The sequence below is a fragment of the Chamaea fasciata genome, unplaced genomic scaffold, assembly GCF_029207755.1.
Source record: "Chamaea fasciata isolate MVZ Bird 193981 ecotype frontalis unplaced genomic scaffold, bChaFas1.0.hap1 SCAF_11, whole genome shotgun sequence".
NCBI lineage: Eukaryota > Metazoa > Chordata > Aves > Passeriformes > Sylviidae > Chamaea > Chamaea fasciata.
Genome location: NW_027094096.1, coordinates 21,017,416 through 21,158,842, shown reverse-complemented (window position 1 = coordinate 21,158,842; position 141,427 = coordinate 21,017,416). Strand labels below are relative to the sequence as shown.

The window sequence follows — 141,427 nt, the reverse complement described above, 5'->3', positions numbered from 1 at the left end:
CCAGCAAAACACCCCCAAGCCAGTCCTGTAGCGGCAGAAATCTTGCGTTGTCATGTGCCAGGAAAAACAGGGTGAAAATGACTCCAAACACGGGTTGGTTCTGTTTGTGGCCCGTCACTTGGCCAGGCTGAGGGACCTGCAGCAGACTCACGGGGACACGTCCTGCAGTGGGTGGAGAGTGACCTGGCAGTGGTGACTGAGTGGGAGCAGATCAGTGTGGAATCAAGAGCTGGTCCGTGGTAACGGGGGAAGCAAATACCAGTTACTTTATTTACAATGAGCATATTTCCCAGGACAGAGCTGAATTCAACTTGTTTGTCCCTAGGACCTGTTCCAATTAATCCTGCTGGTGCTGCCCTTCATTCTTGGCTGCTCAAGCAGAGATGAACTTTGAGGCTCTCTCAGTATCACTGAGACAGATGTGGCATTTTAACACTGTCAGCAAGACCAAATGTCAGGACGGTCAGAGTTTCGGTTTTCCTCCCTGAAGGATTTTTGCCTGGTTTTCCCCCAGCAGCAAAGCCTGTAGGCCACTTCCCCTGCCAGCAGATCCTTTCTGGGTGATACTGAACTAACGTTAAAACTCGATGCACCATCACAGATGGCATCCGGGCACAAATGTCTGTCAAAAACCAGTTTATCAAAATCACTGAAAATTCTAATTCTGTTCTCCAGAGTGCTGACAGCAAACTTGATAGCATCAGCAAATTTGGGGTTTACACTCTGGTTTTCAAGGCACTAATATAAATACAAACCAGAGACAAAGCTCTGGTATGTCTTCTAGGTTCATGGCAAACTATTGACACATCAGAAGTTTTTAAACAGCTTGTTTATCTTCTAGGTGTTTTCCCAGACTGTTTGATGAAGTGGTGCAGTGTTCAGCCAGGTTTGTGGCTCTGAGGTGATGACTAATGCAAATAGATATCTAAGAGTGGGGTTTGCTTTCAGTGCTAACAAGTGCCTTGGAACCTGTCTTTGTTCAGTAAACAACACATTTCATAGTTTACATCAGATCGAATCCTTCTGCAAATATAAACAACTACATTCATGGACCAAGAGAGTAAACTCCGTGACACTCATGGCTGCAGGGACTCATCAATTAAAAAGTCTTTTTATTGTTGACTATTTAGATCAAAGCACCCAGCCCTGTAGTGCAGGGCACCTGAAGCAAGAAGAGTTTGGGGTCCACACAGCCTGGAGAAGTGTTTGGAGGCGGTTCGGGATCTCGTGGTTCCTGGGATCTGGCAGGAATGTGTCAGTTCTCTGTGTCAGGAGCTCAGTCTGCGCTGTCTATCGTTGTTTAAATAATGATTTTAAAGCTCCTGTTAGCCTCACCGATGACAGACTGTCCTGCAGAAAGGCTCGGGGCTGAGCAGGGAGGGTGCCTTGGGGAAGGGGCTGTCTGCTGCTCCTGCCAGGCCTCCAGCTGGCCGGGGAAGGCTTGGCACACAGGGACACAGCGTGGGACCTGCTCCCTGTGCCGGGGTCACAGCTGTGGCCGTACCTGGCAGCTGTCAACACCCCCGGGCGTGAGTCACCTCGTGTGGCACCCTGAGCCTTTCCTGCCGCCCCTGGCAGGGCTGGGACATTTTACAAGGTGTGGTGCTGAGTCAGGGCAGCTGCAGCCAAATCTCACCCTTTTCCTGACCACTGAACAGAATGAATCAGTGGCAACCCAACAAAACCCCGGGACTTAAACCTCACTGAGTGTCCCTGTGCCGTCCCAGGAGAACCGCGAGCTCCAAAGGCTGCACCCACCGCAGGGAGCTGGCCTTGGGACACCACCACGGGCACTCAGCTGCTCCAGAGGATGTCCCAGCACTCCGATGAACGTCCCCTTTGCCTTTGGATGGCACTGATTGGGAAAAAGGAGCAAAAGTCGCCCAGAACATTAAAAAAACTTCAATAAATGGTAGCGTTGCCTCTGTATTGTAGCTGTACCAGGAGTCTGCAAACAGCCAGCCTGTTCTTACTACAGTTACTTCTCTTTTAAAATAGCAGGCTGGTAGCAGAAGTACAATTTGAAAGTAAAGTTTGGTGTAGATAAAGACCAAGGCACCGTTCCTACTCCTACCTACCGTATGGAGAAGCCACTGACTGTTACAGCCCTGCCAATAACTGAGCTCACAGCACAATGAAACTCTGTAAATAGTGTTTAAGCGTTGACAGTATTTAAACATTTAACTCACCGAGCCTGGTGTGAGTACACTTTCTCAGCATTAGGAAATCTATTGCTTAATTAATGTTTTATGGCAGTTTGCATATAGAAAGCACTGTATATGAGTGCTGAGTATGATTCAGTTGTCAGTATCTGAACACGAATTACATTTCACACAGGGTTTGGGAGAAGAAATTCCATAACATTAGGCAAAATGGCTTATGCATTCCCAGTAATTTTACATAAAATCTATTCATAGTGCCCATTGACTGGAAACAATATATGGGATTCTTTTAGTTGAACTACTTAATTCAGCAGATAACCACTGCTGCTTCATAGTTCACGGATGAGAATGTGAGGGAGCAGCTGAGGCATCCAGCTGAATTCGATTAATGACAAAGGAACGTTTCAGAGGACAGAGGGGACACTGTCACTGTGCCCACAGCACAGGCAGGGAGTGGAAGTGACCACTTTGGGCTCAGCAGTAAAACCCGAGACCAGATCCTGTCCTGGGAGCTGATCCTGCCCTGGGAACTGATCCTGCCCCAGAGCTGATCCTGTCCTGGGAGCTGATCCTGCCCCAGAGCTGATCCTGTCCTGGGAGCTGATCCTGCCCCAGAGCTGATCCTGTCCCAGAGCTGATCCTGTCCCAGAGCTGATCCTGCCCTAGAGATGATCCTGTCCCAGAGCTGGTCCTGTCCTGGGAGCTGATCCTGTCCCAGAGCTGATCCTGTCCCAGAGCTGTTCCTGTCCCAGAGCTGATCCTGTCCCAGAGCTGATCCTGTCCCAGAGCTGGTCCTGTCCTGGAGCTGGTCCTGTCCCAGAGCTGATCCTGTCCCAGAGCTGATCCTGTCCTGGAGCTGATCCTGTCCTGGAGCTGATCCTGTCCTGGAGCTGGTTCTGTCCCAGAGCTGATCCTGTCCCAGAGCTGATCCTGTCCCAGAGCTGTTCCTGTCCCGGAGCTGATCCTGTCCTGGAGCTGGTCCTGTCCCAGAGCTGATCCTGTCCCAGAGCTGATCCTGTCCCAGAGCTGATCCTGTCCCAGAGCTGATCCTGTCCCAGAGCTGTTCCTGTCCCAGAGCTGATCCTGTCCTGGAGCTGGTCCTGTCCCAGAGCTGATCCTGTCCCAGAGCTGATCCTGTCCTGGAGCTGATCCTGTCCTGGAGCTGATCCTGTCCCAGAGCTGGTCCTGTCCCAGAGCTGATCCTGTCCCAGAGCTGGTCCTGTCCCAGAGCTGGTCCTGTCCCAGAGCTGATCCTGTCCTGGAGCTGGTCCTGTCCCGGTCACCCAGCCCTGTCCCTTCCCTGGTTGCTGCTGTTAAACACCAAATCCCCCAAATGCTGCAGGTGGATCTGGGTGACTCAGGGCTGGGATTGGGGCTGGATCACGGGCTCAGGATGTTCAGGACCCTGTAACCTGCTCCGTGTGGGGTTCAGTGGCACACCCGACCCGGGGCGCTGGGGTTTGCTCACCGGGTGTGCTCCCAGTCCCGGTCCCAGCCCTGGCTGTCCCTGCTGCTCTTCTCACTGAACAAACAGAGCCTTTCCAGGGCTGCAGGGACAGGGCTTCCCTGCTCCTGCTCCTGCTCCTGCTCCTGCTCCTGCTCCTGCTCCTGCTCCTGCTCCTGCTCCTGCTCCTGCTCCTGCTCCTGCCCTGGGAACCTGTGGGGACTCCTGCTCCAGCAGCGTTTGGGGTATTTTTTATTTAACAAAACCACTCTGCCGGGTTTTCCCCACGCACAGCCTGGGGTTGAGAGCTCGGAGGGACAGCGCTCACCCAGCCACAGCCTGGGATGGGGCAAAGCTCCTGCCCCACGCTCTGCCCGCCCCTCCTGGCCCAGCACTGCACGGTCTGGACTGCAAGAGGCTGTGGAGGGGGCTGAACGCTGGAGAATTAAATCGCGTTTCCCCTCAGTTAGTTATTCCTTGTACCTGCCTGCAGGAGATCTTTGGGGCGCAAAGGAAGGAGGCAGCAAGGAGTGAAGCACCACTGTTTCTCCTGGCACAGGAACAGCTGAGCTTAAGGAAGTCACATATATCTATATGTACATAAAAATTTAACTGTGCTCTTGTGTATTTATATACACGAATTTTGAATATATATTTAAATATATAAATACAGATTATGTGGTTTTATGTGTGATGCATGCTATCTGTACTCCTCTCTTCACCAGAACACAACTATTCCACATTAAAAATGCATCTAAAATTCTGTATTCTCTCCAGTCCTTGCTATCCTACCCTGGGAATTACAGGCATCATTCCCCCCCCACCTTATTTCCCAGGGATTCTGTGACCTGAGCCCACCACCCACAATTCAGCCCACAGCCAGGCTGGCTGCCTCCTCCCACAAATCCTCTTTCTCTTTCTTTCTCAGGTTTTCTGTTCCCGATAAAATTGTTATTCCAGTTTCCAGCTCTTCCTAAATGACTTGCAGAAGGCAGTGGCAGGTTGCAATTTGAAATCCACTTAGCTGGGGGTTTTTGTGAATAATCCTGTTTGACAGGCTTTGCTGCCCTCCCTCCCTGTCATTAGGCACGGCTGCAGCCAGGAGCAGGGAATTGCTTTGCTTGGGGACACAAATGAGAGAGGGGGAGACTTTCAGCTGCTGCAGCCGAAACAGAAACAACAGAGCTGCTGTCTGGAGCCTGGCTGAAAAGCAGCTCGATTGGTTAGATACCCTGAATATCTATTAATTAATGCTTGAGCTGACATTTCGGCATTGTGTTTGAGTAAGTTGCTCTGTGAAAAGTTGTAATTTTATTCGTATAGTTTTTAACAATGATCCATTGGATATGATGAATCTCTTTCTTGTTGGTACTTACGTTAATTCTTTCCATTAGCAGGGATGGGGCAGCCACGGCTTCTCATGAAAGCCAGGGCCTCACCAGGGCCTCACCCCTCCCAGGGTAGGATTTCTCCCCTGCCCACCTTTGCTAGCTCAGGGAGGGCAGCTCAAGGTGTGTCCTGACCACAGGACACGGCCAGCAGCAGCCAGGGTGGGCACTGAGCCCTGAGCTCTGCAGGGCCAGGCTGCTTACCCACGGCCAGGACCAGCCCTGGGCAGGGCACCCTGGCTCGGTGGGTGACAGCTCTGCTGAAGGCTCCCTGGGGCGCCTCAGCAGGCAGGGATGAGCGCAGGGCTTTGGTACCATCATGGGGGGAAGCTATTTCAGTAAAACCTGACTTCCCACCGGGAGTTTGTGCATGTGCTCCATTTCCAGGGCTGATTCACAATGAAGTCGGGCTCTCAAGGCCAGGGCCACGTCCATCATGGTACAGGAGTTGTTTCTTCCTCACACCTGGGCCTCTTTCTCTGCCTGGGCAGTGACCAGAGCTGCTGCCAGAGCTGTCCCTGGGGCTGGGGACACCGGGGAGTAGTGGCACCAGGGGGTGAGGGCCCTGCTTTGCACACACAGACACCAAACCCACTGCTGGGGCAAGCCCTGGGCACTTCTGTCCCTGACTCAGGCTGTGCCAGGGCAGGGCTGCCCTCAGCGATGATCCTGCCCTGGGATGGCCCTGGGGGTGATCTTTGGGATGTCCCTGCCCAGGGATGTTCTGGGGGATAGCTGTGCCCAGGGATGCCCTGTGGGATTATCCTGCCCAGGGATGCCCTGAGGGATGATTCTGCCCAGGGATGCCCTGAGGGACGATCGTGCCCAGGAATGCTCTGTGGGATGTTCCTGCCCAGGGATGCCCTGTGGGATGCCCCTGCCCTGCCCAGGCATGCCCTGTGGGATGTCTCTTGGGATGGCCCTGCCCTGTGGCAGGCTCAGGGCCCTCCCTGAAGGCAGCAGCAGGAGCAGCCCCAGGGATGTGCCCCAGCCCATGTGCCAGGCACGATAACATGGTGCAGGAGAGCTGTTATTTGGGCTCTGCCTCTCTTCTTGCAGTTTGCTTCCCAGACCAAGCCCCTGCCCTTGCACGGGTGGGGTGCTGCCAAGGCCGTGACATTTTTTTGCATTTGGCCTCCACTGTGCCACTGCCCTTTCCAGGCCAAGTTCAGTCTTTCCACCGAAGTGCTTTTGACAGGAATTTTGACCCGGCTGGAGTGGATGTGATGAACACTGCAGTAACAGTTTAGCCTGCCTGAACCGTGCGCTGCACACATTTGCACTGTTGTGTCCCTTCGCGTTGAAGCAGTCCGGGAAAATGAATTTGTTTTGCTTCTTATTGATCAGTTTTAAAAGGTTTTTTGCTTACCCCGTGCTCTGCAAGAGATATAAAGCCAATTATTTTGAAAAACTAATGGGATTTTTCAAATTGTAACAGACACATTTATTGCCATCCTCTTCAAGAACAATTTGCCTCACACCAAATTGTCCAACTAATCGAGGCACATGGCACATCCAGTTGGAGATGTTTATTATTCAGGAGGGGAGATAGGGAAATAAAAAAATAACCTCCTGTTGCCTTTTAATTGCTCGTTTCCTGCTCGAGACAGCAAATGCCATTTGGCTGCTGCAGGAGAGATAAATGGGTGGGCCGGGTGCTGCCTGCAGCAGCAGCCAGAGCTTTGTTCATTAGGACAGGACCAAACGGAAAAAAAAAGAGTCATTAGGAAGGCGAGCCAGGGGCAGCATTACTTTCTTAAGCAAGGAATAAATGCAGATTATTTCCTCCAAATGCATCAAGGTTGCAGAGCCACCTTCATGGCAGCACTAATTGATTCAATTCCCCTGTGCTGCTGCTGAGCACAAAAAGCCGTGTTGGATCCGGTGACACTGTGGAACCGGGGAGCATCCTGGGCTGGAAGGGACCCAAAAGGATCTCGGGGTCCTGGCTGCCTGTGGGGTGGACCCTCAGTGTGAGGGTGGCTGGCGTGGTGCTCTCTGCAGGGCAGCACTAGCAGCCTACGTGCAGCCTCTGAGCATTTTTAGCACAGCAATGCCACGAGTGTATTTTTGTTTGTGTTATAAAATCTCTAACTGGTGCCTGGAATGGGTTTTAGATTCAGTTATATTTAAAAATGAAAAGAACAGGACCCCCACAGACAAGCTGGTGCTCCTCACTCAGAACCGGTATTCAGGGAATCAGGAATGAGGGTCCGGTTTTAAACAGCGTTCAACAGCCTGAACTAAAGAGCTTAACCTGCTGGGTTTAACAGAGAGATCATTACAGTAATTACATTACAACTTACACCCACAAAGAGAACGTGAGAGGCTTCAGGGCTGCCTGACCTGGCAGACAGGTGAGCTGGGACACAGTGACAGCAGCCTGGAGCTCCAGAGTGGCCAGGTGGGACAAATGTGACCAGCCAAGATAACCCAGCACAGAACAGTTCCCTGGAAACTGGCAGGAGCCTCCTGCCCCTCCTGGGTTTGTGAGACCAGGGAGCTGTTCCCTGCAGGAGCTGCTGCAGGTGGGCAGGGAAGTGCTGGAGAAGTGCTGCAGTTTATGGTGTGGAGATGGAATCACTGGGATCCTTCAGTGCTTTCCTCTGGGCTTGGATTCCTTGAGTGTAAACTCAGAGTCTGCAGCAGGCAGAGGGGCAGAGCAGGGTCCGTGAGGGGAAGCACAGCAGGAGTGATAAACCCAGGGATTGTTGGAAGGTCCAGAGCTCAGTGTCTCGTGCTCCTTGTTGCAGAGACAAGGCCCTGGACAGCCCGGTCCTGGCGGGCAGGGGCTCCCCAGCCCTGCTCCATCTTGTGCAAGATGTGATGAATCATGTCCTGGCCAGGAGGGAAGAAAGCACCTCTGAACCAGCAACAGAGCCTCGAGGCACTGAGGCAGAACAGACACTGAAATCCAAGGAATGTTTGTGGTTTGTGTTGTAAGGGGCCTTAAAGTTCATCCAGTGCACCCCCTGCCATGGCAGGGACACCTCCCACTGTCCCGGGCTGCTCCAAGCCCAATGTCCAGCCTGGCCTTGGGCACTGCCAGGGATCCAGGGGCAGCCACAGCTGCTCTGGGCACCCTGCCAGGGAACAATTCCTGCCCAATGTCCCATCCAGCCCTGCCCTCTGGCACTGGGAGCCATTCCCTGTGTCCTGGCCCTCCATCCCTTGTCCCCAGTCCCTCTGCAGCTCTCCTGGAGGGGGCTCTAAAGGCACTGGAGGAGACTCTGAGGTCTCCCTGGAACCTTCTTTTCTCCCGATACCTCCCACACCCCGCCTGGGGCTCAGGCAGCACAGAAGGCCATGGCAGGGGCAGGGTCACGCTCTGACCCGACCCGCTGCCCTGTCCCCAGACCCATTGTCCCAGTCCCGCCACGCATGGGCCCCCAGGGGCATCGCACTCCCCCCCGAGAACTCCCGAGCACCCCCCGAGTTCCGTTCCTGCCCGCTCCATCCCTCCCTCTCCACCCTTCCCTCTCCATCCCTCCCGTTCCATCTCTCCCTCTCCATCCCTCTCCCTCCCTCTCCCTCCCTCTCCATCCCTCTCCACCCTTTCCGTTCCCTGCGCGGTTCCCGGGCCGGGAGGAGCTGCGGACGCCGCGGGCGCCACCTGGTGCTGCCGGTGCGGCGGGAGCGGGGCGGGGACGGTCCCTCCCGGGGCCTCGGGGACAAACCCCGGGCAAAGTGACTCCGCTTCCCCCGGGGAACCTGTCCCACGGGGCGGGAGCGGCCGGGTCTCTTCAAAACGAAACCAGGGACCCCAAAACTTGGGGGTTCTTTCCCCACCCCACAAGCCGATGGCGTTTCATTCCTCCGCGCTGAGAATTTCGCCGTAACGGCAGGAGGAGGGACGAGCGGGGTTTGTGTCTTTTAACGCCCTTGGTGCTGCCATGAGCGGAACCCCTGCAGGAGCCTCTGACCCCCTGGGCTGGGGGTGACACCGGGGACACTCTGCTCCCCTCGGGCCGTGCATCCACAGCCGTGGGCACCGTGCCCGCTGTCCTCACCCCCCCGGGGCCTGTCCCCACGGGGTGACACCTCCGGGACGTCCTGGCTACGGGGAGAGGGAGATGCGAAGGGAGGCAGTGGATGGACTGTGGGGACACAGCAGTGGGGCCGGGAGGGGACACGGCAGTGGGGCAGGGAAGGGTGACAGCAGGGCTGTGGGGACACGGCAGCGGGGCAGGGAAGGGTGACAGCAGGGCTGTGGGGACACGGCAGCGGGGCAGGGAAGGGTGACAGCAGGGCTGTGGGGACACGGCAGCGGGGCAGGGAAGGGTGACAGCAGGGCTGTGGGGACACGGCAGCGGGGCAGGGAAGGGTGACAGCAGGGCTGTGGGGACACGGCAGCGGGGCAGGGAAGGGTGACAGCAGGGCTGTGGGGACATGGCAGCGGGGCAGGGAAGGGTGACAGCAGGGCTGTGAGGACCCGGCAGGTTCCAGCACAGCTGAACAAACAGCCGGGCAGATGCCGGGTCCCGCTGCCCCGCGGACACTGCGGACCCTTTGGGGCTGTCCTGCCCCATCCCGCCGCCCCTGGGCACGGCCCCTGCTGTCACAGCTCTGGCCGGGATGTGACAAGGAGCCCTCGGGGCGCTGGGTGGTTTTTCTCCCCCCAGAGCGCGTTGGCAGCCCTCGGGGCCCGGCCGCTGCTGCCTCGCCGTGGCTCCTCGCCAAACGTTACTCACCACACGCTACAAGACTTTTATATTTAGCCCATGCAGAGACAATATCACCGGCTTAAAAATAGGTATAAATGAGGCTGCAGCTCTCCTGAGCGGCTCTGGGGTGCACGGGAGGGGCCGCGGCCGTGGTCAGCCCCCCGGGCAGGGCGGTGTTGGTGCGGTGCCCGGTGCCACCACCGAGGCCACACGCACATCTGGGTCGGTGCTGAGCCCGGCTGGGGGCTGAGGCCGGGGATGTGCCCCTGGGGAAGGGAAGCCACCCGCGCCACCTTCCCACGGGCCGGTTTGGGGCCCTGCCCGGCGGGGAGAGCCCGGCCAGCCCCGGTGCCCGCCGTGCGGGAGCGGCACCGCGCAGTCACCATGGAGATCCGGCGGCTCCGGGCCCGTCCTCCGGGGGAACGCACGGGAAGAGAAAGGCTGCTCTGCAGCGGAATGATTAGCAATGATTCCTATTTCTATTTAAATTAATATTTTCATTCATCCCCTTGTTGTTGTTTGCGGACGCTGGTGGATGTCCCTCCCAGTGCGGGAGCCCTGCTCTGCCCCAGCGGGGCCAGCGTGTCCCCCTGAGCCTGTGCCAGGGACAAGCCCTCAGCTGTGCCCGTCCCTCAGAGCCCCTGGGGCAGCTGTGCCCCGCCAACCCTTCAGGATGCACCAGCCCTGCTCAGGACGGGAGGCAGAGACGGCTCCCTCATGGACTCTGCACGTGGTTATACTTCCCATAGAGGGCTGAACCTACAACAGATTTCACAGCAATTACCTCCGCTTGGGACGTTTTGCTGGGGGCTTCCACACCCCTCCCTGAGCCACCCCATTCCAAGGTGTTTCGGTGAGGGGGTTCATCCTGGGGATTGAGCCAGGTCTGCAGTGCCAGGACACCTCCCCACGCAGGGCTGTGGAAAGGGAGCACACCACTCTGTGTTGTGCTAAATACAGTGAAAATCTGAGCCAGGACGAGGCCAGCTCCATGGAATCGTGGCAGGTATCATTCTCTGTCCACACTTCAAAGGAGAAAATACTGCCTTGAAATGCCCAGCGCAGTTCCTGGGCTGCTCCTGAGATTCTGAGGGCAACAAGAGCGCAAGTGGCACCGGCAAAACAACCTGTTGTTCCCACGGCAAACAGGTTACTGTTTTTACTGTTTACTTTTGCAGAGGGAAAAGACAGCTCTCTGCAAAAGACAGCTCAGCCTTGGAAGGCATGGGCCCACCAGAAACAACAAGCCCGGCTGTTGCCAAGCATCTGTGAGGTGGGCTGGGGCAGCAGGCACTCGGTACCTGAGGCACTGGAAGCCAAGGGATGCATCAGCATTCCCGCAGGGAATAAAAGCCCTCCACACTAAACCGTGCTGCGTCGTGGATTTGTAAATTGCTTTGTGGCACATCATTTAGGAGCTCACATCATAAGACCATCGTTCTTTTAGCGGGATTAGGAAATTGTTATGATCAGGAGGAGCAATACATCATCTTTCCCAAAATAAACCACCTCATGATTTTAATGTGACTTCTTATTACTGACACACGTGAACAGCCCATGGCAGCAGAGCCTCTCCCTTCCCCTGCCGAGGTTCTCAGAGAATGTGACATTTACCCTGCTCCATCCCAGTGGATTTCCTTTCGCAGCGGATTGCTGTTTGCTGAGTGTGCTGCTACAGCTCTAATTTGCGCTTCCCAAACATCACGACTCCAATCTCAGCCCCGTTCCACCCACCTCGTTTGGGGGAGCTCATCCTGCTGTGCGTGGAGCAGGTTCTGTGCCTGCAGACACAGAGTGCTGTTCCCTGAGCCACCTCCCTGTGTCTCGGGCACACCTTTGGTGTCCCTTCCTGTCCCATCGTGTTATCCCCACACTCTCCAGGGTTTCTTCCCTCTGCTGGTGCCCACTGCCCCTGCCGGGCCCTCCTGTGCTGGGCTCTGCGATGTGAGGAGAGCAGGGCTCAGGAATGGCAATTGGGAAGGGCTGGGGGCGGCCAGCACCGTGCCCAGCCCATCCTGGGGAGGGCAGGGGGCTGCTGGTGGCACATCAAATCCAGCACCAAGGGTTGACTCCAGCCCAGGAGTTTTCCTGGCAGAGCTGCTGCTTCTCATGAAGTCCAGCAGGAGATCAGCAAAATCCAGGAGGTTTCTGAGCAGGAGAGATGCAAACCCCTCAGCTGTTCTGAGTGGGACTTGCCTAAACCAGCAGTGGGTTTGTGTCTGTGAAGGTGACACAGAACTACTTTGACATCTCCTTGCCTCAGCTCCTTACAGCTCTGACATATTTTCCCTGAGTTTTTATAAATAATAAGTGCAGAACACACAGTGGTTGTAGGGAACTGGCTCTAGCAGCAAATCTCCCCTAATGGTTTCAGCTCCTGTGGGAAGAGGGATTCTTATCCTTGATGCATTTGTCAAAGAAGCTTTGCTAAGATATAAAATTAAGCTACTTTTTTTTTTTTTTTTCTTTTTAAATGGTACTAATCAGCTTAACACCGTGAAAGACACCATGGAGAAGTTGCTTTGTAATTTTAGAAAACCTTGCAATCCTGACCTCGCTGTGGAATCACCCCAGGGGGTGTCTCCAAGCTATGTGTCGGCAGTGGGAGGGGAAGGGGATGGAGGGGGACACATTGTCCTTCCCAGTCTCTGCCAGAAATCCCTTGGGGGGGGGGGGGGGGGGGGGCGTCCCAATGCACCTGGGATGGACGTGGGGACCCCCAAGGACATCCAACGTCCTGGGGTGTCCCCCCAGCACGGGGGGCTCCATCAGAGCTGAGCTCCCTGCTCACAGCCAAGGGAGATGTTTCACTGCTGCTCTTCTCCAGAACAGGTTTTGTGGTAAAGGCACATCAGTGCGGAAAGGGACGTGTCCTGCTCCTGGACTGTTTGATTCTGCTCTAAACAGCTAATCTGTTTCATTTAAGGAAAGTTTGCCCGTAATTATTCCTTCCCCAAGTGTGGACATGAGTTTCTGTGTGCTACCAGCTGCCTGCCCTGGATGCCAGCATGGATCCTGCCCCTCAGCTGCAGCACGGCTCTGGGAGCAGCCTGTGCACTGCAGCAGCTCCTTGGTGGCCAGCAGAGGAACAAAACCACCCAGATACTTAAATAAACCTGCAGATAAATATGGATATCGCAATGGAGCAACACCCGCCCCCTCCCGTGCTGCTCCAGCCCTTCCATTTGCATTCCCGGCTCCTGGAGTATTTATAAGCCCTGGAAATGTGCATCTCTAGGAAAGTACAGCTTGGTGCCGGCCCCTGACTGGGCCGGGGGCTCAGCACTGACCCGGAGAGGCTCTGCCGGGGCCAGTGCAGCTCCACTCGGGAACAGCTCACTCCCAAAGTGAGAAACGACATTTCCAGGAGAAGGGATCCTGCTCCAGGTGTCTGGGAATCATGAGGTGCAGCAGCAGCTCTCTCAGAGTTGGATTTCAAGCCACAGGCAGTGAATGCCCCAGCAGAGCTGAGATGCAGCAGCTCAGAGACTTGTGGAAGGCAAGGGAGAAAAAAAAAAAACCAAAAAAAAACAAACCAAGAGAGAAATAAACCCAGCCAGATTCCTCCTTCCTCAGGGGGTTATAAATGCGGTCTTTGGAGGCCCAGGGATGCTGATTAACTTGCACAGGCAGACAAAGACCCTGACATCAATTAAATACTGCTGATGAGGTGAGGTCAATAATAATTATAATCTGCTCATATCTTCACGCATTAGAGACATGTTTAATCTTTTTATTGAAAGGCTTTTTGCTGAAATTAAGTAGTATGATAATTTCCCGCAGTGTCCTGTTTCTAATTAAGTAGGTGGAAAGCCAGTGGCTTGCACTTCATCAGCTCTGCTTCTGTCAAGTTCCTGCTAAAGAAAATACCTTTAGGACTTGTTGGGTGTTGTGGGTGTCCATTATTTAAAAAAAAGTCTTTAAAGTGGCTTTGAAAAGAGCTCACGCTTGTATCAGTATTTACACACCCTTTCCATCACGACCCTCAGAGTCTATGGGCACAGGACACCCGTACCCCTGTGTTTTCCAGGGCGATCCCGGCTGTGTTTCTGGCTGTGCTCCCCGAGGAGCAGGAGCGCCGGGCGGTTCAGAGGAGCGGCACATCTCGGAGCTGCGGAGGGAGCTCTGCCTGTCCTCCCCCGCACACTCTCCTGTACCCGGCTCCGCTCCGGGGGCTGCCCAGGGCGGCTCCGGCCCCCCAGAGCTCCCGCACCCAGAGCGAGAGAAGGGAAATCCTGGGTTTTGCTGGCTGGGGACGTGCTGCATGCCCGGGGGAGCGGCAGCACCGCGTGGTGCCATCGAGGACTGGGGTGGCACGGGTGTGCCAGCTCCTGCCACCGCTGCTGAGCGAGTGACCGTGCCCGAGGTGCTCCCCCAGCTCTGTAAACTGCCTGTGGCACCTCGCATCCCCTAACCCGGGCGATTCGGAGAGAGCAGGGGCTAAATATAGCCCTGGAGCAGCGACAGCAGCGGGGCTGGGAAGAGGTTTGGAAGGGAGGCTGGAGCTGGGAGCGCTGGGGAGGGGGCGGCCGCCAGTTCACACTTGGCTGCCGGAGCTGGAAGTGCCTCCGGGAAAGGCAGCGCTGCTCCTGCTTGGCTGCGGGCTGGGAGCGCTCCACGGCCCCGCAGCTCCGTCTGGGATGGCGCTGGAGCTCTGGCCGGGCCGGGTGTGTGGGAGCAGCAGGGGAAGGGCCGGGCAGGGCCGGGTGCCAGCCCGGGGCAGGCAGGGACAGCTCCTCGACACTGCCCCGGGGCGTTCCGGCTCCTCCCCTGCTCGGCTCCTTCTCCAGAGGCTCCGCAGGGCTTTGTCCAAAGCTCCCGGGACCTCCGGCAGTGGCAGCGGCCACCCCGAGCATCCCTGCTCGTGCTGCAGCACAGGAGAATCAGGGGCTGTGCTATGGCCCGGGTTTGGGATCAGGGCAGCGCTGCCTGCCCACACCAGGCCCTGGGGCATCACCCTGGGGCTGCTGGTGGTGAGGACAGCCCCTGCTCCCGCAGGATGAAGCTGCTCTGCCCACCACGAGCTTCATCACCAGCTCACACACCCCGCGCTGGAGCTGGCCCCTCACACCCCCGGGACACGTGGGGATGGGCTAATGGGGGTTTTGGATCCTGCTCATTCTGTGGTCACCTGGCGCCGAGACAAATGTATTAGATTAGTCAGGGAAAGGCTCTATCCCAGCGAAGCGGCTTTCACAGAGAGCTGATGGAGTTGGTGCTCCTGAATCAGTGCTTTCCCACCTTTGGGGTGGCCCCACCACCCCTGGCCACCCTTCTGTCCTGCTGGCACCGTCCCCTGAGCCCAGGAGAGGCAGATCCTGAAGGCACCAAGGCTCAGACACACCAGTGAGCAGAGGCATTGAGACACTTGTGGTGGCTTTGGCGACCCTCAGGAGAGGCAGGGAGCGCCCAGGCAGGCTCAGGGCATCCTGCAGAGGATAACAGCAGTGCCGGAGCCTGGTGGCCTCCCAGAGGTGTCACTGCCACCTGCCCAAAACAGCACCTCCTTCAGCGGGATGCAACATGTCCACAGCTCTACAGGCCTGGAGTTGATGAGAATGGGCACCACACTTTAATCCCTTTCAGAGCAGAGACCTCGGGAAGTGCCGGAGCCTGGCACACCTCTCCAGGTGTTACGTAAAGTGACTGTTCACAGCACGAGCTGACAAACATCGAGTACAGTATCTAATAATTAAATGGCACTGAAATATGACTCATTTTCAGTGACTCCACGGGGATGTTCATACCCTCACAATGATGCTGGGGAAGAGGAGCAGAGGCCTCTGGAGGGCCCAGCGTGGCGTGTCCCTGTTCCATGGGTGGCCCTGGGGCACAGAGCCCTGCTCAGCCCAGGGGGGCAGAGCCCCAGCTGGGGCTGCAGCCAGCCTCACATCCCTGGCACAGGGAGAGGGGAGCTGTGGCTGCTGCTGGGAGCACCCCGGCTCCAAAACCCATCTGGGAGCCTCCGCGGCCCAGCAAGGCTCCTCTGGGCTGCACCGCTGCCCTGTCACCTGTGCAGCTGCAGGTGTTCGGCCTGGTGTGTGATTTCGGGTGGTGCTGCCAGCAGGGTTAGTCACAGCCCCGTGCTCAGCCTGGCTCTGTGCTGGCTGGCCGCAGCAGGCAGGGGCAGTGCTGTGGCTGCTGGGGCACACAGCTCACACCAGTGAGGTCTGGGTGCATTTCACAAGGGGCAGATTGCTCCTGAGCTTTGCCGTGAGTTAACTGGAGTTCATCTCACTCTGAGAGGCAAATTCTTCTCTTTGCTGTTTTAAACAGTTCAGCCAAAGAGGCAAAGCCAAGTCCAGAGTGCAACCCCTCAGCTCTTGGCATTGGATCCTCATCCAATGGGGCAGAGTGGCTCTGGCTCCTCTTTCCTTCTGGAGGTTCCCCACAGCTGTGAACTCACCAATTCTTCTGGATCTGCTCCTGAGTCTTATGGGTGCAGGGTCTTCAGGGCAAGGACAAAGGCCCCATTTGTGCACTGCAGAAAACCTTGTGTTTTCTGCCTCCCCATCTTTTCCAGGAAAGTATCAGGAATTTGTGTAAATCACAGGTGTGTCTTAGAGTTCTAGGGACATGTGCACATGCACGTAGTTACACACACACCCCTTAGATCCATCTGTGCGTAGCTGGTGGTGTATTTTTAGATGCGGTGTAAATTGATCCTGTTCATGGGCCCTGGTCAGTGTGATTTGATCAAGGAAAGGAACGACTGTAATTTGTGTTTCTGTACATTCAGCAGAGGAGATTAATGTCTGAGGGTTTACCTTGGAATCCCCTCCCGGGCTGAGGGTAAAACCAGGTGAAAAGCCAGTGTCACACCTGTGTCACACCACCAGCACCCAGTGGTGTGGGAAACGTTCCTGCCTGACCTGTACCCAGAGCCCTGAGCTGCTGCAGGGCTGGGCTCTATTTTGGGTGCAGGTAACTATACTTAGGGCTGAGTCATCCCTCCCAGTATCAGTTACAGGAGAGCTCAGAGGAGCGGAGCTGGTGGCCAGAGCCAGTGGCGAAGGATCGGGACGCCGAGCTGGAGCCTCTGTGGCTCAGCAGCCCCAGCCCTGTCCCTTGTCCCTGGCTGAGTCCAGCCCTGTCCCTTGTCCCTGGCTGAGCCCAGCAAGGGCCCAGGGGGTGAAGCACAGCTGGCAGCCCAGGGGTGGGTGCTGCCCCTGCCCACCTCCAGCCCTGCTGCGGGCAGGGCACCCAGGAGTCCCCACGGGGGCTTTAAAGGCAATGTCCGCTCTGTGCAGCCATTCCTTGATGTCACCATGGCCTGGAATGCTGCAGAGAGCTGCTGGATTCAGCCAAAAATTCCATTCTGCTTCCTGATGCACGTGCACTAAGGGCAACTGCTCATAGAGGCATTTACTGGGGATGGGACTCAGTGGTGTTTAACCTCTCTTGGTTCAGCAGCCTCTTGGTGACCCCGGCGCAGCTTCCAGAGCACTCAGTAAGGAACGTGCCCGAGGGGCTGTGGCAGTGCTGGATCCCACTGCTGTGGCAGCAGCCCTGCCAGCACACAGCACCCAGAAATGTTTTCCTCTGCAGATTTATCCCCATGCAGAAAGGGAAGGGTAGAAAACATTTTTGTTGAATCACAGCCAGAGAGACAAGTCAGCTCCTCCATCTGCTCCCAGCCAGGGTTTGGCTGTTGATTTGCCTCTGTGGGTCCCTCTGGACCTGCTCGCTCTGCGTTCCACAGGATACCTGTGGGTCAGGTTTCTTCTGATTTTTCACTGTTCTCAACTGTCTCAATCAAGTGACACTTTGCCCAGAGTCTGAAGGAGAGGAAACAACTCAGAGACAAAGGAATATCTTGGTGAAAAGCTGTTCTGATGGTAGCGAGAGCTGGCTTGAAAACACAGAGTTTTATTCTGAGTCGAGTCCCTCAAGTAATACCTGAATATTGGTGTAATTTGTTTTTAAAAGTGTTTAACTTTATTTTTAGTGTGTCAATGTCAAGGTGAATGACAGGTTTTCAATCTTCCCTTGGCTCCTCTTGCTCTGTGCTCAAAGCTCCCCTCCATCACCCTCCGAGGGGCCAGGAGCCCCTCCATGGCAGAGGAGGAGGAAGAGGAGGAGGAGGAGGATACTGCACCCTCGAGGGCCAGGAGGTGACAGACTGGGGCTGATGGATGGCAGTGACCAGGGGTGATGGGATGGGGGGTGGTCGAGGTGATGAGACTGGAGAGGGCAGGGGGAGGAAGCAATCCTCTCCCCAGCTCTCTCCCTTCCCCGAAGGACTTTGTTTTAAAACAAGTAGTCTTTTAAAAATCTAGGGCAAGTCAGCCTTCTGCCAAAATTAGTCTTTGTGCAAGAGCATGAGGAGGAATTTTAATGGGTAGCTGGTATGTGGGGACGAGGGGAATGACTGCTTTTACTATCTAAATGCTGTTTAAATAAGGCTGTAACATCAAACAGCTTTGCCACGCTCGCAGCTCTGTTTTACAGGAAGCATCACTGCCACCGCTCACAAATACACAAGAATGTTAAACAACAACTTTTGATTTGTGCCAAACGTGTCCTGACACATTGCTGAGGAGGAGGAGAACTGCAGTGCCAGGGGAGCCCAGGCAGCACCAGGACCTGCTCCCCTCCGGCCTGGCCGCTGCCCCTGCCTTGGAAACTGCTACAAACCCCTGCCAGGATATTTGTCCCATTGGATTGGCCCAACTGCAGCCGAGGGGAGCAGGGAGAGGTGAAACCCATCCTGCTGCAGCCGCCTGGGTCCTGGGGCCCTGTACAGAGCCCACAGCAGGGGTGGGGACAGTGATGGGCCAGTAATACCAAACTGGCCAGTAAAACCAAATACCAAATAAATAATTTGCCCACTACAATGCAAAGCTTTATTATCTTCAATGCGTGACTGAACTATCCTGGTGTTTTCACTGAGGAAATTAAAGCTCAATAGTTTGATAAGAATTTAACTTCTCTGGAGTCTTAAAAGTACTCCTTAATTCTGCAATTAGCAATAACACGATGTTTGGTAAAAAACCTGTGTAATCCCCAAGAACTTTTCCCAGCTGGGTCCCAGGGAGACCAAGTGAGCAAATCCTCATCTGTCGTTCCCAGGGCTGTGCCCCAAGCCTCTGGCACGAGCATTTGTGACACTTGGCTGGGTGCAGGAGCATCCCTTCCCCTCCTCTGCCAGTCCCTTGGGTCTGTGCGAGTGATGCCAGGGCTGGGTGCCTCTGCACAGCCCCTGCACGCCTCTGCCTGGCCCTAGCACCTGACACCGGCCCCGGTCCCCTGAGCCAGCCCTGGCTCCATGGCTGGGTCCTTCCTCAGCACTGTGGTGGAGAGAAAGCAGCTCCCCACAAAAGGCCATTATTCACAGTGGAAGGAAGTGCATTTGTGACCAAGCAGCCTGGCTCCCACAAGGAAATCTCAGTCAGTGCCTGCCTGAATGCCAGCACAGCACCGGGCACAGCCCTGCCACCCACCAGGAGCCGACCTGGCCCCGAGCACTGCCAGGGGAGGGGCAGCCACAGCCCCCTGAGAGACCCGGCCAGGGTTGTACCACCCTCATCGTGGACGTTAGGACCCGGCTTTGGTTAAGAATAGATTCAGAGTGAAGCTCTCGGCCTGCTGGGGAAGGTCCCTGGCAGCAGCAGGGTTTGATGGATTTCATCCACCCAGCTCAGGGAGGAGGGAGCAGGGCAGACCTGCTGCTGCTGCGTGGAGGAGACACAAACTGAAGGGAGAAGTCCTCCATGAATTATTAACATAAACAGCTCTGCTCTTCCTTGGCTGTGGGGGAATGCCAGGAAGGGTAAATGGTGTTTCCAGCACTTTAAATGAGCACATTTCCTGACGATCACTTAGGGATGCAAGGCTGCTCCCACGGGCAGGCGGCAGCCACTCGGGATCCTGGGGATGGGTTTCCTGGTGGGAGTCTCTGCCTGGCTCTCCTTTGGGGTATCCAGCTGGCACTGGGGCAGCAGGACACGGTGCTGGTGCTGCGGCAGGCCGTGGGTCACTCACAGAGGGCTGTGAGCCCCCGGGGAGCGCTGCCGGGGGCTGTGTGCCCCAGGGGATGAAAACACAGCCAGCACTTCTCTGCCCCACGCAGGCACTGCCGCTGCTGGTGCCACCCACAGCCAGCTGCCACGGGCAGAGCAGCCCCGGCTGTTCCTGCCGGTGCCACAGACACAGCTCAGCTCGCAGAGCAGCCCCGGGGCTCTGCCGCTGAGCCCCGAGCCCCTCCAGCCCCGCAGGGATGGGCACGGGCTGGGCACCGCTCCCGCATCCCTGCCTGGGACGGTCTGGGGTGAGCCCCACAGACTGTGTCCCTTGTGCCAGCGGGCTCCGTGTGCCCCTGGCTGTGCTCTGTGCTCCCTGAGGAGCAGGAATGCCAGGCAGCTCAGGAGGAATGGTGTGTCTCCTGAACATCTCCTGTGTCCCTGCTCCGCCCTGCCCATCCCGGCGGCGTTCCTGGCATCCCTGGTGCTGCCGGCACAAACCCGAGCAGCACAGTCTGAAAACCCCCATCGATTTCATCATTTACCTGTTCCACCCACTGCCTCTTGCCACAGGCTGCTCTTTGCTTTCCAATTGCTGTAAATGAAAGCTTAGAAACAAATATCCCCGGGCCCATGCTCTGCCTCACCTCTGCAGGGTCACAAACTGCCTTTGCCTGCTTGGGCCAGGGTTAAAGGAAGCCATGGAACTGGACCTGATCATCTTGGAGACCTTTTCCAACGTAAATTATTGCCCCACGGTTTTGTGGAACCAGAGATAAACGCACAGTCAGCTCAGATATTAAATCTGGTGTTCACACACTGCCCGAGTCTGCTCACGGCAAACACACACAGCCAGAGCAGGGCCCTGGGCCTCCCTGACGTGGAGCATTTAAGGGTTTGTGTGCTGGGGGAAGACAAGGTCTTCGGGCCTCAGCAGCTTCTGGAATGGAAAGGAAATTTTGGAAAGGCATGGAGCAGCATGATTTGTTGAAGATGGAATTCATTTACTCGTGAGAAAATGCGGTTTTAATGGAATCATTTTAATGGGTAGCCGAACGGTTCGCAGGAAGGGCAAAGATAAATGAAGAGGAAGAAAATGAAGAGAAAGGTAAATAAATCTTAAAATGAATCAGGTGAAATCAGTGAAGTACCCACAGCCACCCCACATGATGAGGAGGGAACGAGAGTGCACATCGTGTGAAGCTGGGGCAGCTGCAGGCAGCCAAAGGAGACAATGGCATGGAAACACAGCCCAGCATAAAACCTGAAATACCTACATGGCAGGGAAGGCACAGCTGACAGAGGGGTTCCAGGTTTTCTTCAGATTTGACATGTTAAGTTGTTCGGGAAGGAACAGTCCCTCAACATCCTGCAAGGAAACCGACACAGCAGCCACTGCCAGAGGGGCAAAGGCAGCTCCTGTAGGACAGATTTAGCTTTGGTCTGTACAGGAGAGGGGCTGGGAGCAGGTTCATCTCTGCCTGAATTCTGGGAATGGGAGAGGGCTTGGAGTGGGTGGCACTGGGGCAGCAAGTCAGGCTGCTGCCTCTGGAGCTCCACAGGTGTGACCCTGTGCCACCTGCAGACACGCTGACCCCAACGTCACAGAACCACGGAAGGGCTTGGGTTGGCACAGACCTTAAAGCCCGTCCAGTGCCACCCCAGCCATGGCAGGGACACCTCCCACTGTCTCAGGCTGCTCCAAGCCCAATGTCCAGCCTGGCCTTGGGCACTGCCAGGGATCCAGGGGCAACCACAGCTGCTCTGGGCACCTGTGCCAGGGCCTGCCCACCCTCACAGGGAACAACTTTCTTCTAAAATCTGATCTCTATTTACCTTCCCTCAGCCTATAGCCATTCCCCCCTTGTTCTGTCACCACACCTCTACGTGCCTCCTTTGTCTCGGAAGGCAAAGCATCACTCATTTATTCGCTTATTTTGATTCTCATTTGGCCTGCCTGGTTCCTCTGAAGGTTTTAAGTCGCATATATTTTGTGAGCCTTTTATTACCTATTTTTAAAGACATACCAGTGCCGGAAGAATCTCCTGGAAGCATGAATTAACAACACAAAAGGCAGCAGGAATGTTTCATAATGTTACTGGGGCGGCTCCAACACGAGTTGCTCGGTGCCATGGTGCAGCGCCAGCAACGCTGGGGCCACACTCCTGCTGTCACTAAAAATAGTTGCAACCTCGAACCCAAATATATTTTTGTTCATTAAAACTATAGACAAACAAGAGGATTTTTTTTGTTCTTTAATCAAAGCAGCTACATAACCTGAGTGTAAATAAAAGGTAGCACTGTCCCTGCAGATGTTGCAGTCAGAGCTCAGCAGCGTTTACAAAAAATTTGAATTTAACAGTATTAAAATCACAGCACACCAGAAACATAAGCATTTTCACACATGCCCCTGGAACACACAGTAATTCACAGCCGCATGCCAAGTAATGTCCTGTGCCTTCAGAGTGTTTGAAAGTGCTGTGCCCGTGCAGCCGGGCCCCAGACACCCCAGGAGTGCCTGAGCCCCGTGTCCTTCCTCACCCCAAGGAGGAGCACAGCAAGGCCAGCGGAGCTGCCCGTGACCCCTCCTGGGGCTGGCACAGCCCAGGGCCGGGGTCTGGCTCTGGGGCCTCGCTGTGGAGCCAAACCCTGGTGTGTTCCTGGGGCTGCAGGGGCAGACGGTGCTCCGCAGAGCTGGCACAGTGCTGGCACAGGGCTGGCACTGGGCTGGCATGGCTCCACAGCACTGGCACGGTGCTGGCACAGAGCTGGCACAGCTCTGCAGCCCTGGCACAGCTCTGGCACAGCTCTGCAGCCCTGGAACAGTTCTGGCACAGCTCTGCAGCACTGGCACAGGGGCTGCAGCCACCAGAGCAGCCCTGGCACAGCCCTGGCACAGCCCTGGTACAGCCCTGGCACAGCCCTGGTACAGCTCTGCAGCACTGGAACAGTTCTGGCACAGCTCTGCAGCACTGGCACAGGGGCTGCAGCCACCAGAGCAGCCCTGGCACAGCCCTGGCACAGCCCTGGCACAGTCCTGGTACAGCCCTGCAGCACTGGCACAGTTCTGCAGCACTGGCACAGCCCTGGAACAACTCTGGCACAGCTCTGCACAGGGGCTGCAGCCACCAGAGCAGCCCTGCAGCTTCCCCAGCCCCCTCCAGGCAGGGCAGGGCTGGCGGCCGGGTTCAGCAGCACACCCAGGGCACCCTGCTGCTGAAAGTAGGGCCAGGTGCTGTTCCTTCCCCACCCTGCTCAGGAGTTCATTCATTTGGTGTTACATGAAGTGGATTAAAACAAAAAAGTCCACGGTGCTGTGTTATGCAAATGTACAAACTGACAGCAGTTCACGTGTGGGTTTCATGCTGACTTCACGTTGTGTTAAAATATGTAAGAGTTACTGGGCATAAATGGGAAAAAAAAATTAACCCATGAGCTGCAGGAAGCAAATACAGCCTGTGAATGAGAATTGGTGTTGGCGTGGATCCGGCAAATGTTACGCTCTAAATAACTGTTTACTTCAGACTTTGTGGTGTCTTAAGAGAATGATTTGCAGTTAGAAGATTCCCAAACATACCCAGGAGGAAAATAGGTTACGAGCATGACCACAACATCAGAACAGGTTCAATCTCATTTGCTAGTCAAAGATTGCACAGCATGAGGGAAGGTGGAACTTTGGGGTGGTTACAGGAGTGAGATAATGAGCTGAATCTCGTCCTTAGTAATCACAACCCATCGTTGTCACTGATTATTAATTACCAGCCCAAAGGCCGGAGCTGCAGTTGCATTCCCTTGGCACATTGGATGGGTTAGAAACTCCAGGTGAGTGGCTCAGGGAAAGGCCTCTTCAGCAGCACCCACCTCTGAGGTTTATGGATAATCACAGGGATCAGCTTGGTGCTGGTGGGCTGATTGCCTTCCACAGGTACACCACGGAAAGGACCAGTTTAGTGACCCTGGCAGGAAAGGACCAGCTTAGTGACACTCTGGCAGCTCCCCAGGAGCTCCTGCCCCAGCCCTCACTCTGCAGATCTGCTGGGGTGCCCAGCCCCAGGCTGACCAGCATTCTCTCAGCGGGGACACTCAGTGCACGGTTCTGGCATGTTCCAGGTGAAAAGGTGTGGGAGCAGACAGGAGTTTGGTGGGGTTTTGCAATGGCTCCAAGCACCCCAGATACAGCGAGGCTCGAAAAGCCAGCAGGGGCTGTGCAGGAGGTTGTGAGACTCAGCCACAACCCCAGCGGGATTCAGCCGCGGCAGTGACAGCTCGGCAGTCACACGGGGCGTGGGGAGAGGAGTCACCTCTGCAGGGCACAGCAGCCGCGAGGTGCAGAACCAGCCGCGTGTAAAACGCGTTTAATGATCCGCTCAGTGCCTCTGGGGAGCTGCGAGTGCTGCTTCCTGTCCTGCTGCCGGGCGGTGACGCTGCCGGGCGGTGACACTGCCGGCCGGTGACACTGCCGGGCGGTGACACCGCTGGGCAGTGACAGTCACCTGTGTGCAGTGCAGTGTCCCAGCAGAGCCATCACCTGCTGGATCATCCGGCCACTGTCACCATTCCCTCTGCCCGGGCTGCTGGGCAGTGACCCTGCCGGGCAGTGACAGTGACCCGTGTGCCGTGCAGTGTCCCAGCACAGCCATCACCTGCCGGATCACCTGGTCACCCGCCCCCCCGCTCGCAGCCGTGCAGGTCCCCAGCCTGGCTGTCGCTGTCGCTGTCCCCGGCCTGGCTGGACGCGGGGCAGTCCCGCTGCCCCTCCCCTGCACCCCAGCAAGGGCTGGACCCTAAAGCCACAGCAAGAGCCGAAGTGCAGACAGGCTGCAGGGAGCTGCACAAAGCCCGACCCGCGTGGGGTCTGCCTTCTGCTGGGGCTGCTCGGCACCTTTGTCAAACAGGAATTAGCGGAACATTTCGTTTCCTAACTGAGAGCGAGGAATTGACCACAGAATGTTTGGAAAAGAACAGGATTTTCAACACAGAGCAGCAGATTCAAAGAATATCCTATTTTTATGCTCCCTCTCCGTGTAATTCATCTGCCATTCCAAACAAGACGTGCCTCAGCTGAATGAAGCCTCAAATAATCACATAATAGGAGAAGTCATTTATTGTGAATCAGGCTCTTTCTGTGGTATATAAATAGTCTGTGCTGTTCCACAGGCTTTGTCAGTCAGGATTAATTAGCAATTGACCCTTGCTTGAGATTTCTTCACTACCTCTACATTTTTCATAGGGCTAAATGAGCTCTCCACATTGCTTTAAGAAGCTTCCTAAGCTGGAGTTTCATTTACCTCTAGGCTATAAATCAGTAGTTTAATTTATCACCAGGTTACATTATCAGCAGTGAATAGTCAGGGTGGAATTGAGTTTATTATAAAGATGTTCTGTTAGAAGACACAGTATTACAGTGACTGAAACATGCTCTTCAATTTTCCATTAATGCCCAATTCTGAATATGACCACAGAGAACCACACTTTACAAACTTTACATTTAGCATTCTAATAAATAAGTTCAATAAATAGGGACTCTGCAGAGGAAGCCGTACATGTGAACAGAAGCTGCTTAACAATGTTGTCAAAAATAACTACAGCTACTCTCATTTGTAACCAATCACTGGAAATTGGTAAGTAAAATATAAATATTTTACTCTTGTGGTGCAGACCAGAGGAACAAAGATCTGTTAAAAATCACCCTTAGGATTACATCAAACTTAATTTTGTACACTAAATCCATAATTCAGAGCATGCTTTTATACTGCTTTTAGCACAAAATATTTTCAAATACATTTATTAAAAATATGAGAAACGAGTGAGACTGCCCATGTAGAATTTCATCTGTGCCTGATCACTAGCTCTTGTATTACACAATGTTGCAGTTTGGCTAATTTTGGATGAACTATTCCACATTTGGAAAAGGTCTATAGTAAAGGGCCGGATTTAGCCCGTAGTATATTGCAACATCTTGTTAATACAGCAACTTTTTTGTCAAAGTACAAAAAAAATTTAATTCCCCCCCAATTACTGTTATATATATATATAATATATAATATATATATAATCCATTTATATTATCCATTTTGATAGCCACCGTTCTGGGGACACGACTCTTGTGTTGTCTGTAACGCCTGCAGGAGCAGAACCACCCTGGTACCACGCAGGAGCAGAACCACTCTGGTACACTGCAGGAGCAGAACCACTCTGGTACCGTGCAGGAGCAGAAGCACCCTGGTGCCACACAGGAGCAGAACCACTCTGGTAACACACAGGAGCAGAACCACTCTGGTACCACGCAGGAGCAGAACCACTCTGGTACTCTGGTACCTGGAGCACGTGTTCCCTGCTGGCCTCAAGGCTCAGCTGTTCCAGCACATTCACCTCCGGTGGAGCCTTCGGCTCTGCACCGGGCTGCTGGGCCACTGAGGTGCCACCGAGGTGCCAGAGAGGTGCCAGCACAGCGCCACCAAGGTGCCAGCACAGTGCCAGTGCAGTGCCAGCACAGTACCAGCACAGTGCCAGCACGGTGCCAGCACAGTACCAGCATGGTGCCAGAGCAATACCAGCACAGTGGCAGAGCAATACCAGCACAGTGCCAGCCCGGTGCCAGCACGGTGCCAGCACAGTACCAGCGCTCCCCAGCCAGCCAGGCCATGCCAGGCCTGTCCCTGCGGTTGGCACAGTGCCACTGCCCTGGCACGGGGACAGCCCCGAGCCGTGACCCCGCACAGCCCGGCTCTCCGTGCCTGGCAGCACCCGGGGACACACCGGGGAGCCCCGGCCACCAAGGGGGCCAGCTCTGCCATCAACAACCATCGCAACCCCAAAGCACGACCATGCACACACCAGTAAAGCCTACCTTGACTAGAACACCGGCACTGAAAGAGGACTGAACCATAAATGCCACCAAACTATCAAGTCATTATCAGCACTAGAAGTAGATGAAAAGAAATAATAAAACTGAAAAATGATAACTGCGTCGTGGCTTTGATTTAAATCCTTGCGTACGACAGCGAGAGAGCAGAGAGCCTGGTCTGTGACTGAGCCTCAGAAGACAAGACACTGCTCTTATTTTTATTTCCTGTTCTTAAAGACAGGCTGACTGAGAACATTTTCAAATGTGGGAGACTAAGTCATTAAACCAGATGCACTTGGATTGCTCTCCTCCTTTAGGGGATTTACTTCATTTTCCTTCATCTGACACAAGTCAGAAATAAATGAAACTACTGAAGGAAAGCTGAATTTTGACACATTATTTTCCATTAAAATTCTTCCACTGACTTTGTTAAGCTTTTTCTAACACCAGAAAATGAGGCTTTATCTAAAAAAGAATCTGAGACTGTTAGATTTTCCTCACACACTCGTAAGCCCTACAGTCTCCTACTGCCTCAAAGCGGAGGATTTTTCCAAACTGTTCCCAAATCTTCTGCATTTGTTCACAAACTGGTATCTCCGTTCTGTTTATACTCTGTTAAAATATTGAGAGTCATTTCCTCACTTTTGGACTGCACATTCTGTTCGCTCCTTCTGGACGATTTCCTGGTGGCCCTGGAAAGGCGCCTTCGGAAGGTGTCACCTGCCAGGAAGTAAAGGATGGGGTCAACGCAGCTGTTGAGGCTGGCCAGGCCCCTCGTCACTTGGTAAGTGGCATAAACCTTATCGTTGAAGGCACACATGTCTGGGGTTTGGAAATCCACCCTGGCCCTTAGATTTAAGGTCTTCATCACGTGGAAGGGAAGGTAAGACACTGCAAAGACCGTCAACACAATAATGACCAGGTAAATCGATTTTCTCCTGAGAGGAGAATTGTCCAAATCTTTGTAAATCAAAGCTTTCACGATGAGCCCATAGCAACCAAGAATCACTATGAAGGGGATGCAGAACATCAGCACCGTGGTGCACATGCTGTAAATGAAGTAACTTCTCAGGTAATCATCAGCCGTTGTGTCGTAGCACGTTATGGTTTTGTTTTTCCTTATGCCCGTCCCCGAGTAGAAGAGTATTGGAGAAATCACGCCCACCACGAGGACCCAGACCAGGCTGCTGATGTACACGGCGTTCTTCTTCTTCAGCCTCCCCAGAGACTTCAGGGGGTGCACCACGCCCGTGTACCTGTGCACGCTGATGCAGGTCAGGAACAGGATACTGCCGTACAGGTTCACGTGGAAGATGAACCTCTGCAGCTTGCACATGATGTCTCCGAAGATCCAGTCTGTTTTGTTGAAGTAGTAAAAGATGAGGGCGGGCAGAGTCAAGACATACAAGAAATCGGCCAGGGCCAGGTTGAACATGTAAACTGAGATGCCGCTCCAAGGCTTCATGTGGAAGACAAACATCCAGATAGCCACACTGTTGCCCAAAAACCCCGTGATGAAGACCAGAATGTAGACGGTGGGCAGGTAATAGAACTGGAAGCCGGTTTTGGTCAGGGAGCACTTGGTGGTGACGTTTCCCGCAGACCAGCCGCTGCTGGATAACAGGTTGGGTTCAGTTCCGTTCAGAGCAGCAGAGAGAAGGACTTCAGTCATGATCCTTCCCCCAGAGTCACATAGGTCTGAGGCGAAGCAACGAAGTCTCTACAGGCACAGCAACGCATCTAGAGAAATAAGAGAGCCAAGGAAACCTAGCTGGAAGGTGAGCCCTGCCCTGCTTTTCCTCCGAGGTTTCCAAGCGGCGGTACCGGGCCCCGCTGCGCTCCCCGCCCGGCTCCCGGGGAGCCGCGCACGCCGCCGCCACGGCGGGCTGGCCGGTGGGGACGGGGACGGGGACGGGGACAGGGACGGGGACAGGGACAGGGACAGGGCGGCGGGGCCGAACGGGGGCAGGGAGCGCTCGATCCACCCGCGCCCCTCGGCGATCGCCGCCGCCCCCGCGGCTGCCGCCCCGTCCCGCCGCCCGCCCGGCTCCCTCTGCCCCCTCCGCCCCGGCCCCGCCGCGCCCCAGCCCGGCTCCAGGAGCGCCGGGGCCGCCCCACCTGCCTCCTCCTCCTTCTCGTCGTCGTCGTCGTCGTCTCAGCCCGCGCTCGCCGCTCCGCACCGCCGGCAGCGCCCGCCCGCGGGGGGCGGCGTCCGGGCCGCGGCTGCCCCGGCGCCCATGGCCGGGCAGGGCCGGGGGCGGCGGGACGGGCCCCTGGCGGCGGCAGCGCCGCGGAGCGCGGCCCCTCGGCGGGCACGGAGCGCCGGCCCCGCCGGACTGACCGGGCGGGACGAGGCGCGGCTCGGCCCCGGCGCGCCCGCCCCCCGCGCCGCCCCCGCTCGGGCGGTGCTGCCGCGCCCGCCGGCACCGGGGCCGCGCCGCGGGGACGGGGATGGGGATGGCGGCCCCGGCGCTGCCCCTGCCCCGGGTCACCGCCGCGCCCTGCCCGGAGGGCGCCCGCGCCGGGCGGGAGGCGGCGGCGGAGCCCACGCGGTGCGGCGGGCGCGGATGGAGCCCGGGCACGGCCAGCGGGGTGTGACGGTGTCACCGCGCTGCCCGGGCCGGCACCCGGGACAGAGAACGAGGCAGGGGCCCTTTAGCCCTCACGGAGACGGAGCAGGGTCACCTCAGCTCCCGCAGCGATGGGACAGGGTCCCCTCAGCCCTCAGAGGGATGGGGCAGGGCGGTGCTGAGACCTCTCTGTCCCACGTCTTTGCCAGCGGGCGGGGGCCAAGGATGCTGCTCCCGAGCTGCTGCCAGAGGTGCAGCAGCCCTTCCTTGGTTCTGCTTTCACTCAACCAAAAATCTGCTCTGCAACCCAGTGTAAGTGACACGAACATGTTAATTGCTGTCAATGGAACAGCTGAGCAGAAATATGCTCTACTGACCTCTAATTAAGCGCTATACATTTGGCACTTGAGTCAGAATATGGTTATTATTTATTGTCTTGGCAAAACACAATCTGCTGGTTTCAGCCATTTCTTCCTCGTTCCCATTTTCGCTAAGTATGGTGGGTGAGACATGAGCCAGTCAGAGCTGCTCTCAGCTCAAAGCTGTGTTCTAGACAGAGTGTTATTAGTCCTTCATGAATATGTATTCATTTCTCAAACTTTTGAGTCTGTTTAAATTATAAAACTTCTTTGCTGGGAAAGCTTAATTGGGAAATCAGCTGCATATTGTACCCCTGTGGGAATATGCAAGTGGCTGCAGATGGAGCCGCTGGCCTGGCTTCACTTTTGGGGCAACTTAAGATACAACGTCAAAACAACAGGTTCAGATTTGTAAATATGATACCTTTCCTTCTTGTGTGTTTTACCATTATATGAAGGGGGGGTTTTTTCCCTTCTGTATCCATCCACAAACAACTGCTTATTCAGTACTTTAAGATTCTTTTAAATTTTGATTCAAAATGAATGTGAAGAGAAAGGAAAGAGGAAAAGGAGGCAGGAAGTGTAACACCTGTAAAATCCATGTTGCACAGCGAGCCCGGTTTGCAGAGCTGTTCTGTGGTGCCCTCTAGGATTTGAGAGCACTGAAAAAACGAATCTTGAGTCTTCATATTCCCAGGAAAGCAAACACCCAACCCACGAGCCAGACACATGGCAAATGCAGCACAATGATATCAAGCCTACCACGCCAGCTCAGGGAAAAGCCATCTTGCTCCTCCGAGAATCAGCTGTATGACCCAAAGCAGAATTTATTTTAATGAAGCACTTGGATCATTGTGTAAAAAGGTAATAAAATGTGCAAACCGATGCTATTAGATGAGGAGAAACCTTTCGGTTTCTCCATCCCTTTGTAAGAGCCGTTTCACTAGTGACTCCTCGGTGCCACTGCTCACTGCAGCTTCTCGTGGCAGCTTCCTTGAGTTTCCTGTCTTGAGCAAATTTTGAGTCACGCCGAAGCCGTGCCGATAGCATCAGTAAATACGCACTCTGAACTCCAGCCTGTTTCCCTCGGTTACCTGAGCAGCGCTGTAAATCCAAACTGGAAAGACAAAGAGTGGGAGCAGCAATTCCCGGAGCACGTAGCTGCCGGGGAAGGAGGCATTCCTGGGCTGTGTGCTGGGGCAGGGCCGGGCACGGGGAGCGGGCCCTGGGGAGCTGCCGGGCTGCCAGCGCTGCCGGAGAGAGCCGGGAGCGGGAGCCGGAGCGGCAGGAGGGGGCTCTGCCGGGAGGATGCTCTGCCAGGAGGAGGATGCTCTGCCGGGAGGATGATGCTCGCTCTGCCGGGAGGATGTTCCAGGTGTGCTGTGCCTGCCCAGGCACCTGCGGGTCACTCTGACCTCGGGGGGAACGCTGACACGACAGACAAACACCCCCGGGGAATCCCTGGCTTCGTGGAGAGGTGGCAGCTGGACTGACAGGACATTCCTGAGGGACCAGTGTGCGTGCTGAAGGGTGAATACAAAAGTGCAAACACCAGTGCTGTGTGCTGGATCCAACCTTCCCCTCCCTCGGCTGCAGTACTCTTCATCTAAACACTCCAAGCTCAGATTTATAATCTGGTCTGAGACTACAATTTATTTAGTCTACCATGCCAGGGCAGGATTTTCCAAGATGCCTGACTCATCCCTGTAACCTTTTTCTGAGTGTCATCTCATTTTTCGATGGCTCTTTGGAGGGGTGAACAGACTCTGGTTGTGACGGTGGCTGACATTGATTACAGGCACCAAGCTCCCTGTCCCGGCTGTGTCCGATGGGAATCTCTGGGCCCGAGCAGCCTGTGCTGTCCAGGCAGCTCACCCTGCCCTCAGCCTGCACCCCAGCACGGCCCTTCTGAGCCTGCCAGCGCTGGGAGTGGAGATCTCACACCCTGGGTACAACAGTTTGCACATTCTGGCTGCGGGGCCTCAGCTGCAAAAGGTCCAAACACATGAGTAAAGAACGAGGCAGATTTTTTTCTCAGCCACACTGTTCCATGCCTTCTCCCACAGCCAGCAAACGAGTGCCTTCCTGCCTGCCACGCCGAGCTGTTCTTATTTTGGAGCACAACACGAAGCATGTTGCATTAGCACCTTTCCCTCCATCGCTCCAGCATATGCCTGGAGCTGACTCGGTTTCTGTCTGGTAGAGCTGGAGCTGAATTTCTTCCAGCTCTGCCTCTTAATGCACTTTCTGCAAAAATCTGGGATTTTTTTACCGCTGATTTCCATTAAGCTGAATGTTTTGTTCCGTTAACAGCTGATTTAACCCAAACGGATGATATATCCCTAACGAGGAAGGAAAGTGTGCTGGAGCACAAACGGAAATTCCCAGTAAGACCAATTAGTGCTGAGCTGCCGTGGCGTGGGGGAGTGTGAAGGGAACGGGCTGCTCCTGAATCCAGCTGTTTCTACCTGTTGGTGCTGGTTATCGGGAAGAGTCAGATGTCAGAATTTCAGGGTGTGCGGGAAGGAACAAGGGGCCCAAACCAGGTGCAGGCTGAGGGCTGGGGGAAAGGCCCCTGTGAACGGTCATCACCACGCCTGCTTGTAGGGAGGGACAATATGTACATATACACACGTAGGGGGGATTTAAGGCACGCTGTGTCTCACTCAGGAGTGCTGCTGGAAAGGCCAGGTGAGCCCAGAGGTTGCAGAGCTCAGTGTGAACGCAGGGCTTGGAGATGGAGCTGCTCTCAGGTCCCCACCACAGGACACCTTACCTGCTGCAGAAATGTCTGTTCCACATTTCACCTCAATTGGCTTGTGACCTACATACTGGCTTCTGGAGAGCTTCATCCGCCTTCACCTCAGGAAACTCTTCAGGTCAAACAACACTTTACCACCTTGTTTTCTTTCTTTGGTCCCTGAAACTTCTTTTATTCCTTTTTCATGTGTCACAGAAGACAGGATCTCTTCCCATAAGTCATTTATACACCCTGCAGGCTTTCCACAGGGAGCCCAAAATACAATTTATTTTGTTTTAAAATACTTCTGCCCGCCATGCATAAAGCACTTTACGATATTCCCCTTACAACGCAATATCCCCTTTTCCCCTTGTGAAGGGCAGGTCTCTGGTGGGCACCTCTGCCCCAGCCCCGGGGACCCCATGGCACCAGAGGAGCTGCTGTGGTGCAGAGAGGGCTTCGTGTCCCCTGGGCAGCCTGAGGAGGTGAGAGGGCAGCGGGAGCAGCCCCGCCGCGGATCCTCCCCGCGCCGCCCGCCTCTTTGCCTGTCCTCGGGAAACAAACCGGGGAAACGGCAGCTCCAGGGCTGATAAGAGCAGTCAGACGTGTCTGTGGCAGACAGGACACGCAGCGCAGGCGGGAGCAGCCCGAGCCCCGCAGCTGCCGGAGGGATGTGCCCGGAGGAGCGCGGGAGGAAGGAACTCGCTCCGCACAATTCCCGACAGGAGCCCGCGGCGGCGGCCGGGCTCTGCTCCCTCAGAACGAGGGGAAAACAAACCCAGGCTGTGCCAGGGGACCCTGAGGCTGAACAGCGGGAAAATTTCTTAGCCAAAAGGGCTGTCCAGCCTGGCACAGCTGCCCAGGGCGGCGGGGGAGTCCCCACCCCGGAGGCATTCCAAAGCCCTATGGATGTGGCCCTGGAGAACCTCAGTAAAGGGTGGCATTGGCACTGGGGGGGCTCGGTGGTCTCGGAGAGCTTTTCCAGCCCAAATGGTTCTGTGGTTCTTTGGTTCTGTGGCTCTGAGTTCTGACGGTGTTGCTGTCCTTGCGGAGTGGCAGCTGCTGTCCCTGGGGACTGTCACCCCACAGTTTAGGGGGTGACAGAATCATGCTGTGCTCCAGCCCTGCAGGAGACTCCCCAGCGCCTGCTGCGGCCTGAGGAGCAGCTCCCTCCCCTCCAGCACAAGGGGAGCCGGCTCCTCTCTGCGTTCTTGTGTCTGAGCTGACATTTTGCTGTCTGGAAAGCAAAAGCTGTTCCCGGGCTAATTAACGAGATCTCACACAGCCTCGTGTGTGCCCCAGGGAGCCCGAGTGCCAACAGGGACTGAGCTTTGGGAGGCAGAGTGGCACAGTCGTGTGCTGGGAGCCGATGGCAATTCTGTGATAATCCTGTAATGAGCAGTGGGAGATGTGCTGAGTGTCCAGCCTGGGAGGTGGGAGCCAGCGAGCGTCTGAGGGGAGTCTCAGAGTCCCAGGGGGCTGAACACTGCACGCCTTTGCTTCTCCCTGTTTGTCTTATTAATGTTATAACCCAACAACGATAATGAAGCTGTTCTGGAGTCCCTTCTGTATTCCAGAACATGCAAATGGCCTGTGATAGCAACACAGCACTGCAATAACTGGAGTTAATGGAGGTGACTTATTAATCCTAGTAGAGCAACTACACTTCCAGAGTCTAAAGATAACACAGGATCCTGGAAAACTTGTTCTAATTACAGCAGGGAGCAATCTTACCTTCTTCCCACATTACCGTCTTAAACTGAAATTACTATTCTCAGTAGAAAAGCTCTTTTGTTCAGCTCCTGGCCAAGAAAGACAATTCTGCTGAGGCGGTTTGATAACGCATTAACGCTCATTATACAATTTCCTCAAACGGCCAAGAAGACAAACAGGTCAGAAACACTGAGGGCTGCATACCAGGGGAGACAGAGTTAAATATTTCAATTAAGAATGTGCTACCTAATGAATAGGGGGAATGAATGTCTGCTGCCTCTGAGGTGCTGTGACCAGAGCTATGACCCAGCTGACTGGCAGGAGCCTCCTTCCAGCCCTGTGAGCTCCTCATGTGGGCACAAATGGGGGCAGTAGCCAAGCCTGGGGCAGAAGAAATCAAATACAGCTCAGAAAACACCTGTCATTGCATCACCATCACATCATAGCCAACATCACCCCCTGATGTCTAGCAGATGTTAGCAATGTGGTCATATTGGACTTTCAATTAGATTTCCCTTTTGATATTTCTTTATATATTTGTTTAAATGTTGGCAAAAATGTTCGTTGATGTTTTACTGTAGATTTGATCAGGACATCTGTTTGGTCAAAATGTTTTCTCAACCCTCAAAGCCTTGAACAACTAAAATCAGGCACAGTTTCAGGTGCTAAACTCGTAAAGAAGATGCTAAAACTGATCTGAGAGAGTTTTTTTAAAGCCAAGACAATGAAATCCCAGGGCAGGAATGCAATGAGAGGTGAGAGCCCAGAAAATTGGCTTTCCATGGTCAGCCACAGCCGCAAATCCAAAGTTGTGGAGGTGACTCCTGCTGCTGTTTCCAAACCCATGTGCTGGAAAGCGGACCCAAGAGGTGCTGGGTGGTGCCCCGGTGCCCTTCCTGCCCACAGCACCAGTCCATTCCTCACCTCAGCTCGCCTTTTCACAAACCGCCCTCCCTCCCATTCCTGCCTGAAGGGTCTAATTAGGGGAAGGAACGGCCTCGAAAATGCCAGTCCTGGAAATGGAAATCAAATTGTTCAGTTTAGTGCTGCCACATAATGAATCCCGGATTTTTAGCCTGATGCCAACTCTCGCTTTTATTTTATTTTTGGAATATCTGAACATGCAGTAATGACAAAGAAGTGTCAGGAGTTTAAAGGAAGCGTTAAAAGCCCCCTTTTCTGAGCTCTCTTCCAACAGGTTTGAAGCAGATGGGGGTAGGAGCACCTTGAGCAACACCTCTGCACTGCTATCTCGGCAGCCAGATCTCTTTATCCCTTCCCCAGCTATTGTTCTGGCCCTCATTATCCCGCAGCGCTCTCTCCTTGCTGCCGGAGCTGTGTGTGGGGCACAGCCACACCTCATTACCGGGGGGCTCCCGTCCTGTCTCTCGTGACCCTCATGCTCTCGGCTGCTTTGGGGCTGGAGCCCCGCAGATGGATGTTTTCCCGTCTCGGAGCACTCGGCACCTGTGTGCACCTCCACCCTGACCGCAGGCCCGCTTCTGCCTGCACACACAGCCAAGGGTGAGACTCCTCTGCTCCCGGTGAGGGTGAGGAAGGAGGCGATGCCAAGGAACAAACGCAGAGACACTTCAGTACCTGAAATAAAACCCCTAAAGTTAATCCTGCAGGACAAAGAGATGCCAGCTCAGCCCTTACTGGAAGCAAACCCCCTGGCACTCCTCACCAAGGCCGTTCCCAGCACAACGGGCGGCCTCTGAAGCTGCAGCTTTCCTTGGAGCTGCACAGGCTGCAGCTCTGGGGTTGGCCCTGCTGCAGAGGCCCCTCTGTCGCCACGTTCCCTCCTCCCCGCTGAAATTCCAAACACAAATAAACTCCTCTGGTCTGTAGCCTGGGTCACGGCCCTGTGCACCCCGCAGTGGCACTGGGACCCCCACACCCCCTGTGGCACCAGGACCGGGCACACCCAGGTGGGGCCAGTGCCCACTGCAGCCACAGCTTCCCCTCCTGCCCCTCAGCCTCGGCTTGCCCTGTGCTAATGCTTTCCACCTCCTAATGAGCGATTGTTTATCCAGCTCTCAAGGGATTAACCTTTGTCTTTTCAATTTGGAGCTTCAGGAGCTTATTCCATGAGCCCAGTCTAAAAATGTACTGGGGGAAAAAAAAAAATCACTGGCATAGACAATCCTTTTTATAACACCTAGAATTTGACTAAAAGAACCCACCGTTAAGAAAAAATACATCTGTTAATGTTCAAACATGAGCGAGCCTGGTTGTTGTTGCGCAAACCTTTTAAAGCTATTAATGATTGATTTTAATGTCTCGTATTTAGTGGGGGGGGAAGATCAGCACTGGCTTGGAACCATGGCAAACTGGGGGTGGGAAGGCAAAACCTCCTCTGTGAGTTTCTCTTCGCTGCTTTGATTTCTAAATGAAGTAAAATCAATTATAAATGGGGCAGGTAAGAGAAGTGCACTCCCAGAAGTGCAGGGGTGGTTCTGATGAGGATCAACACCGAACGTGTGTCATGGGGGTTTTCTCAAGAGAAACTCATCCCTCCTGCCCAGGAGCAGCAGCCTGGCACAGAGCTCACTGGCTTTCCCTCAGCAGTCTGATTCCCCCAGCCTGACCCTTCCATTGCAAACTGCAGACTGAGATGTTTGACCCTGTTCTGGTGAGAAGCCTCACGGACCGGCTGGACAGGAATTAAATTCTAATTTAGCCCAAAAAAATGAGCACAGGTAGGAGCAGCAGGACGTGACACCTCTGCAGCAGCAATCCCAGCTGGAGAGCTGCATCTGGCCCTGGGGAATCCAGCACAGAGAGGACCTGAAGCTGGAGGAAATCCAGAGGAGGCCGTGAAGGTGCTCCAGGGCTGGAGCCAGGCTGGGAGAGCTGGGGGTGCTCACCTGGAGAGGAGAAGGCTCCAGGGACACCTCAGAGCCCCTGGCAGGGCCTGGAGGGGCTCCAGGAGAGCTGGAGAGAGACTGGGGACAAGGCATGGAGGGACAGGACACAGGGAATGGCTTCCCACTGCCAGAGGGCAGGGCAGGATGGGAGATTGGGCAGGAATTGTTCCCTGGGAGGGTGGGCAGGGGCTGGGATGGAATTCCCAGAGCAGCTGTGGCTGCCCCTGGATCCCTGGCAGTGCCCAAGGCCAGGTTGGACATTGGGACAGTGGGAGGTGTCCCTGCCCATGCCAGGGGTGGCACTGGGTGGGTTTTGAGGTCCCTCCCAGAGTCTGGGACTCTGGTTTCCAGGGTCAGGGCCTGCTGACTGTCCCAGCCCCATCCCTGGGGCTTGCCCGGGTGCCAGCAGTTGGCCCCAGGAGGGAAGGGCAGAGCCACAGGCTGCTTGTTTTCAGCCCAGGCTGGTTTGCTCAGCTGGTTTCACACCGTGTGAGTGATGAGAGAGCGCTGAGGAGAGGAGAGCAGGGCTTTGTGTCCCGCTGTGCTTGTGCTGTGCCTGGCAGGAAGACACACTCCGCGCTGCCTTAATGGAAATAAATACCTCCCTGGTACAGGTGCTAATGAGGCTTCATCTGTTTGGCCGAGGGAGCAGCCTCAGGAACCCTGCCAAACGCCCTCGGCCTGCCTGCAGCCAAGGAGGCAGCAGCCACAGCCAGGGCTTAGTGCTGCTGTAAAATAACGAGGAGTGGGGTCATCCTGCCCGGCTCACTGACCTAGTAATGAGATCACACCTCTGAAGTCAAAATCCGGTGGTTCAGTGAACTAACGCTATGTAAACTGACAGGTGTGATTATCAGAGACATTTCTAGGCACAGTGCGGGTGTGCATGTGCTGCTCTGCGCTCCAGGGCTGTGGCTGTTCGAGCTCCTCCTGCCCCAAAACCCCTGAGCCTGAGCCTGAGGCTGCCCTGGTACCTGCTGATGGTGCAGCTGAGGGTGACACTGACCCCCTGGGTGACAGGGTGCCCCTGAGGACATGTCTGCTGCCCCGGGAGCACCCTGAGCACTGTGCAGGACTCTCCTGCCCCGGGCCCTGGGAGCAGAGCCCCTCTCTGAGTGTCCTGCTGCTCCCAGGCTGCCGGCACCACGGGATGGGGACAGCAGCTCTCCTGCCTGCCACAGCACCAGCCAGCCCCACAGGCAGGACAGCCTGGCCCGGCTCCCCTCCGAGGCAAAGCAGTGATCCTGAGGTCCCACCCTGCCGGCTGCTGCCCGTGGGGCCGGGCAGTGTCACTGCAGTGTCACACATCGGTGTCACCGTGCACTCGCCCCCTCCCCGACACACAAACCCCGGCGGAGGCCCCTGGCCCGAGGGATTCCCGTGAGCACGGGCACCCAGTGACCCTGATTTCTACAACAGCAGCTGCTCTTTCATGAGAAAACAGCGTGTCTGGTAAACACTGATGAGAGGATAAGGGGGCGAGAAGAAAGGTCAGGTACGGAGCCTTCTGTCGCCCTGGAGGTTGTGTAGAAAACACAAAACCTGCTTTTTACAGCTCCCCGACAGGCAGCTTCCCCACGCCTGCCCTCCCAGTGCCACATGTTTAAACTTCATCCCTTGTCTGTGCTTTTCTCTAGTGGGTAAAACCTGATTTTTTTAAGATTATTTTTTAACACTGATTAATATTAAAGCACATCTCCTTAGGGGCTGTTAAAGAAAAATGCAGAGCCTTTGGCGGGGGGGGGGGGGGGGGGGGAAACACGATCGTGCACAAAACCACATAATTTAATTTAATCTATATTTTCCTGCGTAAATTATTCCAGGGTTTAAAAGGCTGTTTAAAACCGGGGCAAAGGATTCTGTGGGGGTGTTAACTGGGCCACTCAGAGCAAATGGGCCCAGAGAAACGCACAAACAAATGCGCTGCTCTAGCAGCGATCACGGAGCAGGCAGCGAATCGTCTCTCAGTGAAAGCACAGAGAAGTGACAGGCTCGTGGTTATTGACTTCGGGTTTTGAAATGAAATTACAGCAATTATTTTGCTCTTGCGAAGAAGAAGCGCAGGATTAATAGAATTCGCAGGAGATGAATATTCAATTCTCCTGGGTTAGGGGGGGCGTTGTGGTGTTGTCAGCCAGTGCTAAAGCAATAAAACAAACATTCCTTGGGAGAGTTGACTCCCAGGGGTGGCATCCCCGGGCCGGGCTGGCCAATGCTCCATCCCCCAGCAGCGATCCCACAGCCCAGGGCACCTTTCCCAGCCCCTGCAGCCGGGGCAGGGGGAGCTTTGCAGAGGATAAATTTGGTTGGTGGCACCCAGGGCACGGATTCTCCTGCTCGCTGTGGGCTCAGACTCCAACCCCAGGTGATTTTGTGCCCCCTCCCCACAGGCAGAGCCCTGAAGGGAGCTCAGCCCCCAAGGTCACAGGGACAGGGTCACACACCTGCCAGGGGATGTGGGTGCTGCAAACCCACCCGAGCCACCCCACACAGCCCCAGCCTGCAGAAACCCTGCTGGAAATAAGCCGGGAATAAACAATTAACAGCTACTCTCCGCCAGCTCTGCCCAGGCTGCCTGCCCACCCTGCCCCAGCCCCGCAGCTCCTCCATTTAAGGGGCATTAAAGGCAAAACTTAATTTTCCAGCTCAGAACTCCACATTAGAAAAGACACAGGTGAAGACTTTTGAAAGCATTTTTTGCTTTATGAAAAGGTTTGGGGTTTTTTTTGTTTGTTTGCTTGGTTTTTTGGGTTTTTTTTGTTTTTTTTTGTTTTTTTGAAAGCAACAAACTACCACATGGCAGAAGCAAATGGGAGAAAATGATAAGTGAAAGAGTAAAATGCATTAGAATTGGCTTATTCTAGTGCCTGCAAGGTCCTTGAGCAGCCTGTCTGGGACCACTGGTCCTGACACCCTCCTGCACCAGCAAAGCGTTTTGGAGAGGAGATCAAATGCCTTTTATAGGGAAATAGGAGGACATAAATAAAAGTAAAAGTAAAAAGAAAATAAAATATAAATATAAATATAAATATAAATATAAATATAAATATAAATATAAATGTAAATATGTTCTTTTAGGTTCCCATCACCCTGCAGAGGAGGCATCAGAACAGCACAAGCAAATGTGTTTACAGCTCCACGCTCACATTTGAAACGTGTTTCTAACCTGACATCTGTGTATTTTCAGCCCTTTCCAAAGCTCTTGTTTTGCTTTCTGTGGCTTCTGCTTCATTATTCTAATTTAATAAAGCTGCAGTGAAGGCAGAGTGCCGACTCTTTGTGGCTAATGAAAGACATTGATTTGTTTGTACTTCTTGTTATAGATTTTTCCTAATTACAGGCATTTTTCAGAGGCAGTTGAAAAAATAAACGAGCAGCTGGTTTGAATGTGCAACCTATTATTGTATTTCCTAGAGCTGCAGAGAAAGTGTTAATGCTCACAGCGGGATGGTTTTCAGTGGAGGAGGGCAGAAAAGGTATTTTCCAGGTGGGAGTCCACTCACTAGTCCACTCCCTTCAGTGCTACTGACAAGAAAAGCTGAAGAATTGGCTTTTTCCGTCACACCAGCCCCAGGTGTGCCACAGGGGCCCTGCCAGGGAGCAGCCAGGGCAGGGAGGAAGAGGAGCAGCATCCCAGGACCTGCAGGCAGCTGCTGGGGACGGGCAGAGCACAGGGGCTGGGTGAGCACGGGTGGGGTGGCAGGGCAGGGGCCCCGGGTGCAGGATGATTTTCAAGGCAAATGGAGCCAGCCAAGGGCCAGGGGGAGTGAGCAGCACACACAGAGCCTGCCCCCAGCCCCTCCGAGAGTCTTGGCACAGGTTGTGGTGGCACAGGAGGCCCTCCCTGCTGCAGTGACAGGGACAGCACTGGCACCCACCGCTGGCTGCCAGGGGCCACAAAACACCCTCCATCCAAATCCCAGGGCAGCTGCTCTGGGATCCCGTCCACACCATCCAGAAAGAGATTTCCCGTTAAATGCTGCCGGGGATATTTCCCGAGGTAGATGAGGCTTTTCTGTGCAAGCACTGATGTTATTTGTTTCACAGTGTGCCCATTCCAAGCCGCAGGCAGCCCCTGCACTGGGGAGCTCCGGCGAGGGGCAGGAGCTCGGCAAACCCAGCACAGCCCTTCCCTGCCCCGGCCACGGCAGCCTGGCCACCTCCCGGCACGCAGCCCGCCAGAAATCACACACGTCTTGCAAAACTATTGCTAAACTCCGGAAACTCATCCAAGCCCCAGTCCCTGCACGTTTGAATCATGCTCCCAACAAAGGCTGATTTTCCTATGAAAACAAACCACTACACGCTCCTCCACCCCGAGGCAGGAGGAGCTGTGGAGGTGGCTTTGTTTGTTTGTTGGTTGGTTTGGTTTTTTATCTTGGAGAAACCATTTAAGAGTTGAATCAAAACAAAAAGGTCTATTTGGAGCCGGTTCTCTTTGCTGGGGCAAGTTCAGAAAAAGCTGGATTTTTACCCAAACCGTTCACATTGTGCCCTGGCAATGTGTTTGCTGCAGAAGGGCACAGCGCAGGACTCCTGCCAGCACCTGGCAGTTCTGCCTCTTGCCTGCCCAAATTTCAGTCAGAGCGGCAGAATTGCAGCAGCGGGGTCGGGAAGGTGCTGCGGTTGGGAATCCCCGCTGCCCCTGCAAGGAGCCTCAGGGGGCAAAGAGGGCCAGGCGCAGAGAAAACAGCTTTACCTGAGGGCGGGGGCTGAGAGCCCTCCCCAGGGCACAGCCGGGGGCTCCGGGGGACAGCTGGGCTTTCACGGCCTCGGGCTGTGCTGCCGCGGGAGTGGGAGGAGCAGGGGTCACTCTGCCAGCATCCGTGACAGAAGCAAAAATAATCCTTTCGCTCCCACATGCATTTCTTAGCGTGATTCATTTGAAGGCAGAACTCATTCCAGCGGGGCTGGCCGCGCAGGCTGTTGCAATCTGAAGTGGGGGTAGGAATGCTGGTGGGAGGGCAGGAGCTTCCAGAGGGGAGCCCGGACATTTGCAGGGAGCAAATCCCTTCTCCAGAGGGGAGACCGGACATTTGCAGAGGGCAAATCCCTTCTCCTGCCCATGTCGCAGCTTCCCAGTGAGCAAACGGGGATGGTCCAAATTAACCACGCCGGTAAAAGACTTGGACACCCGAAACGGGGCAGGGCTGTGGGAGAGCTGAGTCTGCTGCAGCAGGAGTGTGGGGCTGGAAAGCTGTGACTGTCCATGACCCCCAAGGCCGGAGCTGCACACACGGATCGGGGTCCCGGGGGACACTCCCCAGCCTCGGGCAGAGGGCCATGCTCGTCCCTCCTCGGGCAGGAACGGCAGGAGGAGTCACAGACAAGCAGAGGAGGAAAAATCCTCACAGGTCCGGTTTGAAAATTAGGAACCAGCACTGTCAGCTCCTTCAAACCCTCCTTGGCTGCCCCAGGGCGTGTGCAGCCAAATCCTCCGGGTTTTCGGCCGGGGTGTCAGTACCCTGGCTGCTGCTGCCGGGGGGGATGAGCGGCAGGATGAGATGACAGGACTCAGCTCTGCTGAGATATTTCGGGACCGACGGACCCTCCCCTTTGCTCCCTCCCCGCAAGAGCATCCAGAGAGGCCACGGCTGGCACGGGCAGGAAACGGACCCGGCTCTGGTGCCTCCTGCTCTGCTGCAGCCTGACCGCAAACGCCGTGCGGGCGTTTCCCCTCCAGAGCTGGAGGAGCGCGGGGGGGCAGGAGGGAGCCCAGACCCCTGCAGCATCTGTTTCCTGTTCTAGCTGGCACCAAAAAACCCCCTTGGGACCCCCACACCCCCCCATGGCCCCCGAAAACTCATTGGGGGATTTTCATATGGAATCAGGACCAATTCCTGGCAGGGCCCTGCCCGGGTGAGCAGCACCAGGACAGGACCTGAAGGTTCCTGGCAAATGAGCCAAACTCTGGGCACAAACACAGCAGCCAGACAGAGCCAAGAGGCTCAGCTCGCTGCTCAGCCCACCCAAGAAGCCCTTCTGTGTCCCCTGAGCACCTCCAGCACCCCGAGCTCCTCTGCCCTGGGTGTGCTGCTCCTGCCATCGCACAGCCAGTGCTGGAAGCTGCACCTCGTCGTGCACAGGAGCTTGGTGTGACCGGGGTTCACGGCCAGTTCTGGCTGCAGAGGGGTCATCTCCCACCTCCCAGCCTGAGCGAAGTCAGGGGCTGAGCAGAACCAGAGCCTTTGTGCTCTCTGCTCTTTCCCTACCATCCCAGGTGAAGGAGCTCAGTGGCAACTGTTTGGGGTGGGGTTTTGTTTGGTTTGGGTTTAAGCACACAGTTTTTATTACTTAAGGAGAAGATTGCACTCCTCACAGCTCTGGCAAGCCGGCCTGCAGCTGCCCCTGCCCTCAGTGAGGGCTGGAGCTGCGCAGCTCCCCCGGCCTGGAATGGTGCTGCTGAAATAACTCCTCCCTGCCCTTCCACTTTTCCTCTGGAAGCTGCCCTTGTGCCGTGGCCAGGGCCCCCTGAGCCCCACACGAGTGAGGGGGGCCTGTGCTGACCCCCAGACCGGGCAGGGATGGGGACACGGGGAATGGGGTCACTGGGGTGGGGCTTTCCCACCTCCCCAGGCACTGAAATGCATCTTCTCCTTTTCCTGCCTGCAGCCCAGCCTCTGCAGCGCTGCCCTGGCTGCCCCAGGCCTCTCCTGGGTGATGGGGAGCAAAACTGCTGCCTCGGGGGCTCTGAGCTGGGGCACAGCCCCTGCCCAGCACCCCCAACCCCGCACGGGCTGCCGGGGTTTGGGTGGCACAGGGGGAAAGAGCAGGAGCTGCTGCCGCCCTGTCCTCACCTGGCACCTGGAGGGCACAGCCGGGCTCTGCTCCTGCCTGCCCCACAGATGGGATGTGTGGGGATGGCCACGCCTCAGGAGGTGGGAGCCTGGAGCACCCCAGACTCGGCTCTGGGGTCTCTCTGGGGGTCACGGGCTGCTCAAGCAATCTTTATTCCTGGAAATTCCCTAATGGTTTTCAAGGCCTGAGAAAAGTGATCCTCAATCCTTTTATCTGACCTTTTGGCCATTCGTGCCAAAGCTTTTGTTGACGTTTTGTAACATTTTATTTATAAATTTCCTTCCCTCCACCCCGGGCTGCTGTGCACCAACAGCTGCTCCACACAAACAGCTTTGCAGGCCCAGCTCCATCTCCCGGGCTGAGTTATCACACTTCCCCCAGACACAGCCCCGCTTAATGATTAACGACTTTGTAACTGTACTGGAATATTGTCTGGATTCCTCCGGTGCCCTGAAGGAACCCAGCCCTGTGCTCAGCCCCGGGCAGCAGCTGGGAGATGAGTGCTCTGTCCTGGCTGTGGAGCAGCTCCCGGGAAACTCTCATTCCTGCTGGAATGTCACCCATTCTTCTAAAGATTGCCACTTCCTGCAGCTCTGGGGAACGGTTCTCAGCCATGGAAAACCAGAGGATGTTAAAAAAACCACCAAGCCTCAGGGTCACCAAAGGCTGGGGTTTTCCAGGAGCTCCCGTTGTCCCCCCAGGCCATCCTGGGTCTGCTGGAAATGCCAAACACCGACACAGCCACACCTGAACGTGCTGCCACCCAGCAGAAACCTCGACGGTGATTTGCTGTCCCCACAAATGGCTCAGAGCGACCCTGGGACAGACCCCGGGGCTCTGCCCTGCACACCCAGCCCGGCACAACCACGTCTGAGCTGCTGCTGAAAACTGAAGGCATCAGTATTCCTCTTCCCTGGGCAATTCTGACATGTTTTGAAGGGAGCTGAGAAGTTTTTGCATTCATAGTTGCTATCCGGTATTTTGAGTCGAAATATTAATTTTTTTTTTCACATCGAGTAGTGTTAAACCCGAAGTGCTGGAGCATGGCAGAGCTTCAAGCTGCTAACAGCATTCTACTCTGAAATGTACCATAAATAGGAGAGGCTGGAAAAATTATACTCTGCAGCTCCGTAAAACTGACATAAGCCCATAAGCAAAGCTAACAGGGAAGAAAACCTCTCCTCAGCAAAGCTTAACTGAGTCCTTTAATTCTCATCTCCAAGTCTTTCCTTGTTTAACCCTGCGTTTAAAAGACCTTTGAAAGTTTACCTTTTTTTTTCTTCCCCCCCCCCCCCCCTTTCTTAAAATAGCTCCAGTTCCGTGCAGTTTTGCAGAGTGAGTGACAGAATTTTCCCCCTCTCATTGCTTTTGCTCCCGTGCTACTGACAGATAATGGCCAACCTGGGGTTCAGCCTGGGTGGGGAAAAAACCACTGGGGAGTCAGAGCCGCTGCTGCCAGGCTGGAGCTGTCCCTGGGCTGTCCCGCTGAGGGACTGTCCCCACCCTCCACCCAAAGCCCCGGAGCACCGCAGGCGCCCAGCCCGGCCGGTGAGGAGGCTCTGGTTCCTCCCCTGATAAAGCATCGCACATTTTTGCCTTATCGCAGCAATTCCTGCAGCGGTGCCACGCCGGCACCCCTCGGGAACGCGGCTGCGGGGAGCGCTGGGGCTGTGGAGCATCTCCCGTGCCCGGCCCGGCCCCGGCGCTGCCCCGCGGCCCCCGGGACCCCCGGACCCCGGCCCGGCTGCAGCAGCCTGGGGAGAGCAGCCCCGGGCTCTCCTTGGGATGGTTGGCTGGTTTGGCTTTTTAAAAAATGTGATCTTCCTCAGCTGCCTGCAGGCACGGCAAATCAAGCTGCTCTGCTCTTCCCACCCCCAAATTCCAGCCGGTGTCCGGCCCCAGCGCACGCCCTGCGGGCCAGCGCAGCTCCTCAGCCAAGGAGCAGACCCACACTCGCTCTCACGGCCCTGGAACCCAGCAGGACTCCGACAACGAGCGTGTAATTAAAGCAAATTCCCACGTGATTTGCAAACAGTTTTGTTTTGTTGTTTTTTTTTTTTTTTTAATTACAGTGCACCAGAATTATATTTTTTAATGAATTGTACGATGCTGCGGTGTTCCCCATCCACTTCCAAAGCTCAGGAGCACACAGATGTGTATTTTCTGATCTCCTTTTTTTTTTTTTTTTTTTTTTTTTTTTTTTACCCTGCCCAAACAGGCAGAGACAAGAGCCAGCCTGCAGGAGCAGCACCTGGCCGGGGTGATGCCCACGGGCGAGCTCAGGTGTTCCGGACCAGCAGCGCCGTCCCGCCGGACCCACCTCTGTGTGGGAATTCCTGTGTGGACCCCGCCGGCTCCGTCCCCTGCCAGAGCTGCTCCCAAACCCATCCCTGCGGGTCCGGTGCGGAGGACGAGCCGCAGTGACCCCGCAGAGAGCTCTGCCCGCCCCTCCCGGTACCGGCACCGCCCCGGCCCAGCCTGCGGGCAAGTCCGGGGGGAAAGAGGCACCAGAAAGCCCGACCCGCACAGCCGCAGGACAAAGCACGAGCTCCGCTGCGGTTTTAGTGCCCCTCTCGCTTTCGGGGCAGGGGGGAACCGGGCGCGGTGTCGGTGCTGCCCGGCACACGCTGTTCCCGCAGGGACAGCAGCCCGCGGTGGGCAGGCACCGGCACGGGGGCTGGAGCCGCTCTAGCCTGCCGGGGAGACAGCTGGGCCTCCTCCGGGCCGGCAGAGCGGGGCTGACTCAGCTCCCGGCACAGCCGAGCCGCTCGTGGGGCTCCACGTGTCCCCGCAGCCCGGGGACCGGCCCCAGGCGGGTCTCGGGTGAGGATCTCGGGTCCCGGGTGAGGATCCCGGCCCCGGGGGAGCATCTCCAGCCCCGCGGGAGCATCTCGGGCCCCGGGTGAGGATCCCGGCCCCGGGGGAGCATCTCCAGCCCCGCGGGAGCATCTCGGGCCCCGGAGGAGGATCCTGGTCCCCGGTGAGGATCCCGGCCCCAGGTGAGGATCCCAGCCCCGGGGGAGGATCCCGGCCCCGGGTCAGGATCCCGAGTCCCTGGGGAACATCCCGGCCCCGGCAGCATCCCAAGGGGCTGGAGCAGCGCCGGGATGCGCTCGGCAGCAGCGGCAGCTCTGCCAAAGCATTCCCAGCTTGGCACGGGAGCTGCTCCCCAGGCAAGAAGAGACACGAAGGCGCTGACACGTTTCTTCCTGTTCCCATCGAGAACTGCGTCGGAGCAAGGCTGCGAGGAATCATGTGCTGGGTTTAACAGATTTCTCCCCAGAACGAGGCTTGGGCTCAGAAGGGGAGGATGGGAGGGTTTAAAAGATTAACACAAAATTCCGTGTGCCCGGGAGAACTGTCCCGGCCCACCCAGACAAGCCCCAGGCCCCTCACTGACCCCTCCTGGCCTGCAGGCGTCTGAGCCGCGGCCACTTGCAGCAGCAGTTTGCTTTGTGCAATCACTGCTATCCACTGCCTCGGGAAAGGATTCACAAATCGAGCACAAGAAAATGTTGCCCATCTGTTATGAGTGGGAACCTTCAAACTACAGCATCACCAACTATCGCCCAGGACTGTGGGGGGAGAGAAAGGAGAGAAGAAAAGCAAAAGGAGGATGGGGTTGGTGGTGTGTCCCCTCCCTGCTGTGTCAGGCTGGCTGCAGGGACACTGACCCACCGGGCAGGGGGCTGTGGGCACCGCCCCCGGGGCTGCCAGGTACCGGCGAGGGGAGCCCTGCAGCAGGGAGAAATGTAAAATGCCAGGAAATATCCAGGGCACAGGCAAGGCCCACGTTCCAGCGGTGAGTGTGGAGTGACAGCGGAGAGGCACGGGGAGCACAGAGCAGGGTCCTGGCAGTTTCTAACGCTGGGTGCTGCACCTGCACGTTAGGGCACCTCAGGGTGTGGGGCCAGCCCCATCCTACCCCATCCTGTGTGATCCCACCCTGTCCTGTGTGATCCCATTCCGTGCTGTGCCATCCCCACAGGAGGGAGGCAGTGCCACGGCCCCCGGGTGCCCTGTTCACCTGAGAGCCGCTCAGAGCTGCAGGAGCCCAAGGGTGGCTCAGGCTGCAGGACAGGACCCAGGGGAGCCCAGAGGTGTCACGGACTCCAGGACAGGACCCAGAGGAACCCCGCGGGGCTTAGCTGAGGGCACGGGACACAGCCCTGTCTCCTTCCCGTGAACAACGAGGGTTCTGCCGGCATCTGCCCAGCAGGGAACCGCGTGTGTGAACTCGCAGCTGGATTACGTTTTTGCTGCCCTGAAAGCAACGTGCTAACTGAATTCCCGAGTAAGAAAACAGATTGGGAAACAGGGGATTGCTCAATGCACCTGCTGGTGAGTCAGAAGGCGCAGACCCGGCACGTCGGGGGTACCCGGGGGCTGCCAGGAACTGCCCCTGGGGGACCAAACCCTCCCTCTGGCAGAGAATTCACCCGCCAGCCTCGGCTCTGGTGAGCCCTGGCCTGAACCTCTGCCGAGGGCTGGGAATTCCGAGGGTGCTGGGCTGGGTTTGGCACCCGAGTCCTGGCCAGGTCCCGGGGCCAGAGCTGCCCCAAACAGTGGCATCCTCCAGTGCCAGGCTGCCCTGGTGACAACAGGCACGGCCAGGAAGGGATGGCTGTGCCCGGGGGCTCACAGGAACAGCTCAGCAGGGCCACTATGGAGGGTGTCCAGCACTGCCAGCATCTGCCAAGACCCGGTCCAGGAGGTTCCTCCCAAGGAAAATAACGTGGATGAACCACAGGAAAGGGAACCCAGAGCCAGCGTGGGCATCTCACTGCAAACACATCCTCCAAACAGCGTGGAGGCCTTTGGGAGAACAGACACGAAGGGACTGATACGGGCCATGGGGAGAGGTCAACACAGGCAGGCAGAGGGAATGCTGATACAGGCTCAGAGACATCTCAAAAATTGTATAGGCCAGGTTGGATTTTGTGAATTCCCTCCAGCTCTCTCCTGTGATCTGCTCCTCTTCCCCCTCTCTCTCTCTGTGCATCTATTTTAGGATGAAGTTTTCACTTCAGCACAGATGTTCAGAACTGGGTTTCGTGCAGTAACGATCTGTTCACATAGTTTTCCTTTTTGCACCAGAAACCACGAATTGAGGAGCCGGGGCCAGCAGCAGCTGGCAGAGCTGGTAAGTGACACTCTGGGTGTTTCCCCCCTTTGCTAACAGCTGCCGATGCCACGGGCACGGTGGGCACAGTCACGGACCCCTTGGGCACCCCGTGTCAGGTGTCCCCGACTGTGGCACCGCTGCCACCCCTCAGGGCAGAGCCGGCCCCCGAAGCCCCCGGGGCTCACCGAGCCTCTGCCGAGACGGCGGGCGGGCCCCGGGCAGCAAAGGCGGGGCCGGCATCGGAAAATGATGGGAACGGGAGGGAAGGGGCCAGCAGAGCCCCCCCAGGGCACGGGGCTCAGAGCCCCGCCCCGAGGCACAGCTCGGCCGGGGTTTGCCAGGGGCACTGGGCCGGCACAGGCTCCGCGGCCCGGCAGCGCCAGGACACGGTTTGTGGGGCCGCGGGCGGGGTGCGGCCCCTGTGCCCAGCCCAGCGCTGCCTGCAGCAGCGGCTCCCCGGGCCCGGGTCCCGGCCGAGGTCGGTGGGTGGCCGGGGAGCCGCCCCCGCCCCTGGCGCTGCAGCGGCTCCTACCTGCACACGCCGAGGCTCCGGATCCCTCCTGCAGCCCCGGCTCGCCCCAGCCCTTCCCTTCACCCCGGCTGAGCCCCATCCGACCTCACCCGCCCCGGGGCCACTCAGCCGCACCACCGGCACCTGTGCCTTTCTCCGAACCCCCTCCTCCCTTCGGCTCTCCCCGCGCCCCGGCAGCTGCGCGGGTGATGCTGTGACAGCAGCGCAGCCCGTGGCAGGTGGGCGGTGGCCGTGCCACCCTCCCGGACACCGCAGTGGGCAGAGCTGAGTCTGTCCCAGCGCCTCTCCCCACGCCGAGGCTGCGCCCAGCACCAGGGCACCGTGCCACCCACAGCTAGGACCACAGAGAGGGCGTGATCGGCTCTGTTCGGGCAGGAAATGCGCTTTTTAAAAAATTACCACTAACATCTGGATGGAAAAACACCCTCAGGGTTATTCTGTTTCCTTCTTCCTGCAACCATTTCCTGCCCAGGGAGCAGAGGTGATCCGAACTCTTTCCCAGGTTCCTGCTCCTTCCTCCCTGAAGGCCCAGCATCCTCCCCCAGCTCAGAAAGGCCTCTCAGCCGCAGACACGGGCGGTCCTTGCAACAAAATTCTGTTATTTTGCTTTTCGCAATCGGTACAGTTCTCATTGCTGCTCCCGTGGTTGCCACTGGCCTGGCCCTGGGAAGCCAGGTGCCACATCCCCGAGGGGTGGCAGGGACAGCGCAGTGTCACATCCCCGAGGGGTGTCACATCCCCGAGCGGTGGCGAGGACAGCGCGGTGTCACATCCCCGAGCGGTGGCGGGGACAGCGCGGTGTCACATCCCCGAGGGGTGTCACATCCCCGAGCAGTGGCGGGGACAGCGCGGTGTCGCAGCCGCAGCCTCCCCAGCCGCTTTGGCAGCAGCTCCCTGTCGCGGCTCTGCTCGGCAGCCGAGCGCTGGCTCCTCTGTCCAGCGGAGCCCCGGGGCAGAGCTGCTGCTGACCCTCTCGCTCTCCGGAGCCCGCACAGGACGGAGCCGGCCGGAGGACCCGCAGGGCGGGGGGAGCCCGGGATGGAGCCCTGACCCACCGCAGCCGCCGCCCCAGCCCCAGAGGAAAATCGAGCCGCGTTGTCTGTGCCAGTCTGAACACTGGCACTGCTCTCGACACGTTGTTTCTCCCTCGGCAGCTCAGGGCGGGGATAAATGAAATGCTGGTGTCATCCTGAGCGTGGGGGCACGGGGAGTGCAGGGCAGCGGGGGCTCGGCCAGCAGGAATGGGGTGTCCAGGTGTGCTGAGCTGGGAACTGGTGTCCATAGACCTGTCTGGGAAAGGCCAGTTCGTGCTGGGGGTCACAGGAGACACCCGGAATCCCCCTGGGAAAAAAAAACAAAACCAAAAACAAAACCAAAAAACCCCAAACTGCCCTGCAGTGTTTCCTTTTATCAATTAAAGCTGAGATGTTGTGATCAAAAATTTCGATTACCAGTGATTTGTGGGAAACCGACGGAAAACTGCAACACGTGGCAGCAGGGCTCCCTCTAATGTCAGCCACTGCCTTGCTGCTCCCCACTCCCTGCTGCCCCATTCCCTGCCCAGTTCCCTTTATTCCCTGTGCCCCCATTCCCTCCAGGTTTGTGCTCCCCATTCCTTGCCCCCCCGGTTCCATTCTCCCCTCACTCCCTTCACTCTGAATTCCCTGCACCCCCAGCTCCCTGTTCTCCAATTTCCCTGAGCTCCAGCTCCCTGTGCCCCCATTCCCCACTCCCCTCATTCCCAGTGCCCCATTCCCTGCAGAGGGAGGGGCTGGGGGTCCCAGAGTGCCCCTGAACCTCAGAAGTGTTGCCACAGGAGGGTAACGACAGCCGAGGCTGATCCAGAGCATCCTGGTGCTTTGTATTTACCTCCTGGATCTAACAGGAATATCCTGAGCAGGTGGCATTTTAATACAAACCCTGTGGATAGAACATGCTGGTGCAGAAAAGCCCCAGTATAAATATAAAAAATAAAATAAATACACCCCCAAATAAACTGTGGGCAGTCCCACAAGTGCTCAGACATGTTCAAACCTACACAACCCAGCGGAGCCACTTTTAACCTGGCAGAGGAGAAGATAAATTAAGAAAGAGAACTTTTATTAGGGCAATTTCACTTTATTTTTTCCATACAGCAAGGTCAACTATAGCAGTAATAATAAAATAAGCATAAACCCAAATTGCAGCCCAGGACAGAGTACGTAACTGGAGCAACTACAAGCCAAAGTAAGTCTGTGGTTACGTAGGAGCAAACCCAAGCGCGCCCGTCCTTCCAGCAGATGAAGCGGGGGCTGCAGCGAGCAGCTCGTTAGTTAATTACTGATTGATCGCTCCCGGCCCCACGCCTGCTCCCAGCTCTGGCATGCACAGGATGGCCAGGTTCCTGCAACGCTCTCCGTGACAAGGGAACGTCTCCCAGGTTGTTTTTCACCTGCTAAAAGAACAGGAGCACTACAGCGAGAAAATATCCCCGACCCTACAGCTACGGGAGCTGTTCCGTTTGCCTGTCCGTGGTTGAACTCTGTGAACGTCAGTATTTGTTTTGAAGAATCTTTTTTTTTTTTTTTTTTTTTTTTTTGTGAACAAGAAACCACTGAAATTGTCAGAAACTGGTTTGAATAGCATATATCTTTAATATATTTTGATACTTTAAACATGCAGTAGATTTTGAATAATGTACGGAGTATCTGAGCCATGATTCCCTGGATGGGCTGAAGTACCTGCTTTTTTTTTTTTTCCTTTTTTTTTTTTTCCTCCTTTTTTTTTTTTTTTTCTTTTTCTTTTCTTAATGATTTTCAGGCAGATTTGACCCAGTGGAGCTTCTGTCAGTCATGAGATCTCGGAAGGATGGCAGATCTTTCCAGCTGAAAAAATCCTGGCAAACTACAAGCTGTCCACATAAAGCAAAGCAACTTTTTGGAAGGGGGATGGAGTGCTAACTCTGTGCCACTTTTGCAAGCAATTTTGTTCAGCCTGTCATTTTATTTAGCCTTAACAAAACTCCTTGTAATTATAGACATTTTTATTCAAAATAAGATCTTACTATTATACAGGTTTCTCTCTTTTTTGACTATATACAGAAGTGCAAAAAGTCAACCTTCGCTCTCGACGTCCCAACTGCAGCATAATCAACCCTCAAGAGTTTGCACACACACACTAAAATTCTTGTTACGTAAACTTTGAGTATTTGGATTATCAACAAAAAGTCCCTTGATCTATTGATTATGCAGCTTATTTATAACAAGGCCTGATATTCAGGGATTTCAAAAAATATTTAAACAATATTTTAACATTTGAAATGGATACAGTAGAAAATAAATTTTATTCTAATATCTAGGAACTAGATTTTTTTTTCTCATAATAACTAATTACAAACAAAATAAATCATCAAAATATTACTCAATTGTCTGCCAGGATTGTTGCCATAGCAACAACTTAACTTCTTACTTAGCAATGATTATATAATTATAAGATATCCATATAAAAGATCTTTGTTCTTTTAATGAAAACTAGACAAGAACTAACAATGACTGACATTCTTACATTGTCATATTAGATCAGTAAAATAGAAATCATTTAGTTAACAATAATACGAATACTCATAAGACACTACATGTAGATTCCAAACTGAGTATGTTATGAAGAAAACTACTATTTTTTTTTTTTGTATTTTCAAAAAGTCATCAGTAAACTCTAATAAAACAAAATTCTATGAACTGAAATGGTATCAACTGGTAATAGAAAATGAAAACGAGCTAATAAATGTAAGAAATAAAAACTACACTTTTAACAAGAGAAAAAAAAAAGTAAATTCTCTATGGTAAGTCACTACAATAACATGTGAAGTCACCTATACTTTCTTAACATGATTGAAATTACATTGGTATGGGTTTTAACCCGTAATGTAATAATCTAAGGCTTTAATAGATGTACAGTACAATCAGGAAAATCAACACATCATTCTTATCTATAAAGCATCTCTCTCAAGCATAAAAACTCGCAGTAAACTCGGAGTATGGCGAGTTCTACAACCGAACCCGCGCCTCTCCCTCCCTGCCCACCCGGGGCCTGGCCCCAGGCAGCCCCTGGCTGAACAGAGCCAAAATATCCTTTACTGGCTGCAACATCCAAACCACAAAAAGGAATTCCTTTGGATGAATCCATTCTTAAAACTTGAATGCACATCTATTTGTTTGTTTTTTTATTTTGTAAAGGCTTTCTAAGGCTATAAGCAGTTAATCTGAACAACAACAAAAAAAAATCACATATAAAACTCACCCGAGTATTAACCCACCCAATTTCTACACTAATTAACGTCTCATTTGTCCTGTTTTGGTTTGTCATGCATCTGCTGTCAGTGCTTCTGCGTCTTTGTTTAGAGTCACCGCAGGCGCGGGACTTGATGAATTAAAGTGAAACCCATCTCTGCAAAACATTTATAGTCCTTGTGACTGGCGACAGAGGCTATAAATAGAGCAAAAGAAGTTCCTCAAACATTTGTTACTGTGTCTCAGAAATGGCTTTTCCCTTTCGCAGCTCACCTTATACAGGAAATGTGCATAAATGTGACATACAACGCCTTGGGACAGTTTACAGGTAACATTGTCCAGAAGGGTCATGCACAGCTGGAGCACCTCTCTGGTGCTGCCCACTGGCTGTGAGGAGCAATTGGCCATTTCTGAGACAGCTTTGGTTTGAAACAGAACGGTGCCCTTTGACTGATCAGTACTCATCAAGTCAGTGAAAACGTGGTTCTGAAAATAACACTGCGGAAATAATACTCTGATGGATGTACAGTCTATGGCACTTCATGAGAATCCTTAACAACGTGGTACTTAAAGCCATTGATGTGCTTTAAAATATACACAGTTGTGGTTTTGCTTGGCACATTCATCTCTGTCAGATTCCTCTCTTCTCATTTCTTACAATCTATTACATTAAAAATATTACTCTTAAACAAAAATTACTGTGCATGCACGCTCTCGTCTATAATGGCAATTTTAAATACAAGGTGCACCTTTGTTATTTGTAAACCTTGAAAGAAATAAACTTACTTTAAAAAATTATATCTTGGTCTACAGACGTACCAATACATAATAGGTTTCTGGCTCCAGCACCGTCGGCCTTTCCGGGGAAGGGAAAGGCAGATGATGCTGCAGGCTTAGACAACAAGATCACCTCAGCACAAATATCAATTCAATGTACAAAGTAGATAGGCAACAGTGTGCAGTGGAGTCCCACGGTCTCGCTTCGTCTCGTTAACATGCAATGTGTGATGTCACTGCTGAGGGGTTCCCAGTGCTGCTGGACAGTATTTACATACACTATGGCTAATGAGCTCGGCCTCTTCCCTCCCAAATCCGGCCTCTTTGCCTCCGACACCATCTGGGGAGGGAAGGGGAGAGCACAGGGTGTTCTGGGCACTGCAGGACTCGTGTCAGACCACACCAGCCCCAGCCTTACAGGGGGCTGTGTCCATGCAGGAACCCTCCAGCAGCAGAAGCATCCCATCCCACCGGAGGCATTCCACCCATCCATCCCACCCCACGGCATCCCACCCTCGGCAATCCACCCTCCCTGCATCACTCCAGCAGTCCAACAATGTTTATGCTGAGCTGAAAGGAGCAGCTGGGATTACAAACCCACTGCGGCCAAAGGGTCAATCCTCACCCTCAGAAATAATTCCATTATGGCCAAGGAATTCAGTAAAAACATGACAGAAATGGAGCACAGGAGAGAGGAAGGTAGCACACAGGAGGAGCCATCCTGGGACGGGACGGCTGCGGGGTGGAATCTCACAACAATAGGAGAATGAGTTTCCAAACCCAGGAAATGCAGGGTTCCACATTTTAAGTTTTAAAAGCCATTCTTTCTGAAGAGAACCTGATGGAATCATCTCTCCCTCTGGTCTGCCCCTCAGCTCAGGTCAGTGCTGAGGCCACCACAGAGAGAACACAAACCTCTGCGAGCCCTGATTTTGCTGGGTGGGCTTGTACAAACTAACTCATCATGTGGCCACTGGTACCCACGGGAGCCCTCTCAGAGAGGAATGGCCCCTCAGGGGGGTCAGAGCCTCCACCCCCAGAGCTCACTGGTTTTCTTAGAAAGAAAATAGAAACATCCCTCCCCTTACAGCAACAAATTACACACATAAGAGCAAGAAAAAATACAGCGACAACACATTGGGAACTTACTGTTTGATGACCAAACGTCTACATCTGTGTAACATACTTGTGGCTAGTCAGATGTTCGGCAGATATTATGGGTATCTACAGGTAAGAAATGTAAACAATGAGTGACACGTGCAGCAAGCCCACCCAGAGGCACAGCATTTGCTACAGAACATCAGTTTGGGAAAGGGAGGATCAGCAGTCAGTTGGTGGATTCTATATGGTAACTATAAGTTAAACTCAAGTGCTACAATAGCGACTTACAACTGGAAAACACTGGGTTAAGTACTACTGGACAAATATAAATAAGTATTACTCGTTGTTCAGGAAATAGGAGAAGTTAACATCTACAGGTCATGCAGTGCAGTAATTGAAAATAGCCCTTTTTGTTGGCCTACACAAAATTCTGTGCTTTCAGCGTCTCAGATGATGAATTCTACCGTGGCCTCGTTTCAGAGTGATTTGGTGAAGTGTTCACTGCTGTCACTGTCCTAGGTTTTGAATGTCAAACCTACGATGCCCTGAGCTTGATTTTCACGGCTGGTGAAAGCCCCTGGCTGAGAAGAGCTCTGCCCTCCCCACAGCACCGCGGAGCAGCCGGCAAGCAAAGCCTCCCCAGGCAGGAAACTACTCCCAGAACACCAACAGCACTGAGCACGTGGCTCCCTCAAGTGCCCACCAGCTCAGGTGCCTGTTTGAGAAGCCAGGATTGCAGAAGCCAGGATTGCACTGGAGCCAGGTGCCAGCAGTGCCACTGACAGGTGACACTGCACCCTGGGGCAGCAGATGTGCCCAGGGACAGGGAACTGTGCTGGGGCCTAGGACACAACGTGTGTTTGCACAATCCCAGAGGGCTATGGCACTGGGAAAAACCCTTTGACCTGCTGGGCACCAAGGCTGGCCTGTGAACCTGCCCAGTAAAGAGAACGGGGCGGGAGCGTTTCTTCTCAACTAATTCATTGGCAGGTCCTGCTGTTGTGTCTCCACCCGTGTGCCCTCTCCTCCCCTGGCAGCTCACACACCACAGCATTGCCAACTCCACAGGAATGGGCTTGGAGCAGAATGAAGCTTCTCATACCATGTTTTCCTGCTGCTGCAGGACAGGCTGTGGCACCCGACTGGAGCAGCATCAGGGGCAGTGCTGGCGAGCAGACCAAGGACCTTCAGCACCAGCCCGGGAAGGGGCAGGGCCAGACCTTTAGCCTTTGGCATGCAGGCACACGGCATCGGGGGGCATCAAATACCTTCAGCATTGCTCACGTGGCATACACATATATGGCTATATATGTATATGTGGAGGTTTGGCTGCAGAACTGCACTAAGTGTGTTATGAGGCTCTGGGGAGCAAAGGCATGAAATGACCAGATTCTACAGCAGCAGGTTTTCCCTGTGATCTACCTGGGAAGTGCATGGTTACTAACAGAGATGATTTTAAGATAATGACTTCTTCTGTGGCTTGTCTTGTTGTCACAGCCCTGAGGACAGGCACAGGATACAGAGACACACTGAAAGTAACTGTCTGGTGCAATAAACTGCAATATTAAGGGACTCTGGGCATACAGGGTTGCTAGCTGTGGTGACACATATGGTAGCCCTGCCTATGAACCAGCTTTTCAAAGCACCAGTTCTTAGGCCAAGTCTAAAGCCCCGAGTGAGCTGTTCATTCAGCAAACATTTTTGAAGAGAAGAACGTGCTGGCTGCTAGGCAGACTAACCTGGGTTGTTTTTGGAATTCTACAATATCCAGGTCCCTTTGGAGGCTCGGGATGTGCACGCCTAGGTGTCACTGCAATGATGCCATTGGGGGATTGTATTTTTGAGGGATGAGGAAGCAGACAGGTTAACGAGGGACGTACAGCTGAGGCAGCACAAAATGGTAGTGCTCAACAGGTAAAGGTGCAAAGGCTCGTAGCCAAAGGCCCTGGGGCTCACTCTGCAGCTCTGGGTGTCCCGAGGAGTCACCTGTCCTGAGCCAGGAGCTGAGTGCACCAGGAAAGCCTGCCTTAACACTGACATTTACCTGCACAGCTCATCCCACACACAGGAGCACACCTGCACAACACTGAGGAGAACCTGGAGTTCCCTTTTCTAAGGGGCACACACGTGATCCCACTGAGCTGAAAGCAAGACCTGCATATCAGACCAGGACTGACAACTAACTGCCCAGTAAATCTCAAAAAATAATTTGGCCTTAGAAGAGGAACAGGAGGCTCTTTAAAAACGTTTTTACTGTTGCACTTTCAGCCAGGTGTTGTACAGAAATCTGCCCTTCTGACAGCGTCCTGCCCCTCCTCTGGCCCAGGGACTCATCTTTAGAGTACTGGTTCTGGCTTTCCTGGGAGGACTTCTAACCTCTTAGGTGGTAAAGCATTACTCTCATTTTCCTGAAATACATCCAAACACGGCAGTGACTGGGGTGCCTATTGAGAAACAAATCCAGACTCTAATGGGCATTTTCTTAACTGAGCTCTGTTTGAAGCAATGGGCCATTCCAAAGAGAATCACTAGGCTGGAATAAAGGTTTCAAGGAAGTTTCTGTGTGGCCCATGCTCACAGGGTTTTGTTTTACACTTGGAAGAGGAGAGTCAGAACATGTCTGGACTGTTAAACTCAGACTGGAGGAACCTGCAACCCCTCTGCACAAAGGCTCCCCTGGCTTTCCCCGAGTTCTGTGCTGAAAGGAGCTGTTGGCTCCACAGGAACAGAAATAAATCACGGGTTTGTGTATTATCCCTTGCTCTTTGCATCCCTGAGAGCAGAAATAAGCAGCATGGCCCATAAATGTCAAGACTTGAGTCAGAAACTCTACTGTCAATTATTTTTAGCATCAGAAATGGAACTGCAGCACCTTTGGAGCACGGCTAAGGGCTGATTAAGCCGTGCCGCAGCCCTCTGAGAGAATGTGTAGGCCAACAAGAGGTCAGATCCAAACCCCCATGCTCATTAAAGCACCGATTTCGAGTTGTCTGTAAGGAACAAAGCTGTAAATTAGCAAACCTGGTTGGCTGTGGCTGTTGCAGCGAAGGGAACACTTGTGGCAGATGTTGTTGCTGCAGACACAGTGGCTGGCGTAGCACCGTGCACCATGGGAACTTTCGGAAGGAAAATCAAATAAGCAAACGTACAGAAGAGTGGAGCAGTATGGGACCAGAGCGACACGTGGGAGGGTCATTGAGCATGGTTTACCACAGCGAGAAGCCCGAGACATCATTGCCAGCGCGTGACATGCAACCACAGTGCAAAGCAGGACAACATTCCGGGAGGGAGGGGAGGCAGATGGGAGAGAAAAAAAAAAAGGGGAAAATGCTTGTTACCATCAAATCAAGAAAATCCACACAAACAAGCTTAACCATTTCAATATGAAAAACAACAGGAGAGTTTTCTTTTCTCAACGCCCTTATATTTACAAATTTTTGCTTTTTAAAAAAATTCAACCCAAATATTTACTGCTAACGGAAATTAATCTCGTAGAAGGACAGAATGCAGCTACGTGGCTATGGTAAGATACAGTCTTTAGTTAACACAAGATAGTTTCTAAACACTGGAACTCATAGTCCAGTCAAAATCCACCAAGGAACAATGTGCAATTAAAAACTGCTGTACAAAATTAACATCTAGTGTCCATGTCAATTAAATAAAACAATCACATTTAATTGACAGGTGTTAGTGCAGGAGGCTCGGGGAGATGGACTGGCACGAGGGCTGTACGTTAAATCTAGCAGTGGATTTTGAGGGTCTGTGAGCTGCACCACAGGTTTAAGATAATCAAGAAACAAAGCTGGCACCTACCAACACTTGTAGCGGGTGTCATGCACAATATTGAGCCTGCTCATCATGCATTGCAACAGGAAGGTGGATTTGGAAAGGGAAAAGAATTAAAACAACCCATCACACGTGTAATTAGAAATTTCATTTGAACAAAGAAGAAAAATTGTTATTATGGGCACAGTGGCATGTAACTGTCAGCACAATCAAACCATACAATAGCACAGTGATCCGTTAGAACGAGGCCTTGGGGACAGGGCAGCGGATGGAGCTGTGCTGGGACCCTGCTGGCCACAGAGCACGGCCAGGAAAACCTTCCCCAGCTCTAACTCCTGAAACCTTGCTGCCTTCTCACACAAGCCTTGCCTTGGTCCTTTCCCTGCTCTTCTCAGACCAAAAGAGACTTCAAACTCACCCTGCTCCTCTCCTCTCCTCTCCTCTCCTCTCCTCTCCTCTCCTCTCCTCTCCTCTCCTCTCCTCTCCTCTCCTCTCCTCTCCTCTCCTCTCCTCTCCTCTCCTCTCCTCTCCTCTCCTCTCCTCTCCTCTCCTCTCCTCTCCTCTCCTCTCCTCTCCTCTCCTCTCCTCTCCTCTCCTCTCCTCTCCTCTCCTCTCCTCTCCTCTCCTCTCCTCTCCTCTCCTCTCCTCTCCTCTCCTCTCCTCTCCTCTCCTCTCCTCTCCTCTCCTCTCCTCTCCTCTCCTCTCCTCTCCTCTCCTCTCCTCTCCTCTCCTCTCCTCTCCTCTCTCCTCACAGTGGCTGAATGGTCACTGAGCCTTGTGCAGCTCACGGTGACACCTCACAGCACCTCTTCAGCCTCTTGTTCCACATTGCAGAATGTATTTTAAGCTGCTGGTGCCTGGGCTCACAGCCCCAGCTCCCTTCAGACCATACAACAACAAGGCACCTGGAGAGCTCTGCCCTGCAACCAGAGCCAGGAGCAGGAAGGTGTTTTTAGGATCATTCTGGCATCATTTTTAAGCATCACCAAGTTGGCAATTCTCTTTACATTACACAGCAAAATTCCCTCCTCCAGACTGATCTCACGATCTTCTATTTCTGCTTCCAAGATTCTAAACGTACACTGATCTTCCAGAACATCCATTTTTAATCAATTTCTTACTTTTTAATTTAACAAATAACATTTATTAACACTGTTAATGATGACTGACCCAGCAGAAACTGAAATAAACCCTGAAATCTGGGGGTGGGATTGCAGTGGAAATGGAAGCACATCCTAGCAGACTGCCAGAGGCAGGCAGGAAATGCTGCCTCTGTGACATCCCGTGACTGCACCAGGACAGGAAAGGGCTCCAGCCGTGCCAAGCGCCGCAGGGGATGCACAGGCTCAGGAGCATTTCACTGGGCAGGGAAGGAGTCGGCCACTTTAATTACTGCTGGGGCCAAGGTTATTCTCTGTCACTGCTGTATCTGTAAGGCAACAAAGGCAAGGGCATCATCACGTTTCCTAATTATTTCTCCATGTCACGGAAGAGACTGAGAACACTCACAAAGAAAGGGTAAAGGAAGGTGCCTCTCCTGACCTCCCCAGGCACAAATCAGGGCTGAAGCCAAAGGGATCACTTGCAAGATTAAAAAATGGAGCAGCATTTGGCTAAAAAGTACAAACAGTAAGCACAACTGCTTTCTTGGTGCCTCTCCTGGGCTCTCAGTGGTGTTACTGGGGTTGCAGAGAAGCAGCTCTGAGCTGTGTCTCTGCAGAAGCGTTCACACGGCTGAGCACCCTCCATCAGAGCTGCAACGTCACCCCAGGCACAAGTGTCTCTACGGGCTGCACATGAGCTGGGTATTTACAACGACTCTGAAATATCCCTGCAAAGCTTTGCAGTCAAAAGCTCCAAATTTCAGCCTGAATGATCACCATTAACATTATGACCAGTGCACACAGCTTTTGAAAGGGAATTTAAGCAAATGAACATGAGGCAGAAAGTAGAACACTTGCTGGGGTGGCACAATGCCCAAACACAGAAATGATGCTATATGACCCCCTTATCAGTAATAAAAAATTTTTTTGCTATAACCTTAATATTCAGCTTGACTTCAGAAGCTTTGACTGACTAATAAGAACACATGAATAATGAATGTGCACTTTCAATATTCCCTGCCTGTTTGGCACAAGGCAGAATTTTAATTTGAGGGTGTTCTGACGTAACTGACCATAACTTCACAACCAGATTATTTCTGCAGAACAATGAAGATATTTTTATTAATATTCTAGGTTTACTGTTGTTCTCATTATTTTCTTCTCTTTTCTCCCTTGCATTATTCCCCTCAGTCTATTTTTTCTCCCCAATCTACTAAAGCCTAATTAAAAGCAACCCTCCAGACAGCACAAGCACTCCTGTGGAGGTGAGCAGTGGTGTGTGACCTTTCCCTCCCCAATGTTTTGGGGGAGAGCAGTGGTTTTGCACAGGCCCAGCAGCCCCAGGGAGGAAAGTGCTTTAGGAAAGTCTCTGGGCACTGAGTCCCTGCCAGGAACAAGGCAGTCTGTGGTGCTGAAGCCGCAGTAATTGAACAAAATACACAATGGGTTAACACAAGGCAGAGGGCTGCAGCCTGTCCTCACTGGCTCTGGGGTTCAGCTGCACCACGACATCAACTCCTGGGAGCATCCTGCCAACTTGAGCCCTTCCTCTGGAGGACCTGGCTGCTCAAGGACACTCTGGGCACCTGGGGACACACCTGGGGCAGAACAGCTGCACTTGCACTCCTGAGGAGACAGGAGCTGAGGCACAGGATGGGCACAGGGAGGGAGCAGGAGGGCACCCAGCTGCCCACAGCAGCACTCTCCAGCCAGGACAAGGAGCAGGTAAAGGTGTGAGCACCTGGAGCTCTGCACATTCACAGCAGGAGGGTCACCCACGTGTGCTGAGGTGTCCTGGGCTGGCAGGCAGGACCAGGGACCAAACCAGGCCATGAACACCACCAAGGCATGCAGAGCCTCTGACTCAGCAGACTAACTCTCCTTATTTCCACAGCAGAAATGTCCCAGGCTCTCTCTTGCAACACCCCTGAACTCCCCTCTCAGCCTGGGGACAGCTTCCAGCAGCCAAGGTCTTGGGGACACCTCAAGGGCAGCTGTGCACAGAGGGAGCTTCAGCTGAGAGAGGTGATACGAATGTCTGAAGAACATTTAATCACTTGAGGTGTGCTGGAGTGCAGTGTTCACTCCCAGGCACGGATGTTCCCTGGATGTGCTTCATTCACAACCCTGGCACAGAGCCAGCCAGAATCATGCCTTACAGTTCAGAGGAGGTATCTGGGGTTCTCTGGACACCAATGGGTACCAATATAACATGAGGAGTGAGGTGCCCTGCAGAGAGGAGGGTTCTGCCCAGATTGCCCACAGGGGACCAATCCTGGGCACATCCACCCTGTGCAGGTTCTGCAGGCGTCCTGCCCTCCTACATACTCTGCCTGCAGCACCTAAGAACACAAATGAGCCTGAACCTGAAAAATGTCACTTCAATTCATATCCAACTGAGCTGCCCTGGCCCTGCTACGTGCCCGTGGAGCTGGGGGCACCCATGCTCTGTGCTCTTTTTGGATTCGTAGGGACAGATGGAGAAACTCTGCTTCCAGGTGACTGTGCCAAACAGGAACTGATCCTAGTTCATTTGAAGTGGGAAAAACTAAAAAGGGCAAGGTGCCAAAGGCATTTTTCAAACTTCTTGGAAAGTACTGGATTACTGGAAAGCTCAAACTGCTGCTATCTGAAAAATATAAAGAGGGAATTTGTAATAGCTCAGGCTAAAAACTCTCTTACTTTTCTTGTGTAACATATACTAAACTTCAGTGGTCAGGAAAGGTCTAATGAAGCTCAAGAACCACTGCCAAGCTCCTGGAGGTTTCAGTGTGGATCTGCTGGATGAAGAGCTGAGGTTAGGTTCCTCAAGAGCCGATGGGAAAGACCCCAGTCTGTGATGAGGTGCAAATGGGGCCTGGCACACATTAACCACAACCCCAGCCCATGAGTTCAAAAGGGAAATACAAAGGCAGCTCCAGCATTTCCAGAAACCATCCAGCCCCTTGCTGCTTGCATGGAAACGGGAAAATTGCCGTTGACAGACTCCACTGGTTATGCTGCGCCAAAAGTGATCCGTGACTTGTTTAACACTCATAGGAAGGATTCTGAGTCTATCTGGATGGGGCTCTGAGCAACCTGGTCATTTGGAAGGTGTTCCCCCATGGCAGAGGGTTTGCAAGGAGGTGGTCTTAAAGGTCCTACCCAACGCAAACCACTCTGTGGTTCCATGAGTCTATGATTGCATATGCATTTTATATGGATTTTAATAGGGCTAGGGATCTGACCAGCAGCTTACTCAACCCATCTTGCTATTGACTCCAGCAAGCTCTGAACATTTACTGATACATTTCAGTGCCTGCAATGCATCTTTGCATTATTAAAATGCACTAGATCAAGAAACTGATTTTTGTGCCATTTAAAGTACACATGCTGGTTGTATGCCAGATCAAGACAGAATAGTAAAGGGCACTATACTGATCTCCTGGGAACATACTTGCTGAAGATGTTTAGGATAAAATCCTTAGAATTTTTGGGTAAAGACTGTTTAGCTGTATTTTTCCCCCTTCCCAGTCTGCATTATGAGGGCTGTCCTCAGACTCTTTCCCATTTTTGAGTACAGATCTATCAGCTGGGCTCTGAGCTAAGGGCAGAAGCTCCCGGGACATACCAGAGATCATTTCTCATGCAGTGCCATCAGCAGAACCAAAGCACTTTCTGTCCCATCACTAGTCCTGTGAAGGGATTTCTGCTTGGTACACAGTAGAGGCATCAATTCTTCAGCAATTGCACCAGGACAAGTGTAGAGCTCTTGGCTGAGAACAACCACTTGGCTTTACCCAGTCCAAGACCAGCCCTGGGACACCAGTGGTTGAGGCCCAAACCGTGACTTCTTGTGTAGGTTTGTGATTCTCCACCTGTGAGACTGCCTGTGCTGCCTGGGATCACTGCACCTCATTAAAACCTCATTAAAAAAAACCCCTCTGTGTGTGTGACTCAGAGCCACCACTGCCAAGGCCAAGGGGTCTTACAGGGAAACAAGCACAACAGCTGAGGGATGTGGAAGGAAGTTAATCCAGGGAAAGAGGAACGAGAGAGGAGATTTCAAATTCTGATTCGGGGTGACAGAGCATGACGCTGATTTTGTGTTAGACTGGAAAACACCCACCCAGCTTCTGCAAGGAGCAGAGAGAAGCCAGTGCTCCCCCAGCCAGCCCCTCCTGTGCCCAGGGGCACGGGGCACTGCTGTGCCATGGCTGGAGGGGCTGCCTGTGCCTGGCACCCGCCGCCTCCAGCACACACCGCCACCAGCAACCAGCAGCTGCCTCCTACTGTGCTTGCCCCAGAATCCCCCCTCTGCCTCCCCCGGAAAGGTGCCAGTGAAGCACTTACCTGGTGGGAGGAAGGCTGTATGCTGCTGTAACTGCATGTTGGCAAGAGCTTGCTGGTATTGGAAGATACCAGTGTTAAAGACTGCGGTGGCACCATTGGTTTTTTCAAGCGCAGGCCTCTTTGGTAAGGGGGGAAGTACAGCTTGAGGAATTCCCTGAATGGTGGATGGGTATAAAAATAAAGTCCAGTAACAAAAAGAAAAAAAAAAAAGGGGAGGGGGTGGGTGGGGGGTGGAGGAGGATGGGAGGGAGGGAGGGAAGGGAGGAGAAAAGGAGAGAGAAAAAGGAAAAAAAGAAAAATCAGTAGAAGGCAAAATAACCAGGCAGCACCATGTTTCTCCATGAGCAAGCAAGCGGCATAGCAGACTGAACTACCAAACAAAAGGCGAGGGAACAGCTTTCCAGGGAGCACTGTTTGCCTACCACTAGAGCGGCACAGGGAGCGGCGGGACAGCCGGCACCTGAACCACACCACGGGAAAGCTTCGGGCGGGGCCAGAGCCAGGCCCTGGGGCAAGCAGCACTGCCAGCTCCATGAGGATCACACGTAGAAGCCATGTTAATTGTCACCGTCCGGAGCGGGCGGCAGGGTGGTGACACCCCGGTCAGTCCCCCAGCGCTGCCCGGGCATGCAGAGCGCGCCGCATGCCGGCCCGGCCGCCTCCGCGCCGCCAAGCCATGCCAACGCCCCTGCGCCGGCACCCGGGGGGACACGAGGGGACAGGGACGGGGACGGGGACGGGAAGGGGCCGGCGGGGTGCGGGGGCGGCCGCGGGGAGGGCACCCGGCCCGGCCCGGCCGCCCACACGCCCCTTGCCGGGGACACGGGCAGGGAAACCGGGACGTTCCATTTCTACACATTAACCCCAAACTCGACTCTAAGATACAGCTACATGCCAAGCTAAAAGGTGAAAGGTCATAGTACCAGGTCAAAGGTTGCCTCGAGGGGTCGCTTCAGTGATTTGACAGCCGACTGAGTCTTAATTAGCAGGCAGCGAGCACATGATGGCAATGGCCAGTGGGGTCAAGCGCATTAACATAAACAGCAAGCAGAGGTGCGTCATGGGGGCAGCAGTGCATTTGGGGAGGTGAGAAAAAACAAATAAAAACAAATCACCGGATGCCGTGTACAACGGTAACAAGACTAGGCATGCACGGGCCCGAGGGGCAGGGCGGCGGGGCAGCACGGGGTGCCCAGGGCCCCCCAGCCTGGCCCCCAGCAGGGCAGAACCGGCCCCCGCCGGGAGCCCGCGGCCACCGCCCGGCCCCGCCGCCCCCGCTCTGCTCCCCACACCCACGGGCCGAGCACAGGCGGGACCCTCTGCCACCACAGCCCCCCAGTGCTGCCCTCGCCTCGCCACCAAACCAGCTCCTCGCTGCGCCCACACCTGCCTGCTACAGCTACGGGCCTGCGCCAGCGCCCGGGACAGCCACCGCCAGCCCTCGGGACACGGGACGGGGACAGCGGAAACACGGTCACATCACTTCAAACTGCACCTCTACAAACACAGGCTTACACAAACTGAACACGGATAGATAATATCTAGCTGTGCAGCTGGACAGATACACCTCTGCACACACACAGACATACGGCCAACCAGAGACACGAGTAGCCCACACGTACAGACACACACACGTAGGCACAGAGGTACACACAGGTACTCCGTGCACCAGCAGGCAAAATTAGTCAAACACCTCAATGGTCTGGAACTGCTTCAGAGCAGATCTGGCACCACATGCTGAGAAAGCTCACTGCACCGTGTAGTGACCAGGGTCCCCAGGCACACACACCCTTCCTCAGCAAGGACAAACACACATCCACCATGGCCTCTCCTCAGTGTACGTCTACATCCAGAAGTGCTCCCACACTCACCATGGCAGCTGCAGTCGCTGCTGCTTGGGCAGCTGCAGCTTGGTTAACCTGGTACTGGGCAGCCTTGATCTTGGCTTGCAGGTGTGCAGGAGGGTGAAAATATTTGCACTTTTCCCGGGAGCACCTCCCTTTGATGTAATCCATGCAGACGGTGACCGTGTTGTCGTTGGTGTCGATCATGGCGCTGTCGGCGGGGTGAGCGAACCGGCAGTCGTTCTCTCCCCTGTTGCAGTTCCCACGCTGGTACTCTCGACACACCTGTGACACCAGGAAAAGAAAGCCACTTAGGTGTGGTGATGGGTGCTGCAGGCACGGCTCGGAGCAGAGACAAGCTCTCTGAAAGCCTGCCAGAGCACCATGAGGTGCACTGCAGTGGGATGGGGGGCTCAGAGACCTCCAGCAGAGGCTGCCTTCTCCAGAGCCACTTCTGATGTCAGGGAGCATGAAACCCCACTGTGATCAGAGCCAAGCACACAGTAGGTGTCATTCTGGCTCCCATTTAGCTGCCCACGGGGCTGCTCCATGGCTGCTCTCGGGCACCACCCCGGCACCCCAAGGTGCTCAGCCATGCCCTGCTGTGACCTGGCCGGGCTCCACGTGCTCATTAAGGTGAGTGGACGGTGTGTGGCTGCCCCCAGGGAGCCCCATGGGTGGGCACTCCATGTCCATGTGCCCCCACCATCCAGGAGCCTGCCAGGAGACAGCAACCCAGGGCCCACGGAGGTGGCACAGCCCCTGTGCTGCCCACATCACCCTGAGCAGGCAGGAGGTGGGGAACAGCAGCAGCCACGGCCGAGCAGCCCCTGCTCCCACTTCACAGGCCAGCAGCCAGATGGAGCTGCAGGGCCCCGACACTGGTGTGACAGTCCCCACAGTGTCCCCAGGGGCTCCAGCCCACCCCGAGCCCACACTGACCCCGGGCCCCGGCCACCGCAGACACAGCAGTGTCACCAGTGTGACAGACACCTGCCCCCCTCCACACGTGCAAAGCGTGTGTCTGACAGACTGACGTGGGCTCCTGTCGCGGTCAGTTCTCCCAAACTGCCAACAAAACACACTTAGCATTCCAGTTTTCCAAACGCCATAGGAAACAAAGGGACAAAAGCAACCGGGGTGCATAAAAATAAAACCTTTCAGTGGATGGAATTTCCTGTTCAAGGTGGGTGCCTCTGAGCTTGAATCATCAGTATTTCCTCAAGGACCTTGGCTCTGATCCCTGCAACAACCCAGACTTGGTGGTGGTTTGGTTTCCCTTCACACCAGTCCTCTGGCTGCCGTTTAATCCTCGTGGCCAGTGCCACCTGCCCATGCTCTATGGTTATGAACTGATCCCCCTGCAGGACCAGGACCAGGACCAGGTCGGGTGTGAAAACGTTTGTCCAGGGTCATTCCTGCATGACCTGTTTACAGGCTTTTGTCACATGGGGACAGACATTTTGTCTGACGGTGTATTTGCACTGGAGCCACAGGAGCCAGGCCCAGCCCCTCACGTGCCCACCCTGTGCCCTCCTGCTCAGGGCTTGCAGGACAGAAACACCTCGGGCAAATTCCTGGGCTGGAAAATAACCATGGGCTTGCCAGGTAATCCTGCAGGCAGATCCCTTCCCTGGTCCAGTCCCCTGCAGTGGCACAAGCCAGCCAGCACTGCAGTCCTGATCACCCAGAGCTGACCAGCCCCAAGAACTTCTAAGTTTCTTCTTTCTGGCAAAACATGGCATATAAGAACCAAGCAAGAAACAGCAGCTTGGCTGTGGTCACCCCTGACTTTGGAACACTTCTAAGAGAAAATGGTTGCATTCCAACAGAAACAGCTGTTTTTGATTAAGTGTTAGGCAATTCCTTTCTCTCTCATTTCCCCCGTCCTTCTTGCATCCTTTCTAGTTCACTGAAGGACCACACTTTGTTCAAGATATTTCCTGCAGGGGAGGAGTGTGAGGAAAGCTGCGAAAAAGCCTCAAGCCATGACATTTCCATCCTGAGATGTAGATTCCTCACAGGAGTGGCTGAAAGCACTGGACACCCAACACCTGCATGCTGTTGGTATGAGATCCAGATGAAAGCAATCCCACTGCTAGCAGCAGTCACCGACCTTACTTTAGCAAGGCTCACATTAATTCAGCAGACACAGCACTGCCCGACAGTCTGCCTGCATCCCTGAAAACCCCAGGTGTGCCTACTGAGAGCTTTCAGCTTGGGAACAGCCTGGCTCTGTATGCCAGAACGTGTGCTGACTTAATTCCTGTCAGCGGACATCACTCTTGAAAATAAATATTTAAAATTCTAAGCAGAACCAATCATACTCCAAGATTAGATGTTAACATCATTGTGGTTATTTTTCTCCAGGACAGTTCATTCCAAGGGAGAGTGAGTGGAGCCTTATAAAGCTCTGATCATGCCATAACAAATGGCAATGCCACAGCTGCAGCTCCCTGGAAGAGCAGGTGGACACTGCTGGCTCATCTGGGAGGTAACAGCCAGATCATGCAGAATCTCCAAAATCCATTCTGCATTTCTGTAGCCTATAAGGCACATTCAAATATCTTGGTGTTCATAAAAATGACATGCTTGTTTAGTGTTTGGATACTAAATTTGGGTACTCCAGATCAGATGATGACTGTACTGGAAAAGCATTTGTAAATTATGTTCTCACCTACATGTTTCACTGTTTAAACTGGATTTGCAGAAGGGAAAAACAGTATTGTGACCCTGAGAGTGCTACTCTAGCATCTCTCGTGCAGAGGAGTTTGGCTCAGCAGTGCATCACTTCTCTGAAGAGCAGTATCAAGAGGAGGCAGCATCTGGATGGCCAAATCCTGCACGCTGAGGTCCCAGCCATCATCAGCTCCCTGTGCACCGTGGTCACAGCCTGCAGCCAGCACCAGGGCTGCCCTGGAGGGGCACACAAAGGGGTGCCCTTGCTACCCTGGGTGCCTGGGGACAATGGGTGCATCCTGCTTATGACCAGGACGCTTTTGAGCCCTCACGTCCCACCTGACCAGCCCACGGGCACTGCAGGGCTGGAAGCACAATCAAACACAGCAGCTGATCTTGGCAGCACAACCCAAAGGGTTCCCACCATAGGGATCCTCCTCTCCATACCCACTTCCAAATCCACTATGATTAATTTATGAATTTACCTAATTGCATTTTGGTTTTAATCCACCTCTGGCAGGTGTCCATCGTGAAGCGGAGTCCTCAAGGGAAAAACATCCCTGGGTGATTCCAAGCAGCCCCCTGTGTGCCAGCTCAGAGCTCAGCAGGGCTGCCTCCCCTGCAACCTGAGTGTGCTTTGGGGAACGCTGCCCTCGGGGAAAACATCTCTAAAAAGGGAAATGATGTGATCCCACAGGAGGGTGACCTGTGGTGATGTGAGCTCTGAGAATAGTGACAGTAGCAGCGGGAAACGCTGGCTGCCACATGACCCTCCACACTCCTCCCAGCTCGCCCCTTCTGAGCAGTAGCTCGTCAGTCGGGGAAAAGGAAAAGAAATTCAATTCCCTTGGAGAGTTAATCCCTGTTAGGGCAGATGCACATGCAGAAAGAACAGAGTTACAAATACAGACGACTGCATAAAACAGAGATCCTTCTTGCTCCTCCCAGCACGTTCCCTGAGCTCAGTGACCAGACCTGCTGCCAGAAGGGAGAGCAGTGGCAGCTGTGCAGGAGACAGTGGCCTTGTGCCCTCACACCCTGCCTGGTGTCACACCAGGGTGACAGCAGGGCAGCCTGGCACCTCAGCCTCCCCCACCACTGCCTTTTAACCACCAGACCCAACCAGGGCTGCCAAGCCCCTGCTCTCAGGCTGTGCCCATGGGCTGAGATCTGTGCTCTCAGCCTGTGCCCATGGCTCTGCTCTCAGGCTGTGATGTATGCTCTGAGGCTCTGCTCTCAGGCTGTGCTCCATGCTCTCAGGCTGTGCTCTCAGGCTGTGCTCCACGCTCTCAGGCTGTTCTCCATCCTCTCAGGCTGTGCTCCCAGGCTGTGCTCCATGCTCTCAGGCTGCGCTCTCAGGCTGTGCTCCACGCTCTCAGGCTGTGCTCTCAGGCTGTGCTCCATCCTCTCAGGCTGTGCTCCCAGGCTGTGCTCCATGCTCTCAGGCTGTGCTCTCAGGCTGTGCTCCATGCTCTCAGGCTGTGCTCCATGCTCTCAGGCTGTGCTCTCAGGCTGTGCTTCATGCACTCAGGCTGTGCTCCATCCTCTCAGGCTGTGCTCCATCCTCTCAGGCTGTGATCTCTGCTCTCAGGCTGTGCTCCCAGGCTGTGCCCACGGGCTGTGCCCCAAGCTCACAGCAGCTGGCAGCACGTCCCTGGCTCCCCGCCCACGCTGCAGCAGCACCGATAAGGTGCTGAAAACACTGTCAGGGCCTTTCAGATAAGAAAGATTGGGAGCAGGGAGCGCGGCAGCTCGAGAGCACCGACACTCGTCGGGGCTGCAGCGAGGGTGATAAGCCGGTGCGAGAGGCCAGCAAGGCAGCGTGGGCACCATCTGCCCAGAGCCAGGGAGGCCGAGTCACCTGCACCCCAGCAGCTCTGCACCTCTGCCTAGAGCTCAGTGGCTCTGCCCCAGCATGTTAAAGTCTTCTGGGCACACACTAACAGCTTCGTGGCACTCTTGCTGCTGCCATGATCATTCCTAAATATTCCCGTTTCTTTCTGCAAGGGAGGGTCAGAGGCAGAGTGGCAGCCTGAACTTACTGTGCAATCACCCAGTCACTCCTCGTTCTTACCGTCACGAAGACGCCACATTACCAGCCCAAGCAAAACCTGCATTATTTGCTTTCACAAGGCAAGTGTTTCATATCTAGAAGACACAACAAACGATAGCACTTGCGAGAGTGATTTACAGCCCGCAGCTCCTACCTCCAGCCTGTCTGTCCTCATCAGCTTCTGTGCAGCGGCGGCGGCAGCGGCGGGGACGGGCACCCCGGGGTTCCCTGTCACCAGCATGGGGGCCGTGGGCAGGATCTCTGCGGGGACCAGGCCCGGGGACACCGGCCCCAGGTAGGGGTTGAAGGCGGCGGACGCGTTGGTGGCTAAGCTCGGTGCAACAGAAAACATTGGCTGCAATTGGAGACAGGGAAAGAGACACTTAACATTTGTGCTTGCCCTGCTGTCACCAAAACAACTCTTTGGCCACCCCCTCGAGCTGAAGGAGGTGAGTTTCTGCTGCTAGCTGGAAAGGAGCATCTGCTGTGTTTGTGGGTCATGGGGAACACTGTGCAGTTGCTGCACGTGAGCAAGAGCACGGGACAGGTATCCCCACCAGCCTCTGCTGGCTCTCCTCCAGCCTCCCTGCACACCCACAGCACCAGGCAGCTCCTGGAGCAAACTCCTGGCGGATCCACACTCCAGCAGTGCCATAAGGAATGACAGACCCTCCGTGGGGTCACAGAGAGTCCGGGGCTACCAGGGGGACATGGCCACAGCAGGTACAATGCTGGCTCTTGGGGAAAAGGTATCTGAGGGCCCTGACAAAGCATCAACCACACTCATCTTCAGGCACAGGCAAAGCTTTTCTGACCCTGGCTCAGGAACTCCTGGGGTTTCACACAGCCACAATCCTGTTTTACAGAATTCAACAGGCTGGCCATGCAGATACTCAGACACTCACTGCATCAGGGAGATGCTTTAGTTAGGCTAAAACATCAAACCAGTGGAAGAAAGAGCACATGCAAATATGATTTTCTTTTGTTTGTTTGCATGTTTTCAAAAAATAATCAAGTGCCCTTGTGGGTGCGAAGATAATTGGGTGTAAAGCCCAAATAATGCTGTGAAACCCCAACACAGAGCTGCTACACTGCAGCAAGGATTAAATAACTCTCCTGCCCCCAAAAGCAGTGTAACTGCCAAATAAAATTCAGCCAGGAGTGTTTGCCTTTCACTGTCTAAATAAAGCAGTTACTCAAGGCATTTAAGTTTTTTTTTTTCCCCAACTAATTTTTAGAGGGAAAAACAACTACAGAGCAAACACAACTCTTTCGCTGTTTCATATCAGTTTAAGGGAGACAGCAGAGAACAGCACATGTTTCTGTATTCCTGAGAAATGACTGAATTGTTTGGGAGTAAGAGACATTGGAAATAATGAAGAAAAACATGCAGGGATTACAGGAGAAAACAGAATGAGAGTTGTGTGAATGGGCATAATTTCTGTAATGAATGGTTCTTCACCCACGTGAATGAAAAACAACCTGGCAAATATTACAGGAAATTAAATATTGCTCTTAAATACACTATTAATTAACTGCACTTTTCATTACTGTGTTATCAGCTATGTAATAATGAACTTTAAAATAGAACCAGTCTGTTAGTGTGTAACTTAAGATATGTCAGTGTTTGATTTCAGCCCAATACACTCTAACAGACACCTGTGTGTCCGCTGTACAGCAAATAAGATTACCCCATTTATGTCCTACTGTGCTTATTTTACAGCAATAAAAATATCCTGCCGCCTTTTGGCCACTGCAGAACAGCAGCATGTTATCAGAGCCACCTGGCATGGCTCTGAAGCTCACAGGGACATTGTGATGTGCTGCACAGGTGGGGACATCCCTTTGTCCTACAGCCCCAAAAGGGCACAGAGCCACCCCAGCTCTGCTGCCCCATGGGCTGACACTGACTGATGCGCCAGCCATGGTCAAGCTGAGCCTGACTCCCCCTGAACCACAGCTCAATTCCAGCAAGCAATGCTCTGGGAAAGCTCCCTTGAGTGATGGGAAAACACCCAGTGGGCATCTCCTCAAAGCCAGGAGTTTCCTGGAGCACATGATATTGCAAAGGAAACTAAAGTCTCGCGCAGATCACTCGCTTCCCAAACTTTGAGAATTAAGTTGCAGAAGTTAAATTAAATTAACCCAGGATTACTGAAATAAATTAAAAATATTACTCCAGGCAAGGCAGAATTAAGCAGCACAAAGACATCCAGGGGGCCATTTCAGCACAGCTGACTCCTCTCCCATTCCCGAGCTGTGTGGGATTTCCCTGGGGTGGGAGCTGTGCCCCAGCTCTGGGGGAAGGCTGTAGCACGTACCACGGGCTGCAGTGGGGCTCCAGGCATCATGGCATTAGCCAGCTGCATCTGCTGGGCCAGCATGGCCATGTTCTTCTGCTGGATCAGGTTATTGCGCCCATTGATCTCCAGCTGCGTTTTTAAGTGTGGTGGTGGGTGAAGATATTTGCAGTTTTCCCTTGAACATCGACCCTGCAGAAGAGAATGGGCACAGCAGGGTTAGAAGCTGCACTTTTATTCTTTATGCCACAGGCTAAAGCAAACACAAGCAGACTGCAGACACATTTAGCAGATACCTGGAAAATGAGATCTTACATGAGTACAGTGTAACAGTCGGAGCCAATTACTGTTAAAGGGGGAACAAGGAACTGCAACATGTGTTGCTGGACTCAGAGGAGCAGTTAACCAACCTGATTCTGAAGTCCAGACTAAACTCAACGTCCTCATTTCAGTGCTGGGGTTTAGGCTGTTCCACAACTCTCTGGGTGAGATCCAAAGCCTGGCAGTACGTGTTGTACACCCCAACCACTTAATGGACTTCATACACTCAAATGCTTTAAAGCCATAAAAAATCATTCCTGTGATCTAATGCAATGTTCTCTGGCTCCCAGGAAACAAGGAGCCTCTCTGCTTCCCCATTGAGACCAGCATTACTATCCACCCAGGGGATGGTCTTTAAGGAAAGCTATTTACTCAGAGTTAAAGACTACCAGATTATTTAGCCCCAGGTAAATTGTGCTCATGCTTAGCTATCACCAGCTACTATCAAAACACTTACATCCTCCTTGTTTGCATGTAGCTCTAGAGCCCAGGGCACCTTTAACCTTCAATCTTTTTAAATTTACAGATCTTACCAAATTTCCCAAAAGAAATGCCGACTCGTCTGTTTGGGAGCAGCATTTCTTGTCTCACTTTTATTCCATGGACCTTTACAAATGGTCCACAGAGTGCCCAGGAGCTGGAAACCACCGGCTGGAAACCACAGGCACAGATCTCACCAGAACACGGGCAGCATTCATGCCTTGACCCTGCAGTGAGCAGCTCCTAGGTACTCTGCCACTGGATCCTGCTCACTGCAGTCCACAGAGTTCAAGGCAGATTTTCACCTCTCTGAACCTTTTCTGAACTCTCTTCCAATCACTACCAAAGGAACATTTTAAGTGAGTAAATTCAGAGGCGGTAGTGGATGCTGCAGTGTCCTGATGGGCCACTCCAGCACATCTGCGGGATTGACCCAACCCTGCTGGACTAGAGCTCAGGACAAATGCTCCTGAGGCTCCCCAGCACGCCCCTCAGTGCCCAGGCACTCTCAGGTGGTGCTGTGCCCCAGCTCTGGGCTCAGCAGGGACAGGCAGTGCCCAGCTGAGCTCAGTGTCAGCCCCTCTGACAGCTCGGACAGTGCCGTGTCTGCAGCAGCTGCACACAGACTTCTCACTCCGACCTCAAGCACGGCAGCAAGCACACATTTGCTTTGCTCTCCTTGCAGCAGTACATCTTTGGATCTCATGCTGCCTCTCCATTTCTTTTCTTGGTGTTTAATACACAGATTTATCTCCTACTCTGCACAGTTCACTTTCGTTGTCATCAATGAGGAAATGCCATGCACTCGGAATGGGAGCAGGATGTGCCTGACCTTGCTGTGCTCAGCCTCCTGTGACACCTCATCAGGCGCAGCACAGGACTCAGCACGGTCTGCTGAGCAGCGGAAGGACTGGGAGGATTTTTCACCTTGCCTTCAGGGGGGCAGGAACATGCATCTGTCCCCAGGCACCTTCCTACAGGGCAGAAGCGTCCCCAGCTACACACTGTGGCACAAAGCAACCCGTGTGAACACTTACAGAGCTGTGGAAAACATGGCAAACTCTCACAAAAGAAAATGACCAATCACGCCTTGGAACAAATCACACCCAAAATTCTACATTCTGAAAACACAGGGTATTTCTAGAAGACTTGGATCCTCTGACAGGTGTGTTGGATGGTGATGGTACACCTGGGTTTTTCAGACCTGCACACAGGTGAACAGGAGTGTGCCCATTTCTGTGTGCTCACCACCAGGCTCTTCCCCACAACACCAGTCTTCTGGGAAGCACAGCACACCCTGCTTTTAACATCCCACACTGAATGTCAGGAATGCAACTGCAATTTTTGCTCTCTGATAATAATCTCCTCCCAGAAAACACCCTGATTGCAATTTAATAATGGAAAAGCTTTCTTGGGATTCCCTTCTGAGACTGCAAGCTCCTTGACTCGCTGAGTCTGTAAGCTCCTTGACTCGCTGAGTCTGTGACTCTGTAGTTTTAAGCAGTTATTCACGGTCAGACCTACAACCCTCTAACATTTAACAGGCTGCCTCCTACAGACAAAAGCACAATCTCCTTGTGGCCAGCAGCGACTCCAGTGAGTGCTGCACATCCCACGTGCCCCGTGTGAACACGCACCAGCCCATCACTACTGAACAATGATCACTGCCTGACATAATTCTCAGTCCTTGGACCCTTCTGGCTGTTCGGGCGGTGCTGTGGTACCGACTGGCTGCTGCTGAGCTGTGGCTGCTGTGCTGGTATTCCCCAGCCCGGGGTTCTGCCCGGGGCTGGTTCCCCCGAGCTGAGGATGCCAGAGCTGCAGAACCAGCAGTCACGGCCCAACAGTGCAGCTGGAACACACCGAGCTCTCCTGGCCCAAAACAAACACACAAACACCTCCCTCTGTCAGGGAGGACAAATTCCTCCTGAGCCGGCGCGTTTGAACCCGAGCAGGAGGACGGCTGCTACATACCATCAACCATTGCCTGTAAATGGTAAAACTATTTATCCTGATGCCCGTGTGTTTCACAGGAAAACATTTAACTCCATGTAAGCTACGGTTGCCTTTCTAAAAACAAACTGTTGGTGGGCACTTTGTGCTGAGGCTGCCTGCCACATCCAGAGAAACCTTTTCAATGTATTCCTGACAGCCTGTACCCCGAGCATCAGTGCCTCCCACCTCTGAGGCCAGCCAGGGGCAGAGCTGCCACCACCGAGCCTCTGCACCATGCACAGCCTGTTTGGGGACAAGCCCATCACTTGTGGAGGGGCCCCTGCACCCCAGTTCTGCCTCTCCCCAGAGCTGGGCCCACAGCAGGACCAGATGCTGGTTCAGGGCCAAACCCAGAGCTGGGGCAGTGCTCACCCTCCGGCCCTGCAGCTCCTCCAGCTCACAGCCTCCAGCCTGCCATGGAGGGGCCGAGGGTTTGGACTCTCCCAAACAGCTCTCAGAGCAAGCAGAATGGCAGCTGGGGGAACACACACATCTCCAGGGCAAGGAGGTGAGGGCATCCCCCTGTGAAGCCTGTCAGCTCCCCCCAGGGCTGCTGCAGTGCCACAGGGATACTGATGGCAGCACTCTGTAGACACTTTTTAAAGCGAATCCTTTCATGTGAAAACACACCAAAGTGACCACTTAATGACGTCTCTGTGTGTGATTCTTGTACATAAAAGCCTCAACCCCTCTAATGGATCATTTGGCTTGCACAGCTAATAGCACTCCTACGGGAGCTGTCCTACTGCCATGAAATACAACAGGATTTAAAAAAAGAAAGAAAAAAGCAAACAGAGCAAGCAGACTGCCAGCACAAAACAGAAGGAAAGACACCAGCTCAGCAGCAAAACCCTCTCTGCTGCTCCTGCTGTCTGTGGGTCCCTCCTCCTGCCCAGCCCCGAGGAAGCACAGAACGATGATCCCCATGAGGATGGGGACAGGGATGCAAACGGGGACATTCACACCTGTGCCACTTTCCTTTGCACCCACAGTGATGTCAACTGAGCACCTGGACAGGTGCCCTAGCCCGTCTAACCCTGGGTAAGGTGGCTGCTGGGATACCCCCAAATGACCCTAATTCTCATTTCATAACAGCATCGGCATATGCATCGATCACATACGGATGTACAAGTTCTTATATAAATCCTTAAACTTTCATAAGTTTTATTTATACTTATGTATTTAAAAATAAACATGTTTTTAAAATTGATATAAATACTCAATACAATTTGTGGTTGGTGTTGGTATTACTACAAATGTTTGTACACCCCAATGTCTGTGCAGACACAACGTATGTATCAACCCATCAATATTTATACTGACACTCCCAAACACACAAACTCTGCAGCCTGAGACTGAGCAACATTTCATTGCCTCCCCAGCACCCCCAGGCAGTGCTGTACTCCAGGAGATGAGGGAATCACGTTTTTCCAGGTGGGTACAGGAAGAGCGGCCTCCCCCAGCCCGAGGGGCTGTGTCCCCCCGAGGGGGACATGTGGGTGACAGCACCACTGGGAACCACGAGCTCCTGCCAGGGAGAGCTCCAGCTGCTCCTTGAACTTCCAGTGCTGCCAAACCCTTCCAGAGCAATCTCTGCGAATCCACACAATCCTCACTCAGGCGTGTAATAACTCACCATTTAAGAGGATAATGAACAACTTTTCTGTCCAGATCAAGTAAAACACATGGGAGATTTAATCAGTTTATGGGTGCAGATTCCCATGGTGCCCAGCACCAAGTGGCCAGAACTGTGGGATGCCGAGCAGGTGCTGGGATTCCTGTGATCCCCCCTCGTGCTCACAGCTGGAGGAATCCCCTGACACTGTCAGTAATCCCTGACAGTGACTTGACAGCCACGACACAGAGCACTACACAGAACCTCCACAAGAAATCTGCCCTGGAACAGACAAAGCAAGTTAGCAGCAGGAGAGGGGTGAGGCAGCATCACTGAGCTGATCCTTCTGCTCAGGGCCTGGGACTGAGCCCATCACAGACACCCACTGCACAGGGAGCCCAGCCTGGGCACCCCTGACTCCTGCCCGTGGCCCCCAGAGATGCCCACAGCCTGCCCCCAGCCTGGCCTCCCCCCTGCCCCACCAGACACGAGCCGTGGCCCCTCTGAAAGCACCCAAACCCCCATGTGCAGCTGGATGTCACCAGGGACAGTCCCCTTCCAGGTGTGAACAAGGGCTCGGGGTACACAAGCTCCAAAACAAGGACCAGGTGGAAGAGGGCGAAAGAGAAGCAACCCCTCAGCCCTGATGCACTCGTACCCCTCACACCTTCCAGCAGGGTATTTTCACAGTGCTGGTGTTGAAGCCCCCCTGCAGCTCCCACCGGCCCCTGGCAGGGCTCTGCCTGAGCAAAGAGCACAGAGCAGCCAGGGGAGGCAGTCAGGGGAGCCGTGCCCCGCACCTCGGCTGCAGCAGCTGCAGGTGACATGAGGACAGGACTGCAGTGCTCCCGTGCCCACGTCAGCGCCGGCAGCCGCAGCCAGGGCAGCGCTGGGTAACACAGAGATCAGCCTCACGTCGATAAATAAATGGTTCCTGCCGCCTAGCAGCACACCAGCAGCCTCCTCCCACGGGCTGAAGGTCAATGGCTGTCAGTTTTTATGTCTGCGTGTTTACGGGAGGCGGGCTGCTCTGAAAGCATTGCTGAGAACTGCAGCCCCAGACACTGGGAATCACTGCTGGAATCATTATCCTGAAATGCCAACACATCCACACGTCTGGGGCTTTTATTGGCAGAGTTTATACAACAATTATATCGTTCCCTATTTTCTTGGAATCCTTTTAGTTGTATTTTCCCCTTGTTTTTAGCAAGTACGGCATTTGACATGCTGTTTTAAATACAATTTAAATATGATTAGAATGCATTTGTCAGACAAATATGTTATCGACTGAAAAATAATTAATTCCCCAGCATTAGTGAGGAAAATAATTATTAAATTATTATTTTATGCAAGTGAAGTTAAGCGATGAATTCTGCCTGCAATTTGGGAAGTTTTTAAACTTCATTTCAAAATAGGATTTGAGTTTACAACTGAGCACAGGTTAAAACAAGCACTCTGAGGGGAAAAGCTCTAAGTGGGAAATTTCATAGCATCACAGAATCACAGACTTGTTAGGGTTGAAAGTGACTTTAAAGATCACCCAGCTCCAATCCTCCTGCCATGGGCAGGGACACCTTCCCCTATCCCAGGTTGCTCTAAGCCCTGTCCAGCCTTGGACACTTCCAGGGATCCAGGGACAGCCACAGCTTCTCTGTCAGCCTGTGCCAGGGCCCCACCAGAATCACCATCCTCACAGAGAAGAACTTCTGCTGAAAGAAGAAATTTGCCAGGACCTATCCTTATAGACAAATTAAACATTTCCCTGAGACACAGGTCAGCCACTCCAATGGGAACTGTTCTGGGGATCAATATCAAAGCCTGGAGATATGATGCCAAATTAATCCCCTGCTCTGAGATGCCACCTCTCTTAGCCTGTGGAAAGAGACAGTGAACCCTCCCCAGGTGGACAGCAACAGCACAGGTACCTGTGCACAGGTCCAGAGCAGGCTCATGGCACTGTGGGGAGCAGTGCCTGTTTGCACCTGGAAAAGCCAACAGCTGCTTGCTCAGCGTGAGGAACTTTCCCCCAGAGTGTACAGAGGACCACAGGTTCGAATCAGCAGCATGAGAAATGATCTTGACTCTCTTTCAGCAATACCACACTGAAACCTCCGCGGAGCCACGCTCTGCTGCCACGTGTGGCTCTGTAAGGGCTGGCTGGCACCTGGCACAACAAACCCAGCACATCCCATGCTGGAAAACCCAGGGGCTGCAGGGCATCCTCTGAAACCCCTGAAAGGAGCACGCAGCAGTGACCTGATTTTCAGGAATGCAAACAGCTCCAGGGCCCTGACCGCACACGTGCAGGAGACATTTTACAACACAATAAACTGCCTGAGATGGAAACACACTGCTCGGTCACATCCAAACCTGCTACTTAATTACCACACACCTCCAGTGCTGCCAGAACAACCCAGAGCAGTGGCTGTGGGGGCCAAGGGGGAGAGCTGTCAGGCCGGGGCATGGGTTCCTGGGCAGTACAGAACCCACCACCTATCAGAGCAGCAGGGGACACTTGTGCGGGTGCCATACCACCAGACAGCTGCCCTTGGCAGCTGACACCAAGTTCTGCCTCTGGCAACCGAAAATCTGACACTTTTGGCTTTTCTGTACAGTTTGCTTACAAGATAAACAAATTAAGGCCATTCAGTCCACTCAGTAACAGAACAAAAGAGAGACCAGTATGGCGCACTGGGCAGCCAGGACAGGCTGCTGCAGGAGGCAGGGGGCACATCCCCCTCGTGGCACTGGAGTTCCAAAGCAGTTCAGTCTGATGCCACTGCACACTTAAGCCTGGAGATGAATTTGCACAGGGGGCTGATGGACCACTAAGGACAGCCCCAGCAGGTAAAAGGTGGACAAGGAGCCCCTTGGAGCAGCATGGCCTGACCCCAGGTCTGACAGTGAGAGTTCATGGCTGTCACACCACAGTGCCACCGACTGAGGTGTGTGGGGAAACAGCCGGTGCTGCCCTGCCTTGCAAACCCGAAGAGCAGGGGAAGTTCACACAGGAATGGAAGGAAAACCACTCAGAGCTTCCAGTAAGTGGACACATCATGCCAGTGGACACCCCTTCCAGCCAGAATCCCACTGTGACTGAAAGGACAAACCCACAAATGCACTGGAGTGAGGCAGAAAGCACTGCCACTGTCCAACAAGAATTTTAGGAACTAAATAAAGTTGAAGAATTTCTCTTTTGGAAAAACAAAAACAAAAACAAAAACAAACCCCAAAAAACAACAACCCAAATCAAAACCAGAGAATCTTTAATAACTCCTAAGAAAAAATTCCACCTGTTTTCCACAAGAGGGAACTTTTGACAAGACAGTGATTTCCTACATAAAACACTGCTATAAAATCAGTCAATGCAGCTTCCCAGGACCAGTGGCAGAAAGGAGTCCTCAATGAGCAGCTCAGGAGGAGTTAATGAACCCAGCCACATTCACCCACGGGGGCAGCACACGAGCCTCGTGCCCAAAGGCAGCCCCAGATCAGCAACAGCCCCAGCACTGTGTGCCCACCCCAGGGCACTGCCACATCCCCCTGCCACTGCCACATCCCCCTGCCAAGGGCACTGCCATGTCCCTCTCCAAAGCACTGCCATGTCCCCCTGCCAAGGGCACTGCCATGTCCCTCTCCAAGGCACTGCCATGTCCCCCCCAGTGCACTGCCATGTCCCTCCCCAGGCACCATCACAGCCCTGAGACACTGCCAAGTTCCCCCACCAAAGGGGGAATTGCTGTGTGCCCCTGCCAGGGACCAGCACATCCCACCCCCAGGCACCCTCCTACCCCACACCTTTCTTCTTTCCTTCTGTTGGCTAGCAATTAAGCAGCCCTGGTCACTTTGAATTTTTTTTTTTTTAAGCTCATACTGTCTGGTTTGAAGTGAAAATCAAAGAACAACCGTTAAAAGATAAAGATTAGGCTGACAGAAAACTGGCCTTGCATCTTTCCTTAAATGTGCAAGACAGACCAAACACAGCTCGTCTCCTTTCACTCTCTACCATACCATAATTATCACATAAGTAGAACTGTTAGCCTTGGCCTTTGTTCCTGCACGTGTCACCACCATAAAACCTAAAAATGGGGCCGAATGGCTCTGGTGCCCTGGAATTTGGCAATTGACAGAATTCAGCACGTGCAAAGTAAAACAATTAAAATCGATGCTCGCTGTAGTGATAAAGTGCCATAAAAAAATCAAACAAAAGAGAGATGCTCCTTCCCTGGCACACCCAGCCCTGCTGTAGCCTGGGAGTCACGAATGGCTTAATTCTATGTATGAGAAACTATTTTTCATGCTGTGACATTTATGTGTGAGTTTTCACACCCAATCTCTGCCAGGCACTGCTCGTTTCCTGTGAGCTCTGTCCCTGTTCGCTTCCAGACAAAGTTTCCCTCCGCACTCGTTGCAATTCCGTGTCATCAGTTGTACCTGGGCACAAGCACCACCCGAGCCAGCGGCGGCTCCAGAAGACCCACCCGTGCTGCTGGGGACCCGAGGACCCGGCACTGGGCTGTCCCCTGCCCTGTGACCCCGCAGCACTGCCTGGCAGCCCCCCGTGGGCACGGCCACCTCCCAGGCCCCACTGGCACCAGCCCACCTTCCCAGCACCAAGGGAAGTGCCCCAGGCTGCTCCAAATGCTCGGGATGTCTCAATAAGCCCTCGGTGGCAGCGCAGGGCCAGGCCCTGAGTCAGCCCTGCACGGCCAGCCCTAATACACAAAAATAGCTTGTTTATTCCTCCTGAGGTATTATTTTTACACCAGCAGCACTGGGCTGCCCTGGCTGTTTGCTGCTACTGGTCCCAGTGAAGGCACGTGGTGGGGCCAGGTGCACCAGCCCTGTAGAGCGCTGCACGGGGCACGTCCCCACCCCACTGACCATCCTACAGGGCCAGGACACGTCCTTGGGCTCAGGGGGTCCATAGGAGACACCTTCAGCCACTGCCCACCCTGCCAGCTGTGCCCAGCACCCAGGGAGAGTCACCCTCCACGTCCCCACAGCACCTACCAATGCCTCCAGGCTGCCCTGGGAGCTCCAGAGGGAAAACCCTCTCCTGAGCAGCTCTTTCGATTTCCCATCATCTGAAGGAAAGCCCTACTAAATCAAAGTGTGCCTGTGGTTTCCAGCGAGGCAGGAGCAATTCCTCTGTACACACAAACACACCCAGCAGCAGGGATGGCTCAGGACACTGCTGTGATGCTGCCCTGGCTGCACCCACGCCAGGGGGGTCACATCACGAACCAAAGCACAGCTCTCCCTCCACAGACCAAACATGATCCACAGCTGGTCCTGCAGCACCCAGTCAGCGTTCTCCTGGGGTTCACAGCTCTTTATAAATCCTGCCTTTAGTGGAAATAAGTCCAAAGAGCGAACGTGAACATCCCTGAGGGCCGCAAGTAACAAACTGAGAGGTGTGGGGGAACAGGACAGAGGCAGAGGAAGCTGCTGGCAAGTAAATATTGCCCAACACGGGGAAAATCTGACAGAGTGGAATAACAGGAAGCTTAGTCACTTCTGGAGAAGAAAAGCGAGCAGCTTGCGGGGCGGAGGGGAGCGGCCCGGCACCGGCAGGGATCAGAGGGCTGGAGGGCACGGCCACGCCGCCACGGGCACTGCACCGGGCACAGAACACTGCCCTGGGTGCCCCGCTGCACCAACCCCTGCACAGACACAGCAGGGCCCTGCACAGGCTCCCCCAGGGCAGCTGGGACCAGCTCACACACCGCTCCTCCTCCGCCTTCCCCAGCACAGAGAACAACACCCCAACTGCTCAGCCTGGGGCGGGCAGAAAACACCAGCAACAGCCCCTGGAGAAAGGACACTGGGCTGGTGTGGAGTTACCAGGGCCTGGTGGCTCTCACGCCAGTATTCAGATCATAGAGGCACTTTGCAGAAGCCTCAGGAGTGGGGAGGAAAGTTGAAAGGAAGATCAGATTTCCCTGATGGCGACGAAAGTCCACATTGCTGCTGAAATATGGTCTGCTCCATCGCTGATGGGGGGATAACAGAATTGGGTGTTAGTAAAGGGACAAGAAAAACACAAACCCAGGATTTTACAGCATCCAGAGAGGCAAAAGAAAAGACAAATTTGAAATAATTAGAAGCCAGATAAAAAAAGCCACCAAACCATGGCCAACTGATGACAAGCTTAAGTAACAGTTTTTTACTGCTTAGGCAAATGAGAGAAGAAAAGGATATAAATAACAAAGGGTACAGCAGCAGAGAAATAAAGAAACTTAGTTTAAGTTTATAGTTCAAAATTTCTTACAGGGAGAATCAATCTAAGTAATTCAGACTTCAGGGTCAAAAAAAAATGATACCACAAAGTGTTCATGTATTCGACATCAGAAGGCAAAGGGAGAGTTAAAAGCCTTTAACAAAGAACAAATCGAAGCAAGCACGGGTAGGAAAGGGAAAGTGTGCTGGGTAAACAAAGGCTGACACACCAGGTTTGTTTTACCTTGCAAGAGTGCGACGAGGCACAGTAAAAGCTTCCTAACCAAATAAACACCCCGGCAGGAACCACCCTGGGAACCAGGGTAGGGCTGGGGGCCCCTGGGGCAGCACTGGGACCTCACATGCAGCACCACTTCCACTGCTCCTCTGCGACACACTTGTCATGTTTCTTTAACAAAAACCAAACCAAACCCAGCCCTGAAGCCCGAAACAGCTCCACGGAAAAGCAAGAAGGAGCAGAGGACATCCCGGCTGGGGGCAGGGAAGCCCCATGTCCCGTGGGCACCAGCACAGCACAGAGGGGGCACACAGAGCACTCTTGGCTGAATTTCTCGTTTGGGGATCAGCTGGGCCTGCCATCCCCACGAGGAGCCAGGCAGGGCAGTGTTCAGCCCCACCACTGACACACCCATGACATGATCCAATAATCATTAACATCGACCAGAACTGGAAGTTTCAGCCCATACCAACACTGGATTCCTTGCTCAGCTCCGTGCTGCACTGCTAAGGGGGGGAAGGCAGGACAGGGCTCAACAGGCCCTGTATCAGTCACAGGTTTCTTTCTCATACAGCTCAGGAATAATTTCCTGCACTAAGTGCTTTCCAGGCCTCTTAACATTGATATTGCAGATCAATATTTCACAAAGACAAAGCTGCCTGATGGATGTGTGCACTCATTTAAGCATCTCCAACAGGCAGTGCTCCTGTAATCACACACTCTGCACCCCTGCTACCTTCTACCCCAGAGGTTTGGCCTTGCTCACATTCCACATGCAACAAAATGACAGTAAAACGAGAGAACAAAAGGCCCACTGTAAGGCAGTGTGCAAATAAAGGCAGTATCTCTCTGCTCTGTCCGCACCAGTGCAGTGCAAATATAATTACGGCTACCAGGAAACATTGCCGCTCTCAGGAGCCCTCCAGCCTCTCTCTGTTAAGGCCTCTGCACAGGCTTTACTTCTAAAAATGCAACTCCTTGTTAGAACAAATACTGACACAGAGTGGGACCAGGTGAGAGCCTCTGCACGGTCAGAAATGCGGCTGCAGGGTGAATATTTAATGCAAAGTCTTGAAAAGCTCAACTCTGTCAGTCACACACTGAGGGGCAAAACGCCCGGAAAAGCTTATGAAATACGTGACAGTGAGACCAGAGGAGCAGGGAGAACATGTGAAGAGCAGAAGCCGTTTCTCGGTGTCTGTAAGGTCTCGCAGAGCACGTGGGCAGGCAGGAACACAGAGGTGCAGATCCATCTGCCCTCGCCACGCTGCCTCAGCCATGAACAGAGCAGGTCAGTGCACGTGGACTAGCGGGAAGCACAGGTGGCAGGATTTATTTTTCTGAGGTTAAATAACCACAAAACATGCCAGACACTGCTCTGCGGTCAGAATTCCCTTCGATTGTTTATTTTCACACGGGCACTGACAACTGCCATGGCCTGTCCCAAAGCAGAGCTGTGCAGACAGCTCCAGAGGGAAGCTCACTCCTCCAGGGGGAAGCTCAGCTCCCAGGCCCATCGCAGCAGGAGGCTACCCAGGAGGGGGACACAAAACCCCAACCCAATGGTAAAAAGGAAAGAGGGGTATTTGTTTTATAGATGTGGGAAGCAGCATTTTCAGGAAGAATTTCTTTACAGAAAGGGTGGTCAGGCATTGGCAGGGGCATCCAGGGAGGTGATGCAGCACCCGGCCCTGGAGGTGTCCAAGGAGTGACTGCATGTGGCACTCAGTGCTCTGGGCTGGGTGACACGGTGGGGATGGGGCTCAGCTTGCACTCAGTGATCTCGGAGGTGCTTTCCAAGCTGACCCTGTGGTCTCTGCTCCTGGCAGTCTGGTGTCACTGTAGGACATTTCAGGAGTGTCACTGCCCCTGGCGCACACGCCGAGCTGCAGGAAATGCCACCTCTGCAGATACTATCTGTGTGTGTGTGAGCTCAGACACATGTCCACGACCTGAAGACTCAAACACTCTCACTTCAAGTGTTCAGCCACATAGCTGGTGGGAAATGAAAAACTTTCCATGTGTGGGAGCCAACTGAGCTGATGAAACAAACAGGAACATTCAGAGGGAGGACTGGCGTATCATGATCTCATTGCAGAAGCACTTTTTCCCCAAGTTCAGCATGTGTGAGGCAGAATCAAAGCTCCAGAGATGAGAGCATCAGCCTCGGGGCTGGGTTGCAGGGCTGCCTCACAGGTGCTCGCTCTTCAAAAACCAAAATTCTCTTTTAATATATTTCACTCAGATCTATGAGAGGAAACAACTTATTTAATACGCAGAAGTATTAAAAGGAAATAAAACAAATATTGAATTCCTCTCTTTTCCATGACCTTTATTTTTTACACAAGACCTGACTCACTCTAAAAGCAGTAAAAGAGCAAAGCGGTGAAATAGAAAATCAGAACTCTCTACCCCACAACCTCCTTACAAAGAAACAAGTTCACGGTGATGGCTTTGTTCACCATTACACCCAAGAGCTCGGAGCCCCAGCATTCCAGGGGACCTGGAGATGTGCTGTTCCCAACGGCTGATCCTGCCCTTCCATGGCTCCACTGCCACTGGGAATCCCTGCCCTCTGCAGCTCCCAGAGCTCACACAGCTTCTACACAACATTGAGGAGCAGAAGCTGAACCAAGTAATTTGTCAGGAGATCAAAACAGAACTCGAGCAGTCACTCAGTAACACTTAATTGTCATTTAAACAGAACACAGAGGAAAGAATGGAACAACTACAGATGGTGCTGGACAACTGACCCATGGCTGTACTCCAGACAAAGATAAAATCCAACAATGCTTTCCAAATTTTAAATATTAAAATACGGGCATATTTTTAGCAACTACTATTTTTAATTTTTTTAAGCATAAAGTAGCTTCTTAATTCACAAAAGGTATTGCAGCCCCTGGAGGGCCCTTTTTGCACACAAACCCGAGGTCAACACACAAAACACACAGCCTGAAAACAACCTGGAGGAGTCATATACGTACAGACATATATTCTATACAATATACAATGAGCACACATACACACACAAACAGTCCACAGCGTGTGCACAGCCCAGAGCAAAACAGCTCACAAGTACAACAAGTAACTTCAGCCTTCCACTGCTGATACTTTTTCAGAGTCCCATTCCTCAGGTATCTAAAATCACAGGAAATATCTAAATCATAAACATGTGACAAATGTGTAGAAATATTTTACATTGTTACCAACATCAGCAGTGTCTTCAGCCAATGGACTAAGCGTGAACAGTAGACCTCCCTTCCCTTCTGATTTTCAGTGCCATACTTAATGAAGTCAAATGCTAAAGGACTCCAACAAGGCAAAACTAGGTGTGCTTTCCTCCACAGTAAAAAAAAAAAAAAAGTAAAAAAAAAAAAAATCCATCAGCAAGTGTAATTTTTCTCTTCAGATATATTTAATCACACCAGTAACCGTGTTTGGAAAGAGGTGCAAAAGATCTGTTGCAAAAAGCTGGCAGAACCTGGGAACAAACACCTTTTGTCAAGGAATCTTGGAGCCTGTCTGCACATTACATCCTCTGATATCTCCTGATCTCCCTGTCTTGTGCTTTCCTCTAGCTTCCCCTTCCCCTCCCATCTGCTCACACAGCTCAGACAGAGCCCTCTCTCCTGTGTTACCTGCCACGTGGTAAAATAGCATCTGACCCCTTCAGCCTTCTGTCTCTCTTCTGTCCCTCCCTTTAATTCCTTTCTCTCTTCTGCCTTGTCTTCTCTTCTAGTTAGAGACTTAATCACCTTTATCACTGTCACTAAAAACCCCCTGTTTGCTCCTGTTCAGTGCAGCCATGGAAAACACCCAACCCCTGGTCCTGGTTGCAGTGAGCTCACTGCGCTGCACGTCTGCTCTGCCAGCTGCAGCCCCGCACACCATCACTTCTCTGCAACAAACGCCCAGCCTGGCGAGGTGTTTGTTCCCGGGACTGACCAACCCCACCACACCCCTCCACTATCGCCCGGAAACATTTAAATCAGAAATCAAGTTTTTATCTGTGAAACAATTCCTTGTGCTCCACTGCCAACAAGAGCTTTGCATTTTAAGGTACTTGACTTGGAATAAAAGCTGCCATCCATCCATCCATCCATCCATCCATCCATCCATCCATCCATCCATCCATCCATCCATCCCCTGCATGCCTTGTGCATGGGAAGCTCCTCACTCTGCCCCACAGACAGGAGGCGCAGCCAGCATTCAACCAACAACAGGAGTAAATAACAATGTAGTAGATGCAAAGAACTGACTCTTGGGTGTCCTCTAAGGAGTGTTTAGTGAGCATGAACTCTTTCACCCTTCAGTTTGCCCAGTCAGGGGCTTTCCCAGCTCACCTGCATTTTTATTTGGTTACAGTCACTGCAGACATCCAGGCTGCTCCTGACTCAGCTCACTGCAGGGAAGATTTTACCAGGGCACCAGACAAGCAACTGTATGTCAATGCAGATGATTTTCTGAACACACCCTAGAACCAGAAACTGAACTCCAGGCACAATTTCCCACCTACAGCTGGCTCTAAACACTGACTGCACTGTAAAAAACGGGAAGGGACAGCAGAACCAGCAGCCTGTCCAGCTGCAGCTCGCCCTGTCTCTGGTGGCACAATGTGCTCCCAGCTGCTGATGGCCAAATTCTGCACAAAGAGCCCAACAAAGTGTGCTCTTTCTTTTCCACTCAGTATCTGCTTCACCAAAGTCAGTTTACAGCGAGGCCCAAGGACCCAGAAAACATTTCACTCTGCCTATTCTTTTCAAAAGACTTCAGTTAAATGTGCACACTCTTGTTCCTATATAACAGAACAAAGTAAGAGAAACTGTGCTGTTCCTGACATTGCTGTGGTGGCTACTGCACACCCAAAAACCTGCCAGGCTCCTGGGGGAGTGAGAATCTTTTCCCGAGCCAGACAAGGCTAGAAGGGTACTCTCAAATTAAAAAAAATAACCAAAACAAAAACACAACATCCTCCTCACCCAGTACTGAACACCAGCACCGAACCCGTACAAGTTTTTACAGTGAATCCCACCAGGATAAAGAAAGGGCAGAAAACAAGGAGCTTTACTCCTGCAAAGTGGTAGTTACCTGCTAGACCTGCAGCTACCCCGGCTTTGCTGGCTGCTCCTGGACTGCAGGGTTTTCCAGCACATCCACACACAAGTGACACTGTCCCCAGGGACACCACAGACCCCTGAGCCTGAGCTGACTCCTGTCCATGACCCACCCCAAGCACAAACTGCCCCGTTTCATCTCAGACTCGATGGAATGTTTGCTCCTCCTGGTCCCACAGGTATGTCCCCCGACAGAGGGGAGAGCCACCCACCCTCCACACCCTCACAGCTCCCCCTCTATGTCAGCTGCCCCCTGGTCCTTGGGCACAGTGGACACATGCCCTCCCACGCAGCTGGCACAGCAGGGTGGGCAGTGTGCACACACACGAAGGACAATTCCCGTTCTTTGCAATTCCTCTCTTTCAAATTTAAATCTCAATCGCACAACCATTTATGTCTCTATGTAAAAGCCTGGAATTAACCCATCCAAATTCAGTGAAATCGCACCAACAAAAAGTAACCAGCTTTGCTTCCTCCCAGAACTGCTCTTCTTTTCAAACAGGACTCTCTCTCTCTCTCTTTGCTAACTCTCTGTACTATTTTGCCAAGTTAGGAATAGTCCAGAGAAATCTGGAGCTGAAGAGAGTCTTTCCAGGAACTTGACGGGACTTGAAGTGCTCTGAGATGAGGCTGGATCCAAACCTGTTCCCCCAGCTGGCCCCTTCCCCCTCCTGCTCCAGCACCTCCTGTCAGCAAACTTGGGAAGCATCAGCATTCCCCCATCAGAGCCACGCTACCGTGCCCACCACCACCTCTCTGCAAAGACAGAGAACGTTTGGGAATCTCCAGGGCTGAGAGCTGAGGAGTTTATCCAGTGAGTGGAGTGTAACAAAAAGGCAATCTGAGGAAGCAGCTTGCTAGTGCCTGGGTGAAGGTGAAGCCCTCCAGAAGCACTACACTGGATTTCTTCTTCTTTAAAAATCCACTTCATCAGATGTATTTTCCTTTATTTGATCAAACATTGCAGTTGCATTCAACTACCTCAGTGTGTGTTCTACATCAATTAAACCCTGAGATGTTTTCTAACGAAGATGATAAGCCATAAGTATTACAGTAAATTCAGCCATTGAAGGTTTTCTTACTTGCATAATCCTGCGTTTCAGGACCTGACAATTCAGTGTCAACTTAAATCTCATTTCAACAGCAGTAATCCTCCTCTCCTAGCGGCACCGTGAAATGAGGGACAGGACAGACCTCTGGGTCAGTGTAAAAGCAGCTCTTGGGCTGTTACCGTGAAATGGGGGACAGGACAGACCTCTGGGTCAGGGTAAAAGCAGCTCTTGGGCTGTTACCGTGAAATGGGGGACAGGACAGACCTCTGGGTCAGGGTAAAAGCAGCTCTTGGGCTGTTACCGTGAAATGGGGGACAGGACAGACCTCTGGGTCAGGGTAAAAGCAGTTCTTGGGCTGTGTGAGTGCTGCTGTGCAGCCCTGGAGGCTGGAGGAGCACCCCGAGCCCCAGCTCTGTGGCTGAGGCAGTGCAGCCCTGCCAGGAGCACAGCCCTACACATCAGCGAGGTGCCCCAAAGCCCAAACCTGCTGGTTCTCCCCTGAGGAGAGCACTGAGGAGGCAGGGCTGTGGCCCGGCCCTGGTTCTGGCTGCTCACCTGGACAAGAGGCTCGTTCCTAGGCACCGCACACGGGGGCAGCTCCTGACGGAAAGCGCAGACTCCTGAGCAGCACCCGGGGCAGGGGTTCCTAAATAACATCCAGCTGGGCTAACAAGGCTCTGCAGCCCCAACAAAGAAACACCAGCATTTCTCCAAAGTCAAAAAACAGATGTGATCGTTCGGTCTTGAATGCAATTTGTTGCTTCCAACAAATTTCAGTGAGCCTAGGCAGCAAGGCATCTGCATTTGGAAAAACAGACACTTGGGGTCATCCTGGGAAGGAGACAGGCCTCGCGCAGGCTGCTCCTGACCACTCAGTTAAGACTTGGGACAAATGTCTGAAGGTTCTTGACATAAGGTTTTCTTATTTTATGCCTCTTTACATCTTCCCTGCAAACCAGTTCAGAATTTTACTGATTGTGACTGTGCCCAGCAGAGTTCCTGACTGTAACAGAAGCCCACGCCGGTTTCTATTACGCACAGCCTTTAAAAAATGATAGCGCAAAAGCTGCAGTGCAATGTTTTAATTCCCACTTAATTTCTTTCCTACTTAATTTCTTTCTGCCAAGGCAGAGCTGAAGCTGTAAAATGAGCTGTGAAGGCTGGAGTTAGTTGTAACTCTTCTGTCCAAAGACCTGATAAGATTTCAAAACACCATCTATCTTCCCACAGAGGAGCACGCGTGCTTTCAATTGTTTGGTTTGCTAATGGACTATTTGCCACTCCGCCTAACAATTGCCCCATTTTCCCGTCGTGTTTGCCACTTTTCGCTTTGCTTCCTCTTCTGGAGCTCAGCCTGCTGGCAGCCGCGCAGGCTGGAGAGGAGAAAAATGGCAAATCAGACCTCAGGAATTTGAACATTGTTTATGTTTTCGTCTTTTGCCAAGGGTTACTGCTTTACGAGCTTCCTTGGAACCAGGCATGTGCTCATCTGCCTCCCAGCCCTGAGCCTCACCTCATCCCTGCGCCCCGAGTCCTGTCACTGCCCCACACTCCGGGGATGCCAGATACTACACAGATAAAACTACCCCGGAATCACCTGCTCAGGTGTTCTGGGTTTCTTCTTTCACCTTCATTAAAGAAGAAGAATCAGAGCCACGATCTGCCATTCTCAACATGATTACTGCAATAGGCTTACAGGATTTTCTTTTCTTTGTATTAAATGAAATAAGGTTCTTATTCTACACCCTCAGATAAGTGTCACACAAAGGTGGAACAAGAAGTAAAAAAAAAAATCAGTATTTTTTTAAGCAGTAACAAAGTAGAGAGACTTGAACAACTAACGATTACATCTCTGAGGCAGAAGAAATAAGATGCTCGCCAATTTCATCAATAATAATAACAATAACACTGCTACATTTATATATATTTTAAGCCCTCCTGGTAAAAAGCAGCAGTCACTTTTACAGAGTTCAGGTGTTCTATTAAAAAAAATAAACACTTCTACATCAGAAGATAAAATATTATCATACCAAGTGCTGGTGGGTCTCAGACACAAGGCACCAGAGCTTCAAACTCAGACATCATCACTGGAGTGACTTACACTTCTGGTTTCCAGCTTTTTCTTAGAATTAAAAAAAAAAAGCAGAGAAATGTGGAAGTTTAAGACTTTCCAGCTGTTGAAGAAAGAGTAGAAAAAGCTTTGACACTTCATTGGGACACCCAGCTTGAACATCAAGGAGCTGCCTTAGCGGGAGCATAGCTCAAGAGACCAAAAGCCGTCTTGGGAGCTGCAGGCAGCGCCCGTGGTGCAGGACATGCCAAAGCCACGGGCTGTGACTGTGCTCCCCAGGACACCCAGGGCACGGGCAGCTCAGCTCAGCTGGAAGCAGCAGGTTTGGGCAGGCAGCAGCCCCAGGCCTCCCGCCGTGTGACACCGTCCCCAGCGCAGGGCCGTCCTCCCTGCATCTGCGGCTCCCACACGATTTGCATCTGACATCCATCTCCCCATTGTTCAGACATCTTTATCTCAGCTTTCAGGAAACGCGGGTGACTCATCTATCGGAACATCTGACGAAGCTAACGTAATTTCAAAAACGAGTTCTACTTAGGCTTGTTTTTCCAAGAAAAAAAAGAAAAAAAAAAAGAAGAAAAATGTTTCAAAATTACGGTAAAAATCAAATTTCTGTTGCAAACAAGTTTCCTGATTTAGGAACTCGAGCTTATTTTTGCTGTAGACAGTCTAACAAGCTTTCAGGCATCCAAATTTAGGAAAAAAATCCTACGGCATTTAAACAAGGAAGAGCCAGAGCTGGAGCTGACTCAGCCGCTCCAGCGCATAATCTGAATACACTACATAATCATTCTTGGTTTAAAATTATCCTCCTAATATCTAAGGGCCAGATTTTCCCACACACGTTCATCTTGATTCACGCGCTCCCCTAGGCCAGCCTTGCAGGTTTCATTAGCACTAATTAGGCAGCAGGATGATAACATCTCGCTGGGGCTGTCCCAGCCCTGACCTCCTGCAGCACCTCAGAGGTCACAGCCACGGGCCCGGCTGCCTTTCCCTCCCCAGTTAACACGGGCCAGCGGTGGCTGCCCTGCTCACAGGTGAGGAGGAGCTGCCAGGTGCACCCACAGGACGTGTTCGCCAACCTGAGACAGTGCCCAGAGCTCAGGGCCACTGCTCCCACACAGCACAGGAGACAACCTCGGGAGGCAGCGCTGCTTTCCTTGCTCCAGCCCTACACCGAGTTTGTGCCTGCATTTCACGGGAAGGGGAAATCATTATTAAATTTAAAAAAAAAAAAAAAAAAAAAAAAAAAAAAAAAAAAGGTGTTTTACCCAAGCTGCAAGTTTCACTTCTGGCATCTATTTTTGCCTCCTCCTGGCAGGGCGGGCAGGGCGGGCAGGGTGGGGGGGGCAGGGCAAGGTGGGGCAGGGTGGGGCTCAGGGCGGGATGGAGCAGAGCAAGGCGGGGCTCAGGGCGGGATGGGGCAGGGCAAGGTGGGGCGCGGGGCAGGGCAAGGTGGGGCGCAGGGCAGGGCAGGGCTCAGGGCGGGGGTGTCCAGCCCAAGGGTGTCCAGCCCAAGGGTGTCCAGCCCTGGTGGCTGCGCAAGCGGCGTGCTCTGTCCTGCGCCCGCAGAGGACACCTGGGCCAGGGCCAGAGGCGAAGGGCACTGCCACTGCACAGGGTCCCCTCCGAGGACCTGCTCTGCCTGTTTATGTTCTAAATATAGCCGAGCACACAGGCCATCTCCAGCTCGGAGAAGTCCTGCCCAGGGGCTGCAGCTCTGCAGCACTCACACCTGCCTGACGTCAGCCCCACACAGCATCACTCCTCAGGCACAGCACACCAACTCCTGGAGTGACAGATCACAGCATCACACAGCGGGCTGGGCTGCAAGGGACCTTAAAGGTCACCTCGTTCCAGCTCCTGCCAAGATGCAGGAGTTTGTAGAGAAAAACTTGATGACTAAGTATCTGTCTTATGTACCAGAGATAATGCAAGAATAGCTGTCTAATTAATACTAATATTATATACATTAATAAGAAATCAAACATTTTAACATTAAGGTCAATTTTTCAGCGTACTGCTATTTTAGTAAAGAACAAGGACATTACATCCGTATTGAATCACTGAAAAATTAAAAATTACTTTTGAATGTCCTAACCAAAAACCTTTTTTAATCTGTACTAAAGTATTGACTGACCTTATAAGGTCCAGACAGAGCTGGTACAGCATTTCCCTAAATTGCTTTTGCAGAACATCCAAAGTTTGGGATATTGCAGACGAGATAACCCAATGACTAGTGCTGGTTGAGCTCAGCACACACCAAAACTGACACAGAGGTAAAACAAAACCAAAACTGAGCAACGGCTTCAGCAACGGGGATTGGACTGGGAATACCCCAAAGGGGCATACTGCATTTCCTGTTACGCCAAGGCATTCCCCTAGATGGTACGTCGTTAACTACCCAGCCGTGCCCAGGGGCTGGGGAACCAGCCACAGGCACCGGGCGACACGGCAGATCCTGTCCCGGGCTGCAGCCTAGGGATGGCCCCGTCCCCGGGAGCCTCTCCAGCACACAGCAGCTCAGCCACTGGCAAACCTTTCAGCATGAGCACAAGTAAACAGCTCTGGTCAGCAGTGTATTTTTAAACAGCAGATTCTTTCCCAGCTCCCAGCTCGGCCCCTGCGCTGACTCCACAGGGCAGCAGCGCACTCCTCTCCTCCGAGGAGCCGCATCAACGCTGTAACGTTAGCCACGGCTCTCACCCACGGACCTTGCAGTGCTTGGCAAAGGTCAGCCTCAGCTCCTGCATTAAAGAAGGAAGCGAAGAGCCCTGCTGATGGCAGCAGAAGGGCCAGTCACGCTGCCGGGGCTGGGGAAACCAGGCCAGGCCCCGGTCCATGCCCTCTTCCACAGATACCGGCCCACGCTGCCGCCCGGCCCCAGCACCACCAGCATCCCCGTCCAGCAGGGAGATTTTCAGGCACTTCCAGCGACCACTGACATCATGTCGGCTCACTCCCGTGGCTGGTTTCCAGCCTCTCGGCCACATCCTGGCGCTGAGGAGCGCACGGCCAGCGGGGTCAGGCCGCGGTGGCCAGACACACGTTGCTGGGAAACCAACCCTGGACACTGCGGGTGCTGCTGCACCAGCAATCCCACCGGGGCTGTCACAGCCCCTCACCCAGGGACAGGACAGAGGCCCTGGGGACAGGCCTGTGCCCTGGCAGCACCACCATCCCCACGGGGACACCGTCATCCGCACGGGGACACCGCCGCCCCCACGGGGACACTGCCACCCCCACGGGGATACCGTGCAGCCACCAATGGCCACACCAGCACACACTGGCACTGTGTCCTGGTGGTGACACCGCAGGGCTGGGACTCCCCGCTGGCATGGCCAGCCCTGGCTCTGCTCCGACCTCCAGCACATCGTTAATGCATAAAAACATCTTATTTCCACATTTCGAAATTAATACCCTTGCACGCATTGTAATTGCTGCATTTAAAAATAAACTGGACAACACAGAAACAAATCCTTTCAGGATCTGCAAGTTAAGCCACGGCTGGGGGTGATGGAGCAGGCATTTCAGGCCTGAGAGCACGGGAAAGCGTTACCCCGAGTGCAGACAATACACATTTGGAGCTGGGGATGCTGAGGATTTACAGACCAGCTGTAAGGTGCTTCCTGCCCTGCTCACACCGCGCTGGGGCCCGGCTGGGCCACAACCTGCAGGAGCTGCTCCAGCTCCAGCTCCAGCCCCAGCTCCCTCCCAGCACGGCTGTGCCAGCAGCCAGCTCCACTTCCCGGGATCGGGGCCCAGGAGGAGAAGATCACACTCCAGAAAAAACTGACAGACAAATATTTCTGCTTCCCAAGTTTTGTTTTTTTCATGACTCCACTGGATTAGTTGTGTGCTGTTTGTGGTATGAGTATTTTACATGTTAGGTTATTTAAATAATGGAAAACCAAGGGGAGGAGCTGGGACCCGCACATTTAACACCTATCACTGACATGAAGGTTACAGTGAAACAACAGCCCTGTATCCATGGTGCCTTGCTGGGACGTGCCTCCTGTAAACCCTCTCTGCTGGTGCCATGCTTGCATGTCCAGAGGCACCTTGCCCTCTGCTAAGTGCTGTCCTTCCCTTAAACAAATGCACTTGGGAAAAAGATGGGATAACCACACCAGTGCCAACCACGGAAAGCAAGCAGGGTGCTCACAGACACCTGAGTAAGCCAAGGAGGAAAACACTCTTCTAAGGTTCACTATCAGCTGTCCAGAGACACCAACAACCCGCTGGTAGTTACGAGATGGAAACAAATCCTCATATTGCTTACGTGGTTTGTGCTATTAAAAACAAAGAATCCTCACAGTGACTTTGCTGTTTCTACGTGAAGCGCCCTTTATTCCAGCTACAGGCAGGGAATAATTTGGAGGCAAAGAATGAGCCCCTGTAGCCATACTGGAGGATCCGAGCCCTGCCAGACGTATTTTCCCTTCGTTCCCTGTATCTTTCCCCTTCCCCTGAGGAAAGCAGCAACACGAATCGACAAGCATCAATAAAATAAAAGCAGCAAAACACCCCACTGCTGGCAGCCAGCACTTGCTCCTGTTTGGCTGCAGGATTTCTCTGGCTACAACTGCTTCTTTCATTAACCACATATCCTTGAAAATAATGTAATATTTACTCACTTTCAATGAGTCAAAGCAGGCGATTACACGTCCGTTTTCAACTTGGCAGCTTTTCGATGGGTGTGCAAATTTACATTCCGTGTCTGGTCGTGAGCAAGTCCCCCTTTGGAACTCCCTACACACTTCCAGCGTTAGCCATTTTGTGTCCCGGATCGGTGTGACGCTAACAGCCATCTTTAGATTTTACAGGTAGTTAAAATTTCCAATAAAAACGGGCAAACGAGTAGCTGTACTGATAAACTGGAAATAATGAAAGTGCCACCTCCAGAACACTTTGTCACCAGAGTTCAGAGCGTGGCACCGTTCGTGGGGCTCGGGGAGGGCCGGGAGCGCCAGCCGGATGCGGGAGCGTGGCCGGGACTAGCCCCGAGCGCTCAGCATCCCGTCCTGAGTGCGGCCGCCGCAAGCATGGGAACGTGGCGGGCTCCGGCAGCGACTCCCCGGCTGCTCCCGGGGACGGCGGCGGGCAGGTGCCTCCAGGCAGCGGGCTCGCAGCGGGCTCTGCGGTGCAATCGGGATCGATTAGTTTGGCATAGACAGATGCAGCAGTTTAGAGCAACGACCGACACTGGGTTTGGGCTGGGTTTGGTTGGGTTTGTTTTTTTTTTGTTTTGTTTGGTTTTTTTTTTTTTTCCTCCTCCTCTCCTTGGCTTTCGGGCAGCAGAGCTCTGACCTTCGGGGCACACTTTAGTGCACAGTGCAGCGGCGGCGGGGGAGCGGCGCCGGACCCTCCTCCCGGCGGGCGCGGGGCTGGCAGCGGCGGAGCGCTGTCGTCGCAGTCTAGCTGGCAGCAAGCAAGGCAAAAGCAGCGGCTGCTCTAGAAGCGGTCCCAAGCAGCAGCGACGTCAGGAAAGGCACTTCTTAGTACCAACCTGTGGAGAGAAGAGACACGTTACGAGCGGGCGGCGCGGGCGCCCCGCGAGCCGCCGCCCCGCGCAGGGCACTCACGGCTGCGGGCGGCGGGGCCGGGCGGCAGCACCGCCGCGGGCCAATCGCGGCGAGCGTTGCAGCGACACTCCGGGCAGGGAGCCAATGGCGGGGGCCGTCTTATGAAAGGTCGCGCCTGTCAGACGCCGGCCGCGCCGCGCTGCCCCGAGCGCGCCCGCCGGGGGACGCGCGTGCGGCCCGGCCGGGAACGGCACCGGGAACGGCACCGGGAACGGCACCGGGAACCGCACCGGGAGCCGCACCGGCAGCGCCCGCCGGCCCTCCCAGCGGCTCGGGCCCGGCGCCGCCTGCCCGCCCGCCGCGGCTCCCCGGCTGCGGCCCGGCCGTACCGGCGGGGGCTGAACGGGACCGGCACCGCCCGGCGTGAGGACAGAGCCGAGACACGCCGACCCCGGAGCGCCTCGGCCCCGGCGGCGCCCGCTCGGACACGGCCACCGGCTCCGGGGCCACGCCGAGAGCTCGGGGGACACCGGCCGTGCCCCACCGAGCACCGGAGGAGCGCTCTGCCCCCGGCACCGCCACCGGCACCGCAAACCACCCGGCAATGAGGGCAAACCTGCCCCTCGCATGCCCAGCTCTGCCACAGAAGCCTGGTGGCACCTGCAAATACAGATCTGGTACAATGAACTGCGGCTCCTGTCCCACCCGAGGGTCCCAGCCCAGAGGACGGAGCACAGGGACCCGCGGGGCACGGCCTGGGACACACCGACAACACCAGCGACGGGGATTCTGCCAGCACTGCAACCCCAACAGCACCCTCCGCCCGCGCCAAGGGGATCACTATTCCCATTCCCGTCTTTCCGACGATGCTGCTTCATCACCTTCCTCTTTCCCACCACCCTCCAAGGCAGGTCACGGACACAGCCTCCAGAATCACACCCTGGGAAGCGATGCTGTCAGTGTGGATGCAAACCAACAGATGAGAAAGAGCTACAGCCTTCTTCTAGGGACACAGTGATCAGAACAACCAACTCCAGGGGAAGGAAAACACACCTAACAGAGCTAATGAGATTACAACAGGCACCACGGGTTCTTTGCCAGGACACTTGAAAGCATGCCACATTCTTAATTCCTGTTAGCAAGAGACAAACAACTACATAATTACTTGCAAGCACAAGTTAACAACTAAGTCTGTGTGGTAAACACAGATACTCATTTGCTTCAACTGCCTGAAACTCTGAAGTTTGGGGTCATCCTGCACCAGCAGTCACTACTCCTCAGTGCTTGGGATATTGAACTCTTAGGTCTTGAAAACTTGCTCTGTAACAAGTGTCCAGGCAAACCAGCTGGGTTCTTGCTCTTGTGCCATGATTCCCAGCCATGACAGATTACACAAAGAGATGTGAAAGCAGAGAATGTGCTGCTAGGGCCTCGTAACAACAGGTCCACCAGATCCCCCAGGCATCCCTGCATGCCCGCGCAGCAATACCAGCACATCAGAGCGCTTCTGGAGGCCTAAACACGCCTCCCAGCCTTCAGCCACGGTGCACTGCAACTTGTCCTGGATTTGCATCCTCCCACCATCACTCCTGCACTGCACAAAATGACTTGTGTCATTTTGTTAGGAACATTTGTTCCCTGTGAGACCCTCAGGGCAGGGTGCTGCCAACGCCAGCAAGGAGGGCTCTATCACAAAGCTGTGGAACAGCTCTAAGCAGGGTTTTCTCCTGTTCATCAGCTTGGTAACCAATCCATACCGAGCATTGATTTTTCCAAACACCAAGAAGAGTTAGAGCAGCAAATTGATGCATTTTATACGCTAAAGCCAATGCAAGGTAAAGGCCACCATTTCCAAACAAGATGTTTCACTCTCATTCACCCCTAACAAGAAGTGAAAGAGAGCACGAAGGCAGCACCCAAAATGAAAGCAGATGAGAACGAGCTTTTGTGCTCACGTGGACTGACAGAAGTATTCCTGCTAAGACTCCCCGAACTATGTTTTACTCCCAGGTTTGTAGTAAGTTTTCTGTTAGGATTTGGACAATCACCCACTGGAAGGGAAATCCTGCTCCTGCTGAGGTCAGTGACACACTTGTGACTGCACTGAGCCCAAATTCCACCCTTCCTTCTTCAGGCTGCCAGCCACAAAAAGAAAAGTATTACTCTAAGGAGCTGATGCCTTGAAGGTAAATCTTCAGAACACGAAGAAATACTAGATGTATATTTTGTATGAACAGTTACTTGAAGAAAAAGTCTTTTGTCATGGTTTGTTGTCTACCTGAAAACAGCCAGAAATGTCAGCTTTAAAAAGAGCCTTTGAGCAGAAATAAAGCCTGACGTCAGACCAGAGGTTTATCTTCAATATCTCCACTAAATAAAGGAAGATGTTAGCATAGAATTATCCTTTTTTATTTGCATAAACTATTTTCCCGTCACTTTGGAATTCTCTTGTGATGTTCGGTCACTAAGGAGTCCTCAGAAAGCTCCACATGCTAGAAGATGCACTCACTGTGTGCAAAACCCAGCTGATATATGTCATGTCTCCTTTGGGCTGTCCCTGGTAAGATGGGAATGACTGCAACAAATCCAGAGGGAGAACCATAGGGACAGGACAGGAAAAGGATTGAACTTTTTAATTTAATTAAAACTGATTTAGGGGTTGACGGTTTCTAGACCCCACCTAGCAGAAGAGCCAGTACTAAAGGCTCTTGTGATCCACAGGTGGGTTTTAAAGTTCACCTTTTGAAATTTGTAAGCGTTTGCTACTTGTCTTGGGAATATTGCAACATTGGTTTGGCCAAAGCAGAACCTTGCCTTCATGGAATATCAGGATACAAGGATTGAAAACAAAAAGTGATTCTCAGAAGAGACGGAAGAGAGAAATAACACAGAGAAGTCATTCCTTAGGAGGGTTAGTTGTCTCCTGAGCTGGGTCAATGAAAATGATTAAGAAGCAGCCTCAAAAATCAATGGAAAGGTTATCTGGAAATGTCCAAGAAAGTGAATCTGACCCAGAAGAGACTCCTGTTACTTCTCCTTATTGCTATAAAGAAATGTACAGACAGATTAATGATGCATTTTTCCTCCTCATTACAGTCTTTGACACAAAAATAAGCTATCTCCCTGCACTGAGAATTGCTCCCAAAGAGGAGCAGTGTTTTCACTGTTCCTGTACCTGGGTTCGCTGGACATCCCTGTCTTCTCTATCTCAGTTCACACACATCTCTCAAAGAAAGATGCAGAAAGCTGGGCAGGCAAAAAGCCCAACACTAAAGGAGAAGATGGCAGGAAGAATGCTATTTTTGTGCTCAGAGAAAGTGGAAGCTGAAAACACCAGTCTCAATGACATGAGAACTGTCAGCAAGAACAGATAATTACACAACGTGAATTCATCCACATGACAATGACTCTAATGAGATAGGAAATGGAATAAAATCAATATTCTATTTACACTGACAGGGCAGTCTCAAAGCTTGAAATTGCCAAATGTCTGTCTTTTAAATCAAGGAACACAAAATTACTGACTCCTTACAGTATTTTCAAAACACCTCTGCCAAACTCAAAGTTTGCAAATAACATATCTCAATAGAAAATTTGGAAGAGATACAGCAATTACTCCATGGCACAATTGAGGGATATAATTATAGCACTGTCACAAAATTAGGCTGAAACAATGAGCTAATTAACATCTTGTCACATAACAGTATAGGACTGGATAAAGAAAAGTATTCTTTAGTAAACTACAGCTGAAGAACCCAATTCTCTCACACTCTGGGCTGCACCCACTGCTCCCGTAGGACAGCACGGAAAAGCAAGCTGACTCCTCTTTCAATTTTGTACTTTTGTAGATTTCAGGAAGAAATGGGAGTGCAAAGGCAGGAGGAGAGAGCAGGCAGCTCTAGAGCAGGACTGCCAGGGTGCTGCAGCCTGGGCTGGATTTCACAGCTCCCCAGCCCAGCAGCCCGGGACTTGGAGCCTGGTTACAAGCACATGTTGGCTTTGAACTAAGTGCCACACCAGATTCGTAAAAAAACTGCCAACACTCCTTCTATGACCCAGATATTTTGCATGATATACATAGTTTTACTACTACTACTAGTAGTATTTTAAAGGTTTTTTTCTGTACTGTTTTAGCTCTGACAGACTTGCCTGGTGCAACCTCCCACTGACTTCAGTGGCTCCTCCGGCACATCCCCATCAGACGTGGTTTCATCTTGAGTCTGTTTCACAGTTTCTGAAACTGTTTTAGCAGAACCACCTAACTGTGACATTCCATCTGAATTTAAGACACCCAAGTGTACTCGGTTCACGAAAACTTGGTAAAAAATGAAAAAAAGAGGCAACGTGATGTACACTGTGTGTCCCAAGCACGTGCAGAAATCAGGAATTGCTCCAAGAGTTCCCAAATCAAACTGTGAACCAATTCCCACAGCAGCGCACGGGCACTGACGTACAAATCCCACAGCCCAATCCTCTCTTACTTTAGATTACAGTAATGCTATTTTCAAGTCAGAAAGTTACACTGCAAATTCCATAAGCCCTCTTTCCTTTAAGGAGCAGACAGTTACGGATTAACTGCTCTTGCTGTAATTTAAAAAATATTAAAGTCAAGAAACATGCCTGTTGATTTTTTTTTTTTTTTAATAGCCTGGGGTATATATCAATCTCTGTTACAAAATTTGGGACTTCAGGGACACAAAGCATTCAGAGTTTGACAGCATGAGCTGGATGTGTATTTCAGAGCAAGAAGAGGAACAGGCCAGTCCCTGTCTCTGGAGAAGGACGTAGCACACAAGCTGTTATTCTGTTCTTGCAACTTTATGCCAGGGACACAAGATGGGGAAGGACTACTCTGCCTTTAATCCACTTTTCATCAATTTATGCATTACAAAGCATTTACATATTCATCCCCACCCACCACTGAAGTTGCAAATACTGTTTCTGGTAATAAAACATATTCACACTGTAATTTCTTTGCCACAACATTCACATAATGTATTTTAGAAATGGGAAGTTCTCTATTATCCTGGCATAGGGGATTCCACCAAAAAAGAAGTGACATTGCACAGGCAAGTCTAAAAAGAAGTTGGTTATCTTTAAAAATAACAATAATCTATCTAGCAATTTAAGTTAAAATTCCAAGAAGTAACAAACTGAATTGAAAAATAAAACCTTTATTAAAATCAGGGTGGTTTTTTTTGTTGTTCTAATAGTAATTTTAAACATGTTGTTTCTATACAAAGATATTTGAGAGGCCATAAAAAACCCAACTATGCACCCTTCCAAAAATGACAAGCTATTTATTAATCCAACTCTTGCACATTTTGTTTGATTAGCTGCAAAGGTACACAAGCCAGGCAAAGGCAGGAGAGCAGCAGGATGACCCAGAGCAGCAGGGTCAGCCCAGGACCAGCCCCCAGCATCCCCCCAGGGCAGCACGGGGTGCACGAATAGAGCCCTGCAGCTGTAAAACCTGCCCTGCCCGCACCATGTGGGTGTGACTGTCGTGCTGGTTATCACGCCAGGCTCGGTGGGAGCCAACAGCCACATGGCAAACCCCAGCACCAGTCCCACAGCCCAGATTCAAAGCTGGGAGGCACCAGCAGCAGCAGCAAAGAGGCAGAAACTGTCCCAGAGTGACAGGTGATTTCTAACTGCACACGTGTACGAATTTACATAAAACATGATGATTAGCATCATCCATAATAAGAATCCCTACAGAAGAAAGCCACGTGCATGACTCAGCAAGGGAAGGAACCACTTCCCTGTGACACCAAATTCAGCTGATGCTGATGGTTTCAGGGAGAAGTGACCCTGAGGAGCTCTCACTGGTGAGAGGTGCAGCAGACACCAACCCTGGCTTCCCACGGCCCTGATGCCTGAGCGTCCCCTGTACTGCAAGGGAACACAGCAGCACCTCAGTACTGCTCATCTTTCCACTTACAAACTGGTTTCCACTTCCCAGTGCAGCTGCCATGTGGCCCTGGTGCAAAGGGTGGCTTTTCCTTCCCCAGAGACAGCTGGAAAAAGCAGAGGGAAAAAAGGGAAAAAAAGGAGTCCTGAGAGACCACTGCAGTCAGCACCTGATGGATCAGGACGCACACAGGGTCACTACTAACATCATTAATTTATTAATAGCAGCACTTCCTCCAGACAAGAAGCTCCTCCCTTGGCCTCACTAACTCATCCCTGGCTGGGCCACCCCTCCCACCTTTGCCCACACCAAAAACTCCAAAGTTCTTGCCCATTCACATGACAACCACTCCGTGAGGTCAATAATTCTGAGCCAGGAGTCTGGATGCAGCCACCACATCCCTGCACACATCAAATTAACTAGCCAGATTAAATCTGAACCTAATTACCAGGAACAGAACAGGCCATTCGTGTCACCTGCTCCACGCCGGTGTGTTTTCCCGCTCTGGTGACAATGCCAGCAGCTCTCCTGGCCCTGAGGACACAGGGACCACAGTGGGACACAGTTCCCTGGGGGACACCTCGCTGCTCCCTGCCTGCAGCATGACAGGCACAGTCCCAGCCAGGCCCATGGAGTCATGGTCATCAGGGATTGCTTCATCTCGCCTCTGGCTTGAGGGCAACCAGAAAGGGACGTGAGCCCAGCTCCTGAGGAACTCGTTACACCGAGTTCTGCCTGCAGCAGCTCTTAGGACTGCTCACCTCAGCTCAGCTCAGCTCAGCCATGGCAAGCTATGGCAATGCAGGGACAACCCCACGCTTCTCCCCAGGGACCAGAACATGACACAGGAATGAGGGAGAGCAGAGCCATCAGTGCAGGTCACTTTGGGCTGAAGGAATGACGGACAGCAGAACCATCAGTGCAGGTCAGTTTGGGCTGAAGGAATAAGGGACAGCAGAACCATCAGTGCAGGTCAGCCTGGACCAAAGGACTGCTGCTGAAGTGGCAAGCCAGCACCGTGGCCTGCAGCATGGCCCAGCAGCACCGGACACAGCACTGGGAGGGAGGCCCGGGACTCCCAGAGCTCCGCAGCCACGGCAGCGTCCCCGAGTGACAGCACTGCCCTGCTGGGGACACCTGGAGCAGTGAGGCACTGCCAGCTCAGTGCCATGACAACACTGCCCGACTCCGGGCTCCAACATGACTCACAGGCAAGGACAGTCCTGGAAAACACTCCAGCATCTGCTGGGAGACAGGAGACACAGCCGACTGCATTTGCACTCACAGCTGTTTCGCAGGGAATCTCAGATCCAAAATAGAGCACTTTCAATGCTTTGATTCATTCTGGCCTTACATTTAATTTATGTTTATGATCACATCCTTCCAGGATAATAAAAAATTGTACAACTTCTCAGAAAATACAACAGATCTATATAATATACAGATATATAATCTATAATCTGTAACTAATTTCATTAGTTACATAAGAATCTAAACCATGGAGAATGGGATTTTTAATTCTCTCTGCTCCGTCACCATCTGAGGTATCAGAGATGACTTACACACTAAGCACAAAATGATTTCTCCATACACAGCAAAACTAAATCAGTTTAGGAGACACTTTCCTTGACTTAATAGAGATCCCTACATATACAGTGCTCAGCAGCACAGAAACACTTACAGATGTGATTAATTTTGGATCATGACCAATCTCACACAAACTAAACAAATACACGTGTCTTCAGGTACCAAGCAAAAGCTCCAAATCAGTCACTGGTATTAAAAAGAAGCAATAAAAACTGCATGACTTTTATTTTAGGAAAGCAGTGGAAAACATCTTTGAGACAAGTTTTTAATCAGTATTTGCTTTAGTACATTGTTACGCTTGTTCATTTTGAATGATGGCATGTCCACAGCTATCGATACCAATAATGAAAGTTTAAATTTCTACTCTTACACAAAAATCACCACATATTTGGAAAACAGCCTCTGAAATGACTTAAGAAAACCTAGTTTTTATAAAAGTGGTGATTAAAGACAGAATGCTCAAAAGTTGTAGAAAACAAACCAAATCCAAAGCAATAATTTCGTCAGTCATGCAGAAAAATGAGTGAAAGAAGTTCAAGTGCTTGTATTTCTGTTCTACCATTAGCTGTATTTAATTAGAAGAATTGAACAGAGCTGTGTCTACTTTTCGCAACAAAAATCACATCATTAAAGATTTATTTATTGAATATATTTGCACATGAATACAGGAGCTCAATAAAATGCTGATAAGCAGCAAACAAGATATCTGCCCCGGGCCTTCCTTCCCAGCAGCCTGCAAAGCTCCAGCACCACAGCAAGCACCCGCACTCCCAAAACAACATTTTTAACTGCTACACATCAAAAAGCTTTTGAAAAATACATAATTACATTATCAGGATCACAGAGTCACTACCTTTGATTTTTCACTGCTTGAAAGAAGACTCAAAGTCCACTGAAGCTGTGCCTACGTTTGGAGCACGGAAGGACTGCCATATGAAATTACAGGTAGAGTACCAGACTTCACTGAAAACCAGAAGCGGCCACACAAAGTCAAGAATGCTGCCCAGGCTGTAATAAACTCTTCCACACACTGGAATCAACATTTTTTGTTCGGATTTTATTCCAAGAGGGTCACAGAAGAAAAAACAGAGGGTTTATTTCTCCCCAGAAAGCCCTGCCGTGTTTATCAGTGCGTGCAGCCGACGGGACCTTCCTCCCCTGGCAGCAGAGGCGCGGGCAGTGCTGAGGAAGAGGAAGGGCGGGTGGCCCTGCACAGCACCTCTGCCAGCGCCTGCGCACACCCCGACACCTCCTTTATATGGGCAAGCCCGGCCTGCTGCTGTGCCTTGGGCTTGGCAACCTGCTCGGAAAACCTGACACACGTGCCTGGAGCAGCCGCCGTGCCCGGGGAGCGCCCGGGGAGCGCAGGGTGCAAGGCTCCACACCTCGCCTGTACCTACACCCACCTGACACGGCACACTCCACGTGCTCCCACAGCAGCTCACTCGCATTTAGAGGAAGAGCTGATCTCCTGGAGCGCCGGGCACTGTCACTGCAGTGCAGATAACGCCACTGCAGCAGCCTCGGGAGCACATCCCACGGGGGCCCATCCCGAGCCTGGGCTCTCACACCACACACACAGCAGTGCCCAGGGCCTTGCAGGACTAGGCTGGGCAGTTCTGACCGCTCTCCCTTTTTTAGAAGGAAAAAAAAATTCCAATTAACTTCTCTGGAAGCAGGATTGGGCCCAGAGCCCACAAATGCTCTGGGTTCCCAAGTCCTTACTCACGGCTCGCAGTTGGGCTGGCAGGCGCGGGGACGGCAGCGCGGCAGGAATGCGCCGAGCTGCTGCGGGAGGGTTTGGGAGCCCGGGGCCAGCCCTGTGCTCCAGCCTGCCCCATCCCAGCCAGGGCTCCCTACGTGCCGCAGCAAACACCAGCCATGTAGGGTACAGACGCTGCCCTCACCCTCCCCAGCCCGGCCCAGGGGGAATGCAGATGCCATCAGCTGCCTCCTGTGCAGGCTCTGCAGGCAGACCTGAACCCACAGCCACCCAAGTCAGGACATGCTATTTATAATGCTTTCAACATTTCACTTTTCTCTGCAAATAATACCTGCTCCAAGTTCAAGTCCAAGGCATATTTCGCCTTGCCAGATGATCTGCGACCGTCTCATGACTTATTACATTGTTATCGCTGCTAAGCTGAGCAAACAGGGCTGCTAAGTCTATTAATCTTCTGAAACACCAAGTCTGAAGCTGTAGAAACAAAACATCTCACTACAAGATACATAAAATGTGCTATAGAGAGATAAGGGGGGAATTCAGTGCACGCTCTGCTAAGTTTTTTCTGTGCCACTGCAAGCAAGACTGACGCACTTCTGCAAGAGCCGACTCTGGATGTAACACCAACAAGTTACATAAGGGAAAAGAAATTCCTTTTACAAGAGCAGCCTGCCCCAGGGCGGACGGCGAGGTACACTTCCCACAGGAAAACCTGGACACTGCCACCTGTACACTCACAAGGAGGACTGATAGAAGCAGCCTGGCCCAGCCAGGCGCACCATGCACAGCTGTGCAGCTCTGCTCAGAACGCCAAAGGACTGGACATATTTCAACCCATCTAGTACTTCCTGCTTTTCATTCTGCGGAAATTCATTCAGCTACTCATATACACCTTGCATATTTATGTATCAAAATAATTTTTCTGAGAAAACAAGTATTTGGCCTATTTGCCCAAAGCAAAGGTCTCAAGAGCACACAGGATTCATACATTTTATCCCAGTGCTCAGATCAGGGCAGTTATAATCTGGCTACACAAAACTCAGGCCCAGCTGCCTCAGTTTTCCTGTACAGCCTGTACATTCAAACCAAAATGAAGTCAAACTGCAGGATTCTGCACCCTTGTGACAGAAGTGCTGTCACCTTACACACGGCTGCTGTTCTTACTAATTTGTACCAACGGCAATTTTACCTTAAAAAACTCAAGATTAATCAAGCTGAATTATGAGAACTCGAGTTAGATTTTACTGAGGATAGATTATACCTATTGCAAACTTTTTTTTTTCTTCCCAGCTACTTAAAATAAAGATACCTTGGATAAAAGTATTCTTCTATAAGAATTAAATTCACAAAATCTGAAATGTGGACTATTTCACAGGGTAGGAGTTGACAGAAAGTAGACATTTAAAAAAATTAATTGACCCTTTAGGAAAAGCAATTCTTCTGATAGATAGCTAGTGGGATTTCACCCTGGGCTCAGCACACATCAAACCCAGCCCCCAAACTGCCCAACGGGCAGAGGAAACCTGGTCCCTGTCAGCCTGCCCCAGCTCAGGGTGCTGCTGGCACTCTCTTGTCGCTGCCTCTGAAGCTGCTGAAGAGACTTCAGAGCATCTTCAGCAGAACTTCTTGCTGGTTTGGAATGCACAGATCAGGGCAAACCAACATCTGTCACTGGCTTTTTTCTCTGAGCAAAGTACTGACCAGGACACTCCCCCTGCACAGACTGCTGAAGGGAGAGTGGGCTCCAGCATCCTCACAGGGACCACACAAAGCCTTCACCTCGCTGTATTTTCTAGTCTTAGGATGTATTGAAGTTTCATCACAACTGCAACACGGTTTTAACAGTCCCTTCTCTTTCCTTGTTAATTGCTGGGAACTCTCTTTGACACTAATGGAGTTGCAGTCGCACATATTCTCGGCAGAGCAGGCTCCAAATGTCACCGAGGACAGCATTCAAACATATTTACATGTTAATCCTTTCGGTAAATAACTATGGGGTAGGAGGAAAGATGTTGTTTACTTTGCTGCATAACTTGGGAAAATAAGTTTACAGGTTCTAATTGTTAATAAAATTAAAAACTAATAATCGTTGCTCTAATCCTTAAGGCACACAAACAGTGGAGACCACCAGCCATGTAAGGGAAGGGAGAGCCCCCTGCATAGGGCTGGGCAGAGCAGGACACACTGAAGGGTAGGAATTCCCAGGGAAGCAACTGAACTCTGCCAGATCCTCCCTCTCCCTTCCCTCCGGACAGGAGTAGTAGCAGGAATTTGCTGATAAACTCATAGCTGCAAAAATCATCCTGGGCATGAACATAAATCACAAGGAATGGGATCTGAACTTTTCCTGCAGTTTCACCTTAACAAGCTGGCCTTAGCTAACAGGCTGTTTACAGCATTCCCACCGAAAATATGCCTAAGGAAAACACCCATAAAGCCTCCGAAAGTAACAGTTACCACAAGGCCTTTTACAAGCCAACACGCATGACTTCCTCAGTGTCAGAAAATGATGTCTGCAGATTATCCACCAGCTCCTGAGCAGGAATCATCCTGAGCAGAAATCATCCACTATTCGGGAATCAAGAGGTGCTGAGGCTCATCCCCCTAATTACAGGCATCCCTGTGTCACTATCACCTCCCCACTGACATTGAGCAGCAGAAGAAAACAACTAGTCAAAGGAAATAAAAACAGAGACGGAAGCCTATGATTTAATCTGAGCTGGCCATCAGATCTTCATCTACACCACACGTGTCACAATGTTCCTGTGGCCACAGAAACCCTCCTGGACAGGGAGGCTGAAACCACACGGCCTTTACAGCCTGTCTGCTCGGGGCAGCCAAACCCCAGCCCTGTGGGGCAGCACCCTCCTCCCCATGGCCAGTGTGTGCTCCAGCTGCTTGCTGGCACCCATCTGCATCTCCTGCACTTCACTGTTACACTCCAGGCCTTCCAACACAGGCAGCTCCACGGACAGGGAAGTCAGAGCAGCACCTGACACAGGGAAGCAGCGGGACACGGCTGGGACGTGGCACTAAGGCCACGGGCTGGGGCATTCACCTGCCCTGCACAGAGCCCTGGGAGGGCAGACTGCAGGAGTGCAGCGTCTCCTCGGGGCTGTCAGACACCGACAAGGGGGGGCCAGGCTGGAGGCAGCTGTGGGATACACCTGAACTGCCCATTACCCGTTCCTGCCTTCAGCCCAGAGCACAGACACTCCCCACACCTCTGGCTCCTGCAGTGGCACATCCCAACCTTCCACATGCAGCAGTCCTGTCACCATTGCAGTGAGCTGCCAAGCCTTTCATTTCTTCCTCTTTCATCTACTTTGAACGATCATAATACTGTCCTATGCCAGTGGGCCTGCTCAGGGTCAGGGTCACACGCAGCCAGCCCGAGGGGGAGCCTGCAACCTCTCCTCACTCTCACCCCAAACCTCCCCTGCAGCAACAAGTGCCACAGGTTAATTATTCATTATGCAAATCATTTCTTTGTCGCTTTGGAATGTGTTGTCACTTCATTAGAGCCCTTTCTCCGTAGTGCCAAAAAAAGACATAACCCAGTTAAGCTATTCACCATTACTGTTCGTTGCTCCCGTCCCTCTTTCCCGTTACATCCCTTCCCTGAACCTGCTCTCCTGCACTTACTATCTCTGTCACCCGCGTCCTGCTTCTCCCTTGCTCTGGGGCATGTATTCCCCACCTCAAAAAAAACCCTCCAAAAGACATTATTTCTTTCTAAAAGAAACAATCACGTATTTTTCCAAGACAATCACTTTACACAAACATTCCTGCATTTCAACGTCTTAACAAACCGACTTTGCACCTGCAAACCGAAGTTCCGAATTCAAGAACTTTCTCTAAGAAGAAAACAAAAAGCCGTTTTTCCGTCAGGGCACGGCGGCGGCTGCCGGGGCCGGGCCGTGCGGTGAGTGCGCACAGGGCGCTGCGGCCGGGCCCCCGCCCGCGGACACCGACCCGGCCTGTACGGACCCCCGGGCCCGCCCGGGGCAGCGGGGCCCGGCCCGGAGCCGGCCCCGACCCACGGCCGAGCCCGGCCCGGCGGGACCGCCGCTGGCCCCGCGGCCGGGGGTGCGGGCTGCCGGCTGGGACACGCGTGCGGAGCCCCGCGCTGCCGGAGGGACGCGCCGCGGCCGCGCCCCGCTCCCTGTCCCCGGCGGAGGACGGTCCCTGCCCCCGGCCCGCCGAGCCCCCTCCCTTCCCCGCGGGGCCGCCGCCCGCCTCCCCCCGCCGCGGGCCCGGGCCTGGCCGCCGCACTCACCCCGGGCCTGCCGGCGGGCCCTGCCGGCGCGGCCCGCCCGGCTCAGCGCCTCATGCTGACGGTGCCGCCGGCGCGGCGGGCGGAGGCAGCGGCGGCCCGGGCTCCCCGCGCCGGCCCCGGCCCCGCTTCCGCCGCCGCCCCCGCCCCGCCCGGAAGCGCCACCCGGCCCCGCCGGCAGCCCCGGGCCCGCGGGGAGCCCCGGCCCCGGCCCCGGCCCGGCCGCGCTCACCTAATCCCGGCGCGGCCTCCGCGCTCCGGGCACGGCGGGAGCGAGGGGAAGGCGCGGAGCGGGGCGGCGGCGCGGCGGGCTGCCCTCCCCCGGGGCCGCCCTCCCTCATCCTCCCCGCGGCGGAGCGGCCGGCGCCTCATGAGTCACCGAGCCCGGGCCCGCACACGTGCCCGGCCCCGCCGCCTCCGGCCGGGGGAGGGACGGCAGCGGCGGCCCGGGGGCGGGCAGCGGGGCCCGGCCGTGCCCGCACGGCGCTCCGGACCCCCTGACGCCCTTCTGAGGACACGGTCCTCTAGAGACCTGCTTCCCAAAGCGGGTAGAGGGACCCTGCTTCCCTCCCGCTTCCCGCTCTTCCTTCATCTTAGCGAGGGAAGCCTTAGCAAAGCGGTTGGTTCCGTTCGCCCGGGGGCTGCCGGCGGCTGCGGGGACGGGCACGGCTCCCCCGACAGACCGGCCCTGCCCCGGGTCACCGGGCGGGTGTCGGTCCTGCCGCCCGGGTCACACCGGCAGCGCAGTGCGGAAAAGGAGACACAATAGTCTGGATTAGCCAGCGGTGTGTCAGTGTGTCCCAGGACACGCACCCAAGGCCATGTGCAAAGGGCTCCTCGTGTGCTGTGGTGGTATCCACAGTTTGGGAAAGACATTATCGAACTGTAAAGAGACAAGGGACAAGGAAAGGGACAAGGAAAGGGACAGAGTTTATCTCCAGCGTCAGGTAGTGTTAAACATCTTTTAACACGGACACCTAAGCGGAGGGTTATGTTTTGTGAGATGAAGTAATAACGGATAATTCCTCACTTGGCTTTGGGAGACAGATTTTGTTACCTGGTCTTGAGATCTAACCTCCAGCTCCTTCCTTCATGAGGCTTTTTGTTCTATTACACAGCCTGGAGGGGATGTAATTAATTTGCTTTTCTTGTGCTCTAATCACCCCTGCAACAGAGCAGGCAGCACTTAGGAGACAGGATGAGTTTAGGGAGCATCCCTCCTCAGAGCTGCCCAGCCCCGGGAGCATCCAGGTGAGCCGTGTGCCCGAGGGGGTGCAGGCACCTCACTGCCTGGGAGAGCTTTCTGATACCTGCTGGTTAGTCCTGATGGCTTTTCCTAGAAACTGGGCACTGAAAGGACAAAGAAGCATTCTATTTTCTTTCAGAAAAATGTCATGTTCTTACACTTGTGTTTCGATGAAGTTTAATCCAGATCAGAACAAAATCCATGCCAGCTTGTATCGAATGAAATTTGATATTTTCCTGCCTTGCTGTGGTGCAGTGCAGATGTCCTCTCAGACAGCACAGCCCTGATGGGCCCTGCCTGGGAGGGAACATTGTGCTGGGCCATTTGTGCTCTTCCTGTTCCCGTTCAGCACAAAGGGCTCCGTGGGCCATTTCCTCCCTGAGAACCGACATCACCGCGCTGGGCATTTTCAGAGCACTTGTTCTGGTCACGAAGTTTCTGTACAAACTCCTCCCTGCCCAAATTCTTCTTAAATAATGGCGTGGGACAGTATTTTGGTGCTGGGAGACTGTAGCTGTGTCCTGGGCACAGTGATGGCATTTTTCACTGTATCCCATGAAGTGAATGCGATCCATTCACATCGATTTCTGCAGGTTACAGGGGATCAAACCCCAGGGGACAGATGTCAGGCACAAGCTCTATCATAACAAAGCGTCCAGGCAGAGCAGGGTAAAGAGGAAACAGTAAAGAAATCTGAGACCCAGGAGTCTCCCAGGTCATCATCCAATACCAACAACAATCACCACCTGGGACTCCAACAGACTAATTGTCTTACAGCAAAGATAAAGAAATGTGTCATTGCACACTCAGCATTGTGTGCCACTCAGTCCAGAAGACATAAATCAGTACTGGAGGACAGAGAGAAACATTGTGTGCTGAGAAAGTTTTTCGAGAGCTGTTCTGTGGTTTAGAGTCCCTGTGTGCTGTTGCAACTGGAGCAAGAAAGAGGAGCTCCCCTGGCTGAGTCAGTGCAGCCCTGGTGCTGTTGAGGTGAGAGGCTGACCTATGAAAATGGTGCCGAAGTGCCTGTCCTTCCCTCTGAGCCCAGCGGGCAGTGGGGCCAGTGGTCACCCGGGCCTGGCACTGGCACCAGTGTGTCCCAGAGGGTGGCTGTGGGCATCCCCTTCACAGCTGCACCTCAGCAGAACAAAAACACTTCCTCACTGCAGGGCTCCCACCCATGAGGGCCACGGGGGGCTCCGTGCCTGGCCTCACACACAGACAGAAACCATCCTGCAGCTCCTCCAGAGCTCCACATCCTGTGCCTTCATTCTATCTCACCAAATAGCTGCAATACAGCAGTCACTGAACCAACCTGTTCTCTGATTTTCCCTTGAGCCTTTAATAAAGGCAGACACACGAGTTGCCTCAAACCCGAACTGAACACAACTGCAACCCGTTTGCTTCCTGATGCCCTTATTTGTGCAACACTGGTGAAGCTCAAGTTCCCCAAAAAGGTCTGAGAGCAGCTGCAGTGCTGTCTCACAGCAGGCCCTGCTGCCTCCCTGCTCTTCCGGAGCGCGCTGCCGCGGCTGCTGCACGGCACCCGCAGCCCTCGCTTCCCGCCGGGCCAGAGACATTAAACGTTGCTGTTCTAGTGAGCTCATCTGCATTTCTGCAAACACAACTCACTAATTTATGACTTGGCCCCCACGCCGTTTTGTCCTTTTATTTTAAAGCCTCCTGCAACTACTGTGTGATAGTATTTTTGTCAAGAGGATGAAAATACCTATAATTTCTCCTAGTCTACAAGCACATAAATGAGCAAAATCCGCAGTGCAATTCCCAGCAAATAATTGTGATACACATTACAGCTTTTGCACTTTCTGCAAAGGCGATTTCTTTCCTTCTCTGCAGCTCATGCTGAAGCCCCTCCAGCAGTGCCTGGTCACTCCCCCAGCCCCACGGGAGCAGTGTGGGTGCTCAGCCCAGTGGCTGCTGCGTGTGATCCAATGTGGAGTTTAGTCACGGAAAACTGGCGGGACGTTCGCCAGCAGCAGCGGATTTCACGGTAGGAAGCTGAGGGTCGCTCTCAGAGGATTAATGTCATTTTAATCTCCCATGTACTTAACCAGCAGTCCCCAGAATGCCAGAGCGGGGCCAAGGAGTGATGCTGCAGGGGTGGACACCCACCTGCCTCGCCCAGGGCTGCAGGACCCTGCGGAGGAGCAGCACTGGGGCCCATTGGGAAGGGCACCCAAAGTGGTGCACAGCCATGGCGGGAGTGCCTCGCCAGCCCTGTCTCTGCTCTCCCACCAGAACACAGCAGATGTTAAACCAGCTCACAGCGCTCCTGGAAGCATGTGAACACTTCTCTCTCAATTTTCCAGCACAGTAAGCGCCACAGGTGATGAATGGATAAAAGTAGTAAAAGCAGAAGAGAAGATGCACATGCCGGCGCCATGGCGGTGGCTCCCGCGCCGTGCTCATCCCGCATGTCCCAGGAAGCAGGCTGCTGCTCACTCAGGGTGCAGCTCCACACCACAGGGCTCCCCGTGGACCCCCAGCACACACCACCGAGGGTCTGTGGTGGGTCTGACTGCGACTTTTAATGCTCTTCACAACCACAGAGTTTTGCCACTCGTGCCTTGCATAAAAATCACTTGCATTTAGCGTTCATGTCTCTAACAAATCGTTCAAGTCTTCACTCACTCAAGACAGCAAGACGCACACGCGAAAGCAGCACAAGGAAAGAGGGCACAAAACCATCCAGCTTTGCCAACAACTCACCGTCCATCACCGGCACCGCGCTGTCCTGCCGCGCCCTGCAGGGCCCCGCCCGGGCCCACAGCTCAGTCCCACCTGGGGCTCTGCGGGTGCCCGGGGAGCTGCTGGCACAGCCACCTCCTCCCCCTGCCACGGGGCCAATTACGACATGCTGCTGCTCCCTGCAACCGCAGCACGCTGCCCTAGGAGGGGAAGTGGGGACAGGCCGGAGGATGACACTTACCAACCCTATGGGGCCAAGGGATTGGAGGGAGCCCTACGTGCAGCGGTAACCACAGCCACGGGCTGGGCTTTGCATAGATATTTTCTTAAGAAAGCAAAAGTTACTTTCTGCTGGTAAAAAAGGGCCTGGCAGAGGAAGTGCTTTGCATGGCGGCCCAGCTCCTGCTGGGGCGCTCAGCCGGGGACACGGACACGTGGTTTGAAGGCGCTGGTTGAGGACATGTCCCTGTGAGCCATTAATCTGCCCGCTGGCAGCTGCTGGGGGAAACGGGCCCGGGCTGCTGACATGGGCCATGGCCCCTGGAAATGGGGCAATGCTGGGGCGGTGCCTGGGACTCCTTCCTGCTGCAAGCCACAGATAACGGCTGCCGGGCACCCACAGCAGGGCTGGCCTCCCCAGCCAGGGACTCTTGGGCCCACTTTTGCTGTTTCTGCTGGGGTTACCACCATCTCCAGGCTTCCAAAGCCAGCAGCCCTTCTGCCCAAAGCTCTGCTGCACTCAGAGCCAGCGGGAAATGTCCGTGGCTCAGCACAGGGGGAAAACACCACGGTGCCCCATCTTCCCTGGCCATGCCAGCTTTGGTAAAGCCGTGCAGTGGCTCCCGCCCAGCAGTGTCCGTGGTGGGCATGGCCCGGGGCAAGGGGTGTGTGGGCAGAGCTGAGAGCCAGCGTGGGCAGTGCTGCAGACAAAAGGCCATGTGGCTCTGCTCGGTTGTGCCAGCTGCTGGGGCAGGAGGGCTCGTCCCCACAGCCCCTGTGCCAGGAGAGCAGCCACCTCTGCAGGTCCTGGGCCCTGCCTGAGCTCGGGCCATGCTGCATGTGCAGCTGGAGGTGCAGCACGCAGCTGAGAAGCCTAGAAGCGCTGCTGAGGGATGCTGCAGCCAGCACAGCCAGGCACGGGATTTCCTGTCGTTTCTTTCACTCCTCCACCGGTGTTCCCTCTGCTCCTGCCCTGCTTTAGAGAGAGCCCTGCTGGACTCACCATCCCACCCTATGGGGTATTGCAGGAGTTTAGGGAGCAGCTTTCCACGAGTGCCTGAGCCTGGCTCACCGCATGGACCAGGCAGTCCCGGCCTGGCACAGCCCCAGCCTGGCAGCAGAGTGGGGGGAGCGTGTCTCTGTGTCTGCACAGCTTCCTCACTGAGGCTGCCACATGAACTGCCCCGTGGTGAGAAAGGCAAATCCTGAGTCCTGATTTCAATCACTCGTAAATAATAAAATCTGTTACGGAGAGTAAATGGTACACTGATTTGATTTCACTAGGATTTGGAATGGTCACCTGAGGAATATCCATTCCAGTTACAGAATTTTGTGTTTTGGCAGGGATAGGGACACTCTGGACTAGGGATCTCCTGAAGCATTTTTCCAAGCAGAGCACAGGTACCCTGGTTCCTTCTCTGGGCTTTCCAGAGGCTCAGCAGCATGGTCACAGTAAAATCCCCAATGAGGGTGAAAGGTACCCAGAAATTTCACCCAGAGAGATACAAGAGATAAAATTTCCCATGGGTGTCAGCAGAAACCCAGCATCCTCAAGGCCCCCATCAGAAAAGAGTCCTCCATGGAGAGGGGCCCTGGTCTAGTCTGAAAATCACAGCTGAAAAGCCAGATTTTCTCCTTTCTCTTGATACAGCTCTGGCTCTGCCGGGCACAGCGTGCTAGCAAACACCCCCATTTAATCTGACATCATTACCCGGGCCACAAACAGAGAGCAGGGCCCATTTGCCTCCCCCGTGGTGTCAGACATGCAGCAGGGGGAGTCTTCATGCTCTGATGAATGAGTAGGACTGCTCACTGAGTACTGCTCACAGACACACTTGTTGGCACATCGTTACTCAGGCCATGGTTTGCTCTGTGATATTGGTTCTGAATTGAGCTAAAATGTGTCGTCAGCCCCAGACTGTGCAGGGTGAGCAGTGGTGGTGGGACAGACGACAGCACTGCCCAGCTTTTTTTCCTTTTCCTTGTTATTATTCCTGAAGAGTCCAAAGCCTGAGGTTTTTCCTAGGCTGCAGTTATTAAAATGATGAGTTTCTTCAGAAAGGCAGCAAGGCCAGCCCATGTCATGGGGCTGCTGAAGGGGTTTCTGTTCCCAACATTTCAGTAGCTTTAATTCTTTCTCATTAAAGCTGACAGGGGCTGACCAATCACCCAACTCCATCCTTCTTATTATTTTTCCAAATTTTGTTCACATCTTTGTTTTGAAAAAGAACAACTGCAAAAGTTTTCAGGGGCAAGAGCATTTTGTTTTGTTTGCAAAGAATGGGGAGCCTCTGGTTAATCTGTAGGAGATTATCTGAATCAGAGGAAGTGTGGGAAACATATGGACAATCTCGTCTCCCTCATTAGGAGATAAAGAGCCCTCGCTCCTCATTTCCATCCCAGCGTTGGAGATAACAGCTTTGCTTTCCTGCTGGATATCGTGTCAAACAGATCCAGATTGGAAACAAAGGTCTTTTCCCTGATACGGGAACCAGGAGCAGGATCCTCGTGTTTTTATATTAAACCCCAGTGTGAAATAATAGTAAACTGACGCTGTTGTACCTTCTTATGTTGTTAGGCAGCTTTTGTATTTTCTGTGAGGAATTGTGTAACCAAGGCAGACCTGTGCCATGGGCACACTGGCCTGGCTGGCACCGGGCAGGAGTGGGAGCATCTCAACATCCCTGAGCTCCATCCCACACAGGACTGAGTCCAGCCATAAAGCCGGAGGGGGTTGGCTCAAAAAATAAAACATGTAATACCCAAAAGTGAAATTCATATGTAAATGCAAAGTGCGCCAGGTAAAACAACAGACACCTATTTGCTTTGTTTGGCATTTTTTCCCTTTCTAAAGGTAGATCCCAAACAAGTGATGCTACTAAAGGCATTCCTGCTGTATTCTTTGCCTTTTCTTCCTCTTTTTCTTCATTACTAAATATATCCAGGTATGTTTCTTTAAAAAAGATAGTTTTAAGAAGTTTGCAGATTTTCAGGCCTAGGACTTCATTTGATTTTCTTTTTCAATCCTACATGCTATCATCGCAGTGCCTGACAAAGAGCCAGGGGAGCTCCCCTCGTTCCCTGCCTCTCACAGCCTCCCCGGGCTTCCAGAGCAATGGCACATTCCTGCCCGCACCGGTGCAGCCAAATTAAAAATTAACTGCTGGAAACGTTCCTCATTTCTCTCACAAATCACCTGGGCGAGGCTCCCTGCTCTGAGGCTGCCGGCAGCAGTGCCTGTGATGCCGAAGCGCATTCCAGGTGCTGCCAGCAGTTCTCCAGAGGGGAGTGCTCCCATCCCAGGGCGGGGGGCAGCTGAGTGCTGCACCCACATCTCCTGCTGCCCTCAGCACACAGGCAGCACCTCCAAACCTCCTGTACAGCCAGCACGTCAGGCACTTGGATCCCATCTCCAAACCTACCATTTCCAGTCTGAGCTGCCCTGCTGGGGGGTTGTGGGGGGCACTGCCTGTCCCCTCGGTGACAGAGGCATCAGTAGTTCACATTTAGAAACAGAGGAATTCTTCAGGGAAAAACCACAGCCAACTACTTATTACTCTCAATATTTAACTGAAAGCAAGGCTGCTGCTGTGCAGGAAACAGTGCTCTGGTGAAAGCTGTGGAGTTTTTCCGAAGTATCCCTTTGCTTCCAGAGGATTTGTGCATCTGTGACCCTAAAGAGCTGCGTTTAAAAGTATCCTGCTGTGAAACTGCCAAGGGGCACAAGGGGAAGCACGAGGTGAGTCTGTCTGCACTCAGAACACAGCAATTCCAGACATGGAGATGTTTCTAAAGGACAACAATAATGCACATACAGCCCCACACTGTAGAACCCAGCCATGCTCCAGCATTGCCACAGACCAGCAGGCAGTGACAGGGGGCAACAGTCCCCTCCTGCCAAGGAAGGACATTAAAATGACATTTCAAACTCTGGTTTCATTCCTGTGTGACCATGGAGGGCTGTGGCTACTTCGCCATACACTGAATTATTACGGTATGAGGAGCGAGGCAGACGTGACTTGGTGACGCCCGTAGTTTTAGCCAGATAACCAGGACGCTGTTATTTTCCATGTTTCAGAAGCACCGGCCCCAGCAGCTGACAGCACCCCGTGCACACCGGCACAGCGGTGTGAGTGTCACAGCCCTGCCAGCAGCTCCGGCAGAGCCAAACCCGTGCCGCTGCCCTCTCGGAGCGCCAGGCTCGTGTGCCGGGAGGGAAACGCTGCTCCAGCCCTCCCCAGGGGCCCGGGCACTGCCAGGGCTGTGCCCCGCCGGGCCGGGCACTGGGAGCTCGGCAGGAAGGCAAAGCACAGCCAACGCCTCGGCGGGAGCCTCTCCGGCACCTGCCAGGGACATCGTGTCATAAACCTGCCCGCAGACAGCCGAGAGCCGGGAACGCCCTGCCCGGCCGCGCCCGCGGGGCGCCGGGGACCGGGGCCGGGCTGCGGGGACACGGGACTGCGGGACACGGGACTGCGGGGACACACGGGACCGGGGCCGGGCTGCGGGGACACGGGACTGCGGGACACGGCCGCGGGGACACACGGGACCGGGACCGGGCTGCGGGGACAGGACCGCGGGGACACACAAGACCGCGGGGACACACTATTCACTAGCCATCTATTCGTCCGCCCGTCCATCCATCCCCGCAGGAGCACAGCTCGGGGGATGCTGGGGACAAGGAGGGTGCTCAGGTGGCGTGGGACAGCCAAGACCCTCCCTGTCCCTGCCTGGGAGAAGGGATTGCCTTTTGTCACTTTACTGAAGGGATGCCGAAAGGTTTCCTCCAGCCCTGCAAACAGCCCAATCAATCTATCTTTCTGTCTCTTCAGGAAACCAGTCCCCAATTTCTTCAGAAGACACTGCTAATTCACACGGGCCTGGTTGAGACCTACTTTCAGACACATCATCTGCTATCAGACACCCTCCAAACAAGCATTTTACAGCACAAGTTTTCCCGGCCTGAGGAATTAACCAACACAGAGAAAGTATTTTGGGGAGTATTTGGGTTCACAGCATACAAGAGGCCACGTTACTTCACTGGAACAACTTCTCTGGCTGACAGCCCTCATGTGGATGCACCAGCCCCATCCTGCCATGCCCAAAGCAAAATAATCAGAATAAAAATATAGGAAGATGACAAGAGTGTTGCTCCTGCCTTGCTCTCATCAAGGCCATGTCAAAAAAGACAATTTCAGGGTTTTCTTCTGTAATCAGACATTGCTCAAGAACTGCAAACAGGATGATGGACCCCCAGGTAACCAAGGCAGGGTGATGAGCACAGACCCCACAGACAGACAGACAGACAGAGGACAGACAGAACACACCACCCACTTCACTCTGACACAAACCAAGAACTTCCAGGATCTGCTTTTCTGTGACACAGCTGCTCATAGAACATCCATCCCGTTTGTCAGTGTCCAGTGGGGTACAGCCCTTCCACACCTTGCCATGCCATGGCCAGAAAGGCAGAGCACTGCCTGCCCAGTACAGACCAGCTGGGGCAATGGGCATACTGGGACGTAGGGTGACATCCCCAGAGCTGGGGTTAATGATCAGCTCATTCTGTAAACACCAGCTGGATTCTCTAACTCCGTATTTAAATCTGTACTCTTTCTAATTAAGTAGTGACTATAGCTACACATCATAAAAATCAGATTGCAAGTAACTAATCATTAGATCATATTTTAATTGATTTTTTTTTTTTTAGTGAAAAGGGCATCTTTTGTCCCTTGTGCTTTTGAAGGGGATATAAAGAAAAATATGAAAGATACTATTACAGAAGGAGAGAAAAATAAATAAGAAGTGGCACATCCAGACAGTGAGTCCATTCAACAGGTTTACAGTCTGCATGTTACAGGCATGAAGCAGAAACCTACTTTAAAATAAGATTTAAGGAGCCTAAGGAATCAAAATCAAGCCCGTCATGGTAAGAAATACTGTTGGAGAAACTTATATTCAATGCCATCAGTGCAGCAGCCTGAATCACTGTAATGAGAGGCAGCAGCTTTAGGGAAAACGGATTTCTCTGATGTAATTCAACATGGGAATAAAGTAGCTAAGAGGAACCATTTAACTCTATTTTTGTCTTTATCTGCTTGAAGCAATACTGGGTGCTACACAGAGTGGTCTGAACAGCATTTTAGGAGGTAAGCAGGCTTATTCTTCCTCACACAGGCAGCAGGTCTGGAAAAGCTGCTTTCATAAATACAGCAAGAGTCACACCAAACCCTTGGCACTTTGTCACGGTAAGCAGAGGAATTGTTAATGAGAGCAGGATAATTGTAACTAAACATTAATTCCTCTCCATTTATTTTGGTACAAGGTCAATTCTGATGTTATTTCTTCCCTTGCCAAATTATACCAAACACTGTGCCCAAAGGTGTTGCAGGCAGGAGAAAACAAAGACTGAATTAATCTCTGATGGGAACAGGAAAAGTCATCTTGGGATCCTTTGAGGCTACTCCTGAAATCCTTCTAGGAAATAACAGAAATCAAAGCAGAGGAGAGAGCATCTGCTCATCAGCTCCAGCTCCGCGCACAGGATGAGGATGAAGGACATACACTGGTCCTGAGGGAAGGCAGGGATGAGGCTGGGACAGGCACCTGGGCTCACAGCAGTCCTGAAACACACCCAAACCCTGAATTCAAAGGGGTTTTATGGAAATCCAGCCATCTAAAGCATCCTGTGACACTTCTCTGCATGAGGCAAAACGAGCAGCGTGAAGCACCACCACTGTGTAAGGATTGCCCTGAAATGCACAACAACTGATTAAAAGGAAATTAAAAACACCCTGAAAGACAAATGGGCGCTAAAAATTATTTGCTCCCAGATCAGGGAAAGCTTATTTCTCTGTGACAGAACTCTGGACACAAACCTCAGAGAAGCCAGCATTTCTTAGGGCGGTCGATAGCTAAAGCATTCCCTGCAAAAATATTGGGTTGAAATACAAAGAAACTAGAATATCCCCATACACCATAAAGAAAAAAATAAACAGTAGGGTGATAAAGTACTTCCTCTCCTGTCAGAAATGTATTGCTAGATATAAAATCATGGCAATTGAACCTCATACATGAGGTTTTTAAATTTGGGCCTCCGTAGAAAAGTGCTCTAACAGGATGATGTTTGTTTTCCCTGGCTGCTGCTCGCCCTGGAGAGCCCCCAGCCATTGTGCTCCTGCAGGAGGAGGATTTCCGCTAGTAAACCTGCCAGGAGAACACAACCAGGCATCCCAGGAGCTGCATTTCTTTAGGAGAATGGAAAACCCCTTGAGTGCCAGGAGAGACTCAATAACAAAAGAGATGTTAGCAGCCCAAGGTCCACCAGGTAACGTCATCGTGTTTGTTCTGAGACTCTCCAGAGGCTGACCAGGGGAAAGGAGACGCTGGGACTGTTTAAAGAAAAAGAGGAAAATTCCAAATTACTTTAAAACTAGCATTCCAAGGAGGGAGGGAGCCCCCTGGAATGATTCCCACATCCTGAGCCATTTCCCAGCTCAGCTGAAGGCAGAATTGCTGTGTCCCTGCAGAGGCAGCTCCAGGCTGGTGCCTTGGCTTACAGCTGCTCCTTGCACTTGCATTTACAGGGGATGTTGCTGAGTGGTTTCACTTGTACGCCAGCTCTGAGGGTTAGGTTTTTGCACTCTGTCTCTCAGTCCCTACACCTGCAGAAGGCACAGGCCCTGCTGCTGCACGTCCCACTTCCCTACCTCCTGCCTTAGCACAGAGCAGCTTCCCCTCACGTTGCTGCACGAACACTGAGCACACATTTCCGTTGCTAGATAAACCAAACTGGGTCACTTTCGTTCTCTACTGTAACTCCTGATTCCATCTGCCTGTCCTACCACAGCCCAGCACCACAGTGCTCACACAGGCTCTGTCCCCAGCAGGTCACTTAGCCAGGCTTCCCCAAGAAGGGCCACATGCAGCAGTAACTTTTGCTGCTGTAACTTATTTAGTTATAAAAAAGACCTTTGAGAACTGTCACCTCATTCTTACCTGTTCAGCTTGCTCCTTCCTGGTGCCCCTGTGGCCCCACCAGCACAGCACAGGGTCCTTGTGCAGGCAGGGCAGCAGCAGCACGGCTCCCCTCTAACCCCTTGGGTCCCACATCCTGTCTGATGGAGCTCCTGGGGCAGGTGGGATCCATCCCCTCCCTCCTGGTCAGCACCACCCGCTGCTCCTGCCCCTCACCTGGGCAGGGGACACTCCCCAGCCCCTTCCCAGCACCTGGCTGGGTGGGCTAACGGCTCCCTCAGGGTGTTCGGAAATACCTCAGGGCATTTCCCCTGGGGGTGTTTGGAAAGCTGGGCTGTGCCAGGCTTAGTCCCCACCTTTCCCATCAGAAAGAAAGAATCAGGCCAAACATCAAGTGGGCTGTGTTTGCCCCTGAACAGCTTCACCAAAAAGCAGGTCTCTGGGAAGGAACAAGAGTTCCTAAGACCGAGCCTTGGAGCAGCTGAGAGCACAGGATTTGTTTCAAAAGGCAGCAGGCAATCTGCTGGATTGCTTCATTTATCAAATAATTTAATTATTTCATCTGGACGGTTATTTGTGAGACCTTCCATCCTGTGACTCTTATGTGGCTGAGTCAGGAAGTGAGGCAAGAGTGCAGGAATGAACAAAGCACCAGTTAAATGTTCCACTTCACTTATGTGGGTCAAAATCTCGATAAGACACAGAAAACTGAAAGGAAGGTGAGTCCTGCAGGCACCTTGCTCTGACATGAGATCCCTGCAGTGCTCTGCCCCCCGGTGTTGGTGATGCTGCTGATCCCAAAGCTGCTTTGAACAGACAGGTGAAGCTCTAAGTGTTTCCACGAGGGCTGCTGCACACCCGGGAAGCTGCCCAGAGAGGTGAGCACACCTCAGCAGCCAAAGGAGGTTGCTGGGCTGGTGTGCAGGCTGCACAAAGGGTAAAGCTCCTCCTGGGCTCCAGGAGGACTATTTTTAGCTTAAATATTTTTAGAAAGAGAAAACCAAATCGAAACCAAGCAGAAGTCAGTTGAATTAATATCTCCGTTACTGCCAACGTGAGCAGGTAAACTCTGAGCTGCCAGTGTGGCAGTGACATGGTCAGGACACGCTGGTGGGATCACACAGAGGTGTCAGCTCATCCCAGTGCCCAGGGCTGGCCAAGCAGCCGCCCCTCACACAGCTCAGCCCTGAGCCCACGGGCCCTGTGCAGCCTGTGTGGGCAGTCTTGCTCTTCTGGAGACAGGTTCTTATAAATCGTTGTTAAAATAATGCAGGGCAGGAGCTGCTGTGGCACAGAGCACTGCAGAGAGCTGGGGACAAGGAGCAGGGGCACCTGAGCCCATAGCAGCACTGCCTGGCAGTGCCGGGGCAAAAGGTGATGGGAACAAAGGCAAACCGGGGAAATTCCCTCTAAATGTCAGGGAAAAAACATTGCAGGACGTTTTACACATTCCAAGCTGCAGAGGACCTGAGGTTTGGTTGGGTTTGGAATGGATCAGGAGTAGATCCACGTGTTTCCTCCTGGGTGTGGAGCTGGCTGCAAATTCCCTCCAGAGACAGGTTCAGCTGGCACCAGGAGAGGGGACTGGGAGCAGCCCAGTGTCTCGGGCTGTGTTTGCCTGGGGAAGTGGCAGCTGGGCTGGGAGCACTGAGCCGGTCTGGCAGAGCCAGGGCAGCCCCGCAGCCCCGAGCCCTGCCCTCACCACCCTTCCCAGGAACAGTTATTTTTAGGTCACTCACCGCCACTAAAACATACTTGGACTGTTTTCAGGCTGACTCACAGCTGAATTCCTGTTCTGGAGGCATTTTCAGCCCACACCCAAAATAAGGGAAGACAAAACAAAATGAAACTAAAAAAACCTTGTCTGAATCAGAACCAAAGCCGGTGTCCAGCTGGGCTGCTGCCAGTGCCTGGGGGAACCTGCACCCACAACCCAGTGCCCATCACCTGCACCCACACCTGCACCCACCTTAGCCCAGCTCAGGTAAACCAGGTAGTGCTCTGGAGCTTTATTAATTTAAATTTTTCCATGTGCTACTCAGGAGGAGAAGAATTAAGCAGAGAGGAACATGTATGTGAAGCTTGAACGTAGTGGGGTTTTTTTTTCTCTTTTTTAATCACATTTTTAATTGCAAGACCGGCAGCATCACAGTAAACTGTGTAATGATCAGAAGGTTCTCTCATCAATTTAGGGAAGTGGAAGCCAGTGAGACTTTGGAGATTGCCCCTAAATCAAAGGTACAGAGCAGGGCTGTCTCAGGAGGGGGAAGGAGCAGAGCCCAGCAGGTCTTTGAGTCCCTCTGCGGTGCCTGGGCCCTGCCTGGGGCTCCCCACCAAAGGGAGCCTGCCCTGGGCAGTGCAGCTCATAGGTGACCAGGCAGGTGCTGGGGCAAAACCAGCACCACTGTGCTGGAACTAGGTGACGGAACACTGGGAGCTCTGCTCGCTCTGGGATCCCAGGACACAGGCACTGGTCCTGCCTTTGCACCTGCCTGATGCTGGATCTGTGGTATTTATCGACAGAAAGGCGCATTTGATGGTTACCCGTGGGTAAATGCCATGCCAGTGTGTGCTCAGGCAGGAACCCTCAGTGACCCAGTCACTTGGAAGGAGCAGATCACCCTGCCCACCTCAGTGGACACAGCAAAACAAATAATTGAGCATATTAATCCATAAAAAGTGTCACTGCGCGTTATTTACAAGGAGAAACCAGCTCCTGGCCACGGACATACGGGCATGGGGTGCCACGTGCTGTGCAGACACCTCTGGAGGGGACAGTGGCTCCAGTCCTGCCTCGGGGCTTGCGCAGGACAGTGAGAAGGACCCAGGCAAGGCCAGGGCAGTGACACCTGATGTGTTGGGCTGGCAGAGCCTCCTCTTCCAGGGAAACCAGCCTCGAGGAGGAAACCTCAATTTACGAAGCACCTTGAGCCTCTGCGTGGCTGTTTGTGTGCAAAAAAAAAGCCCAAAGTGAGTCAGTTTCTTCTGCATTTCTGCCAAGAGTTCAGGGTCAGCTCCCTGGCAGGCCCTGAAGTGCTGCTGCTGTGTGAGGCTGGGAACCAGACCCTGCTGTGATAGCGCTGTCACAGGGCGGTGCCACAGGACCATGTGACCCGCTCCAAGGCACATGCTGAGGTTCCATGGATACTCCAGAGACCAGCAAATAAAGTAAAACAGCACAGAGGAGCCTGTTTGTGTGTTTTAAAGCAGTTTATTATCCGGGGGCTGGGGCCACCTGAAGCGCCCGAAGCGCAGTGAAGCACATTGCAGGTGACTGGCACATGTGAGAGCAGAACCCAGGATGGGCTGGGTGAGACCTGACAGCTGTGCTGTTCTCTGTGTCACCAGTGGGTCCCTGTGACTGACACATGTGAGTGCAGAACCCAGGACGAGCTGGGTGGGACCCCATGGCTGTGCCATTCCTGTGCCAGCAGTGAGTCCCTGTGTCAGGAGGTGACACAAATCCAAGAGCAGAACCCAGGATGGGCTGGGTGACACCTGACAGCTATGCCCTTCTCGTGCCAGCGGTGAGTCCTGGGCAGGGCTGGGCCCCTGGGTGCCTGCAGGAGGGCAGCAGGGCAGGGGAGGGGGCTGCCCACACTCTGCCCACCCTCCCAGCAACCCCAGGCAGCCCGAGCTCACAGCAGCTCATGCCTCCATCGATCTTTCCCCCGTCTATTTGAAGTCGGGTCAGTCCATTGCAGAGTAACTTGTGCTGCCAATCGATCCCGCAGGGATCAGGCAGGGACTGGCTCCTCATTAGTGAACTGGTTCGTTAGTGGAACTGCTAATGAAGTTTGAACTCTGAGGTCTAAATTCTGCTTCAGGCTATTGATTCCAGGGGCACTTACAGACAGTTATATTGAAGATAGGTAACTCCACACCCTGAGAAGTGGCTGTGTGAGCCCACGTGGGCGTGCCTGGCTGTCCTGGTGATGGATGAAGGCACATTTTGTCCCAGCCCAGGCCCACGTTATGGCTCACAGAGCAGCTGCCTGAGAGCAGTGTGCTCTCCCTCCAAGAGCTGACTTGATGGACTTTTGAAAGCAGTATTAATGGGTTGTGGGGTGTCCCAGTCCCGGAGCAGGGTCCTGCTGTCCTGCTGGGGGTGAGCAGAACATCCCTCCTGGTTTGCTGGAGGCAGCTCAGCAGAAGTCTCCTGTGCAATAAGGCAACGGGTGCATTTAGAGGAACACAATCAGCTCTACCTATTCTATTGCATAAATAAAGTTATCTAAAAAAAAATGGCACATTGCTGAATGCTGTCCCTGTGAGAGCTTCCTCCCAGACCTCTCCCACTACAAGGGGTCTCCTGACTCATTCACTTCCCAGTGGCTGTCAGCCTGCCCAGGAGCTGTCTGGTTTTGGCCACCAGCATCTCTCTGAAGTGGTCCCCCATGAGGAAATAAAAAACAGGATTAATGGCACTGTTGAGAAAGGCAAAGGGTCTGGTGATGATGTAGATGGTGGTGATGATTCCCTGCGTGCACTCGGAGACGTTCAGGGCCGGGATTCGGGAGGCGATCCGGATGTTGCGCATGACATGGTAGGGAGTGAAGAGCAGGGAGAAGATAACCACGGTGAGGATCACCAGGGCCAGGGGCTTCTCCAGGGTCAGGGCAGAGCTGCTATGCTCACTCCTGTTCCTAAGGAAACGAACCATCTTCACGTAGAAGCAGCACATGGTGAGGAGAGGAATGAGGAAACCAAAGACTGTCAGGAACATGCTGTAGATGAGGTTGGTCACCGGGTCTCCAGAGCTGGCGTAATCAAGACACTTGTAACTGTTGGTGGGGGTGAGAGGCTCCAGGAAATGCACCAGTGGCAGCAGCTCCAGGATCACCCCGATCCATACGGCAACAGACACCAAGACAGCCGTCCTCCTCCTCTGCAGGACGTGGTCCCTGAAGGGGCGTTTGATCAGCATGTACCGGTCCACGCTGATAGCCGTGAGGAACAGGATGCTGCTGTACAGGTTGGCATGCAGCAGGAATCTGTTGCTGTAGCACAGGATGCCCTCGTTTGACCACTGATCACTGGAGTAGCTGTTCACCAGTATTGGCAGAGTGCACAGAAACAACAAATCTGATATGGATAAATTGAACAGGTAGATGTTGCCGCTTTTCCATTTTTTCAGGCAGAAAATGTAGCCAAACACCACAATGGTGTTTCCAATGGCACCTAAAATGAACTCAAGGCTGTACATGGTGGAGAGATAATACTTTTCTAGTACTCTGTTCGTCAGAGAACAGTCACTGGTCTCGTTCACAGCCTAGAAAATCAAAAGGAAAAAATAATCACCAAACCAAATAAAAGGTCATTGCGCAGTTATTGTTCTATCATTGCTGGAATCAGTGACTGCAGCCTGCAATTTCCTTCCAGCCCACAGGGTAAGGAGATATGTGACCTCGAACGATGTCTCTCACATGTGGGGTTGGTACTTGCAGACACTGATCAGAGCTACAGAACAAGATGAAAACCCGCCTGAGCAAAGACCAGTGTGAGAAACTTGTGTGGGAGCATCACCTGAGCAGAGGTGTCAGCCACAGGGTGCCAGCTGCTGCCTGGCCAAACCCTGGGCGGTGCCAGGGGCCAGGAAAGTGAAACCAGCCTGTGGGTGCCCTGTCAGAGCCTCATGGAATCATCTGCCCCTGTTACCCAACACTGGTCCCGTGGGTGCTCCCTCATCTCTGAGGCAGAGCTTTGCTGACAAGGCTGCTGAGGCATGGAGGCACCAGCCTGGAACTCGTTAGGGAACCAGGAGAGATGTGTTTGTTAAATTAACCCAGCCCTTAATCGAGCTCTTTGTGCACTGTGCTGGTAACTGGGTACCAGAACTGCACAGAGGATGGAGCACATCTCCTGGGCGTCCTGCCAAAGCTTTCTTCAAAGCTGCATCACACACGAGCTTGCTTCTTTCTAAAGGCTGGTTTAAAAAGTGCTTCCAGGTACAGGGAAGGAAAGAGAGCAGGCTCCCAAGTGTTTACTCCTCTCCTCAGCAAAGCCACCTGCCCCTGCAGGATACAGACAGCTTTTGGAGAGAGCCTTGGATAAAGTGTCAGCAAACAACTGGAGAGCAGGGGAAACCAAATGCCAGAAAGTGGGACATAGAGCAAAACTGAACTCGAGCTAAGCTAAAGCATTTCCAAAGGTGTTTTGGTGTCAAGAACTCATTCACACGTCCCTGCCCTCAAAGCCCTGTGTTTCATTTTGAAGGAAGATCATGAGGCAGAACAAAAACTTCATAGAGCAATTTCCATCAAGTCTCTACACTTATTCTGTGCCCCCCAGGAGACAGAAATGCTACAGAGAGTGCTCGCTCTGCTCAGACCTCACCTGCTGCACCTGCCGAGCCCTGTCTGCTCGGCTCTGGAGGAGAAACTCAATGCCTCAGTGAGATTCTAAATCCAGAAAGCACATCACAGACACCAGCACTTCAAACAGCGATGATAATTTACAGTTTGGTACGGACAGATACATTAATTTAACAAATTCTTAGGAAAAGGCTGATGGATCACTTTAAGGGCAAGAAGGTAAAGCAGTTAGAAGCCCACCCAGAAATGGGCTTGGCACAGGAACAGGAGGTGCTGCCCAGCACCGGACCCCTTACCATGCCCAGGGCTGTGGTGCTGCAGGTCCCGGCAGGGCTCTGGGGTCCCAGAAGAGTTGTGGTGTCCAGGCAGAGCTGTGGGGTCCCGGCAGGGCTGTGGGGTCCCAGAAGAGTTGTGGTGTCCAGGCAGAGCTGTAAGGTCTCGGCAGGGCTATGGAGTCCCGGCAGGGCTGTAAGGTCCCGGCAGGGCTGTAGGGTCCCGGGGTGCAGCCCCGCTGCCGCCGCCCCCGCGTTTGAGCAGGATTCAATCATTAACGAGGGGAGGCGAAGGCGGGATCTGCCGGGCTGAGTTGCCGAGTCGCAAACAACACTTCCCCTTCACGGGAGCCCGCTGGGAGCCCGGCCGGGCCGCTCGGAGGGAGAGGACAGCCACTGCTGCCATCCCACAGCCCGGGACAGCCGGGGCTGCACGGGCACAGCCGGGGAAAGGACAGACTTGGGTTTCTTACAGCAGCACATCACCGCTCCAAAGCTCGCTGCTTTACTCGGCATTGATACATAAACTATTGCCAAAGATAAAAACACAGTGAATGCTGCTAGAGCAGAATGAACAAACCCCGCCGTGACTAATTCCACCCCCTCTGCCATGGGCACTTCCACTGAACCAGGCTTCCTCAGGCCCCATCCAACCCAGCCTTGAACATCCTCAGGTACAGCAGCCACAGCTTCTCCACCTTTTCCTCCACCTCCCCTTTATTGTGATGTACTCCTCAGTTAGCAAATATTAACCCTATTAGTATATATAAAGAGCTAATGTAGTTTTTCTCTGTGGACAAGGCCAATAAATCAGCTTATATTTAGGCATTACAGAAGCCGATTTAAAATTTCCCCCATGGCTAATAACCAAGACTGGCTTCTCATTTACCAGCTTTTATTTTGTTCATTCAGGCAACTGCTGTTGCACTGAAGGATAAAATAGGGCTGAACAAATGGAGCATTTCTTCCTTCCTGCTGCAGTAACTCCTCAGAAAACTGGTGAGCGAGCAGGAACTGCTCCTTAACGTCATTTCAGTAGGTTTAGATTGGTCCCTGCTTTACAGCTCTGTGACTATTGCATCAGTTGATTGTATTTCTAAGCGGTTTCTAACCCTCAGTTATTTTGAGGCTGCCCCAGTCCCACGTGCTGGCACCTGTAATTCCATTGCAGCCGTGTCCGTAGGGAGCCTCTGAGCTGGGGTCTCAGCAGCAGACTCTGTGGCTGCTGCGGCGTCTGGTGCCCTGCAGCTCCTGGCACGGCAGGCTGGAGCCCTGCTGGGGGGTTCAGCCCAGGCTGCAGCCAGGGTCGGCCTGAGGAGCAGGAGGAAACCCGAGAGCTGGGTGGGGTGACCTGCGCTGGCAGCGCTGGGACCGAGCCGAGCCGAGCCGAGCCCTCTAGAACAGCTTGGCCAACACTCCCAAAAGTACCAGAAACCCAAGAGTAATGTCGGGTTCTGGGCTTTGGGTGGTTTGTTGGGGATTTTTCGGGGTTTTTTAACCGGTGTGGTACTTCAACAAAAAGTTAAGGATTCTTAAGAGCTGGGTGACAGGGAAGCCTGGGCTGGTGGGGATACTTCGAGGATGCTTCATTTCCTCCTTGACTCACTCACAACCATGAACCAATTCCCTTCACACACCTACCACTGCACCCTGTGCTAGGAGAGTCTGTGATCAGTCTCCCTGTGCTTGGGCATCCTTGGGGGCTTTGATCTCTGTCCCCAGAGCTGGCTCCACACAGGGTTGTGAGCCTGAGCTTTGTCCTTGACTGTCAACCACCAAATCCCATCCTCCCTTCAAAGGAAGGCTTTTGGAGACGTACCAAAGCCTTCCCTTGTGGTGGTTTGTCTTGTTTTCTGGTGTGGATAAATGGCTTGCTTACTGCAGCTCCAGCCTCTCCTGCCAGCAACATCAATAGTGCAGCTTTCACTGCCTCATTTTGTGCCCCACCAGGCATCTCCAATCCCAAAAGTCTATTTTAGGAACCTAAACAAAAACATACAGCCCAATCAATCATGAGTCCATGTTTAGGTGCTGGTGCTTAAAAGCCATTTACTTCCAATTTCAGTTCCAAGAGAGTCCTATAAAAACACACAGGGGAAGGTTGGCAATTTTTGGCCGGCATTGTTTCTTGGAACATAAATTTTTCTTCTGCCTTACAGGCAGGCATTCAGTGTCCCTGACACAGCTGATGCCCGAGCCACCGTGGAGGAAACACGGCATTGGTGGCAGCATGGACAGGGAGGATGGCCAGGTTTGCTCCAGCTGGGCTGGCACAGGCACCTCCAGCAGCCCTGAAGGGAGGCAGAGCCCACTGACCCCAACCCTTCACCCAGAGCTGCTCTGTCAGCAACATCCCAGTTCTGCAGGGCAGGAGAACGACCAAAGCCAGGCTGGGTCACCGCTGGGGGACGTGATGTGGGCATGTCCCCTCCCAATCAGAAACACAGCCATCCTCCCTCAGCAGCCCCTTAAGCAAGGCTGGCTTCCAGGAAACCCCGACTGGGCTCCTTCCGTTGCATTCACTACCCAGAAATGCCCATCCCAGAACATTCCTGTGGACGTGACCCTAAAACTGTATAGAAAATCAGACTGAAGGCGTTACTGAGCAAAACCCCAAAGCCCAACTTCCTCGGGAACACTGAGAGGCTGTTAATGAATTCCAAATGTGGGAGGACTAAAACTGCAGTGGAACAGCCTGTGGCAGCAGACAGGGGCCCAGTGTGTGGGTGAGCGCTGGGGTGTGCTGGCAGTGCTGCAGGGAGACCCCAGGAACAACTCCCAGACACTCTGGGATGGAGCACATGAGCACAGATGTGCATCCAGAGGTGTGCAAAGGGAACCCTACCCCACCACTGCCCCTTCCCTCCTCGGCAACCCCAGCCCTGCCCCGTCCTCACCGCAGTGGGCAGAGCTGGCACCTGGGGCTGGCTGCAGCACACCTGCCACTGCTTCCCCGTGGATGGGACACAACACACTGCACTGCAATCGAAAACAGCTTTAATGTTCACATTCAACTTAAGAAAGATGGAAACCAGCGATCATTCCGTACACATTCCATCCGAGCAGGCCGCACGCACTCAGGAAAAATAACTCACAATTATTGAAGATTCAGTGCCTTTTATGCAAAAGAAAAGCAGGATACATGAAGTACCTGCTCAGTGTTTGATTTGCTTAAACCAACAGCCAACCCCTGCATTCATGCTTCAGTCAGAAGTTTTAGGGTTTATATTTAACACACAAAACATTTACTCAGAAATTATTTGTTCCACACAACCAGCTGGACCACGTTTCTTTTTCAAGCCTGTAAAGCTATTAAGTAATTCTACTTTTAAGAAATCATATGTAAAACCTGATAAAAAAATTTAAGGACAATTAGAACACCTAGTACATGACTTAAGAGGTAAGTAGAGCACAGACCATGCATCAGTGTTATCATAAGGCTGGGACCTTCACAACTTCCTTTTTCCACTGAATATCTAGTGATGGTTTGCTTCACTATTTCCTGCTGGTTCAAAGATTAAAGAAAGGAAGTAGGAATAAGATAAGTGCTTAAAAAAAACCAACCCATAACACAACAAAAACCCTCAAATAAGCAAAACCCCCCCAAACAAACAAAGCCCAAAGCACTTGCACAATTTTTCAACCATCCCACCCGGTTTCCAAGTGCTTCCCCCAAGCTGTGCAGGGCAGGAGCAGCAGCCCCAGCCCAGCCTAGGATGATGATGGGCAGGTCCCTGCAGCTGCCCCGAGCCTCCTGCAGCCTCCCGGGGCTTCTGCTCACCCCATCACCCCTGGCAGCAGGAGGGCCCTGCTGCCACATCCCACACAGTCAAAGGGGACAGGAGGAGAGCAGCCACCGAGCACACAGTGTGCCCACAGTGACCCGGCCTCTGGCACACAGCCCGGTCTGGAGAGGTGGTGACAGGAAGAAAGAAACGCAACAGAGACAAGACACCAAACCCCGGAGGCCGCAGGGCCAGAAGAGGAGCCCCAGGGCAGTCCTGGCAGCCTGGGGGTTTGAGGTTCAGACGATGGCACTGGAGGAACGTGTGGGTTAGGATCAGGCTGATTTCCTGCCAGAGAAGGTGGGAGATGCTGCAGCCCCAACACTGCGGGAATGGCAAGGGAGACACGATCACAGAATCCAGGACAGAATCCGGCACAAGATCCAGGACAGAATCCGGCACAAGACCCAGGACAGAATCCAGCACAGGAGCCAGCACAGGAGCCAGCACAGCCCCAGCCCCACGGGGGCCGCGAGGAGGCCGAGCAGAGCACCTTTCCCGCTCACAGGTTCTCCCTCAGCCAGTCCAGGCAGGTGCTGAGCAGGCGGTGGCCCAGGGCCAGCTCGAAAGGCCAGGCCAGGAAGGTCATGGCCCCGTGGAAGGCGTCGGTGGCGTGGCGGTGTGTGACGGGGACGCCGGCGGCGCGCAGCCGGCCCGCGTACATCACGCCGTCGTCCCGCAGCACGTCGTGCTCGCAGGTCAGGACGTAGGCCGGGGGCAGCCCGCGCAGCCGGGCCTCGCTGGCCAGCAGAGGGGCCGCGCGGGGGTCCAGGAGCCCCGGGTAGCTCTGCCCCAGCCCCGCGCCGCCCACGGCCGGGCTGCTGTACCTGTGAGCCCCCCTCATCCCGGCGGGCAGCCAGCGGCTCCAGTTCACAAACTGCAGCAGGCCCCCGGCCTCGGCGGGGATGTGCGTGTTGGAGGCCATGGCCTCCCTCAGAGCGGGCTCCGAGGTGAAATACTCGCTCCAGAACCTCACCATCAGATCCCTGCTCAGGACAGGCTTGTGCGTGTTGTCCCGGTACGACGGCAGGTCCAGGTCCAGCGCCTGCAGGGCTGGGTAGATCAGAACTTGAGCTTTGAGCTTGGTTTTGACTTCAGGGTCCTGCGACAGCTGTGGGAAAAAACCAGAAACCATTGCAAGGAATTGGTAAAGGTGTCAATTCTCCCGTGCTGACAGATCAGATCTTCAGGCAGCAGCTGACAGAGCGAGAGGACACAGCCTTAAGCTGCAACAAGGGAAATACAGGTTGGATATTAGGAAGAAGTTTTTCACTGAAAGAGTGATTAAATACTGGAATGGTCTGCCCAGGGAGGTGGTGGAGTCACCATCCCTGGAGGTGGTTAAAAAGAGACTGGATGTGGCACTTGATGCTATGATCTAGTTGAGGTGTTAGGGCTGGGTTGGACTCGATGATCTTGAAGGTCTCTTCCAACCTACACACCTTCTGTGATCATCGTCTTAAAGAATTAAGACACACATTTTGCAACATGAGCAAAATAAGATTATCAATAAAACCAGGATAATGAAATTCTGAATCTATGGGCATGTCATCTAAAACAGCACACTGTAACAAAAATTCTCAAACATCAAATATAATTTATTTTTATTTCTTATATTGAAAGATAATGATTTTTGGGAAATACTCTTTTTGAAATTTTGATGCTTTCTGAAGTATTGACAAAAGATTTTCTACGGCTACAGAAAATTTCTATTCTTACGTCATGAAACTTTCAGGTTGCTGGGTCTCCTTATCATTTCACACAATTTAGAGCATGTTCATCTCTTTGGACTTTAACCCTGAGATGTTACAACTCAAGCAATTGCAATTCTGTGCGTTTTAGAGATGTAACAAATAAAATGGGATGAACTGAACATTGACATTTCTTATATGTCAACCTTTTCCCCTCTTCACTAATAAATTTTCCATTTTCTCCCTCATCTTCTTCTGAGTGCCTTCAGCATCCACAGCAAATTCACCACCATTCCCAGTGTTTCATTACAGTCCTAACAACTTCTCCAGAGAGCAACACTGTTCTGGCTGTTTTTAACAAAGCTGAAGGAGAAGAGCAAAAGGCACCAAACTCTATGATCAGACATTGCCACATTTAATGAGGGTCTTTTGGTTTGCTTGTTTTCCCTGCTGTTTACATCTTTGTGAGTCACGTAGTTAAAAGTCCCTACCCAAACATCATACCTAAACCAGACAACCTGAGCTTAAGGTTAGAGTGCTGCATGCCCTAACTGGAGGGCAGGGAGCCTTTTTTGGGGGACAGATGCCTGATGCCACTCAAACTCCTCCGATGCCACCAAGTGGCTCAGGCACAGTCACTTGCCTGGTCCCCGGAGCCCTGTGACAATCCCACAGGCTGTGACATCCTGTGTGCACCTGAGAGCAGCACGTGCTGCGAGCTGAGCTTTTCTCTGTGGTGGTGGAAGTACCAAAATGCAGATTTTGAGCTCTAACCCAGCTCTCCTGTACCTGCTGTGCCACGGCCGCTGCCAGGTTCCCCCCGGCGCTGTCCCCGGCCACGCAGACCCGCCCAGGGTCCACCTCGTACTGGGCCAGCACCTGGCTCTGCAGGAAGAACTTGGTCACCGAGTACACGTCTTCAAACTGGGCAGGGAAACGGTGAGGAGGGGCCAGCCTGTAGCTGGGGGAGGCAAGAGAAGCGTGTTAGTACCTGCTGTTAGTAAAGAGAAGGGCTTGCTCGTGTCTCCCTGTTGAGGGATGTTTATTTCTGTGCCCAGAGAAGTGGGAACTGTCTATCCCCAAGGATCCACGTTACTACCCTCCCTTCTTCATAAAGTCAAAGTAGCCACCAGCCACAATTCTCCACTGCCACCCTGGCAGCCTCTGTTCACAAATGTTTATAGGTCAGCAGGAAAGCACGTGACCGAACACAGAAACATTGAATAATCAGATTAATTGAAGCAGATTTATTTATTCCAAACCCTCATCCCAACTGGAAGGAGAATATCTCTTACTTGACTGACACCACGACAGCGTTGAGCTCATTTGAAATCCGCCGTGACAGGAGGTCGTAGCCACGCATGCCTGAAAGGAAAGCCCAGTGCATGTGGGAATGGACACACACACCCAGAGCTGCCTTTTCCCTTTGGGAATGAACACACACACACCTAGAGCTGTCTGTTCACAGCTGCCTGTTCCCCTTGGGAATGGACACACACACACACCCAGAGCTGGCTGTTCCCTTTGGGAATGGACTCACACACCCAGAGCTGCCTGTTCCTCTTGGCAGCAGCTTCCAGCTGACTTTCTGAAACCTCCCCCTCCTTTCAACTGGTGACACCCCAGTCCCCTGCTCCTCCCTGTGGCAGCTCCCACAAAACAAAAGGCAGCAGTTGACGGGGCTGTTGAGATCTTTCCCACAGACCCAGGGCAGCGATGCAGCAGGCAGCGATGCAGCAGAGCTCACCTGCATCTCCCAGGCACCAGCCCCCGCCGTGGAAGAAGAGCACGGCCCTCCTGAGGCCGCCAGGTGCCTTCCTGGGCAGGTACAGGCGCACGGGGACGTTGCTGAGCTCCGTGTCTGTCACGGTGACGTTTTCATCCGACGTGGGAGGGACGAGCTCGAGGACCGTGAACAGCCTCAAGCCCTCCATGTAGCTCGTCAGCCCCAGCAGCTCAGCCGCCTCCGACTGGAGCACAAGACAAGGGGAAACTCTTTCGAGTGCAGCCCTATTTACTCTCAGATTCAATCCCCACGGAGCCATTTGATGCTCTTTGCAAAGGTGAAAAGCTGCTGTCGAAGTCGGTACAACAGGGCACAGTGCATCCCTCTGCAGCTGGCGGTGCAAGGAGCGCTCTGTGACACGCTCACACTGCCACCCGCTGCCCACCAAGGCCAGAGCACTGCTGCTGGCACCAGTGTGGCACGGGGACAGCCCAGGGGACACACTGCAGAGCCACCCACGGCTCCTGCACTGCTGCTGACACCAGCGTGGCACAGGGACAGCCCAGGGGACACACTGCAGAGCCACTCACGGGTCCTGCACTGCTGCCAGCAGCAGCACCATGGCTCCTCCACCACCACCCCCAGCAATGGGACATGACCCTCCTCCCAGCCCAGCCTCATCACATCACCATTGGAACAATAAGAAATAAAGCCAAGTTCTTACATGTTATCTGAAGGTGAAAGCAGATGAAATTCAGAGCAGGTCTGAGTTTTAAAAGAAAGAAAATAGCCAAGCCTGGGGCAGAACCTGTTTGAAGTTTGCCTCCCAAGAGATGCTTTATCATCCCCAGTTAGAATGTGAACCCCCCACTGGAAGTGATCACCTGCTGACGGGTGTCACCTCCGGCCCTCACACTGGGACCGTGCACAGTCACACAGTCTGACCCTGCCTGGTGAATTCATTTCTCTTAAACTTGTATTGAAACCAACTGTTTAATCATCATCCACATGTGACCAGGTTTTGACAGCCTGATCTAGTGGAAGGTGTCCCTGACCTTGGCAGGAAGGTGGAATGAGATGAAATTTAAGATCTTTTCCAAACCAAACCAGTCTGTGATTCCGAGATTCCATGACATAACCTTCTTTTTCAGGAGTCAGAAGAGCACACAGCCCAGCCCTTGCTGGCAGCCTTTGACAGTGATTGTCACCACATTTTTGAGTCACCTCTCTCTGCAGGCTTGGAGCAGGAGGTGCCAGAAGGAGCCCTGCCAATCCCAGCGTGCTGGAATTGGTTTGGAGATGAGTGGGCAGGCCCTGGCACACTGCAAAGGGAAACACAGGTCCTTGCCATCAGCTCCATGAAAACAAACAAACACGACCACGTGCCAGAACTACCGTTTTAGCCACAACATTGACACAGTTCACATAAACATTTCTCAGCTGTTGCTTTCCCCCCAAGGATTAACATCTTGAAAAAACAAATATCTCAGTCAAAGTGAGTCCTGCTGTGATCCCAATGAGCCTGTGAAAGCCCCGCGGTGGGAGGAATTCCCTCAGCCCAGCACTGAGGATTTCCAGTGCTCTCAGAGCTGTGTTTTCCGCAAGTGGACAATTTACATTGTGGAAAACCACTGGGCTGCTGCCTGTGATTTCCAGGCCACTATCAATAAAAGGAAGTGGTGCCCTCATCTGAAAATCCCTCATTGTCCCAATGTGAGATTTTTGGGTGTTAGGGAGTAACAGGAAAGCCAGCCACTTTGGGGTTTGGGATCCCCGTGCTTTGGAAAGCATTTCCCCAGTCACTTCCTCCCTCTTGCACCGAGGAGCAAGGACAGACTCCCCAAACCTGGCTGTGCCTGGGCAGGGCAGTGCCCACAGGGCTTCCAGCAGTTCAGGTCCAGAGGGGCAGCAGCTGGGATGAGGCACCCTCGGGGAATGCTCCCCATCAGCCCAACACGGGCAGCTCCTGAGTGGGGCCAAATCTGGGTTTTAGAGCTTCCACAGAGCTGGGCTGAGGAGGGTGGGATGTCACACCACGACAGCAAAAACATTGTGTTGTGTTCTGTGCTTTCTTCAGGTGTGTCAGACCAAGGGCGTGGGGCACTTCCTGAAATAGCTGAGGGATTTGGGGCTCAAACACCACAGCAAGCGACAGGTTTGCTCTCAGAGGCTGTTCCCCAGCTTGGCAGCACATGGGCACAGGACATGAGCATCAACAGGCAGGGGAGACATTCCCAGCTGCAGAGAGGGGGCACCGAGGGACTCTGAGCACACCCAGCAGGGCTCCCCAGGACCTGCCACAACCAAGGGACGGAGCTGTGCCGTGTCACGGGACTCTTGGCACGCCCTTTTGGGAGCTGGGAGAGGATTCCACTGCTCGGGAATGCTCGAGGGTGGCACTTTGCTCAAACCAACGTCAGGGAGTCAGACTGAAACAGGGTCCCCTCTGCAAACACAGCCCTGCCCTGAGTGACCACAAGTCACTGCCCTGTCACTGCACAGCCTCTCAGGATATACTCGGGACAATTTAGAGCCACCTAAATCTAATTTACACTAGAGCAGCTGCAGGGAGCCATGGCTAGATCCATTCCTTGGGATTATGGTTTCACAGGAGATGAGAGCCCAGTCATGAAACGCCTGCCCACGGGCAGGCAGGACAGCAGGCACCACGGACACAGCCCCATCTTCCAGGGAAAACACACGATCCTGGCACAAAGAGGACCCTGCTGGTGCTGGCAGGGCCATGCTGAGGTGACGGAGGTGGCAGTGTCACCGAGCAGGCACCAGGCGTGCCCGGGCAATGAGCTGCCCGTGCCCGCCCTTGTTGAAGGCTCCCTCCGGCAGGGGATCCAGGAGGGCGGGCAGCAGGGCAGCACACCAGCACTGCACACTACAGCTTCTTTCTTACTCACTGCCGTCATCTTCCACCACCTCAGCCCCCGAAATCAAAACAGGAGTCCCTGACACACACCAAACAACTCCTCACCCTCCCTCCTCCTGCAGACTGGGCAGCCCTAGGAAGGTTTTCCCTGCCAACAAGGGCTGTCTCACACAGAGATGTTGTTTGGTGTGGTTTCAGGCCTGTTTTGTCAGTGGATTACCATGAAACCACAAGAATCAATAGAATGTGAGTGCTGCTCTAGTGTCCCCTCCCCTGACACCCAGCGCTGCCGAGGGAACTGGGCACACAGGAATCAGGGATGATTCAGGCAGCAGTGCTTTATCTGCACAGCTCTGCAAAGCAAGAGGAGCTTGCCTGTGCTTGCCGATCCACATCCCACATCTCAATCGTTACCCCGAACGGCCCTTTCTCAGGGCTGCAAGCTCAAATCTTTCCCACACCGCGTTGTATCACAGTCACAGTCACTTTGGTGCTTCATTTCAGCCGCCCCTGCCCCTCAGTAAGCGCACCACCATTCCCATTTAACACACGTTCCCATTTAACACACGTTCCCATTTAACACACTCACTGCCGTGACCGTGAGCCCCAGGGGCACGGGAACCCCCCCGCCCCAAAACTCTTGCCCTCCCGGCCCCGCCATGCTCACCAGGTGCCCCAGGGCTCTCAGGGCAGCAGAGACCAGCATCACAGTCCCGGGCTGGGCCACGTCCTCGGGGATGGGGCTGTAGATGTAGTAGCCGAGGAGGGCGGTGAGGAGGCACAGCCACAGCAGCTTGTTCCCCATCCTCGCAGGCTGCGCTCCGGCGCTGCTGGGAGCTGCTCCCGGCGCCTCCCAGCGAGCCAGCCCAGGGCAAAGTTAATCCCGTGTTTTGCTTGGGTCCCGGCCAGGAGGTGATTTCTTGTCCTGTCACGCGGGGCAGAGGTTACTCCACTCTGCAGCTTCCAAAACAACACGTTTCCCCAGCGGGGCGTGCAGCCGCCGGCAGCAGCCGAGCCGGCCAGTCCGGCACCGAGCCCCGCACCGAGCCCCGCA

General features: G+C 53.2%; 4 protein-coding genes across 12 annotated transcripts; all 4 read right to left on the bottom strand.

Moving 5' to 3' along the window:
* Positions 1-24,968: 24,968 nt before the first annotated feature.
* On the bottom strand, positions 24,969-28,139 carry P2RY1 (purinergic receptor P2Y1). Its single transcript, XM_066193625.1, has one exon. The coding sequence runs from the start codon at positions 28,137-28,139 to the stop codon at positions 27,048-27,050; it is 1,092 nt and encodes a 363-aa protein (XP_066049722.1). The 3' UTR covers positions 24,969-27,047.
* Positions 28,140-51,271: 23,132 nt separating this feature from the next.
* MBNL1 (muscleblind like splicing regulator 1) lies at positions 51,272-115,691 on the bottom strand. 9 transcript variants are annotated; one of them, XM_066193617.1, is made up of 11 exons: positions 115,530-115,691; positions 97,166-98,037; positions 73,439-73,609; positions 71,272-71,472; positions 66,413-66,670; positions 65,465-65,518; positions 64,542-64,695; positions 59,134-59,169; positions 58,342-58,436; positions 55,369-55,443; positions 51,272-54,559 (listed from the first exon to the last, which is right to left on the bottom strand). In XM_066193617.1, exons 2-10 carry the CDS (start codon positions 97,337-97,339, stop codon positions 55,387-55,389), a joined length of 1,200 nt encoding a protein of 399 aa, XP_066049714.1. In that variant the 5' UTR covers positions 97,340-98,037; positions 115,530-115,691; the 3' UTR covers positions 51,272-54,559; positions 55,369-55,386. The 9 variants fall into 9 exon arrangements, with proteins under 9 accessions (XP_066049714.1, XP_066049712.1, XP_066049713.1 ...); XM_066193615.1 differs by lacking the exon at positions 115,530-115,691 and adding an exon at positions 111,786-111,947; XM_066193616.1 differs by lacking the exon at positions 115,530-115,691 and adding an exon at positions 111,557-111,670.
* An 11,219-nt stretch (positions 115,692-126,910) lies between these two features.
* SUCNR1 (succinate receptor 1) lies at positions 126,911-130,394 on the bottom strand. The gene is made up of 2 exons (XM_066193614.1): positions 130,315-130,394; positions 126,911-128,976 (listed from the first exon to the last, which is right to left on the bottom strand). The coding sequence occupies exons 1-2, from the start codon at positions 130,315-130,317 to the stop codon at positions 128,026-128,028; spliced, it is 954 nt and encodes a 317-aa protein (XP_066049711.1). The 5' UTR covers positions 130,318-130,394; the 3' UTR covers positions 126,911-128,025.
* Positions 130,395-133,270: 2,876 nt separating this feature from the next.
* On the bottom strand, positions 133,271-141,178 carry AADAC (arylacetamide deacetylase). Its single transcript, XM_066193613.1, has 5 exons — positions 141,041-141,178; positions 137,514-137,736; positions 137,062-137,131; positions 136,556-136,727; positions 133,271-135,186 (listed from the first exon to the last, which is right to left on the bottom strand). The coding sequence occupies exons 1-5, from the start codon at positions 141,176-141,178 to the stop codon at positions 134,578-134,580; spliced, it is 1,212 nt and encodes a 403-aa protein (XP_066049710.1). The 3' UTR covers positions 133,271-134,577.
* Positions 141,179-141,427: the final 249 nt, after the last annotated feature.

Bases quoted from the DNA above. Each gene is read 5' to 3' on its own strand.
- P2RY1 (XM_066193625.1), bottom strand. From the start codon at position 28,139: ATGACTGAAGTCCTTCTCTCTGCTGCTCTGAACGGAACTGAACCCAAC.
- AADAC (XM_066193613.1), bottom strand. From the start codon at position 141,178: ATGGGGAACAAGCTGCTGTGGCTGTGCCTCCTCACCGCCCTCCTCGGC. The intron at 137,132-137,513 runs GTGAGCTCTGCT...CTTTCCTTTCAG, and splicing joins CTGGTGCCTGGGAGATGCAG to GCATGCGTGGCTACGACCTC. The intron at 135,187-136,555 runs GTACAGGAGAGC...TTTTTCCCACAG, and splicing joins CAGCGGCCGTGGCACAGCAG to CTGTCGCAGGACCCTGAAGT.
- MBNL1 (XM_066193617.1), bottom strand. From the start codon at position 97,339: ATGGCTGTTAGCGTCACACCGATCCGGGACACAAAATGGCTAACGCTG. The intron at 65,519-66,412 runs GTGAGTGTGGGA...CTGCTAATTAAG, and splicing joins CAGCGACTGCAGCTGCCATG to ACTCAGTCGGCTGTCAAATC. The intron at 58,437-59,133 runs GTAGGTGCCAGC...TCCTTCCGAAAG, and splicing joins GACACCCGCTACAAGTGTTG to TTCCCATGGTGCACGGTGCT.